General features: G+C 54.4%; 16 protein-coding genes across 16 annotated transcripts; all 16 read right to left on the minus strand.

Moving 5' to 3' along the window:
* Window positions 1-6081: 6081 nt before the first annotated feature.
* Window positions 6082-8844, minus strand: JKF63_03938 (uncharacterized protein; the record flags this gene model as incomplete). The annotated part of the gene is made up of 1 exon (XM_067899934.1): window positions 6082-8844. The coding sequence occupies one exon, from the start codon at window positions 8842-8844 to the stop codon at window positions 6082-6084; it is 2763 nt and encodes a 920-aa protein (XP_067755140.1).
* A 17943-nt stretch (window positions 8845-26787) lies between these two features.
* On the minus strand, window positions 26788-27642 carry JKF63_03939 (uncharacterized protein; the record flags this gene model as incomplete). Its single annotated transcript, XM_067899935.1, has 1 exon — window positions 26788-27642. One exon carries the CDS (start codon window positions 27640-27642, stop codon window positions 26788-26790), a length of 855 nt encoding a protein of 284 aa, XP_067755141.1.
* Window positions 27643-29733: 2091 nt separating this feature from the next.
* On the minus strand, window positions 29734-33519 carry JKF63_03940 (uncharacterized protein; the record flags this gene model as incomplete). Its single annotated transcript, XM_067899936.1, has 1 exon — window positions 29734-33519. One exon carries the CDS (start codon window positions 33517-33519, stop codon window positions 29734-29736), a length of 3786 nt encoding a protein of 1261 aa, XP_067755142.1.
* A 5422-nt stretch (window positions 33520-38941) lies between these two features.
* On the minus strand, window positions 38942-51850 carry JKF63_03941 (uncharacterized protein; the record flags this gene model as incomplete). Its single annotated transcript, XM_067899937.1, has 2 exons — window positions 38942-40056; window positions 49177-51850. The coding sequence occupies 2 exons, from the start codon at window positions 51848-51850 to the stop codon at window positions 38942-38944; spliced, it is 3789 nt and encodes a 1262-aa protein (XP_067755143.1).
* A 27572-nt stretch (window positions 51851-79422) lies between these two features.
* JKF63_03942 (uncharacterized protein) lies at window positions 79423-85272 on the minus strand (the record flags this gene model as incomplete). Its single annotated transcript, XM_067899938.1, has 1 exon — window positions 79423-85272. One exon carries the CDS (start codon window positions 85270-85272, stop codon window positions 79423-79425), a length of 5850 nt encoding a protein of 1949 aa, XP_067755144.1.
* A 2197-nt stretch (window positions 85273-87469) lies between these two features.
* Window positions 87470-88813, minus strand: JKF63_03943 (uncharacterized protein; the record flags this gene model as incomplete). Its single annotated transcript, XM_067899939.1, has 1 exon — window positions 87470-88813. The coding sequence occupies one exon, from the start codon at window positions 88811-88813 to the stop codon at window positions 87470-87472; it is 1344 nt and encodes a 447-aa protein (XP_067755145.1).
* An 8924-nt stretch (window positions 88814-97737) lies between these two features.
* JKF63_03944 (uncharacterized protein) lies at window positions 97738-98790 on the minus strand (the record flags this gene model as incomplete). The annotated part of the gene is made up of 1 exon (XM_067899940.1): window positions 97738-98790. The coding sequence occupies one exon, from the start codon at window positions 98788-98790 to the stop codon at window positions 97738-97740; it is 1053 nt and encodes a 350-aa protein (XP_067755146.1).
* A 595-nt stretch (window positions 98791-99385) lies between these two features.
* JKF63_03945 (uncharacterized protein) lies at window positions 99386-101254 on the minus strand (the record flags this gene model as incomplete). The annotated part of the gene is made up of 1 exon (XM_067899941.1): window positions 99386-101254. The coding sequence occupies one exon, from the start codon at window positions 101252-101254 to the stop codon at window positions 99386-99388; it is 1869 nt and encodes a 622-aa protein (XP_067755147.1).
* A 1540-nt stretch (window positions 101255-102794) lies between these two features.
* JKF63_03946 (uncharacterized protein) lies at window positions 102795-104195 on the minus strand (the record flags this gene model as incomplete). The annotated part of the gene is made up of 1 exon (XM_067899942.1): window positions 102795-104195. The coding sequence occupies one exon, from the start codon at window positions 104193-104195 to the stop codon at window positions 102795-102797; it is 1401 nt and encodes a 466-aa protein (XP_067755148.1).
* A 4826-nt stretch (window positions 104196-109021) lies between these two features.
* On the minus strand, window positions 109022-109702 carry JKF63_03947 (uncharacterized protein; the record flags this gene model as incomplete). Its single annotated transcript, XM_067899943.1, has 1 exon — window positions 109022-109702. The coding sequence occupies one exon, from the start codon at window positions 109700-109702 to the stop codon at window positions 109022-109024; it is 681 nt and encodes a 226-aa protein (XP_067755149.1).
* Window positions 109703-111554: 1852 nt separating this feature from the next.
* JKF63_03948 (uncharacterized protein) lies at window positions 111555-112607 on the minus strand (the record flags this gene model as incomplete). The annotated part of the gene is made up of 1 exon (XM_067899944.1): window positions 111555-112607. One exon carries the CDS (start codon window positions 112605-112607, stop codon window positions 111555-111557), a length of 1053 nt encoding a protein of 350 aa, XP_067755150.1.
* A 3579-nt stretch (window positions 112608-116186) lies between these two features.
* JKF63_03949 (uncharacterized protein) lies at window positions 116187-117302 on the minus strand (the record flags this gene model as incomplete). The annotated part of the gene is made up of 1 exon (XM_067899945.1): window positions 116187-117302. One exon carries the CDS (start codon window positions 117300-117302, stop codon window positions 116187-116189), a length of 1116 nt encoding a protein of 371 aa, XP_067755151.1.
* A 4945-nt stretch (window positions 117303-122247) lies between these two features.
* JKF63_03950 (uncharacterized protein) lies at window positions 122248-122871 on the minus strand (the record flags this gene model as incomplete). Its single annotated transcript, XM_067899946.1, has 1 exon — window positions 122248-122871. The coding sequence occupies one exon, from the start codon at window positions 122869-122871 to the stop codon at window positions 122248-122250; it is 624 nt and encodes a 207-aa protein (XP_067755152.1).
* A 2172-nt stretch (window positions 122872-125043) lies between these two features.
* On the minus strand, window positions 125044-129552 carry JKF63_03951 (uncharacterized protein; the record flags this gene model as incomplete). Its single annotated transcript, XM_067899947.1, has 1 exon — window positions 125044-129552. The coding sequence occupies one exon, from the start codon at window positions 129550-129552 to the stop codon at window positions 125044-125046; it is 4509 nt and encodes a 1502-aa protein (XP_067755153.1).
* Window positions 129553-132174: 2622 nt separating this feature from the next.
* JKF63_03952 (uncharacterized protein) lies at window positions 132175-133803 on the minus strand (the record flags this gene model as incomplete). The annotated part of the gene is made up of 1 exon (XM_067899948.1): window positions 132175-133803. One exon carries the CDS (start codon window positions 133801-133803, stop codon window positions 132175-132177), a length of 1629 nt encoding a protein of 542 aa, XP_067755154.1.
* A 955-nt stretch (window positions 133804-134758) lies between these two features.
* Window positions 134759-136141, minus strand: JKF63_03953 (uncharacterized protein; the record flags this gene model as incomplete). Its single annotated transcript, XM_067899949.1, has 1 exon — window positions 134759-136141. The coding sequence occupies one exon, from the start codon at window positions 136139-136141 to the stop codon at window positions 134759-134761; it is 1383 nt and encodes a 460-aa protein (XP_067755155.1).
* Between the last annotated feature and the right edge of the window lie 4070 nt (window positions 136142-140211).

Consider the following 140211-nt stretch of genomic DNA (forward strand, 5'->3'; position numbering starts at 1 on the left):
GCCGTGGGGCGCGAAGTGGACAATGATTCGACCTGATATGACACTGTGCAGTTAATTAGAGAGAAACAGCGTCTTCTTCGCCCCGTAGCTCCCCTTAACCCCCCACCCCTTGCAGGAGGTGAATGGTGCGTGTGTGCATGTGTGTGTGTGTGTGTGCGTGCAGAGGACGGCAGGGTGTGTGAAAAAATTTTATTTTACTCCCTGTACTCACCACCGCCATGTTCAATTCATGAGAGGGAAAGACACACACACACACACACACACACACACGTAGTATCGGCACGTTTTTCTTGTTATTCTGCAGAAGGAAAAAAACCCACAGCATCCGCATACGACTTGCACGTACGTCAGCCCACACCATCCCCCGAACTCACGAGGCTTAAAAAAAAAAAGATCTCCTCTGTGAAACAAAATAAACGGAACATACGAAATGCAGATCGCCCCCCCCCCTCCAGAAAAAAGAGAGAGAAGGAGCGCCTCGGAACGCCATCACACCAGCACAACCGTACCACTGCAGTTGTTAAGAAGGACAAAAAAAACAGAAGCTACTACACGAGGGGGCGAGCATACACGTGCCTGTGCGTAATATCAGGGAGTAGACTACTCCACACCCACCCACCACATAGGCCTCCCCCCGCCCCAATCCACAGACACACACAAAACGTTCAGTGGAGCTTTTCTTTTTTGCTTTTTATCCCCCATTGAAAAAGAATGCTGAGTTTCTTCCACACGTTTTTATCGCTGTTTATCGTACTGCACACACACACACACACATGTGCGTGTTTCGACGCCACACTCCCACCAGTCCCCGCCCGTCAGAGAGCCCCTCGTGTGGTGGTGCGGCGGCGGCGCGACACACCCGTTGCAGAAGTGCCCATCGATTTATTTCAGCAGGGCCACGGCCTCGAGCTTCGCTCATTCTTTTCGGCTCGCAGGTTGGCTCACGGCCGTCTTCACCATGCCAGTCGCGCCCTGCGGTGCATTTCTTGAAGCGTTGCTCAACCCCTCTCGCCTTCCTCCTCCTGGCAAGGAGGCGGGGAGGAGCGCCTGAGATACAAATGGCAGAAACATGTACACCGCCGTGCATCACGACGACGCAACGCCATTCAGCCACCCTGTGGCGCCGTCCGCAATGTAGGGATGAGCCGCTCTGACAGCGCTACGTTCTTAAAATAGAAAAGAGAGGGCCCACACGGGCAAACCAAATAAAAGTAAAAGGCGGCGGATAAACACACGTTACGTCATGGACAGGGAGGAGTGGGAGACCCGCCACAGGCGGTCTCCGCTGCTCTGCTCTCCGAGCTTTGTGTTTATCAAAGGTGCCGCCTTTGCTAAGAGCAGCAGAGAGGGGGAGTAGGATGAGGAGGGAAGAGGCCCAAGGACCTGAAGTGCATACGTACACACAAGAGGGTTGTGCGCGATAGGGGGGGGGGTTCCAAAGGAGGGCTACTCCCTCCTCTCCCCCTCACTCTCACCGTGATGAGCGGTGCGGGACGGTGAAATATGGAGAAGATCAAAGCAATGACAAAAAAATGGGGTACACCCAATTACAGAACGAATGATCCCGTCATCACGGAGTGGGCCTCCCTCTCTCTACACATGACTAGATGCTGAGAGAGCCTGAACGTTTTAAAGAATACAACACAAGGAGATGAGGCGGTACTACAAAAATCAAAATGTTAAACGTTATTATCGTGCGTGGAACAGAAACAACAAATAAGAAGAGTGGGGGAAGACAATGACCAGAGAGGTTAAAAAAAAATAAATAGAAATATCATCCCATCCCCCCCTCTTCTCCACAAGCACATGGAAGGGGGGGGAGTCCGGGATGAGGGGTGGGGTGTTTTGATGAGCATGAACAAAAATGCCTACACAACCTTCAACTGAATGAGCCCCCCCCCTTTGATGTGGGGGCTCGCGTGTGCAGGTGTCGCAACAGTACAGCAGGGGAGGAGGGGGGGGGGAACGGTACACTCAATATGAAGAATGAAGCCGAACGGTATGGTTGTTGGTTACACCACTATTTCCACAGGGGCGCTCAGGACAAGTGACTCACGCTGAGATCGTTTTGGTGGGCGGCGGTGGTGGCACCTATGCCATCAATGCTGAGAAGGTCTCACCCGAGAAGTTGTTCGTGACGTCACCCGGGATCATTTTTGTTTTTACCTTTTCCCTTCTTGTGTTGTAGCGGCCATTGCAGCACACTTGGAAGTCGCTGTTCTTTGGTGTTTGGCGATACCGGCAACACGGGCCGCATTAGACGCCCCCTAATCGACATCCATTCCCCTTGCTTCTCATCCTGGAGGCTCGTTGGGGATTGTGGCGGCCGGAGACTCTTCTCGGAGGTGCCGCCAACGCGTGGTGTGTCCAATGTGGCTGTCCTGACTCTTTCCCCGGACCGTCCCTCCTTGAGGTCGATCATGGTGGAACGGGGGCCTTTAGTAGAGAAGCAGGATTTGCCCTTGAGTGATGCAGTCCACGAGGGATGTCTCGTTTCCTCGGAGATCGGTGATGGAGGGGCAATGGGCATCGGACGCGGGTTGCGCACGGTGCCTAAGATCTCTGTAGACACCTCTTTCGTGATGACAGGCAGAGGATGCAGCGGTTCAGAGCAGGAGAAGTGCTGCATCAAGTGAGGCGGTGAGGGACTTCTCCACATCCCAAGTGAGTTGGAGACACTGCAGGGTGGTGCTGCGCACACGACGCTGTTGTGACCTCTGGAGTGCAAAGCGCTTGAGAGACTTTCTCTGGAGAGGGATGAGGGAGTAGCGCCCAAGTGTGGAGGGGATAATGTCGAGGACCTCACATACTTGCAATCTGCATCCGACATGTGCGTTGGCCACGGCAACACTTGCTCTGATTTTCGATCGGCCACTTCAGTGGACTGCAGCAGCCTTGGCGCTACCTTTTCCTTCATGGGCTTCAGTTGAGAGTTACAGGTGGCGCTGGGCCCCCCATCCTCCACACCTGAGTCTGCCGCCGCGCTGGATCTGGCCTGCACAAGACTGCCCAGCCGACTAGAGCCTCGCGCGTCACTTGGAGAAAACCAAGTCGACTTTTTGTACTTGAGGTAGTCGCCAATGAGAATATCCATCGCCATTGCGCTTCTGATGGGAGGATGATTTGCGTTTGTGCAGTCGTCCTTTGCTGCGTCTTCTCCCCACCCTGGTGTGACCTTGTCAGATGACCGCTCGCAGCACGTGATGAACGCACTCAGCACAAAGTTCAAAGCGGTATGGGTTGCATTGTTGTCAACCGCACAATGCTGTGTGTGTTGCGTATGTTGCGTCTGTGTGTCACCCTCGTTCTGAGTGCGGGGAAGAATTTCGAAATACTTGCAACCTTTGTGCACGCCAGAGGTTGACGCATCACCGTGGTTTAGCCTTGAAGTGGCCTTCTCCCGTAGGGTGGGGTAGCGGGAAGTCTCCTCTGGTGTGGTGCTACGGTCGTTTCTGCACAGAGCGCTGCAGCGTCTGTGAAGTGTGACGACTTTCAACGACGGGGTGTTGATCGGGAGCGATGAACCCGTCGGCAGATGCGACACCGAGCTGGTTGTCTTTGTGAGCTCCGCAGCTGGTGACCGCTGTGGGGTTGTCGGCGCTTCATTGGGCCTTGCCAGAGACGCTGCACCTAGAGTAGGCTGTATCTGGTGCACTCTCCGAGATATCGCAGTCACGTCCTCTATATGTCCATTCTTCACGAGGTGCAGGGTTGAATCGCTGTTAAAGTGCAGCGAGTGATGTGCTTGGTGCGACGAACAGGAAACATGAGGTGGCACCGGCGTTGCCGGCAGAGGGCCCGAACAACAGGCGTGAGAGCGCATCTGTTGGGTGACTTCCGCGTCTTTTCGGTCGATTTTATCGTTTGCCATTGTCGCTGGCGCGCTTCTCTCCGGTTCCTCCGGGGACTGCCGTGGGGTGTGCGGTGGCTCGTACTCAAAATCGAAGAGTGACGGCAAGGCCTGCAGAAGGCCACTGCTTTTCAGCAGAATCGACGGCTGCAGCGCTGTCGCTGTAGGCACCATCGTCGTAGTGGGCTGCCGTAGGTCGCCGTAGCTTATGTCGGTGGTCGGTGCGTCTGTAAAGCACACGGTGGGGTCGTTGCGCGACCGGCGCTTCCGATGTGGCGCAGTTCTCCTAGAGGTGCGGGGGAGAGAGCCATCTTCGGAGTCCGACGCCACTAATCGTGGGGTGCGGCTTGGTGACGACCCATCGACTGTGCCAGGGCCATACCCGCCCCTCTTGCGTCTATTTGGGTTTCTGAAGAGAGACGGCGGCCCGACCTGGATGCCGGCGGAGTTTACCGGGATCGCGTACCGTTTTTTGTTGCGGGTGACGACGACAAGAAACGCTGGTGTAGGGTCCATTGCGGTATCAACGCAAAAAAAAAAGTTGTTTGGTGTGTGTGAGCGGAGAAAGAGAAGGGTGTAAGAATTTGGAACCCCTCCCCCCCAGCGGCAGGAGGACTCCTCCCCCCAAAACGAAGAAAATAGCAGCGAGTCAACAGACAGACAGACACACACAGCTTGAATTGTGACGTATACTCTCAGAGTATACTCCCGTGTGGGTGAATGCGTGTGCTACACGTGAGTCTAGCGGGAAGGGAGGGGGCAATAAGGAATAGGGAAAAGCGCGATAGAGAAACGGTGAAAAGAGGCGGAAGAGACCAGAAGAAAAGGGAAACACACACGTGAGATATTTTATATTTAACATTTATATAAACACATGAGATATAAAGAAACGTGTGGGCCTATGCAGTCAGATGGGGGTAAGTAGCAACACTGCCGTAGCGTTGATGACACCCATAAAAGAAGTGTGAGCGTGCTTGTCCCAATACGGCAGGGTGGTGATCGGGGTCACCGCCACTGCCACCCAATAGAGGGGTGTTGGGGGGGGGGGGCTATGGGAGAGGGGTGTGTGTATGTGGGTAGAGAAAAGGGATTAAGAATTTTAGGCGGAGAGGAGATCTTTTATCGTTATTGTGAGGGATAAACCGCAGATATGCAGACAAAGAAGAGAGGGATCGAAGAAAAAAATAGAGCAATGCCGACAAAACATGATGGGAGATGGGGTAAACGGGTTGAGGGGTGGGCAGAGCATCCCTTCCAGACACATATCAGGCACCTCTCACTGCAGTGATGTGCACGTGTGGGTGTGTGTACAGAGGAGGGGAGGGGGGGGGGCGGTTGCAAGAGAAGCGCTTGGGAGAACTGCAAGACCGCGCACTGTTATTAGGCTTCATAGGCACGCCGGCAAAAGTCTACGTGCGGGGTTAGAAGGCGGTTGTGTCCCATTCGTTATTTGAACGCTACATGCTGCTAGATTATCCAGCGTGCCCTTTTTTTTGGGGGCACTATGAATCGATGCTTGGTAGCGGTGTTCTGTCACGTGAGTTGTTGTTGGGGTTTCCCATCCGAAATCGATAAAGTCAATCAGAGCACATTCGCGCTTCACAACGGACCAGTATGTGAAAAAAAAAGCAACAACAACGAAGGAGTAAGCCTCTTGCGTGGGAAGCAACCGCCTGCCCAAAGGCGAAAAGGCACACAGCCATGGAAGGGGAGGGGGAGGGAAAGTGAGGTGATGGGCATACTGGGAAGAAGAAGAAAAAAAAAAGAGCACTGAAAGCATGCGAAAAACAACGAGTAGAGGTGCGCGAGGCTCTGCGCGGCGCAGAATTACGTGCATATCGATTTTCGTCTCTGGTGTTTCAGCGATTTGGTTATATATGTGTGTGCCACAATCAATCAAGCGTGTACGGTCGGACTTCTTCTCTCCCCCCCGGCGCCCCACACACCCCACTCGCTCACACACACACGGGAGGGGGGAGTGAGGGCGAGAGCGAGAGTGTCTAGCCGGCAAAGCGAAAGAGTAAAGCCCAAAATATGAAGAGAGAAATCGTCTTGTGTTTCACGTGGAAGAAACAAAGACAGACACACACGCACACAAAGAAAAAAAAACGAGTCAGGGTACACGACAAAACATGCACTGACGTGAGAAATACCCTCCCCCTCCCCTCCCCCTCCCCCTTCCGTCCCACCGATCAAAAGTGGTCTTCACTTCTTTTCTTCCTTTTTTATTACTATCGGAACACAAAGGTGCCCGTTACAGTGCAGTTTGGTGGAAGCTGAGAAAACCTGCGCTTTGCAGGATCACCTGGGTAACATGTGGGGGAGATCAGGTCGTTGCTGTATTTGGCAGGCACTCCTTTGCGGTTGGAGATGGTGATGTGGGGTATGGGGTTAGCGCTACGGTAGTGCGCGTCGTCGCGTCGTACCGTAATTGCCACCCCGTCAGGGTCGGCAACGACACTTTCCAAGGTTAGCGTGACGGACTGGCCGAGGCGTTCGGCCACCCAGACAAACATCACGGGGTCTACTTCACCCCCAAAAAACTTTAGCGTGACGTGGAATTCTTGCTGTACAATCTGACCTGCGGTGAACTCGGGTGGCACCAGGGAAAGTAGCTTGGACACATCCTGCCGATCCTGTATGGTGAGGGCGGCATAGGTTGGAAATCTCGGTATGTCTTTCAGGAACGACTGGTATCGGTGGGCCACAGTGAGCGCCTCGCCGATGTCGCTGTCCGTGATGGGGAGAAGCGTATGGGTGCCGTTCTCCTGCAGCTTTTCCCATATCATGCGCACCATCTCCTTCAGTGGCATGGTGACATCCAGCCGCAGAATCACGTCTGGCGGATCCTTTGGCGTTTCGCAGGTTTGCACCGCTCTTCGGACGAAGCTGCGAGTCTTCTGCACCTGCGCCCGGTACGCCTCTGGGGTTAAATCTCGGTCGATGCGGATGGTCCGATGCCCAGTCCCCCGACCAAGTACACGATCAATACACACACCAAACAATGCGCTCTCTCCGTCGGGATGCGACCACGTAATTGTCAGGGTTATCGGCAGATTGTCGTAGTCGCTGTTCATTTTTGCATCCAGGTTTATCTTGTCGATTATCAGGTGCGTCACACCCGACGTTGGAAGTGTCGCCCGTTGCAAAGCGGCGAGGAATTTCTTTCGATCGCCTGACTCGTCCTGGTTCACCCAACAGGGGCGGTATTGTGCCTTCTGTAGCAGTGCGTAGAGGGCGCAGCTCAAGGTGGACTTGCCGCACCCTTGTGGCCCGACGAACTTGATCACATCCAGGTCCTGCGCATCGTTGTCAGACTGCACTGACTCAGGTTGGCTCTTGCCGTACGCATCGCACAGCTTCGGGTCCGAGTCGACACATGCCTGGAACTCCTTCTGGAGAGAGAACCACTGACTGCGCAGCTGGTGCAGCTCGCTGCGCTGTGAATGTGGTGTGAGGCGTCGGGTTGCCTGCAACCATGCGGCGAAGTGCAACAGCCATGGCATGCGGCTCATCTCCCAATCTTTGAAATAGTCTCGCAGCTCCGCTGGCTGTTGATCCAGTTTCCTCCTGATCCGCGCTTGGAGGGCGCTGCCGGTAAGCTTGCGGTTTGTGATGGCATCCCGTGCTGCACGCTCCATCTGGTACGGGTACGACTTCTCCTTCCACAATCGCACCACCTTCCCGCTTCCGTCGGCGCCGTACAGGACGCAGCCTGCCGAGTTCATGCGTCGTCTGATCGTGTCGATCAGCTGCACGTACTCGGGGGAGTTGTACACCACCGGTGCGTAGTGGTGTGTGTGGGAGCCGAGTCCGACGCTGGCGAAAAGTGCCGCAGCGTCTGCCACGGGGACACACAGGCCATCCTGCCGAGAATACTGGGGTTCATCAGCGGGAGTGTCTGGAGTATTTCTGGGGAGGCTGCCATGGCCTTCCTTGTCCGTGGAAGGGACGCTGCTGGTGCTGGTCGGCGTGGCCTCAAAAGCGCGTCTGTTGAGCGTCAGAGCATAAAAATAAAGCTCGTTGACGCCGCTGTAGTCTGTGAGATGTTCCTCGTCCGAGAAGATGGCTTGAAAGCAGCTGGTCCACATGTGTTGATGCAGGCTGTCATGAAATGCGTGCGCCTGCGCCGTCGTCAGCGTGCGCGACGCCGCGGGCCACGCAGAGGGTGTCGCAGGTGCATCCCCAGCGGTCGGTGTATCACCGACGGAGAGCATCGCTTTCCAAAGCCGCGCGATTTTGATCGCGCGCGAGTAGCGGTTACTGAGGGTTGTGTAGTAGTGCAGGCACTCTTCCGAGATGACGTAGTCGAGCACAATGTGCACGTCCTTGCACCCAATCACCCAGAAACGGCGTGAGGTGTCATCATCACCGGTAGCATCACCGGCACTGTCCAAGTAGGCTCCATCTTTGCCCCCCTCCCCCTTAGGGTGTGGAAGAACAAACGCGGAAAGATGGCCACACTCACCGCCTTCTTTCTCCATCGCTATCACGGTCTGCACAGCATCCGGGTAGCCGTAGGTGCTGTCGTCGAGGCCAAACTTGCGCAGCCCATTGACAGCCCCAACAAGGGAGTAGGAGTCTCCGCCATTTGGCGAATCGACCTTGAGATAAACACGTGCATTGCCTCTGGGGACATGCTCCCACACATCTCTGTGTTGGCTGTAGATGATGTCGTCAATACCAGTGATATTACGCTCCACAACCACGAAGTTGCGCTCAAGGGAACCCACCGGTGAAGGCAAACAAAAGAGGCGGCCCGTCTCGTGGCATCGCTCGGGGTGGGCGCAGTCGAACTGAAAGGCATTGGAGACCACGACCGATGCGGCGTCCTTCTTGAAATCCGCGTTCCGCTCCTCTTCTACTCCTCCTCTGTTCCCTCCTGATTTATATTGGGAGGCAGCCGGCGGCCGGCGGAAGAATGGGCGATCTCCGCCACGACCAGGGGCCCTCCCTCCACGGCCGCGACGGAAGTAAGTCTCCTTTTGTTGCATCTGTTCTCCTGTGTGCATGTGTGCAGATGTGTGGGTGGGTGTGGGTGTGGGTGTCGAGAGGAGCCGAGCGCAATCAGAACGGTCACGCGTAAGATGGGCGTGCTCCAGCGGTGCTGCCATGTAATCAGGCATGGGGAAATAAAGGGTCCGCGACGCCAAAGAGGGGGAGAGGGTAGGGCCGAGAAGGGAGTTTGGGGGGGTGGGGGGGATGGGGGCAGCTTGGGCAGTGTCCCACGGAAGAACGTACTTGTTGGTTTCACAGCGCATAAAAAGCGTTGTTGTCGCAGTAAACACAAGGTGAGGGCACGCGCAAGAGTGGCACTTATCCATTGATGAGAACCCTCCATTTCAAATATAGATTTTTTGTTGCAGGTGGTGGTAGGGGGTGAATGTTGTGAGCGCACGGGCGGTAAGGATGCACAACCGAGATCACTTACGAAAGAGAGGGACGCACCTACGAATGTGCTCATCTGCTGTGAGTCCATCATCGCCTGCGAGGCGTGGTCTGGAATATAAGAAAGAGAAGTTTAGAATCGCAAAATTCTTAGATCGACATTTTGTTTGGTTTTTCCTCCACTCTTATCCCTCTTTTCAACAGAGCAGGCCCGTCACCACAAAAGATAAACACGCACACACACACACATAAAATGTTATACTCTCTTCCTCCTCTTCTTCCCCTGTAGCAGGATAAACTATCGATGAGTTCAATTGTTCTCCATCCACCAGCCGGCGATCGTGTCGTAGACCCTGGGCGACTGCTGTCGTGCAGAGAGGCATTCACGCGCACAGACGACACCGACTCAATCATCTGAGCACGAGACCCACAGCGGCCATGTTGATACACTGCCTGAGACGCGAATCGCAGAAACGTGTACACACTGTCGTGAATCATCTCGATGCAACACCATCCAGGCACCTGTAACGCTGCCATGGGGTAGCGATGAACCGCTCGGACAGCGCTACGTCGGGGACACAGGACCCCGACAACTCCCAGAAGTAGGCCTGTTGACTTCTCCAGAGAGGGTGTAGGCTAGACGACGACATCCCCACTCCAGTGGCACCCCCTTTTTGTCATCAAAGACATCACGTATAATTTTTACCTGACATCATCACAGAGCGGATCAACTGTTCGAGCCACACGACCACGCGACACGGAGAGAGAGAGAGAGGGGGGGGTAATCAATAACAATAGTAATAAAAAAGGGTTGGGGGGTGTCGTTGGTATTGTCGATGCGAATAAACTATAGTTAAGGTGGAGGTGGCCTACTCGTTGAAGTCCGCTGATGGTTGGAGGAGGGAGACGACGGTGACGACGACAGCGAAAAAAAAGATGCAGAGGAGGAAAAAATGAGAAAATCAAAGAGAACCAAACAAACACACACCGAGAGACGACGCAACAAAGACAATTTGAGAAGGGGCGATTCTCCCCAAGCAAACAAGTTCGATTAGTAATGAACATGTTATATCGTATATACACACACTCACTCAGAGTAAGAGGGGGGGAGGGGGAAGGGGACTACAGGATCATTGGCCTCTGTTGCACATCGCCTAAAATCCGAACCTGCCAAGACAAAAATGTGCGCGGTCGAAACCATGAGGCGCACTATATATAGACCCCCTTTTTTTTTCTACTTTCCCTCTGTGGTCCATTTTTTTTTTTCGTGAGATGCGGGCCCCGCTATCGAAACCAAAAGCACTTAGGGAAGAGATGCACAGCGTGATTTACTTAGGCACCCTTGAGAAAAAGGGGGAGGGGAGGGGGAGGGGTGCTGTCTTCATCTCCCACTTAGATTGATGTGGGGCGCATGCAGAGAGAAGGCGATAGCGGATACAAAAAAATATGTACGCGGGGGCAGCTCATGAGTGGCCATACACACACACACAAACAAAAAAAAAAAAAACAGGAATGGGAAAGAAGCACATGCGCTGTGCGCAAGGCTATTTCTATTCGGTGTATGAGATACGGAGCGGCTTAGCTATGTACATCACCTCCGGACACGAAAGACCGCGAATCCGGAGGTTTCCAAGTTCAAAATTTGCCACCCCCCCAAAAAAAAAAGAGCGCATAAAAAAAATAAAATGTTTTTCTTTTTTTTTAATTGCGTGAATATACATCACTCCACCCAAAAAAAAAAAAATAACATAGGAGGGAAAATCTGATTCAAGCACCTCGGTAGAACCGCGGAAAAAAAAGGGGGAAGGAGGGAGGGAGGGGGAGGGTAAAAGAGGGTCATAACAGACGCACACCATAGTGGAGTTGAAAATCTTGCAGGGGGGTGGGCCTTTAAGCGGCAAGAAGTCCTCTCTCTCTTTTCTTTGATCACCGGGAATCTCACACATTACTACCACACATCGCCGCGTCGAGAAAGCGCAAGAAAATCCCCCCCCCAAAAATGGCAAAAAACACGTCAGGGACAAAAATCAATCAAAACGTACGAATCACATCTATCCAACTTGAAGAATAAAAAAATAGAATAACCAATGAATATACATTTATATATAAATAAATATATATATAAATAAATATATATATATATATATGTGTGTGTGTGTGTGCGTTGTTGGCCCTTATGATTTTCCTCCTCTTCGTTGAGGGGTGTTCACTCTTCCCGTATGAGAGGGCGAGGACAACAGCCGCCTTATAAGAAGAAAGGATCGGGAGAAGAGTCCAAAAAAACGAGAAAAAGAAAAAAAGAGAGAGAAGATGGCGTTTGACTCGAATTCACCACGCCCGCGGTTACAAGCAACAACAACAACAGCACGGCGAAAACGACCAAGTGAAAAAGAGGAGGAAGCCACAGAAATGAAGGAAACTAGGGTTATACACTCATCTTCTCATTGGCCTTGTCGAGCCGCTCTGCTTAGTATGGCCACACTAAGCGGCTTGACGTGAAAACCACGACGCTTCGCGACACTGTCAGAGCCTGACTCGTGTGGGTTGGTTTTTTTTCTTCCCGCATTGCTGAGTCGGTTGCGGACTGTGCGGCAGGATGAAGTTACGGAGCGGCGCGCACGTATTCTTCTTTCGGTAGCGCTGCCCTCAGAGGCGATGCTGCTTGAAGAGCCCTGAAAGGCCTTCCCGGGGAACACCGTTGATGTGCCGCTGCTATTCCCTAGAGGGTCATCCTCGTGGTCGCACGGTACTCCCTTTAAGGTGACACGGCTGGGCTGTGTGCGCTCGCTGCCAATGCGACCAAAAGAAAAACCACTTGTAGATACTTGCAGAGGCGACTTGTTGAGAATCTCAACTGCGTGGGGGGACCCCCGAAGGGGCGCATCGGCCTCCGCGCGGGTGAGTGATGTGGATTTGTTTCTCCTTTGGAGCCCCAACGCTGCCATCGAACGGACGGGTTCGAGCGACGATCGAGGGTGCCCACGGTCCACGGGCCGCAGCCACTCCGGCTGCTGCGAGTTCGACGCTGGTCTCTGTGCCTTCTGTACATCACGCAATGCGCGGCTTTTTGGTTCCAACCCCTCGGTCCTCGCTGTGGCTTGCATGCCGTCCCCATACGGAGAGGGGTCCGCGACTCTGAAGTCGAGGGCCTCCATGAAGGCACTGCGCATCGCTAGGCTGGTCGGTGTGGGGGGGGCTTCGCTTATCGTTGCGTCCGTGCCACTTTTCGTTCTGTCGTACGAAGAAGGCACATCGCCAGCCGCCAGAAACGTGGTCACCGGAGAGTGTTGCACCCGGCGTGGCTTATCGGAATCGCTAGCGTATCTCGTGGGGATTCTCTGTTTCGTGGATGTGGATGCGGATGCGGATGGCCGACACATTAGCCGACACATCGAATTGGAGGTTTCCAAGTCTCCATCTCCCGAAATGATGTTACTGTTCAGGGAAGAGTCGCCCATCGCAGCTGGTGGCAGTGGCTGCGCGTTCAGCATCGTGCTATCTGAAGAAGCCCAGAACGTGTGGGCGGTGTCCTTGACACCACTGTATAGGTATGCGTCGCTTGCCAGGTCCGTCGGCATCACACCAAAACCGTCGCCAGAGGGGTAGGCACCGAAGAAAGGAGGCTGCGTATAATAAATCTTGCGGCTTCCGTGTTCACCACCGGCGTGCGCCACTGATCGATCATTGGACTTACGCGGCAGCTCTAGCGTGCTGGGCGAGGCTTCACCGCCACCGGTCGTAGAGCTCCTACGATTGCCAGCACTTTGCTGATGCAGGCAGCCCATCCCTTGAGTCAAGTCCGATTGGTCGAGTCTCGCGCACGACACGGCCGGCACACCTCCTCCCTCCACCAGAGAGCTGAAACTCGATTTCCTCGAAACGTCAAGCGTTGATGAAATGGGCGATAGACTTACATCGAGCGTGCAGGCAGAGGCCATGTGGCACAACGCACTACTGTAGCGGCCCATCGGACGCTGCTGTGACAGCTGTAACTGAGGTGGGGTTTCGTGAAGAGCAATACTTAGGTAGGCTGATGAGTGCAGGGAGGACTTCATCACCACCGACTTGCCGCAGGGCAGGTGTGCTGATGTGGCGGTGCTCGAGTGCAGCCGAATCTCCGAGTTGCCTGAGGTGCTTACACACCCCAACGAGTGCGTGTTGGGTACGGAGAAGGGCGAAGACGCCGATTTCTCAGACAGGCGCCGTATTGCCGAGGATGCTGGGGCGGCGACACGCACTGGGTGGGATCGGTTGCCGAGACCTATGCCTGGCTTGATGCCGGTCGAGTACCGATGAGGGTAATCCTTGTCGTCTCTGCCGAGCTCTGAACCACCTCCAGCGTAGGAGTCGGTGCTATAATTTGTGCTTCCATCGTGACATCCAGTCTGATAGCGTGCCGAGAAAGCGCGCTGCATTATACATATATAAATGTATATATCTGTATATCTATATATACGTGTATGCGTACACATATAGTTCACTGGGGATGGGCTGAGAAGGCGACGTCCTGAATGGCGGGAGACACAACGAACAAACGCACCTCGCCTCCCCCCTCTCCCGCCCTCTCCCGACTTCAAGCCAGTCGGCTAACCGGGCCGAGCAACTGAAACAACGAAAAAAAAGAGAGACTTTAGAGTTTTGCTGCCCCGCGCTGGTTTTTTTTTCCTTTTTCCTGTAACGAATAGCGATTGATTTTTTTTTTTGGAGGCGGTAAGTCTGAGTTTACATCGAAGAAGGTGTAATAGAGGGAGAAAAAAAAAGATGAGGAGGAGTAATGGGTAGCGATGCGCTGATAGATATTGTCAGAGAGCGAACACCACCGGTCCGGGGGTGGGGGCCATGAGGGCATGCACATCAACACATTTCTTTTCCAGTCCGAGGTGGATAAATATATGCACACACACACATACACACACACGCGCGCATTTTTATTTTTTTTATTTTTTGAAACGGTATCACGAAAGACACGATTTTTGAGACTCGACGCTCATCCTTCGAGGCAGAGGCACACACAAACGGAGGAACAAGGAGAACAAGAGTGTAATCGCCATCTCTTCGAGGAAACGATGAGGGTGTGGGACAGAGAAGAAACGAGGAGCCACCGCCATATATACACACATACACACACGCACATGTGATACATTTGAGGACAGCAATGGAAAAAAAATAATGTGGTGGCGGCAGCAACACAGGAGGCGATCGCCGCATCAGAGAAAAGGTGGAGGGTGCTGTCGGAAAGATGAGCACTAGTCACATGTATGTGCATTGCTCGAGCCTCATAAGAAATGCGTGTAGCTGCTTGACTGAGGGGAGAGAGAGAGTAGGGCAGCAGTGGTGGAGGTGGAGGAGGGCTGCGCGGTGCAAACAGACGCTACAAAACCTGTTCTATACCAGCAAAGCCATACACTGAGACGGATGAAGACGAAAAAAGGGGTACGATATCACGTTAAAAAATAAGTTGAAGTAATACGTGGATCTGTAGGTGTGAACAACAGACACGCGCTCGAGAAGCATGAGGAGAAAAAAAACTGAGATGTCTTATATGCAGCGAGCACACGCACCACCCAAAAAAAAAACTATAGACTTTTCCCCTTCGAAGGGGGAAGGACAAGACCAGGGAGATGAATCACACAACGTTTAGGGAGACAAGCGTTTGATGCTCTTCAGCACATTATAAACGCGTCACAATAAGCAAAACTATGTTCACTGCAAGAGACACAGGAACCGAGTCTCTGTCAGAGAGAAAAAAAGACGAAGGGGGGGAGGCCTTCTAGATGAGAGGGGTTTGCCCTCATGTGTGTGCACTCTGCCGGGTAGTGGTGTTCGCAGGCGCACCACTCTAGCAGGTAGCTCCGATGCAGCCCCCCCCCCCCCCTCTCCCCCTCCCCTGCAACTCTGCTGATACTCCCCCCCCCCGTGCTGCGGTGACTTCTGCTGTCCCCAGGGAGGCAGATCTAAAAAAGGTGAGCTTGAACACAGGTCAGAGAAGAGGCACGAGCGTATCTGGAGGGGGGAAAAAACAAATGACAGAATAACAGAGAAGAACAGGGGAATATTACGAACAGAAAACCACTCCTCCCCCCCAAAAAAAGACATTAAATGAACAGTTGGAGCGTCAAACAACAAAAAAAAAAATGAAAAAGAGAGTTTGAAAAGGAAAAAATAATAAAAAGACACACTCAATAGAACAGTAAGCCTCCCAAAGGGGAGTAGGGGAAAGGCTGGAGAGAGAGAGAGAGACACGGGGGGGGGGGTCGACGGTGGTGAAAGGAAGACAGCCCAAGCCTGTCTTATGGGCGTATGCATACGTAAGTGATACAGGGGGGGGTGGAGGGAGGATGTAACATTGACGGTGTATGGTGCTGGTGATCATGCCAGCGGTCTCGGAGTTAGTCAAAACAAAAAAGCAAAATTTTGAGAAGGGCTGGGTATGATCGAGGGACAGAGAGACAGTCTCTCTCTCTCTCTGTGTGTGTGTGTGTGTGAATTCTTTGTCTTCTTTTTTTGTTTCGTTGGACCGTGAAGTTGAAACACAGCATGTGAGAGAGGAGTGAACATTTTTGTTGTTCGTATTGGTGTTTTTTTCGTGTGCAATCTCCCCCTGCCCCCTCCTGCCCTCCATGCGTGTGTGTGTATCCCGAGCACCCGTTTGGCTCCATGCGTAATTACTGAGGAGGGGGAGCCATAACAAAACATCAAGACGCCAACAACAAAAATAAATGAACATACAGGCGCTCACAATTCCCCACGTTAGGCTATACAAGAGCGCCAAAAAAGAGGGGGGGGGGAAGGAGGGGGAGGGGGACAGCGATAGAGAAAAAAGGGGAAGGCAATCGATGTTTTTTTTCTTCAGTTTCTTTGTTGTTATTGCAGGTTTGGTTCGCTTTGCTCCTCCCAGTCTAAAAATAAAATGATGAGATATGAATAGACAAAGAGGTGATCGCACACACACACACACACACACACACACACACACACAGAGGATGTGCACTCGAAACAGCAGGAAAAAAAACGAATAGAGCCCCCAAAACATGAAACTTCAGGGGTGTAGCCAACAGTGACAACAGTCTTACACCCACGACGACATCTCAGCCCGATTCTCTACACCTCCCACGGATAAATCATAGTAGCGAAGCGACTGGGGGGAAAAAAGAGAGAGAGAGGAGAATATGTAATCACAATAACAGCAAAAGGTGAGCGCAGTCTGACATGTGCAGACCCGATAAGGCATAGTACGAAATCTGAATCCGTATTCCCGAATAAGACTGCAGCACGTCTCTCAATGCTAACTTTATATCTGTGCTTGCAACATTTTTCTTTTCTTGACCGCCCCTCCCCTCCTCTTCACCCAACTAAAGCAGCAAAGAAGAATAGAGAGAAGTAATGTGCACATCACATAACGAATTCAGAAGTGAGCATCACCCTCCATCCCCCAAACAAAAAAAACGAAACAAAAGCCGCAGGAAAAAATGAATTCAACTCTTTGCAGAGAGACCAGCGTGTGTGTGTGTGTGTGCCAGCCAGGCGGTGCGGCTCATATTCGCGCAGAGGTCCGAGTTCGCGTTACACACCACGTAGCGACAACTATGAAAGGCAGAGAGAGAGAGAGGTGAAAAAAAAAGCAACAGCAAAGAGATGTCTGAGTTTCCATGTCGCCGCGCGTGTTCAATGACAGTGCCGATGTCGTGCTCCCTCGAATGCGGCACGCCGTGTAGGATGCGCCTTCGAGAGGGGGGTGGGGGGTCGTGTAGTGCGATTAGGACGCGTGCCGCTGGAACTGGGCGCCGCCTGCTGGCATGGAGAACCGGCGTCCGTGACCCATTGCGGGCATCCCCAACAAGCTGGACTCTCGGTGCGCCAGCGGCACCCACTGAGTGAGCGGAGGCGCAGGGATCGAAATGGGGCCGGTGGGATTGATCACATGGGTTGCTGCAGGAATCTCTGTTTGAGATAGACACATCGATACAACTGCGTCTGCGGGGTGTGAGCCCAGTCCATTCCAGCGATAGTCCAGCGGGAGATTAAACTGTGGAGACGTCCCGGTCGAAAAATCTCTGTTCGGGGCCGAAAAACCGCGTCTTTGGGGCCATGCTACTTGATTCCTAATGGCATACGTGTCCAGATCCTGTGGCGGTAGTGGCTGCTCCATAGTGAAGCTGATGCGTCTGGTGTCTTGGAAATCGGGACTCCCATGCAAAAAAAACGAAGAGGTGGCACCAAGTGTGGAGTTGCAACCCGTGTCGAGGGGGCACGGTAAGAGGTTCTCGCTACTGTTGTCAGTGTCTCCGGAGCCAGCGCTGCCGCTGTAGTCACTCTGCGCTGTGCCGCTTAGTGCGCTTGGATTCGCTGTGTTGCGGTCGATGATGTCGGCATCCTGGTCTTTTAAATCGCTTCCCTGTGGAGACATGGGGTCTTACCCGGGGCTGTATTCATACACGGCACAGGAGATCGAATAGGTGGACGGGTACCGGAGGGGAAAGGAGGACGCATTGCCGCCCTCATCGTCTACATCGTCATCACTGTTGCTGCCGAGGTTGCCACGAAAGGATGTAGTCCGCGAGATGGACCCGCGTCGCATCTTCTTTTGGCGCTGGTGCAGTACTTTGTCCAACATTTTAAGATTTTCGTCGTGGCGGTCATCTGTCTCCGGCACCTCGTCGACCCTCGTCGAGGGTTCCCTCCCTCTCCCTTGGTCTGTGCTGGTCGAGCATGGCCGGTGTCGGTCTCTGTCTTGATCACTGTAGTCACAATCGTGGTCGCGAAACGTGCTCAGGGAGGGCGCACGGGAAAAATTCTTCCAGAGAATGTTGCCTTTTTCCTCATTTGATCGATCACCCAAACTCGAAGTGCGTCTGTGCTGCTTCGCCGGACGCACAAAAAAGTTCCTTAGGCGCTGCGCCAGAGAGAGTTCTGCTTTTGCTTCTCGATTGAGCAACGGCTTCACCATCCTTGGACGCCTCGAGAACCGGCGACGCTGCGACATCGAGGGCGAGCGTGAGGACTTCACTTTTGCCCCCGCATCAGTGGGATGGCTGTTATGACCAGAGGAGTCTTGCCTCTTCTTGGTGCGCGGTGGCTGTTCTTTTTTGTGGGGGCGTGGTGTCCCCATGTGCTCTGATGTCTCTGAGAGCGGATGTGTAGAGGGGTCGAGCGCGTGCTGAGGGAGCTGGTGTTGTGGTGGTGGCTGTGCCTCGGCGGGATTCCCTGACGCCCAAACCTGCTCTCTCCATGATCCCTGTGATGCCTGGTTTCGCTGCGGCTGCTCAGCGGCCATCATCCACGGTGCCGAACTTGCAGCCGCCGTCGTTGGTGCCAGAGCTGTGTTGCCGCTTGGTTGGGGTAACCAGATCGCTCCCTGTCGCGGGGGTGTTGACACCGACCTTGGCCACATTGTGTAGACGCTGTGCCGAGCAAGCACCTGTTGTCGCGGCATCAACCCCCCAACATCTGGCTGGGACATCGGGCTTGAGCGCTGGTACATGACAGGCTTCGGGTGGGCGAGGTTCTCCGCATGGCGACCGTCTCCGAATTCTGCATCTTCGCTATTTACAGATATCAGGCGCACACCGGAGTTTTGCCGTCCAATGCGGGTCAACGATGGTCGCCTACCGCCGTTGGGGTCAAGCGGGTTATTCCTGTCGGAGTTGGAACGTGAAAGAGGCGCGGGTGGTGGTGGGTAGGGGGTCGTGTTCCCCTGCATAGTGCCCTTCATGCGGAGGTTGGGAGGAGGGGGAGGGTGGTGGTGGTGGTGGTGGGAGCGCTGTAGTTTGAGGGGGCGGAGAGGTGAGGAGTGGGGGAGGGGTGCAACAAAGACGCACCACACATACGTTATGAGCACGGTGCTGTCAGTGTAGACTTCGAGAGACAGAGAGAGTTGCAGCTATTTCGGCACGCCGTATGAGGGAAACCTGCTTGAATTCTTTCCGTGACCAGCAAGGCGAGGGAGTGCAGAGGCTGTTCAAATTTTGATGGTCAGTCTGCCAAGCGTGTGCTCTTCATAGACTGACTTGACAGGGAGATGGGAGAAGAAAGGAAGACGCACTGGTATTATTGGTTATCGATTGAGTGGCCCCCCCCCCCCATCCTTTTCCCCATTTTCTCCTCTCTTTCTTTTTTTCGCACATCAAGGGTGGGGGTGGGGGGGGGCTAGAAGAGGGAAGAGGCCGCTACCGTATACGTCACCTCACACCGGTATCGAACCAATAAAACAATAATAATCATTTCTGCATGCAAAGAGTACACACGCGCAAAGGATGGTGGAAAGAGAGGAAGGGAAGGGGGAGGAGGGAGGAGGAGGGCTTCTAGACGAGAGGGGTTTGCCCTCATGTGTGTGCACCCTGCCGGGTAGTGGTGTTAGCAGGTACACCACTCTAGCAGGTAGCTCCGATGCAGCCCCCCCACCCCCTCCCCTGCAACTCTGCTGATACCCCCCCCCCCGTGCTGCGGTGACTTCTGCTGTCCTCAGGGAGGCAGTAGTAAAGAGAGAGAGAAACTTGAAAGGACCGCCTAAAGACAAGACAGTGTGCCCCACCTGGAGATGTAGACAAAACCAAATTGGGAGGGTCATGAAATGCGTGGAGGCGAAGGAACACACATGTGTATATCCTCACCCCCAGACACACAGTCGTAACAGGGCAATGTCAATGCTGGGGAGAGGGGGGGGGGGGCGGAAGAGAGTTATCGATGCGAACCTGAAAAAGGAACACAAGAAAAATGAGGCGAGTTGGCGGAGCATCAGTCGTGTGTCTGTTGCTGGAATCGATCCTTTGAGTGGGGAAAATGCGTCCCTCCCAAATACAAAGGGAGCCAAAAAATGGAGATGTGGCGGGGCGAGAGAGAGAGAGAGAGAGAGAGGAATGCGGAGACCACTTTCTCACAGTTTTCTGCAAACTCAGCGGAGGCCTCAAAGCAGAAGAGCGATGGGCAGCTTAGCCGAGCAGTAACTTAAAACACATACACACACACACACAAATAAACAAAGAAAAAAATTGTGTGTTTTTCTGCAGCTGTAAAAAAAAAGTGTAGAGATACGGGAGGGGAGGTAGGGGGGGGGGGAAGCGGGGGCGGATAAAGATTGAACGTTCTGTTCTCCAAGAGAGATAAAGGCTGACCTTAGTGGGAGGGGGAGCCCAGGAAACGATAATCGCAACAAAACAAACAAACAAATATGCGAGAGTCCGTGTTCTTTCTTTTTCGAGAACCACAAATTATTCATGTTGTTTTTCTAGAGAGACGCATCATGGCGATCAAAGTCTACCAAGTGCAGAGACTTATAAGTACAGTGATTGGTGGTGAGAAGAGGGGAAGGAGGCGTGTGTAGGGTACGACACGAGAAAAAAATAAAAAAGTAGAATCAGCAAAAGCATACAAGACATGTGTATAATAACACACACGCACATATATCCCGAATGGTGAACCCAATTAGTGGTGTGCACACACTGTCCACAGAAAAATAGCAGGAGGAGTCCGGCATAAAAAGAACTCAGAATGACATCAATCCATTCAACCCCTTCCCCATTCATTAACATGCTGTTCTGCGATGAGTCGCTGTAATATAGATATTTCGCTCTCTCTGTGTGTGTGTGTGTGAGTGTGGACGAGCATTGTCATTAGGATGGATGGAGGCGGATCAAAGCAGCAACACCAAACAAGAACTAAGAAGACAAGAAAAAGGAGGAAGGAGAAAAAAATATAGTTTCCCCACCAGTACCCCCCCCAGAAAAAAAAAACGAAATACGTTTCTGGCGCTGCTTCTCCGTTGGTCGACCTCGGTGAGGTACTTCCTACACGAAGATTTTTATGTAGGGCGCCAAGTGGTGAGAAAAAAATATATACAAATATATATATACGAATATATTTATACAAGTATATAAGTATATACACTCCGAGGTACCGAAAAGATATCCGTGAAGCTTCTTTTTTTTTTTCGTCGAGAGAAAATTGGCTGTCGTGGTGGCCGAGCATATTTATCTCTTGTCCACAGAAATGTGCGAGGGATTGAGGCAGGCTAGTGAGAAGACCACTTCGCTGCGCAGATGGGAAACGGGCGGCAAGGCGGTACTAGAGTCTCTCACAGGCAGAATCTCGTCCCCCAGCGCCCTTGGGGGACGACAAGTGAGTGGAGACATGCCGGCAAAGCTGCCACCACCTATGCCGAGGTTGAAGTGAGTACCAGAGCTTCCGCGAGCGAGAACCGGCGATCTGTTCGACAGGAGGGGGTTCGTCACGCACGGCAGGGCCGATGTTTCACTTTTTGCCTTCGTGGGTGATGCTAAAGAAGTTTTCGAGGGGCTGTTGTTCTGCACAGATGAGGTGCTGGTCAGAGTCTTCAACAGATGCGGTGGGTCTGGCGCCGGGTTGCTGCTACCCACACGGGATACTGAGGCGGGCGAGATTTTAGCCAAAACGCCTTCTGTTTTTCGTAACGCCTTCTTCTTGAAGATTCTACTACTGATGTTGCCTTTGGTGCAACTCGCTTGCGATGTAGAGCTCTTCTCTTTCTTTGGGGGTAGACTAGCAATAAAAAATGGCGCTTGGCTGTCGATGCTGCACGGCTGCCGTTTGTTTCCCTCGAAGACGTTTCGCAGCTTTGCGACGGTACTATGTTTCTTTTCTGGTGAAAGATTAGAAAAAGAGAAGTCGTGGTCGATACCGAGAGACTGTGTCACCATCCACCTCTCCGTATTTGCTGGTGCCAGAAGCGACGCAGCAGAGGCCATCCGTGCTGAAGGGCAAGGTTGGCTGTCTGCTGGACCTGGACTGGAGGTGTCGAATACTGTCTGGTGTGGCGTCGTGTCACTCGTGGGGTCGACGGTGCCGTACCCGTTTCCCGTGCCCGTGAGGGAAAGGCGGGCGGGGCTGCAGGAGCTCATGCTTGCATCCTCCTCTCGTGCTTTCCCCTGGAGATTCGAGGTCGCATATAGGTCGTCCACCACAGCACCGCTCCCCGATTCGTCACATGTGCAGGTTGCGGTGCTGCCACCTCTCTCATCGCCCTTTGCCTCTCCAGTGTGTGGGGCTGAATTAGCGTGATGCCTGGGGGATGGCAGGGAGGACTCGTTTTCTCTGGGCGACGCTAGATGGTGTCCTCCCTCCGCTGGGGAGGGATGGTGCATGCTGTTTTCTGCCGCGCGACTGGGCCGCTCCCGGACTAGGGGCAGCTGCGAGAGCGACAGAGGTGCTACCGTGCTGGTCGATGCTGACAGACGGACCACGTCGAAGGCGTTGGTGTTGTCTTCTGGCAGGAGACCATAGCTGCTAAGGGAGACCCCGTGCAGATCCTGTGGTTTTCCATCGACCGCTTTCCCGGCGCTGTTGGGGTGGTGGTGAGACAAGCTGAGAAAAGGTGTGTTGCGTCGCTTCTGTGGCCCACTGGCTGCTAAAGAAAATGCAAGCGGCTCCGTCAACACAGAGAAATTCGACGTGGACTGGTTGTTTTTGAGTACTGCCGAGAGGCTGCTGCGACTCACGCATTCTCCTCCGGCATCTTTGTTGCTACTGGAGTCGTCGCTGCAGAGTAGGAGGAGACCCTCCAGCAGGGGAGATGCCAATGGAGAGAGCAGCACTCTATCCCCTTCGGCCTCGGCAGTATGTTGCGCCGTCCAGAACCGTGTGAAGGGTATGGAAAAGTCAGTCGACAAGGACTTATAGATCGGCTGTTGCTGCTGCTGCTGCGCCTGTGCTCGTATTGCAGACGAGAGATGAACAACACTGGCGAGGTCGATTTCGTTGAGCGAGACGGACGATATTTCATTCTTCGTGCTCCCTGAGCGGTTGGTCAAGGGGCGACCGCCTCTATGCTCTCCACTGTTGGTGGAGACGGACGGCGACAAAGGCTCACCAGCCGAGCTTGTGCATTCGACTCCCCTCATCTCCCTGTTTTTGCGAGTCTTCACCTGCTGCTCCGGAGGACGTCTCATAGTCAGACGCCTGGCACCGGCGGGGTCTGTCTGGCTCCACGCGGTCAAGCGATTAGTGGGGCCCATGTGCATAGTGCCTCGATGGTCGCCTGGATGTGAATCCGTAGCACTCGAAGACAGATGCATGTAGTTGGGTGTGAGGGAAAGCCGCCTGGCATTGATGGTCCACATGGTGCTGGGTCGGAATGGTGAAGCAGACGGGGCGTGCGGGAAAAGCAGATGGCTTGAGCTACATCGAGCACCGCTGCTCGGGGCGCCGTTTTGTAGCGTGGAGACCACGGGAGGTACCGCTGGGCGTGGATTCATGGCAGTAGTGATGCCTTTACGGTTGCTGTGTGCACTCCCCGTCATGCCAGTTGCAGCTGTGGGTGTCAGTGCGAGTCGACCGCTGGGAGAAATCGGGCGACTCTTCCCCCTATACTCCCCTTCAGAGGAAGACGCGACGAGCGTGTCGTTGACCGTGATGGCGTTAGGGTCAATAGGACGGCGGTCGTCCGTGGAATCACTGAAGAATTCACCACGGCTCCTATTAGTACCACCCGTTGCCGGGGTGTTGTTCGGCAGATGCGGATGCAAAGAGGTACGCGCTGTGATGGCCGCGTGGACGCCATGGATGTCGCCCGTTTTCTGTCCTGGCGCAGCTGTGAAGGATGAGGTGCGAGCAAAACGGTGTGTGTCTTCGGGCTGGCTCTCAAGTTCATGCCACGATGGACCGCCTGGCTGCAACGGCTGCTGTTGCTGCTGCTGAGCGGGAGTAGGAATGTTGGGCATGACTCTGGAAGCGACCCTTCCTGGAAGCGCGGGGTCCTGGGCAGCGCTTTGGGGCGCCTGATGCACCGGGATTCCACTCATCGCTCTAATGATGCTGTTGCCACGAATATAGGGTGTCATCACACCCGCGTCGGCAAACATCCCGTTTTCGCGTTCGCCGTCATGTGCCATGTCGCTGAGGTTGGGGGTGATGCAGCGCGGCTTCGCTTTGAAACTCTCAAAGGTGTCGTTATCGTTCTGATTAGAGATGTGGTCTGTGTTTTCATGCGTAGCCTTCAGTTTATCACCGGGGACGATAATCGTAATGGAAGAGCGGCGACGCTGCGCATTGGAGGCCGCGCTGGTGGCGGAAGTGTGTTCCACCATCGCGGAGCGAATGCGGGGAGAAAGAGGGGGGGGCGAAAAAAAAAAAGATCTGTCTAAGCGCTCTCTCGAGGGTAATCTCCGATAACACACAGACGTGGACTATATATATATATATGTGCGTGTGTGTGTGTACTTGTCACCGGGTGGGGGGGGGGGAGGGACGGGGCGGAGCGGGAGAAGAACAACAAAAAAAAACACACAATGACTGCTGCGCCGTCCTTCACACCCAACACGTGTGTTTCGGTGTGTGCGAGGACGGGCGTACCACCGGTGGTTCTTTCTAGGGAGAGTTGCAGTCACCGCCACGCGCACAAAAATGATTATAGAAAAGAAGTAAAAAAAGTGTCACAAAGAAAAATGGAGGTGTTCCGGCAAAATGGGGGGGGCTTGTAGAGGGAGGAGGGAACAACAGCAACGATTTGACCACAACAGAGATTCAAAGCTGGGGGGGGGGGGCGGGGATATAACAAACTGATTTTACCCCGTCACATAGATACACGTACACACACACACACACAGTGGAGGTTCCCGCCTATCGTTTGTGCCTCTCCAAAAAGAAAGGGCCACATAACATACGCAAAACCACGAAACAAGTAATAGCCGGATAAGAGATGCAACGAAGGTGTGCACGTGTATATGTGTGTGTGTATCTGTGCGCGCGTGTCTGTGTTTGTGCGGCAGCAACGAGACAACAGCCGTGGGTGTAAGGTAGGTGAATATAAATATATATATATATATATATGTATAAAATCGGCACACACTATGGGCGAAAAAAAAACAACAACGGGGAAAAGAGGGGGGGGGGCAAGTAAATAAAAAAAAAATTTCTTATTAAAATAATCACAAACAGGCAGGGGGGACAACAAAAAGAAAAGAAGCAGGATGAGAAAAGGGAGGAGGAGAATTCTCAAATACACATATATACATGCATATGTATACGTACATACATGTGTGTGTGTGTGTGCATATATTGTATATAGCAGAGAGATAAAGTGACTGAAACACCTTTGCGCACCGACACAAAACAAAAAAAATTGAAGGAGGAATGCAAGCGAAGGGGGTGGGGAGAAGCGAGGGCAGGTGCCGCAACGGAGCCGTAATGTGCTTGTCACTTTTCTTGCTCCTCGCCGGGGTAAAAAAAAATAGGCCGCAGAAACGTAATACAAAATCCAGCAGATATGCTCGCAGAGGATTGGGGAAGGACACACGTGTCTGCAACGAGGTCTGAGAGGAGATGCGGCGCTGTTGCGTACAAAGAGACTGAACAACAACAGAAGCAAGGAGATCACGTCGTGAGTGTAGCTGTGATATAGCTAGTGTGGGAGGGGTGGGGGTGAGCCCTTGTGTGTGAGTGTGTGTGGAGGGACTATAAGCGGTTCGACAAATCCTCTCAAAAAAGGGCGTGGTGATACGAATCGCACCGGCACCCGGTAGCGAGGCTGTGCGGGGAAACACACACACACACACACAGACACACACGGTCCAGAGCCTGGGTCTCTCTCTCTCTCTGTCAAGAGAGGAGGAGATGTGTGTGTGTTCCTCACTATCTTACACCAGCTGATGTAGTCGTTTGCGTAAAAAAGATCCAGGTGATATGCTCAACAAGATACACACACACGCGAAAAAAAAAAGAAGAAACAGAGAGTCGTGAAGTTTGAAAAGAAATATGTGTATCCCTTTCGAGTGACCGAGGGCACCGATCCATCATGAGAGAGAGAGAGAGAAATAAAGGCGGTCTACTGCACCCCCGTTTTTTTTTTCCTTCTCGACAGGACCCTCCAGAAGGGTTAGGGTGGTGGGGAAGGCTTACTCGCGCGTGAGTGCAAGGTGAAGAGGGAATGGTGGTGGTGAATGGGTGGGGTAAAGAGAAAGGGGAGAGAAAGTAGCAGCGACTATTCTGGGTGAATGTGCGGAGGCGATGATGATCAGATACACCGCGCGCCCGTGCCGGTGTGGTGTTATTTTCGTGTGAAATAGACGTCAGTGAAGGCGGTGATGCGATGATTAAAAAAGAGAGGTGAGAAACACAGTAGAGGTAAAACACGGGGTTGAGGGGGTGAGGCGCGAGGCGTGTTGTATGGGCGAGTTCAGAAGAGGAAAGGGGGGGGGGTTGACGGGTGTGTGTGGGATACAGAGAAAACCAACCAGTCGAACACCCAAACGTTTCGGTACGCACAAACAGAAAAACAACTCCGGCCTTGTTCTCTCTCAAGACGAGTCCACCCAACACAGGCGGGCTGAAGTGGGTTCGAGACTTCCCCCCCCCCCCAGGGGGAGGGGATGGGTGGGGTGGGGAGTGGTATGTTTGACGCAGACTTGCATATGACAATAATGCACACGTGTGTGCGTGTCTATAGTAAATAGTGAACCGTTTTTTTTTTTCGGTTTCTTTCAGGTGGAGGAGGGGGGAGGAGGAGGGGGGATGTAACGTCATTAAACCACCCTTGTCCGATGCGATAGAAGAGGTTCGTGCATACGCAATACCCCGTATCCTCAAAAGTCCGCATCGTCGGGATTAGGACCGTAACGCGAGTTCGTATTTAACGCGTCGATCTTCGCCATATCCTCAGCGCTGAGCTCAAAGTCGAAGATTTTCCTGTTTTCTTCAATACGCTCCTTGCGAACTGACTTGGGGATCGTGATGAGGTTGTGCTGTACGTCCCACCGCAGGATCACCTGCGCGGCTGTTTTCTTGTACTTTTCACCGAGCGCCACCAGGGTCGGGTGATCGAGCAGATGGCCCTGGCCGAGAGGTGACCATGCCTCCACGATGATTTGTTTGGCTTCACAAAAGTTTCGCAGCTCCACTTGGCTGTTCAGCGGGTGCAGCTCGATCTGGTTCACCATCGGTATCACAGAGCACATAGAAAAGATGTCCTCCAGGTGGTGAATGTTGAAGTTCGACACACCAATCGCTCTCACTTTCTTCTCCTCATAGAGCTTCTCGAAGGCGCGCCACGTGTCCAGATACTTTTTACCATCCTTCTCTACCATCGCTTTGCCACGCGGCCAGTGAATGAGGTAGAGATCAATGTAGTTGACACCGAGCTTCTCGCGACTTTCTTCAAAGGCTGCCAGAGTGCTTTCGTAGCCCTGCTCTGTATTCCAAAGCTTCGTCGTAAGGAAGACCTCCTCGCGCGGCACCCCGGAGGCACGAAGGCCAGCTCCGACGCTCTCTTCGTTCCTGTAGATGGCGGCTGTGTCAATGTGGCGGTAACCTGCCTGCAGTGCCCACTTGACGGCGTTCTCAGTCTCCTCGCCAGCGCGGGACTGCCACACACCGAGTCCAAGCTGCGGCATCTTCACCCCGTTGCTCAGTGTGACCAACGTCTTTCCGACACCGGCCATTTCTTGGAATGCAAACGCGTGTGTGTGGGGGGAAGGGGGAAGGGGGGGGATCTGCAAAAAGAGGACTTGAGTCAACACGTAAATCGCGTGGTTGCTTCCAGCATCTGCGTCACGAGTACAGCAGAACACGTGTATCGTATAATAGTTGATCAAGTAGAGGTGTGGGGAAGGGAAGGGGTAGAGAAATAACCAGACCAAGTGCCAAAGAAAAAAGAGGCAGGGATGCGGTAGAACAGGAGAAGTCAAGACAAACCTCAACGTGTAATGTCCCTGGTGTTGTGTTCTCCACTCTACGAGGCATACATGGCAGCAGTGGTTGAAGGTTATGAGCGTGCGCACTCCGACATGCCCTTCCATATTTCCTGGAAACATTACTTTTGAATGTCTCACTCAGCGAGGCACCACTCAAATGCGGATGTCTCGCTCTCTGTATGTGTGTGTGTGTGTGTGCCCTCGACCTATATATACGTGTATGTGCGTATGCATGGGTGGGGGGGGAGGGAAGAGAGCGCGAGGTGGGGAATGGGGGTGGTCTCTCGACCCCCCTCTTTCTATATAGAGAGCGTCGTGGCCACCGACAAGTTCTCGAACAAAAAAGACGTCAAGCCAGGTCACGGGTCACACCCACCCACCCACCTATCCACGATGCGCAGAATAAATGTTCAGCAGTCCGCAGACGACACGCACACACACAGGCACGGAATCACACATACGCAACAGAGGAAATAAAGCAAGCAGAGAAACGAGGGGGGTCTCTCTCTCTCACACACACACACACACACACACTCCCCGGAGAGGGGCAGCAGAGGCTCTCCACACCACCGGGTAAGCTCTGTCTGTCCCCTTCCTGCGGATCGAATGCCTGCGCCACACTTGCGCACAAGAGGTGCAGGGCAGCTGGGATCTCGAACTGTTGAGGCAAAGGGGAGCCTCTGTGTGGAAAAAAGAATATATATGCACGCACACCTAAAGCCCCTTTCCAGCCCGTGTGTGCGTCTGGGGAGGAGGACGAGTGGGAGAGGGGAGGGGAGGGGGGGGGAGGGGAGGGCGACGAGGTAAACCAAAGGCGCAGGGGACAAACGCACAGCATAGATGCGGAAGGGCAGTATAAAGGCGGAGAAGAAGAGAAGGGGAGGGAGGGGAAGGGGTGAGGAGAGGTGGGCTGGATGAGAGTGCGTGAAAAGCGAGTGACGTGAGGCGAGTCGGTGGGGCGTCTGCGCTCTCATTTGGCAGCGGAATCGACGCCCACTTCCCTGAGCACACCGTGGCGGATTGACTGCGCAGGTGGTGCCACGCAATGCGTGAGAGGAACAGCCACTTGGATCGTGGCAGAGGAGGCCTGGCCCTCCAGACTCGCTGGGGATTTGTGCGGTTCTGCTGAGGGGGGAGGGGGGCAAGGGGGAAGAGGGAGGTGTGTGCGTGTGCACGGGTGCGTGAATTGGTTGCTTCAGGCGTTATGTCCGCCTCCTTTTTTGATCTTCATTGAATATATTTTATTTGGTGCTGTTTCGACGCAGGGTTGCACGCAGGGGCGCGAGTCGTTGACATTTTTTCCCACATGTGCGTCCGATAAAGTATGAGGCACGTCTCCCCTCGCTCGTCTCTCTCCTGCGTGGTGTGCTGACGTGAACAAAAAGAAAAGAAGTACAAAAGGCTGCATCGCCTCCGGTGTCGTGCGCTAAATAGAAAAAAGGGAAGACAAAGAAAAAAAGAGAGAGCACAAAAGAGAAGGGGGAGGGAGAGGGAGAGGGCAGGGCGGGCGGGTGCGCCTCTGTGGGTGATGTGCCTGCATTGGCCACGATTGGTGAGCTTCTTCCACGGCTTTGGTGGCTACCAGGGGATCCCTGACCACCTTTCTAGCACACCTTCAAGATGATCAGGAGTGTTGAGGGGATGAGGCCCGCGTATAAACATGCGTCCAACGCCGAAAGACGATGTATACTCCACATGCAGGTGGTGGTGCGGGGGACATCTATGAGAAGAAGCCCATGCCAGAATATAACGCAGTGCACTCACCCACCCATGCACATGGCCAAACAGACACACGTGAAAGGAGAAGAAACGTCTCATATACAGATGTGGCTTCCCAGCTCACTCTGGTGCGACGAGTCGCGCGTCCGAGGAGACCCATAAGTCGTCATCTGCACAGTACACCGCCAGGGACGCTCGGCGCTGTTTATTCCAGCCACGGATCTGGCACTCCGAAAGCAGAATCGCCAAGCCAACGCGGCGCATGAAGGCCGATGGGTGCCTCCTTAGCATTGTCTCCTCCAAGCGCTCCACAGCATCCATGTCGCACATGAAGGCCGGGTAACCGTTCGCAGAATCGATCACGGCTTCAGCTGCCTTGTAATACAATATCCCAGCTGTTTCCATCTCCGTGAGGCGCGAGAGCCACTGAGGGAGATCGAGCTGAGAAATAAGCGATACGATTATGGCTGGCTGGCGACGGGCCGCTATGAGCAGCTTTGTCACTTCACCCACCACGGTTAATAAAGTCTTTCTTGCATGTGCCTCATTGGATCTGGCGATGCGGAGAAGTGAACTCGTCACCACCTCCATCGACACATCGGATTTGATTTGGACAATCGAGGCGGCGATAAACGAAGGGGCTTCCTCGGCGGTGCACGCCAACATGCACGTGAGCGCGGAGTCAACGAGCTCCTCTGTAGTGTCTTCCTCCAGGTACTCGGAGACCACCTTGCACAAAGCCAGGTCATCGTATGGTGGCGCGGTGGCCAGCTTGTGCAGCGTCGCGATGCGAAGACTACGCAGCGGATGACGGAGAAGTCGTCCAAGAAGTGTCCAGTACTCTTGCAGCTGCCAATCCAGTCGTAGAAGACTCCATTTCAACATCAACATCGCTTTACAGGCCGCCGAGGACGGTGTGATGGTCGTCTCGTTGCACCGATCGGAGTCGCCCGTGCTCGCATCGTCTTCTTCGTCCGCGTCACTTCCAGATGTGTCGTGATCGCTGGTAGGCGATTCTTCAGCGCCCACCAAAGTCTGCACCGCCTCGTAGTCCTGCGTTACGATGGAGGTGTAGTACCACCACACTTGCGGTCTGTCGAGAAAGTTGAAGAGGGCCTTCACCAAGGCGGCCCGCACGTCGCGGTGCATGGCAGTTTTCACTCCTCCCGTCGTTACCGGAGGCGTGCCAGGGGTCGCAGAGGGTGCACAGCTGCTCTCAGCGGGGCCACCTTCTGCTACAGGCATGGGAAGATGATGATCGGCAGCAAACTGGAGAAGGCGTGCGTAGGCCACGTCGTCGTGCTTCGCGCCGAGTAGGTGGAGCGCCTCTTTCTGCGGCGACACATTCGTACCGTTGAGCATGGGGTCGAGAAGGCGCACCGCGTCGGCAGTGGGTGCACATCGCAGTCTCTTGGCGAGGGCCCTAAACGCGTCCCTCTGCGAGTCAGCCCCATTCAGCGCGTCCAGTATAGTTTTCGTGGCTTCGGCGTCGTTGGAGAGGTGACTGAGTGCCTGGAGCGCTACACCCATCAGACATCTCCCATGCTCAGGATGCTCCTCCGTGGCGAGAGAAATCAAGCTCCGTTTCTTCCCATCCCCGTCCGTCCAACTCGTGGTGGACGACACAGAGGGGAGTCGGGCGAGCTTCTTGATTAACGCGCGGCATTCAAAAGTAGTCAAAGCGCCCGGGGTATAAAGAACCCGCAGACAAGACTGTGCGTAGCGGACCTGCTGGCTCGATGTCCACCGATATGCCGTATTCAATGGCAGCTTACACACGCGCACGAGCGGCTTTCTGTGTTCGTAAAACCGACTTTTGGGCAAGTTCTCAATGGGACCCACAAGCATGTCCAACAGCGGCCCCTGCCCTGTGTTGCACGCAAGTAGTTGCACCTCACGGGAATCGACCCAGTCTTTCTGTTCTGCGATGATGTCCGGAAGTTCCCTCACCAACTCTTGTGGGAAATTCTTGACGTACAAACCAAAGACCACCTCTGCAATTTTTCGATCTGCGGAGAGGCCAGCGGTGAGCGTGTCATGCAGGAGAGGCCAGATCGACGGCCCACCGTTGCAGGCCGGTGTGGACTCCCGCAGAAGAGTTTTGGCGACAGTCACGTTTCCGAGAAAGGACTTCAAGATTTGAAGATCCATAAATGGGTCGCGTTCCTCGAACAGCCTCTGCGCAACCGGGAGCAGTTCTGCCGCCAGAATAGGGAGGGCGCGCGGGTAAAACTCGGTCAAGTACACAAATCGGCTTTTGTGTCTACTACAGCGATCAGTCACAGTTCTCTTGGATGAAAGTGTCACGAGTTCATTGACCGCAAAGTGTGTGTGAGGACCGACAAGACGGCGACATAGGAGTTCCAACATCATAACGACTCTGTAGTGATCCCATTCACGAGCAGAGCGTGTGGCTTTGAAGAGCTGCGTGAACGAACTCTGTAACGCATCATCACTCACGTACATGGACGTGCGCCTCCAGAAGCCGTGCCGCAGCGCACCCCACGCCTCAAACATCGTCATGTGCCATCTGTCCTCCTCTTTCAGTCGATGCACGCAAAACTCGAGGGCAGCTGGCAGGTGCTCCGGGTAGTACTCCAGGGATGCCAGGCACGCTTCAATCATGCAGCAGCGGACATCGACGTCGTCACTGGCCACGTACTCCGCCCCGATCTCGACCGCCTCAGGGAAGGGGAGGTAAGAAAGATACTTGGTACGTTCCCTTGGCGAGTCTCGCACTGCAGGATGCATGTAGAGTCGGCGGGCCACGGCTGCGCGTTCCGCTGCCGATGGCATGCCGCGAATCCAAACTGCATCTACAATTCCACGGGTGTCCTCAAGCTGACTGTAGTCTTGCGCAAAGTAGGCGCGCCGCGCTTCCAGGGGCAACTTCTCTAGAGCGACGAACCGGGCCCTTATTATTTGCTTTTGGAGCATCCGAACAAGCAGGTCAGTGTGGCTCCCAAAGCGCCTCCAGGCACGGCTCGACATTGAGCACTCCAAGGGTGACGAGAGGGTCTCCATTATGTGCTGTCCATCACCCTCGAGCAAATACAGCCCGATGTCCACCGGGAAGACAGAGATGTAGTGGCGTGTCAGCACGGTCTTGAGAGTATCGTGTTCTAGAGCCAAATGATGCGCGGTGGCAGTGAAGAGGGACAGACCGTGCTTCGATGCACCGCGTGTGGCGAGAAACACAAAAGCCTTCGTTACCAGGCCCTTGAGCGACACATCTGGCGATTTCTTGTGCCGCACCTGCTCCTGCACCTTCGACGTCAAGTATTGCACCACCCACCGCGGATGATGGCGGCACAAAAGGCGAAGCCCTGCGGTGTCAAGGGTAGACTGCTCCTCCTTCGGCAGCTGCGCGAAAGCTTCAGGGCCCAGTGAGCCGAGCAGCAGCTGCGCCTTGGCTGGATCCGTCATCGTGTGGGCCTGGTAGAGCTGTTGAAGTACCTGCGTCTGCTTTGCCTGCGCAAGTCGGTGGATCAAGTGCTTGAATTCTTTGAGTCGGGCATCCTGTAAAAGCTTCCCCGTCATCGTTGACTTTTGCTGATCATCACTTGGGGAGGAGATCAGCATGGCTGCCGCCAATACCTGTGACACCTTTGGAGACGTATCCGCCAGCAGTGACGACGCCGTGTTGAGAAGCGCAACCGGCACGCTCTGTCCGACTTTTCTCGCCTCCGCCAAAACGCCGCACAGTGCGTAGGCAGCAAGAAGGCGATGATAGTGCACCTGCGAGGATGCGCCGAGCGCCGCAATCACGCTCTGGAGTGCTTGCGACTCCGACCCTGACGCAGTGATGGCGCTGCGACCAAACTCCACAAGAGTCGCACACCGGCGAATGTGGGAGAGTGGCTCCACATTCTGCAACAGTGTATCGATGGAGGCCATGTTGTGCATTGTCGGGGTCGGGAATGGGGAGGGAGGGGAGAGAGTGGGATTGGGGGAGGGGGGGGAAGAAGAGGAGAGAACCGAGATCACTGACACTGAAACAGGCGCAGATGTGAAGTTGACCGAGTCGTATGTGTGAAGGGGCCACAGCGGAGTGTGCGTGGGAGGGGGAGAGGGAGAGGGGGAGGGGGAGGGGAAGCGTAAACCACAGAACGAAAAGAGGGGTGGTGGGTAGTGAAAGCTTTCGGAATAAACAGAACAGTGGGAAGTGTGGGTAGCTAATAGGACCAAAGGTAAGGATATACATATATACATTTATATATATATATCGACGTGGGTGAACCACTTGGGCATTCGTGTACAAGCGTGTGTGTGTGTGTCAGGGGTAAGGGGGTGGATGGGGTTCAGCCGGAAAGGAAGACGTGCCCACCCACGCACAGAATCAAAGCACAGAAGAAAGGGCGGGTAGGGGGAGGCGGGGGGGGGCGAGAGGTTGGGGAGGGGAGCAGGTGGAGCAGACTTCCATAGGAGCGGATCGTTTTCTCAAGGCGGGGCAGCAATTACGCTCGTCTAGCGCAGAGCTCCACGATTTCCGGTGGCGTCACGAAATAAAAATGAATTTGCCATGCTTCGTAGCCGATTCGGTGTGATGGCTTTCCGGGTTATGTGCGCAGTGGCCCTCCTCCTCTCCACAGTGTTGCGTGGGACCGGTCCTGCTGACCCGTTGGCATCCACATCAGTGGCACAGCAGAGCCTGGGAGTCCAATAACACCTATGACGAGACCGCAGTTACCGCGCTAACGGCGGAGGGATGGGGGTGGGGCAGGAATCTGGCATCTTCATGTTCTGTGCAGCAGCAACAGCCTGTGTGTGTGTGTGGAGGGGGCGCAAAGGCGCTCGACAACCCTCTCCTCACCTCTCAGGAGGGAAGGGGGATCATCGAAAAAAAGGAGAGGATTCGCTGCACGGATCAAGAGTTACCGTGGGCATTTCCCACAGGAAAGGTGAAAGTGTACACAGCCCTGCCGTGATGAGGCACAAAGGGGGATTATGCCCGCGCACCAGGGGCAAGGGAACACAAATAGTGGCGAGATGACGGGAGGGGGGGGGGCGGCGGCAGTGGCCGGGGCCAAGACAACAACAGAAGGCAGCTCGATACTGGGGACGTCACATTACGAGCCGCAACCCCCCCTCCCCCCCCACTCCCCAATTCGCAGCGTCGCCCACGGTGCGCTTAGTGCTCCATCAAAGTGATGCCAGCGGAAAGCACGCCGTCTCACGGGCTAGCGGGGCAAGGATCCCCAGACGCGTGACGGTGCACTGCTGCTCTCGGCTTCGGTGTCGAGCCCGAGGAGTGCGTGCACCTGCAAGGCCGCCACTGTCTGTCGGAGCAGCGCTGCTGACAGTGACCAGCGCTGCAAAGTGGGAAAACTGCGCCCGCCCGGCATTCCGGTTTGACGGCGGGAATGACACGTTCAGCGGACGGCTGCCACGTCAGATTTGCGGATAACTGGACACGCGTAGACCACGCTCGATGGTCCCCCCTCCTCCCCTCTATAGCTGACCGGCGGCATCATGCCCGCTTCCCTTGATGCGTAGCGGTCAGTCACAACAGGCCTGTGGTAGTGTGCACATGTGTGGCCTGGCTGACAGCGCGCATGGCTGCTGCTGCTGCTGCCTGTTCCCCCGTCACTTCTAGACGGGGTGAGGCAACAAAGGTGGAGCACGGAGTGGGTCTTTCTTTGTCTGTTGCATCCCCCCACCTGACGACCTCGCTAAACGCCGAGAGATGCGCCATGCTACAAAGAATACGCTCCAACGCAGTTTGGCGTGCGCGCGTGTGTGTGTGTGTGTGTGTGTGTGTGCGTGTATAGGGAGGGGGCGGTGGATTGGAAGACAAGAAGGCGCTGAGTCGCCGTCGCGGTTCTGTGAGGCACCCTCGCACGAACGTCGTCCATACTCGATATGGGCATGAGGGTGGAGCACCGACGCCACTCGGCATTGTCCAAACTGTCCTCGTCCTTTCCCCGTGCTGCGTTCGTCGTGGCTGTTGCGAACATCGCGTGTTTCACCTCCTTTCTTGTTCGCAGGGCGAAGTGCCCGTGTCCCCATCATCATCATGATTTCCATCACCTCCTCCCTCCCCCTCCCCCTCCTCCGCATTGCAACTCGTGTAAAAGCTGGGATGGCTTGTAAAAACTGCATCGTCCTTCTTTTTTGATAATGACGTCATGGACATAGAGAACGCCACTAGGCTGTCCCGCATTGTTTTCAACCAAGGCAGGTGGTGGTTGTGCTCTGATCGGGTGGGGTGGTGGGGGTGGCGCGTCGTTGGGTGGTGGTCCGTGCGGATGTCTTGTCTCTTCGGTAGCTCTCCCAGTAGCCGTCACTCTCATCGCCGCCTGACGAGGTGCTCGATGCCACAGGGTACGACGCTCGTGCTGCTCCGCTGTCGTGTCAGTTTCTTATCACCGTCCGCGTGGCCGCCATTGGAGTCCGTTCCTGAGAAAGGCGCGCTTCCTGCGTCCGTCCAGAGGAAGCGCTCGTAGTAGCACCGCCTCCTGCTTTCCACGCAGCAGCAGCACCACTGGCCTTTGGTGTTCCCATCTTGGGCGATCTCTCATCGTCCTCGTCGTCTTTGCAGCCTCCATATATGGACTGCCGATCCACAGATCCTCTGTAGCGACCGCTTTTACACTGTAGTGGGTGGTGGTGCGAGAGAGCGTGTCGGTGCAGCCGAGTGAAACGTGTGCAGCCGTGACCGAGGGGCCGTCGTAACGCCAAAGGCCGACGACATTGGAATGCATAATGCATCCTCGGCTCGAGGGCTTCGTCGTGTGTGGGTGAAGCAGCGTGTCACCTGCGTGGCCGCGGTGGAGCATCGTGTTGTTGTTCAGGCGGGGTATCAAGGTGCCCTTTTGCCTGGTTGTTATGGAGAGGGGCAACACCGCAGGGTATGCCGGCCGGACTGCGCGGCAGCCGCAGAAAGCCGTCGTGCGAGTAAATCGGGCATTCGGCTGGCGCTGTGCGGTATCCACCGGTTTGTGTTGATGGGGCGGTTCCCTCTCTTGTGGCTGAAGACGAGGTACAACACTGTGCCGGCGCAGCGAAGTCTCTCTCTCCTTCACGGGGTACTGCAGAGGATCGAGGCCAGTGCTGGGAATCACAGTGCTGTTGCTCCTCCGCTTTCTTGAAGCGTGGGTGCTGATGCCAGACAGGTGCGGCCTCGCTTGTTGCGGTGAGGAGAGGGGGCTTCTCCCCACGTGCTCTTTGGGGGCGTCGTCGTCATCCTTGGGCGGTGTGGCGCTGCTGGAAGTAGCGCCTTGATTGCCGCGGAGCTCAGTGGGGAGGTGCTCCCGAGCAAAGCCTGGTGTCGATCGGTTGGCGTTGCTGCCTTGGCCTGTTCACGTTGCACCCCGGCAGCAACTATACCGCCATCCCCTGCGTCACAGCGCGGAGGGCACCTTCCGAGGAGCTCGGCGAATTTCAGCAAAGCCAGCTGGGCTGTCAGTCCTGCGGCGCTGTCAGCGTCGACAGAAGACGATTCCCGGTGTCGTGGACTTCGGGGCGCAGTCGCCACACATTCGCCTCCGAGCAGGCGCAGCGATGCTGGTGAGTCACGGCCATCATATCCACTGTGCGCAGCAGTTCCCTCAAAGATCGCTCTCTCCCCCGGGGAGCCGTTTAGTGACGGGCGCGTCAGCCATGCTCTGTTGCACAGCTTTGGTGAATCGGTTTCACAATGGCGCAAACATTCCGACACGGTGTGTGTGTGTGTGTGTGTGCCCTCGACCTATATATACGTGTATGTGCGTATGCATGGGGGGGGGGGGAGGGAAGAGAGCGCGAGGTGGGGAATGGGGGTGGTCTCTCGACCCCCCTCTTTCTATATAGAGAGCGTCGTGGCCACCGACAAGTTCTCGAACAAAAAAAACGTCAAGCCAAGTCACGAGTCACACACACCCACCCACCCATCCACGATGCGCAGAATAAATGTTCAGCAGTCCGCAGACGACACGCACACACACAGGCACGGAATCACACATACGCAAAAAAGAAAATAAAGCAAGCAGAGAAACGAGAGGGGTCTCTCTCACACACACACACACACATACATACACACTCCCCGGAGAGGGGCAGCAGAGGCTCTCCACACCACCGGGTAAGCTCTGTCTGTCCCCTTCCTGCGGATCGAATGCCTGCGCCACACTTGCGCACAAGAGGTGCAGGGCAGCTGGGATTTCGAACTGTTGAGGCAAAGGGGAGCCTCTGTGTGGAAAAAAGAATATATATGCACGGACACCTAAAGCCCCTTCCAGCCCGTGTGTGCGTCTGGGGAGGAGGACGAGTGGAAGAGGGGAGGGGAGGGGAGGGGAGGCAGGGCGACGAGGTAAACCAAAGGCGCAGGGGACAAACGCACAGCATAGATGCGGAGTGGCAGTATAAAGGGGGAGAAGCAGAGAAGGGGGGGGAGGGGAGGGGAAGGGGTGAGGAGAGGTGGGCTGGATGAGAGTGCGTGAAAAGCGAGTGACGTGAGGCGAGTCGGTGGGGCGTCTGCGCTCTCATTTGGCAGCGGAATCGACGCCCACTTTCCCGAGCACACCGTAGCGGATTGACCGCGCAGGTGGTGCCACGCAATGCGTGAGAGGAACAGCCACTTGGATCGTGGCAGAGGAGGCCTGGCCCTCCAGACTCGCTGGGGATTTGTGCGGTTCTGCTGAGGGGGGAGGGGGGCGAGGGGAAGGAGGGAGGTGTGTGCGTGTGCACGTGCGAGTGGATTAGTTGCTTCAGGCGTTATGTCCGCCTCCTTTTTTGATCTTCATCGAATATATCTTATTTGGTGCTGTTTCGACGCAGGGTTGCACGCAGGGGCGCGAGTCGTTGACATTTTTTCCCACATGTGCGTCCGATAAAGTATGAGGCACGTCTCCCCTCGCTCGTCTCTCTCCTGCGTGGTGTGCTGACGTGAACAAAAAGAAAAGAAGTACAAAAGGCTGCATCGCCTCCGGTGTCGTGCGCTAAATAGAAAAAAGGGAAGACAAAGAAAAGAAGAGAGAGCACAAAAGAGAAGGGGGAGGCAGAGGGAGAGGGCAGGGCGGGCGGGTGCGCCTCTGTGGGTGATGTGCCTGCATTGGCCACGATTGGTGAGCTTCTTCCACAGCTTTGGTGGCTACCAGGGCATCCCTGACCACCTTTCTAGCACACCTTCAAGATGATCAGGAGTGTTGAGGGGATGAGGCCCGCGTATAAACATGCGTCCAACGCCGAAAGACGATGTACACTCCACATGCAGGTGGTGGTGCGGGGGACATCTATGAGAAGAAGCCCATGCCAGAATATAACGCAGTGCACTCACCCACCCATGCGCATGGCCAAACGGACACACGTGAAAGGAGAAGAAACGTCTCATATACAGATATGGCTTCCCAGCTCACTTTGGTGCGACGAGTCGCGCGTCCGAGGAGACGCATAAGTCGTCATCTGCACAGTACACCGCCAGGGACGCTCGGCGCTGTTTATTCCAGCCACGGCTCCGGCACGTCGAAAGCAGAATCGCCAAGCCAACGCGGCGCATGAAGGCCGATGGGTGCCTCCTTAGCATTGTCTCCTCCAAGCGCTCCACAGCATCCATGTCGCACATGAAGGCCGGGTAACTCTTCACAGAATCGATCACGGCTTTAGCAGCCCCGGGATGCATCATCCCAGCTGTTTCCATCTCCGTGAGGCGCGAGAGCCACTGAGGCAGATCGAGCTGAGAAATAAGCGATACGATTATGGTTGGCTGGCGACGGTCCGCTATGAGCAGCTTTGTCACTTCACCCACCACGGTTAATAAAGTCTTTCTTGCAGGTGCCGCATTGCATCTGGCGATGCGGAAAAGTGTACTCGTCACCACCTCCATCGACACATCGGATTTGATTTGGACAATCGAGGCGGCGATAAACGAAGGGGCTTCCTCGGCGGTGCACGCCAACATGCACGTGAGCGCGGAGTCAACGAGCTCGTGTGTAGTGTCTTCCTCCAGGTACTCGGAGACCACCTTGCACAAGGCTAGGTCATCGTATGGTGGCGCGGTGGCCAGCTTGTGCAGCGTCGCGATGCGAAGACTACGCAGCGGATGACGGAAAAGTCGTCGAAGAAGTGTCCAGTACTCTTGCAGCTGCCAATCCAGTCGTAGAAGACTCCATTTCAACATCAACATCGCTTTACAGGCCGCCGAGGACGGTGTGATGGTCGTCTCGTTGCACCGATCGGAGTCGCCCGTGCTCGCATCGTCTTCCTCGTCCGCGTCACTTCCAGATGCGTCGTGATCGCTGGTAGGCGATTCTTCAGCGCCCACCAAAGTCTGCACTGCCTCGTAGTCCTGCGTTACGATGGAGGTGTAGTACCACCACACTTGCGGTCTGTCGAGAAAGTTGAAGAGGGCCTTCACCAAGGCGGCCCGCACGTCGCGGTGCATGGCAGTTTTCACTCCTCCCGTCGTTACCGGAGGCGTGCCAGGGGTCGCAGAGGGTGCACAGCTGCTCTCAGCGGGGCCACCTTCTGCTACAGGCATGGGAAGATGATGATCGGCAGCAAACTGGAGAAGGCGTGCGTAGGCCACGTCGTCGTGCTTCGCGCCGAGTAGGTGGAGCGCCTCTTTCTGCGGCGACACATTCGTACCGTTGAGCATGGGGTCGAGAAGGCGCACCGCGTCGGCAGTGGGTGCACATCGCAGTCTCTCGGCGAGGGCCCTAAGCGCGTCCCTCTGCGAGTCAGCCCCATTCAGCGCGTCCAGTATAGTTTTCGTGGCTTCGGCGTCGTTGGAGAGGTGACTGAGTGCCTGGAGCGCTACACCCATCAGACATCTCCCATGCTCAGGATGCTTCTCCGTGGCGAGAGAAATCAAGCTCCGTTTCTTCCCATCCCCGTCCGTCCAACTCGTGGTGGACGACACAGAGGGGAGTCGGGCGATCTTCTTGATTAACGCGCGGCATTCAAAAGTAGTCAAAGCGCCCGGGGTATAAAGAACCCGCAGACAAGACTGTGCGTAGCGGACCTGCTGGCTCGATGTCCACCGACATGCCGTATTCAATGGCAGCTTACACACGCGCACGAGCGGCTTTCCGTGTTGTCGTCTGTAGAACCGACTTTTGGGCAAGTTCTCAATGGGACCCACAAGCATGTCCAACAGCGGCCCCTGCACTGCGTTGCACGCAAGTAGTTGCACCTCACGGGAATCGACCCAGTCTTTTTGTTCTGCGATGATGTCCGGAAGTTCCCTCAACAACTCTTGTGGGAAATTCTTGAGGTACAAACCAAAGACCACCTCTGCAGTATGTTCATCTGCGGAGAGGCCAGCGGTGAGCGTGTCATGCAGGAGAGGCCAGATCGACGGCCCACCGTTGCAGGCCGGTGTGGACTCCCGCAGAAGAGTTTTGGCGACAGTCGCGGTTTCAAGGAGGGAATCCAATATGGGCACACCCGTCCATTCGTCATCGCTAGAGAAGAACCTCTGCGCAACCGGGAGCAGTTCTGCCGCCAGAATAGGGAGGGCGCGCGGGTAAAACTCGGTCAAGTACACAAATCGGCTTTTGTGTTCAGCTAAGCGTCGAATCACCGGTTTCTTAGATAAAAGTGTCACGAGTTCATTGACCGCAAAGTGTGTGTGAGGACCGACAAGACGGCGATATAGGAGTTCCGACATCGCAACGAGTCTGTAGTAACCCCATTCACGAGCAGAGCGTGCGGCTTTGAAAATCTCCGCGAACGAACTCTGTAACGCATCATCACTCACGTACATGGACGTGCGCCTCCAGAAGCCGTGCCGCAGCGCACCCCACGCCTCAAACATCGCCGTGCGCCATCTGTCCTCCTCTTTCAGTCGATGCACGCAAAACTCGAGGGCAGCTGGCAGGTGCTCCGGGTAGTACTCCAGGGATGCCAGGCACGCTCGAATCATGCAGCAGCGAATCTCGACGTCGTCACTGGCCACGTACTCCGCCCCGATCTTGACCGCCTCAGGGAAGGGGAGGTAAGAAAGATACTTGGTACGTTCCCTTGGTGAGTCTCGCACTGCAGGATGCATGTAGAGTCGGCGGGCCACGGCTGCGCGTTCCGCTGCCGATGGCATGCCACGAATCCAAACTGCATCTACGATTCCATGGGTGTCCTCAAGCTGACTGTAGCCTTGCGCAAAGTAGGCGCGCCGCGCTTCCAGGGGCAACTTCTCTAGAGCGACGAACCGGGCCCTTATTATTTGCTTTTGGAGCATCCGAACAAGCAGGTCAGTGTGGCTCCCAAAGCGCCTCCAGGCACGGCTCGACATTGAGCACTCCAAGGGTGACGAGAGGGTCTCCATTATGTGCTGTCCATCGCCCTCGAGCAAATACAGCCCGATGTCCACCGGGAAGACAGAGAGGTAGTGGCGTGTCAGCACGGTCTCGAGAGTATCTTCTGGAGCCAAATGATGCGCGGTGGCAGTGAAGAGGGACAGACCGTGCTTCGATGCACCGCGTGTGGCGAGAAACACAAAAGCCTTCGTTACCAGTCCCTTGAGCGACACATCTGGCGATTTCTTGTGCCGCACCTGCTCCTGCACCTTCGACGTCAAGTACTGCACCACCCACCGCGGATGATGGCGGCACAAAAGGCGAAGCCCTGCGGTGTCAAGGGTAGACTGCTCCTCCTTCGGCAGCTGCGCGAAAGCTTCAGGGCCCAGTGAGCCGAGCAGCAGCTGCACCTTGGCTGGATCCGTCATCGTGTGGGCCTGGTAGAGCTGTTGAAGTACCTGCGTCTGCTTTGCCTGCGCAAGTCGGTTGATCAAGTGCTTGAATTCTTTGAGTCGGGCATCCTGTAAAAGCTTCCCCGTCATCGTTGCCTTTTGCTGATCATCACTTGGGGAGGAGATCAGCATGGCTGTCGCCAATACCTGTGACACCTTTGGAGACGTATCCGCCAGCAGTGATGACGCCGTGTTGAGAAGCGCAACCGGCACGCTCTGTCCGACTTTTCTCGCCTCCGCCAAAACGCCGCACAGCGCGTAGGCAGCAAGAAGGCGATGATAGTGCACCTGCGAGGATGCGCCGAGCGCCACAATCACGCTCTGGAGTGCTTGCGACTCCGACCCTGACGCAGTGATGGCGCTGCGACCAAACTCCACAAGAGTCGCACACCGGCGAATGTGGGAGAGTGGCTCCACATTCTGCAACAGTGTATCGATGGAGGCCATGTTGTGCATTGTCGGGGTCGGGAATGGGGAGGGAGGGGAGAGAGTGGGATTGGGGGAGGGGGGGAAGAAGAGGAGAGAACCGAGATCACTGACACTGAAACAGGCGCAGATTTGAAGTTGACCGAGGCGTATGTGTGAAGGGGCCGCAGCGGAGTGTGTGTGGGAGGGGGAGAGGGAGAGGGGGTAGGGGGAGGGGAGGCGTAAACCACAGAACGAAAAGAGGGGTGGTGGGTAGTGAAAGCTTTCGGAATAAACAGAACAGTGGGAAGTGTGGGTAGCTAATAGGACCAAAGGTAAGGATATACATATATACATTTATATATATATATCGACGTGGGTGAACCACTTGGGCATTCGTGTACAAGCGTGTGTGTGTGTGTGTGTCAGGGGTAAGGGGGTGGATGGGGTTCAGCCTGAAAGGAAGACGTGCCCACCCACGCACAGAATCAAAGCACAGAAGAAAGGGCGGGTAGGGGGAGGCGGGGGGGGGCGAGAGGTTGGGGAGGGGAGCAGGTGGAGCAGACTTCCATAGGAGCGGATCGTTTTCTCAAGGCGGGGCAGCAATTACGCTCGTCTAGCGCAGAGCTCCACGATTTCCGGTGGCGTTACGAAATAAAAATGAATTTGCCATGCTTCGTAGCCGATTCGGGGTGATGGCTTCCCGGGTTATGTGCGCAGTGGCCCTCCTCCTCTCCACAGTGTTGCGTGGGACCGGTCCTGCTGACCCGTTGGCATCCACATCAGTGGCACAGCAGAGCCTGGGAGTCCAATAACACCTATGACGAGACCGCAGTTACCGCGCTAACGGCGGAGGGATGGGGGTGGGGCAGGAATCTGGCATCTTCATGTTCTGTGCAGCAGCAACAGCCTGTGTGTGTGTGTGTGTGTGTGTGGAGGGGGCGCAAAGGCGCTCGACAACCCTCTCCTCACCTCTCAGGAGGGAAGGGGGATCGTCGAAAAAAAAGGAGAGGATTCGCTGCACGGATCAAGAGTTACCGTGGGCATTTCCCACAGGAAAGGTGAAAGTGTACACAGCCCTGCCGTGATGAGGCACAAAGGGGGATTATGCCCGCGCACCAGGGGCAAGGGAACACACATAGTGGCGAGATGACGGGAGGGGGGGGGGGCGGCGGCAGTGGCCGGGGCCAAGACAACAACAGAAGGCGGCTCGATACTGGGGTGTCACATTACGAGCCGCAACCCCCCCCCCCCCCCACACTCCCCAATTCGCAGCGTCGCCCACGGTGCGCTTTGTGCTCCATCAAAGTGATGCCAGCGGAAAGCACGCCGTCTCACGGGCTAGCGGGGCAAGGATCCCCAGACGCGTGACGGTGCACTGCTGCTCTCGGCTTCGGTGTCGAGCCCGAGGAGTGCGTGCACCTGCAAGGCCGCCACTGTCTGTCGGAGCAGCGCTGCTGACAGTGACCAGCGCTGCAAAGTGGGAAAACTGCGCCCGCCCGGCATTCCGGTTTGACGGCGGGAATGACACGTTCAGCGGACGGCTGCCACGTCAGATTTGCGGATAACTGGACACGCGTAGACCACGCTCGATGGTCCCCCCCTCCTCCCCTCTATAGCTGACCGGCGGCATCATGCCCGCTTCCCTTGATGCGTAGCGGTCAGTCACAACAGGCCTGTGGTAGTGTGCACATGTGTGGCCTGGCTGACAGCGCGCATGGCTGCTGCTGCTGCTGCTGCTGCCTGTTCCCCCGTCACTTCTAGACGGGGTGAGGCAACAAAGGTGGAGCACGGAGTGGGTCTTTCTTTGTCTGTTGCATCCCCCCACCTGACGACCTCGCTAAACGCCGAGAGATGCGCCATGCTACAAAGAATACGCTCCAACGCAGTTTGGCGCGCGCGTGTGTGCGTGTATAGGGGAGGGGGGCGGTGGATTGGAAGAAAAGAAGGCGCTGAGTCGCCGTCGCAGTTCTGTGAGGCACCCTCGCACGAACGTCGTCCATACTCGATATGGGCATGAGGGTGGAGCACCGACGCCACTCGGCATTGTCCAAACTGTCCTCGTCCTTTCCCCGTGCTGCGTTCGTCGTGGCTGTTGCTGACATCGCGTGTTTCACCTCCTTTCTTGTTCGCAGGGCGAAGTGCCCGTGTCCCCATCATCATCATGATTTCCATCACCTCCTCCCCCCCTCCCCCCTCCTCCGCATTGCAACTCATGTAAAAGCTGGGATGGCTTGTAAAAACTGCATCGTCCTTCTTTTTTGATAATGGCGTCATGGACATAGAGAACGCCACTAGGCTGTCCCGCATTGTTTTCAACCAAGGCAGGTGGTGGTTGTGCTCTGATCGGGTGGGGTGGTGGGGGTGGCGCGTCGTTGGGTGGTGGTCCGTGCGGATGTCTTGTCTCTTCGGTAGCTCTCCCAGTAGCCGTCACTCTCATCGCCGCCTGACGAGGTGCTCGATGCCACAGGGTACGACGCTCGTGCTGCTCCGCTGTCGTGTCAGTTTCTTATCACCGTCCGCGTGGCCGCCATTGGAGTCCGTTCCTGAGAAAGGCGCGCTTCCTGCGTCCGTCCAGAGGAAGCGCTCGTAGTAACACCGCCTCCTGCTTTCCACGCAGCAGCAGCACCACTGGCCTTTGGTGTTCCCATCTTGGGCGATCTCTCATCGTCCTCGTCGTCTTTGCAGCCTCCATATATGGACTGCCGATCCACAGATCCTCTGTAACGACCGCTTTTTACACTGTAGTGGGTGGTGGTACGAGAGAGCGTGTCGGTGCAGCCGAGTGAAACGTGTGCAGCCGTGACCGAGGGGCCGTCGTAACGCCAAAGGCCGACGACATTGGAATGCATAATGCATCCTCGGCTCGAGGGCTTCGTCGTGTGTGGGTGAAGCAGCGTGTCACCTGCGTGGCCGCGGTGGAGCATCGTGTTGTTGTTCAGGCGGGGTATCAAGGTGCCCTTTTGCCTGGTTGTTATGGAGAGGGGCAACACCGCAGGGTATGCCGGCTGGACTGCGCGGCAGCCGCAGAAAGCCGTCGTGCGAGTAAATCGGGCATTCGGCTGGCGCTGTGCGGTATCCACCGGTTTGTGTTGATGGGGCGGTTCCCTCTCTTGTGGCTGAAGACGAGGTACAACACTGTGCCGGCGCAGCGAAGTCTCTCTCTCCTTCACGGGGTACTGCAGAGGATCGAGGCCAGTGCTGAGAATCACAGTGCTGTTGCTCCTCCGCTTTCTTGAAGCGTGGGTGCTGATGCCAGACAGGTGCGGCCTCGCTTGTTGCGGTGAGGAGAGGGGGCTTCTCCCCACGTGCTCTTTGGGGGCGTCGTCGTCATCCTTGGGCGGTGTGGCGTTGCTGCCTTGGCCTGTTCACGTTGCACCCCGGCAGCAACTATACCGCCATCCCCTGCGTCACAGCGCGGAGGGCACCTTCCGAGGAGCTCGGCGAATTTCAGCAAAGCCAGCTGGGCTGTCAGTCCTGCGGCGCTGTCAGCGTCGACAGAAGACGATTCCCGGTGTCGTGGACTTCGGGGCGCAGTCGCCACACATTCGCCTCCGAGCAGGCGCAGCGATGCTGGTGAGTCACGGCCATCATATCCACTGTGCGCAGCAGTTCCCTCAAAGATCGCTCTCTCCCCCGGGGAGCCGTTTAGTGACGGGCGCGTCAGCCATGCTCTGTTGCACAGCTTTGGTGAATCGGTTTCACAATGGCGCAAACATTCCGACACGGTGTGTGTGTGTGTGTGTGTGCCCTCGACCTATATATACGTGTATGTGCGTATGCATGGGGGAGGGGGGGAGGGAGGGAAGAGAGCGCGAGGTGGGGAATGGGGGTGGTCTCTCGACCCCCTTCTTTCTATATAGAGAGCGTCGTGGCCACCGACAAGTTCTCGAACAAAAAAGACGTCAAGCCAGGTCACGGGTCACACCCACCCACCCACCCATCCACGATGCGCAGAATAAATGTTCAGCAGTCCGCAGACGAGACGCATACACACAGGCACGGAATCACACATACGCAACAAAGAAAATATAGCAAGCAGAGAAACGAGGGGGGTCTCTCTCTCACACACACACACACACACACACTCCCCGGAGAGGGGCAGCAGAGGCTCTCCACACCACCGGGGAAGCTCTGTCTGTCCCCTTCCTGCGGATCGAATGCCTGCGCCACACTTGCGCACAAGAGGTGCAGGGCAGCTGGGATCTCGAACTGTTGAGGCAAAGGGGAGCCTCTGTGTGGAAAAAAGAATATATATGCACGCACACCTAAAGCCCCTTTCCAGCCCGTGTGTGCGTCTGGGGAGGAGGACGAGTGGGAGAGGGGAGGGGAGGGGAGGCAGGGCGACGAGGTAAACCAAAGGCACAGGGGACAAACGCACAGCATAGATGCGGAGTGGCAGTATAAAGGGGGAGAAGCAGAGAAGGGGAGGGGGGAGGGGAAGGGGTGAGGAGAGGTGGGCTGGATGAGAGTGCGTGAAAAGCGAGTGACGTGAGGCAAGTCTGTGGGACGTCTGCGCTCTCATTTGACAGCGGAATCGACGCCCACTTCCCTGAGCACACCGTGGCGGATTGACCGCGCAGGTGGTGCCACGCAATGCGTGAGAGGAACAGCCACTTGGATCGTGGCAGAGGAGGCCTGGCCCTCCAGACTCGCTGGGGATTTGTGCGGTTCTGCTGAGGGGGGAGGGGGGCGAGGGGAAGGAGGGAGGTGTGTGCGTGTGCACGTGCGAGTGGATTAGTTGCTTCAGGCGTTATGTCCGCCTCCTTTTTTGATCTTCATCGAATATATTTTATTTGGTGCTGTTTCGACGCAGGGTTGCACGCAGGGGCGCGAGTCGTTGACATTTTTTCCCACATGTGCGTCCGATAAAGTATGAGGCACGTCTCCCCTCGCTCGTCTCTCTCCTGCGTGGTGTGCTGACGTGAACAAAAAGAAAAGAAGTACAAAAGGCTGCATCGCCTCCGGTGTCGTGCGCTAAATAGAAAAAAGGGAAGACAAAGAAAAAAGAGAGAGCACAAAAGAGAAGGGGAGGCAGAGGAAGAGGGCAGGGCGGGCGGGTGCGCCTCTGTGGGTGATGTGCCTGCATTGGCCACGATTGGTGAGCTTCTTCCACGGCTTTGGTGGCTACCAGGGCTTCCCTGACCACCTTTCTAGCACACCTTCAAGATGATCAGGAGTGTTGAGGGGATGAGGCCCGCGTATAAACATGCGTCCAACGCCGAAAGACGATGTACACTCCACATGCAGGTGGTGGTGCGGGGGACATCTATGAGAAGAAGCCCATGCCAGAATATAACGCAGTGCACTCACCCACCCATGCACATGGCCAAACAGACACACGTGAAAGGAGAAGAAACGTCTCATGTATATATGTGGCTTCCCAGCTCACTCTGGTGCGACGAGTCGCGCGTCCGAGGAGACCCACAAGTCGTCATCTGCACAGTACACCGACAGGGACGCTCGGCGCTGTTTATTCCAGCCACGACTCCAGCACATCGCAAGCAGAAACGCCAAGCCAACGCGGCGCATGAAGGCCGATGGATGCCCCCTTAGCACTGTCTCCTCCAAGCGCTCCACAGCATCCATGTCGCACATGAAGGCCGGGTAACTCTTCACAGAATCGATCACGGCTTTAGCAGCCCCGGGATGTATCATCCCAGCTGTTTCCATCTCCGTGAGGCGCGAGAGCCACTGAGGCAGATCGAGCTGAGAAATAAGCGATACGATTATGGCTGGCTGGCGACGGGCCGCTATGAGCAGCTTTGCCACTTCACCCACCACGGTTAATAAAGTCTTTCTTGCAGGTGCCGCATTGGATCTGGCGCTGCGGAAAAGTGTACTCGTCACCACCTGCATCGACACATCGGATTTGATTTGGACAATCGAGGCGGTGATAAACGAAGGGGCTTCCTCGGCGGTGCACGCCAACATGCACGTGAGCGCGGAGTCAACGAGCTCGTCTGTAGTGTCCTCCTCCAGGTACTCGGAGACCACCTTGCACAAAGCCAGGTCATCGTATGGTGGCGCGGTGGCCAGCTTGTGCAGCGTCTCGATGCGAAGACTACGCAGCGGATGACGGAGAAGTCGCCGGAGAAGTGTCCAGTACTCTTGCAGCTGCCAATCCAGTCGTAGAAGACTCCATTTCAACTTCAACATCGCTTTACAGGCCGCCGAGGACGGTGTGATGGTCGTCTCGTTGCACCGATCGGAGTCGCCCGTGCTCGCATCGTCTTCCTCGTCCGCGTCACTTCCAGATGCGTCGTGATCGCTGGTAGGCGATTCTTCAGCGCCCACCAAAGTCTGCACTGCCTCGTAGTCCTGCGTTACGATGGAGGTGTAGTACCACCACACTTGCGGTCTGTCGAGAAAGTTGAAGAGGGCCTTCACCAAGGCGGCCCGCACGTCGCGGTGCATGGCAGTTTTCACTCCTCCCGTCGTTACCGGAGGCGTGCCAGGGGTCGCAGATGGTGCACAGCTGCTCTCAGCGGGGCCACCTTCTGCTACAGGCATGGGAAGATGATGATCGGCAGCAAACTGGAGAAGGCGTGCGTAGGCCACGTCGTCGTGCTTCGCGCCGAGTAGGTGGAGCGCCTCTTTCTGCGGCGACACATTCGTACCGTTGAGCATGGGGTCGAGAAGGCGCACCGCGTCGGCAGTGGGTGCACATCGCAGTCTCTCGGCGAGGGCCCTAAGCGCGTCCCTCTGCGAGTCAGCCCTATTCAGCGCGTCCAGTATAGTTTTCGTGGCTTCGGCGTCGTTGGAGAGGTGACTGAGTGCCTGGAGCGCTACACCCATCAGACATCTCCCATGATCAGGATGCTCCTCCGTGGCGAGAGAAATCAAGCTCCGTTTCTTCCCATCCCCGTCCGTCCAACTCGTGGTGGACGACACAGAGGGGAGTCGGGCGAGGTTCTCGATTAACGCGCGGCATTCAAAAGAAGTCAAAGCGCCCGGGGTATAAAGAACCCGCAGACAAGACTGTGCGTAGCGGACCTGCTGGCTGGATGTCCACCGACATGCCGTATTCACTGGCAGCTCACACACGCGCACGAGCGGCTTTCTGTGCTTGTAGAACCGACTTTTGGGCAAGTTCTCAATGGGACCCACAAGCATGTCCAACAGCGGCCCCTGCACTGCGTTGCACGCAAGTAGTTGCACCTCACGGGAATCGACCCAGTCTTTTTGTTCTGCGATGATGTCCGGAAGTTCCCTCACCAACTCTTGTGGGAAATTCTTGAGGTACAAACCAAAGACCACCTCTGCAGTATATTCATCTGCGGAGAGGCCAGCGGTGAGCGTGTCATGCAGGAGAGGCCAGATCGACGGCCCACCGTTGCAGGCCGGTGTGGACTCCCGCAGAAGAGTTTTGGCGACAGTCGCGGTTTCAAGGAGGGAATCCAATATGCGCACACCCGTCCATTCGTCATCGCTAGAGAAGAACCTCTGCGCAACCGGGAGCAGTTCTGCCGCCAGAATAGGGAGGGCGCGCGGGTAAAACTCCACCAAATACAGAAGGTTGTGCATGCCATGACCACCCAGAAGGAACTGTTTTTGCTTGTGGATAAGACGTGCGAGTTGATGGACCGCAAACGAGGGGTGCAGACCGAGAAGAGAGCGAGTGAGGTACTGCATTTCTTGCAGAGTTCTGTGAGACGCATCTTTGGCACTGTGTGCAGCTTCGAAAAGCTGCGCGAACGAGCTCTGTAACGCATCATCACTCACGTACATGGACGTGCGCCTCCAGAAGCCGTGCCGCAGCGCACCCCACGCCTCAAACATCGCCGTGCGCCATCTGTCCTCCTCTTTCAGTCGATGCACGCAAAACTCGAGGGCAGCTGGCAGGTGCTCCGGGTAGTACTCCAGGGATGCCAGGCACGCTCGAATCATGCAGCAGCGAATCTCGACGTCGTCACTGGCCACATACTCCGCCCCGATCTTGACCGCCTCAGGGAAGGGGAGGTAAGAAAGATACTTGGTACGTTCCATTGGCGAGTCTCGCACTGCAGGATGCATGTAGAGTCGGCGGGCCACGGCTGCGCGTTCCGCTGCCGATGGCATGCCGCGAATCCAATCTGCATCTACAATTCCGTAAGGGCTTTTCATCTGACTGTAGCCTTGCGCAAAGTAGGCGCGCCGCGTTTCCAGGGTCATGTTTTGTAAGGAAGTGGGCAGGACGACGACAATTTGCTTCTGGATCATCCGAACAAGCAGGTCAGTGTGGCTCCCAAAGCGCCTCCAGGCACGGCTCGACATTAGGCAATACAAGGGTGACGAGAGAGTCTTCATTATGTGCTGTCCATCGCCCTCGAGCAAATACAGCCCGATGTCCACCGGGAAGACAGAGAGGTAGTGGCGTGTCAGCACGGTCTTGAGAGTTTCGTGCTCTAGAGCCAAATGATGCGCGGTGTCAGTGAAGAGGGACAGACCGTGCCTCGATGCACCGCGTGTGGCGAGAAACACAAAAGCCTTCGTTACCAGGCCCTTGAGCGACACATCTGGCGATTTCTTGTGCCGCACCTGCTCCTGCACCTTCGACGTCAAGTATTGCACCACCCACCGCGGACGATAGCGGCACAAAAGGCGAAGCCCTGCGGTGTCAAGGGTAGACTGCTCCTCCTTCGGCAGCTGCGCGAAAGCTTCAGGGTCCAGTGAGCCGAGCAGCAGCTGCGCCTTGGCTGGATCCGTCATCGTGTGGGCCTGGTAGAGCTGTTGAAGTACCTGCGTCTGCTTTGCCTGCGCAAGTCGGTGGATCAAGTGCTTGAATTCTTTGAGTCGGGCATCCTGTAAAAGCTTCCCCGTCATCGTTGCCTTTTGCTGATCATCACTTAGGGAGGAGATCAGCATGGGTGCCGCCAATACCTGTGACACCTTTGGAGACGTATCCGCCAGCAGTGACGACGCCGTGTTGAGAAGCGCAACCGGCACGCTCTGTCCGACTTTTCTCGCCTCCGCCAAAACGCCGCACAGTGCGTAGGCAGCAAGAAGGCGATGATAGTGCACCTGCGAGGATGCGCCGAGCGCCGCAATCACGCTCTGGAGTGCTTGCGACTCCGCCCCTGACGCAGTGATGGCGCTGCGACCAAACTCCACAAGAGTCGCACACCGGCGAATGTGGGAGAGTGGCTCCACATTCTGCAACAGTGTATCGATGGAGGCCATGTTGTGCATTGTCGGGGTCGGGAATGGGGAGGGAGGGGGAGAGTGGGATTAGGGGAAGGGGGGGAAAAAGAGGAGAGAACCGAGATCACTGAGACTGAAACAGGCGCAGATTTGAAGTTGACCGAGGCGTATGTGTGAAGGGGCCACAGCGGAGTGTGTGTGGGAGGGGGAGAGGGAGAGGGGGAGGGGGAGGGGAAGCGTAAACCACAGAGTATAAAGAGGGGTGGTGTGCTGTACACTAGTGCGAGAGGATGTCGTCCAGGGGAGGTGTGGGTTGTGAAAGCTTTCGGAATAAACAGAACAGTGGGAAGTGTGGGTAGCTCATAGAACCAAAGGTAAGGATATATATATATATTTATATATTTATATATATATATATATCGACGTGGGTGAGCAACTTGGGCATTCGTGTACAAGCGTGTGTGTGTGTGTCAGGGGTAAGGGGGTGGATGGGGTTCAGCCGGAAAGGAAGACGTGCCCAAATTGAAGTCCGGTGTTGCCGCCATGAAGACATCGGCCAATGGGGAACATGTCGAGTATATCTGCTGTTCAACTCGGCACGGAGTATTCCCGACAAGCCTCGCAACCTGAGAAAGGAGCCTGCACACGTGTTGTTCTTCTTTTTCGGTTTTTTTTTGGGGGGGCCTTTTTTTTTTCACCTGGAGTACGTTGGCCGTCAAAATTAAACGTGTGGATAGTGGGGAGCCTTGAAGGATCGGGTATGATGCATGCCATGACGCTGCGGGAATTTGGGATTGATGACGATCGCTGGCTGTGCTCGATGAGCGGTGCCCAAAAGGCATTTCCTTTCCTTTGTTGAGGTTAAACAGGACGGCGGGCTATAAGCAGATGCGCGGACCCCAATAGACCGGGGGGGGGGCGGTCACGCAATCGCACACACACACGCGCGCGTGTGCACGAGATTATATATAAAAAGGTACGCGATAGAAACGCAAATAATCGATGAAAGGAGGAGTGCCTCACCCGATATTTATTCCGTAGACGGCAGAGAGCAGGACACGAAGCGCCTTTGAAGCAGCTAGACACTTTCGTATACCTCAAGTTGCAGGGAAAGCACACACACACCGTGGCATAAAAAGGGACGAGGAGAAAAAACAAGAAATGGCAGTACATGCAGATAAACAACAGCAGGGTTCATGACACGTATGAAGAGAGATCAACAAGGGCTGGAGGGTGCAAAAACTAAAGAAAACGTCATGAGAAAGGAGTGCACGCGAGGGGGAGGGGGCGGGAGGAGAGGGAGGAGGGGGAGGAGAGAGGAGGGAGGGAGGGGGGGGGGGAGGGACGTACACGAAGAGGGGAAAACAGAGGGACTATTGAGTGTGGTGGTGGTGGTTATGAAGTATACGTGAATGGGAAGAAAGTCAAAGTGCCGGGAGAGGAGGAAGAGAGCTCGTGGCGAAGGAACAAGCCACAATAGTCCTGAAAGGTGAGTAAGCGAACGTGGGGGTAGGCATACTCGGCGTAGAAGCGGTAGTAGCGCCTGCGGTGACAGCGACTCCTCGACTTACCCCAACCAGATTGACAAGACCTGATACAAGAGGGCGAAGGGGGGAGGGAGACAAGGGGAGGCATGAAAAGATGAGAAGACAAGTAGCCGGGAGAGATTCTCAAGCCACTCAGGCAAGCGAAACCAGGGAGCTGATACACATACTGTGAGAACAAAGACCCGAGGAACACAGGGGGATGGAGGGGGAGGGCAAAACTTTCGAGAATAAACATACTCACACACTTTAAAAAGAGAAAAGCGAGGCGCAGATAAAAAAAATTAAAGGCAGAAAGGACAGGAAAGCGACGCACCTAATCAGATAAGCGCGTGATGGAGAGAGAAAGGGGGAGGGGGGGGACAAAGGGGGCGGGGGAGTCCGGGGCAGGAGGAGCGGTGAAGGCACGCAGGGAAATGCAGAACACACACATACGCACGCACGCACAAAAGCAGACGAGGTAAAAGGAAGGAGGGGAAACAGACAGATGTACGGCAGAGATACAAAGGATATCGCGGATGTCTAGATGAATAAAAAAGGGGGAGGGGTGTAGAAGGGGAGAGAGAGAGAGAGAAAGCGGTGCTGAAATGCTTCTTCCCTAAACTGCACCCCCCCCTCCCTCCCTCCCTCCTTCCCTCCACCCTCCCAGTCCAGAAAAAAAAGGCCACACACGAATATATATTTTTTCTGCCCGTGTGTCCGCGTGCCTACGGGGGATGCACGGGGCAACGGAAAAAAAAAACGCTGGAGAATCGAAGTAAAAGAAGTTTCATTTCAAAAAAGAGAAACAAAAACAAACATGTGAGTGTGCTTGTATTTTCTCAACAATATAAACTTTATATATGTATGTACGTATACATATGCATGCATGTGTATATGTGTATATGTTGCTGATATGGTTGTTGCTTCGATGGTACTCCACTCCTCGCCGTTGTCAGACCCCGTTGAATAATTTGAACACCAAAGTAGATCGTCGTGACACACAGATGCACACATACAGAGACTCGTGGAAACAGAGGCGATGTAAAAAAAAAAAACACCGCTCCCCCCCAAAAAAAGAAGAGGATACAATATATGCGCTACCTGCTGTGAGGGGGGGGGGAGAAGGAGGGGGGGTAAGAGAGAATCAACTCGCACATAAAAAAACAGCAGCACTAGCCCTGAAAGAAAAAAAACAGAGGGAAGGGATATAAAGCGGCACAGTTCAAGGGTCGAATGAGGCGGATGGGGGTGGGGAGATGATTAACTAGAAGCATTACGATGAAGGAAAAACAAAACGTTTTACTGCGGGGCAAAAAAAAAACAAAAGAGAACACACAGACATAAAAAAGATCAGTTTGAGAATAAGCAGAGGGGGGGGTGGGTGGCTGATCAAGTGTGGTGGTGGCCAGGAGAGCCCCAGCAGACAAATATAGGGGACTACAAGTGGGGAAGCGGGTGTGTATGCATATATATATATATATATACACACATATATATATATATACATATGTGCATGTGTGTGTCACATGATGCCGCCACGTTTTTACCCAGAGCCCACTCACACATACAGTGCCACTACCGCACAAGGAAGTGCTTGATAAATACACCTTCGTAAAGACTGGGGGAGAGAGAGAGAGAGGGGGAGTGGGGGGGTCAGCAGTGAGGTCCGATGAGGAGTTCAGCTACCCTCAAGACTAATGCCTATACACATGACATGCAGTTTCAAATCATCGGGGAACCCCACAACCGCAGGTACGACAAAAACGCAAGAGGGCACAATAGTGGCGGGGCGGGCGGGGTGGGGGTGGGAGAAGAAAGACACAGAGAAGAAGACATCAAAACAAAAAAAAACTACCGCCCACCCCCAAGTGACACAACATCAAGTGCAGCGCACCCCCACTACGCATACGCCCTTGTTATTAGTTCATCCCAGTAACGAAAAATATACGGTACACACAGACACACACTCTCTCCTCCTTTCCACACAGCATGACCGCATTGACTGCGGTTTTCGGAGACCACATGAGTGAATTTAACATCCAAAAAGCTAGAAAGGAAGAGCAAAGGAACCAGTTCATAGAGGTGGACTTTAACTAGATGGGCACAATGGCTGATAACTACTCAATCAAGTGATGTTTCTCGAGTCAGTGGGAGAACAGGAGACCACCTTGATGCCAGCGAGTTACCCCCCCCTCCCCCTTTTTTTTTTTGGAGGTAGCCATTGCTGAGAATGTTTTGAATATCACATCGACGGTTAATTTTTTGTGTGTGTGCCACCTCACAATGCTGTCCAAAAGGAAACGTCATTAAACTTTTCAGAGGAACAAGTTATTCTCAGCGTGTCTACACACACAAAAAATGACGGTCAGCAGTAGAGAGAAGGGGCCACGTATTTTCGCCACACAAAATGTTTCAGCCGCGCCCCCGTAAACCGACTTGAGACAAATGACCATCTTTTTTTTTGCCATTTGTGCAGAAGGCATGGTTTGACGCCACATGTAGCCACACGGGCCTCAATTTTTCTGAGCAGTAAACCCCCTCCCCCCTCCTCGATACCCCCGTCCTGTTCTCCGCTCGTAGCAGATCGCTTCCTCCCTCCTTTAGAAAAATAAAAGAAGGGAGGAGATGAGCCACTTTTTTTTTTCCTATCAGAGCAGCTCGGCGCTGTCTCATGACCTTCAAGACTTTCTTGTGGGCCATCAGAGCTCTTCTGGATGATTCAGCTTTGAGCGCCGCGAGATGGCCTTCGCTACGCCCTGCCGGCTCACCATCGCGAGCGCCGCTTCCTCTTCGCACAACAGAAATGACACCGATCCCACCACTGGCGGAGTCTGTTCCAGCGGAGAGCCATCGTGGGAGCGGTGGCTGTTGTGCCTTTTGAGGATGGAGTCGATCCTAAGATGAGGACCAAGACCCGGGATCGAGTCGCCCAAGCTGTTGTGCTTTAGCGAGAGTGGACTGTCTACTGGGCACCTCTCTTGGCTCTCACTGGAGACGTGGGCTCCCTCTTTGGAGTGACCGATTTGCTGTTCTTCATCTTCGCCCTTCTCAGTGGAGAGGCTGGTCGACAAGAGCGACGACCAAAGCGTATCCTGGAGTGCTCTCCTCTTGCCTACATCCATGTGATGATCCTTGTTAAAGATGCTCTGCATCGTGGTGTATTCCTGGGGCGATTCAAAGAGCACATCTCTGGCGGGGGACAATACGGAGTCTCCCCCCCTCCATGTGACGGATCCATGCCTCCCCGCCGCACTGGGGAGTGATGGGAGTCGCCGCGTCTCAGTCACCATCTCAGCAGGCGAGGAGGCGGATGCGTGACTGTCACCGCTTTTCATCGCCTCTCTCCCCTCCGGCTCTTTCGCAGGCGGGGGCAAAGGTAAAGCGGCCGCTGCACACACAGCCGATTCCAGACGCGGGACATCCTCACTCGTTTTGTGCGCGGCCGCTCGCAGGGGCGCTTGGAAAGTAGGGACATGACCAGGCTCGCCATCATTGACGGGTCTCTGCGACGTGCGCCCAGTGGCATCCTTCGCCGGCTTCATCCTCGTCATCAGTGCACTAGGCCCCCTGATGGCAGGTAGTCTATGCAAACTACCATCGGCGTGCTCCTGCGTACGAAGTCTCACCCTATCGGGCAGTCTAAAAATGTCAGGTGTGCCGATCGGCGGCGACCCTGCACCACTCCTACCATACGCCGCCTGTGCTGCCAGGTCTTCCCACAAGACAGCCAGGCTTTCTACACCCTCGCCTTCGTTTTCTGTTGGTGCCGCGGTCGTATTTTTTCGATTCACCCTGCTCACCACCGTGCAGATCAGCTCCCTCGACAGCACAGGCGGCTTTTCCGCGGGCATGCTGGGGCTCGGAGAGCTGCGAGTGTCGACGCTCAGTGGCACCGCCTTCACTGTCGCTGACGCGGTCCCGGCGACTACCCCCGGTCTGGGCATCGTCGCAGAACTGTTTGTGATGTGTCCCTGCAGCAACGCCGTCCGTGGTCGACCGATGGGTTGATGAATGGAGAGACGCGATGCGATAGAGCGCTTCGGTTTCACCTCATGCACAGCGTGGTGCGACCTTACCTGTCGGGCGAGCGATCCGGGCAGCGGCACCGGTGTTGTTGGCGCATAGGTCCCAAGAGAGGGCCTCCCCAAAGCCGTGTGTGTTATGTCTCCGAGAGTTTCGCTGTTGCCATCAAAGCTGCGCCGGTCGTTCATCGGCCTCTCCATCTCCGTGACTGCATCTCGTGAGACGTGGGCGTTGGAGCTCAATGTGGCAGGAATGGGAGGTGCGACCACTAAACTCGAAGTTGTTGGCGCTGGCGTTAGGGTGAACGGTGGCAGCATGAGGGCGTTCGAATCGGGGCTTTTGACGGTGTTCGCAGCCTGCAGCAGCGGCAGCAGCGGCACGGGCGTTGGTGGATCCGACAGTGGTGCCGAGCACCCAGGGGCCCCAACGCACACAAGATGGTCGTCGAGGGAAAGGTCAGGGCTGGGATCGCGCCCGCTGTGGCTCAGGGTGAGGTAAGATGAGCGGCCACTCGACTCTGTTGATACATCTCTGTGAGGCGCCCCGAGGATTCTGTCTGACCCACTGTAACTCAGCAAAGCATCGATGTCTGCCACATGGTCCTCCAGGGGATCTGCGTCGGCGTGGCTATCCGAGCAGTGAAGGGGAGACGGCAGCCAGTCAAAGTGAGGTGTCACAGAGGCGCGGTCGAGGTCTGAATCGGAGCAGATAGACCCGGATGGGCTGCAGAAATACGAGGAGAGTGGGCCTGCAGAAGCCTTTCGGTGGTCTCGCTGGTGCCGCCGCCGCCCCTGCCGCTGCTGAGTGTGTCCTCCGCGCCTGTAGACATCCGCTGGGAATATATGCGGCCGAGACCTCGATTCGTTGCATAAATGAGGCAAAGGAGTTTTGGGGCTCTGTGGACGCTTCTCCAGGGGCGGCTGTAGACCACTTGGCAGCCGCTCATATCCATTATTCACATTCTCGTGCGACCCGCATACTAGGGCGTTGCCCATCTCTCTTTGTTTTTCTTCTCGTCCTTTTATTACACCAATGAAGTCACGTCTCCCCGCCCCCCCCCCAAAAAAAAGTGCGTCGGCGTCAGCAGGGGGTAGTCCGAGGGACGGTGTAACAGGTGAAGAAAGAGCCTCGGGAACAATTTGGGGAGTGTGTGTGTGTGTGCGTGTATCAGTGCAGTGATTGCTTTACTACACATCGTATATCTTCACCTGTTCTACCCCCTTTCCTCTCTAACCCCCCTACGGAGGGGGGGGAGATAAAAACACAAACACACACCAGTGACACCACCACTACAGTGCTCTCCCACTCCCCCCCCTTAGGCACGCACACACACAGAGATGAAAAAACACTGGAAGCAGGGAATAAACACAAAACAAAACACCGATAAGAAAGGGGGATGTGAGAGAAAAAAAAAGGGGGGGAAGAGTTGTATGACAATGACGCACAGAGGAGGCAGCAGTAGCAGCGCGAGGGGGTTGAGAGAGAGAGGAGTGGAGTAAGAACACCGCTGTCCGTCCTTCTCTCCTCAAAGAAAAACAAAAGGAAACAGAAGAACCAAGAGAAGCCCCGCTACTACTCCGTCGGATAAGTGGAAAAAAGGAAAAAAAAGATTGGGGTGAACAACGCAAAAAAGCACAGTTGTACGACCGACAGAAGACGGGAGTAATTCACGTACTCGAGAAAAAAAGAGAGAAGAATCAATCCACCACGCAAAAAATAACGATGTGTTTTTTTTTTTTTGGGGGGGGTGGTGATGGTGGAGGGATTGTGCTCAAGTCATAATGTATGAAGAATGAGGCATGAAAAACGTGTGTTTGTCTGTGTGAGAGAGAGAAAGCAGTGGGGAGGGGGGGGGGGAAGGAGGGGGAAGCAGCACAATCGAAATCAATTTGACGACAACGACAAATCAGAATACACTACGGGTGAAGAGAGAAAGTGTGGATGTGTATAAAAGTGGTTCCGGGAAACCATCAAAAGACCACTGCTTATAGCGTCGCCACTTGCCTCTCCCCCCTGACACCCCTCCCGCGCTCTCTTCTGCCACGGTCACACTCGGAGTGTTGAGAGCTATGAGGAGGTTGACGAAGGAATTAAAATGTAACCGCGCACACACACGCACACAGCTTGAAAAAAGGGAAGTGACACGGGGGTCCCCTGGTGGTGAAGACCGCGATCGATCGATGGAAAGAGAAGACGCACACACACACACACACACACACACACACACAGAGGACGAAGGGAATCGATATGCATACACGCTCGAACCCCCGGCCGAGATACAGCGCTTTCGAACGGAGAGAGCTCACCAGATATGTCGTCTCCACACAGCCACTGGCGTTTTGGGGATTTTTTTGTTCGTGCCCCACACAATGTCCTGGACAAGAAGGAAAAAAGGGGGAGGAAAGAAATGAGCTTTCCCCTGATGCGTCCCCCCCCCTGCCAGGGAGCGCCAACAATGATGATACCACGCTACTTCGATATATGTATATCTTTGTAAAGATAGAGAGGGAGATGGTGATGTATACACAGGGGGAGAGACAAGGTTGCTGCCCAACTGATGGGTAAGGCGGGGAGCGTGAAGAGGGGAATAAATCAGCGGTCTCCGGAGGCGTGATGCAGAAAAAAAAACAAAAAAGATCTGAGTATTATCTCATCCCCCCTCCCCGCCCCCCCGGTCCGGACAACAGCGAGTTCGCGGAAGGCGGGGGAGGGAGGGGGGGGGGGGTAAAAGAGGGAGAGGGGGAGAGGGAGAACAAAAAAGTGCCAGAGAAGTGCACCATACAGTTGAAGAAGTAAAAAAATCGATTCGCTACGCCCCTTTCTTCTTTACATGTATGTATACGTGTATATTCAGTAATAACTGCACCCCCCTTTTTGTTGTTGATGTGTTTCGAGCGATGTGCCGAGCAGTAGAAAGTAGTTCTTTTTTCTGTTTTCCCCCTTTTTCCTCCTCAGGCGGTCAACCCGTGCGCGCGTGTGTGAGTGTGTGTGTGGGGAGGGGAGGGGAGGGGGGTATCCACAAAGGATTCAGTTGAATAATATAAACCACGCAGAGGAGCAAACGAAAGCAGTGCGCACCCACTCATATAGGAGATGGTGATGAAGTCACGGATTGGTGGGAGACGGAGGAGGGAGGGGCGGGGAACCCAGAAATGTTGAAGTACACATAAAGGCGACAAGAGAGGGTGAACGGTTGTCATGAGGAGGAGGAAGAGGAAGGCCGTGCGGCGCGTTTGTGTTGTGCTCACAATTTTCACCGCATCTGAGCAACTCTGGAGGATCGCAAACATGCATTCGAAAACGTTGGTGTCTCTGTTGAGCTTGGCAGCGTATGCTATAAGCGCACAGGTGCACAAGAAGTTTTTGTTCTACCCCGTTTCCTCAATCAATGTCCCTGAGGAGGAACTCGTTGTTTAATTTTTTTGTTTGTGGACTTCCTTTTTTTCCCCAAGGGAGGGGGGGAAGGTAACGATAAAGCGGTCGGCATTCTAACCAAGCGATTGCCACTCCCAACTCAAGCCATACACTAGAACGCGTTCGGTAGTCTCCTCTTCCCCTCCCCGCCCCAACCACTCACCCACCCGAGTCAAGTCCAGCGCGGCCGGGCGCATTGCATCTCTCAGTTGCGTAGAGGTAAGAGAGTCCTCTTGGACACCCCCCCTCCTCGTCAGACATTCGAGTATTGCTTACCGTACGGCTAGAGCACCGCTGCCGTGCCTTCTGTCTCCAGATATGGTTTGTCTGATGAGAGAACTCTGTGAGTCGTCGTCGAATAGGCGCACTTCACTCCAGGCGAATCAAACACGCAGAGGATTCGCTTCGATAGGCTCGCTGCGGATCGAGAGGCGCAGTTCCGAGAACCTCTCTTGCACATCATCTTGGTGCTGCAGATCTCGGTGGCCATGAGATGAAGGGATACATGTCCCCACACCCTGCGGAGGCGCTCTTATTCCATTTGGCATGAACCTACCGAGAAGGTGTCTTGAAACCCCCACGCCGTGCGCCAGCAATAGGTGGACAGGCTCGTGTGAGACAGGGAGAGGGATGTGGGGGGGGGGGAGGAGGGGGGGAGCAAAAATACACACGACCAGTACAGCTGGGAAAGAAATCGAGAGGGTACACAGAGTACAATGAGCGACGGACCACTTTTTTACACTAAAGAGGAAAAACAAAAAATGATTGGTGTGTGTGTGTGTGTGTGGAACAGAGGGGAGGGAGCGTTGTGGTGCTGTTCAACTCAACAGATAGCGAGGAAGCAGTTGAAAGGGTCGTCCCTGTGTCCGCACTTGTGCAGAGTACGGATGCCCAACGTTGAGCTCAACAGAATGTTCCAAAATAAGGAGACAGTTGCAACTAGAAAACCCATAGTCGTACGGCTCCTCTAGGGACCAGAGATTCAGCAGATCACGATTCTCTGCGCTGTGTATTGAACGCAGCAGGGGAGTTCGATATAGAGAAAGGCGAGACACACACACACACACACAAGGAATCACCCGTGCAGGTGTGCGCTGGGGCCACGGCGGTGGCCTATGAGCGGGGGGAGGGGGGGACAGAGAGAGGGATGTAGTGATGGAGCAGGAAACACAGAAGTAAAACCGACAACAAAAGCAATAAGTAGTGAAATAAATAAAGAGAAGAGCGAATCGCCTCCCCCCCTTCCCCCACCCATCCATCGCCGTTACTACCATAACAGCAGAAAAAAAAGGGGGAGTCGCGCACGATGATGCACTCTTGTGGAGTTGACGGGTGGCGCGAGGGGGGGGGGGAGGGAAGGAGCGGGCCAGAGGGGAGGAGAATGACTGCCACGGAGAGGAGTCCAACACGCACAAAACACAAAAGAAAGAGGAGGATAAGAGTGGATGAGTGTAAGGAGCTGCCGCATGCAGAAGAAAAAATTGAAAAAAAAACTACCGGAGAGAGTGACAAGGTCGTAGAGGAGGGGAATAAGCGTCGGAGCCCTCGACTCGGACACACAAAAAATGAGTAAAACATTCAGACAAACAGACACATAACCACATCAAACCCACCAATGACCGATTCATCGTAGGCCTGGAACTGAAGCCTCTCAGCGAGGAGTACATTAAAAGTGATTACCGTTAAGGCAAAGGCAGAGGTACGACAGCAGATGAAGAGATCGAGACTACCGCTGGTTGCTCCCCGAGCCTCTCCCCGAGGAGAGAGAGATCAGAATTGAAAAAAAAAAGAAAACATGAGGAATGATGGAGGGTGTGACGGCAAACAAAAAAGGAAGGCACCGTCGTGGAGTGACAGATCGACCTTTTCTTATGCTGTCACCCCCCCTTTTTTTCCTTTTTGAGGGGTTCTGCCATGCCCGCACAGATCTTACAGAAATATTAAAAAAACACACATACTCATTCTCTGTCTTTCCAGTGTTCCGCTCAACTTCTGCGGAGTTTCACCATTTGCACTACGTGGAGAGGAAAGGGGTGTGACGCAGCTTCCCCCCTCTCCCCTCCCCCGGATGTCTACCCCCTACAAAAAGGAGAACAGTGTGTGTGTGTGGGGGGGGGGGGAGCGAGGAGTTCGAGAGAAAGAGAGTAGATGCGCATGATAGCTTTGCCCTCGGCATGTGTAAAGGCAGTGCAGTCCTTGGGCGCGTTTTTTTTCGCACGAGACAAACACCTACACGGTCAAGAGGGGTGGGGAAAATAAAGGGTGGGGGGAGGGGGGGAGGATACACACATATATATTATAAAAAGAGAGTGGTGTGGTCATTTGTAAAAGCAACTTTCTTTCTGTGTGCGTGCTGATCGACGTGTTTGACGTAACAGCAGAGAGGGAGCTACAAAACATGATTGCACTGATGTTGCTGATGCTCGAGCACTTGAGGGAAGACTTCAGATAATAAGCGGAAGGAAAGAGTCTCGGGAAGAGAAAAAAAAACAACTAATCCACAGAAAGACAAGAAGGAGAGGGAAAATCGCCCATAACACTGAAGCCCCCCCAAAAGGGGGGAAGGGGGGGGGGGAGCTAGCGGCGCAGGTGTAATGATTAAAAAAAGGGGCATGAGGGAGTGGGAAGGACGCAGTTGACAATCAACCACATAAACAACATGTTCGGGCGGCGAGAAGCCAAACAAAAAAGGGGGAAGGAAAAGTCAAGAGAGTTTTTTTCCCTACAGGAGCGGAAGGAGGTGTGTGTGGAGGTGTGGAGGGGGGTGGGGGGGGGGGCAGCAGTTTTAGAAACGCAAATACGGTGACGGCGGTCGGGAGAAGAGGGGAGAGGGATAGTGACGACAGGTATACATCACACCGACGGGTGATACGCACGCAAGACGCACATAGGCGTGAGAGAGGGACACTGCTGCCGTACAACGAGCATAAAAAAGAAACAAAGAAAGCAGCATCCCACAAATAAAGATCGATGGTTTCGGCAGATACCCCACGTGTGAATGTCTTTGTTTTTTTAGTTTATTTGGAGGAGGAGGAGGAGCGCAACACATAAGCAGGCGCACAGACAGTCAATGGGATATATACGCATGCATACATGTGTACGTTGCTCTTTTTTTTTTGAGGAGGGGAGAGAAGAAGTTCGCTCAACGGTGAAGACCAGAACAGAATATACCTTGCACCCCTCCCCCTCCCTCCCCTCCCCCGCTCCCCCGCACAGTTACATGGGATTACGTAACATAGAGCGGTGTTCTCCTCTCCTCATCCTTCTGTTGCCGTATCTGGACGACCCGGCGTAGCAGCGTCGCGATAGGGAGAATGAGAATGGTGGTGCGGATTACGGCTGACACACACACAGAGGGGCGGGAGGAGGAGTCGGGGACAATTAAACAAAAATCCCTACAATAAAATGAATGATAAGAAGTGGAAGAGGCGGTGGGAGTGGTAGGAGTAGCGTGTGTGTAATTGTGCGAAGGAAGAAGGAGATGAGGGGGGGGCTCAAAAAAAAACAAGAGAGGAGGAGAACTACGACTGACGGCGTACACGTCAGTGGAACTAAAAGAGGATAAACACACAAACGCACACACACACACCTCATCTGTGAAGACCTGATCTAGTCAACGTGACTACACTCCATGTGCTAGGAATGGACCGAGAAAGGCGCGAAACGAGGAGATGAGCAGGCGGGCGGAGGTGTTCATCAATGCGCGACAGCACAAGACACAGGGACGCGCCTCCGTCATGAAGTTGTGAGGCGGTTCTCTCCACGGAATACCTCACAAAAAGGCCTCCAGTTCGCCGACCAAAGAAACAACAAAAGAAGGGGTGGGAAGGGAAAGACGGAGGGGGGGGGGAACAACAAGATATATTTGCGCAGACACGGCAACACTGTCGCACTGTGCGCGAAAAAAAAAGAGAAATACACTCTCATGTACAGACAGTTGTCACCCACGCAAGGCAAATCGTGAGTGGTACGGGGCTACAATGAGGGGGACGAGAAGATGGAGTTGCTTTCTTCTCTCTCTCTCTCCAGTGGTGCCGATGATCGAGGCATACGCGCGCTGTAGCTGCCGTTCAGCGGCGGCCGGGGAAAAGAAAAAAATATATATGCAAAGGTGACATCCCGTCTTCTTCAAAGGGGGCCTGGTTTGCGCGCACGAGTGACAGGCAATGAATCACCAGTTGGTGTACGCTGGAGTTGGTGTGGCGTGGTCGGGCGGAGGCAGCTTTGCTGCTTTTCTGGGCGCACATAGATCGGTCGCTGCCCTAAAGGTTCGAGAGGCCGCTCCGTGGGCCATGCCTTCTGCAACAGAATACGGTTAGATGGAAACGTTGATGCCGGTGTAGAACACAAGGTTGGCTCAACAATGGTCACACACCGCCTCCGTTCTCTCCCTCTTGACGTGACAGCGGCCAGCAGAGACATTGCACTCCCCACTAGTACGTGGGAGTCTTCGTTTCCCTCGTGAAGGAGGCCGCCAAGGCCGCTGTCTTTCTTTCGACCAGGAGCGCTGACGCTCTCTTCTTTGTACGGTTGGCTCGCCGATTCATTGAATTCACCGCGACACCCACTATGCTGTTCGTGGAAGATCCGTGGGGTGCTGTAGAGGTGGCGGCTGTTGTTGTTCTCCTCAAGCGTCGTGCACATCGCCGTGCCATCTCGACCTCCGCGACTATGATCGATGATGTCGTTGGTCCCTGCATAAAAGCTGTACGCCGCACCTTCGTCGGAGTTGCTCGAGCACAGGAGAGTGAGACTGCCAAGATCGCTCTCAGGCGATTGCCGCGCAGGACTCTGAGGGCGGTTGCGCACGTTCAAGGCGGGGCCTCTACCCTCGCTGTCGACTAGGAAGCTCATGAATGGAGAGGGCTGCGGAAAGCTGAGTTCAATCGGTGGCGCTGCCGAGTTGAACGACGTCGGTGAGCAGGCGAGCGGTGGGCCGGTGAGACTCAGTAGGGGGGTTGAGCTGAGGGAGACTTCGGCCTTGCCAGAGTTTCTCTGCGAGACGGGCATGGCTCCATTGCCCTTCGCGGACCGCGTCGGTTGTGCGAGGTGCGGTAGCGGCGGCCTCACCGGCTCCCCTCCAAGGTCCCCTATAACACCCAGACTGCGCTCACGGCTCACGGCCATGGATGCTGTGCATTCCACACGCTGTCCTGTCCTGTCACTCCTCTGGAGTAAGCGTCTTTCCTGCACGGTCCTACACCCACACCTCCGCTCTGTCTCCATACCCCTGGGGAAGGCGCCCCCTTTCAAGAGCCCGTTCGTGGAAGGCCAGCTCAACATTTCGGACCCCGCTGGGGACTCGCCATGGCGGCTGCCACAGGAAATGCTTTGTTCATCTGGCAGATGCACCTGATGGTCCCCTTTGACCTGATTCAGCGGCGGCGCCACCGATTCCCGCACGGGCCGGCTCGGTTCCTTCACACACACAGGCAACTGTTCGTGTTTGATGGCGCCAGCCCAGGACAATATACTGTCCGCACGTGGCAGAGGGCTTGGGAGTCGATACAAGGCTGCGCTAGTAGTGGAGCAAGGCGGTCTAACCACGGTTTCTTCTGGCACCTTCGCAAGACGAGTCCCCTCCGTGTTGGTGATGTGCCCCACATCGCACCATTGAACGCCGAGGCCGGTGTCGTAGTAACCGCTCGGATCCTCTGCGTTGAACACGTGCACCATCGCCTCAATGTTATCCAGAATGTAGCGCTCGTCCATACTGCCCCCCAAATGCACAGTCCGCAGCTGTTTCGCGCCCAAAAAAAGTCGCCCCCTCCCCCGCCTCTCCCTCCCCAAGGCGTGAGGCACGGGCTTCGATGGATCCCTCGGGGGAAAACAAAACGACACTGGACACGTGAACTGTTCACTGCTGCTGCCAGGAGAGCGTCGCTTTTGGTCTCCTGTGCCCCGTAGACCGACAGCCAGACCGATATAGAGTGTCAAGTCACCGCTAGCCGTTCAATGCTGCCGCCCTGCCCGTCGATCCCGTCGAGGAAGGGGGCCCTTGGGCAGACTGTGAGGAGCCCCCCCCTCCCTCCCGTGTGTGGTGTCAGGAAGGTCCGCTGGTTTTGTGATGCCAGACTTTCGTTTTTTTGTTGGTGTTCGCTCCCCTCTTGACTCGAATGTCGATGAATAATTGGCAGGTGTAGAAGCTTGCCAGCTCCCCGCCCCTCCTTCTGGGCACTCACCGTGACAAACGAGGGGGAGAGGGAGGGAGGGAGGGAGGGTCACGAATAGAGTCCTCTCGTGCGACGAAGGCTTTGGAGTACGGTAGAGAACAGCAGCCTTTGAGCTGAGCGCAGAAAGGGGGCCACCCTCGTCACAGACACGGCGGAGGAAGAGAGATGAGGTGAGAAGACCAGCGGGTGATGGTGGTGGTGGTGGTGGGGGGTTAGGGGGTATATCAAAAGTGCAGGTATCCGCACTAATGTGGAGGGCGGTTCGTGGAAATAAGGTCACACAAAGCATATGAAGAAAAAGAGAGAGTGTGTGGTAGGACCTCCCCCTCCTCCTCCTCCCCCCCCCCCCACACACATACACGAACACACACACATGAGAAGGACGGTTTAGTCAACACAGTGCTGTTCGAATACCGCAGTCTCTTTTTTTTTTTCAGACGTCCCCAGGGGAACCTCTTCGTAGCAGAATAGAAGATGACGTTGACAGCCTAAGCTCGGCACTACTCACATGCACATCATGCAGTCTCCTTTTTTTTGTATTATCCTCGTTCTCACTTTGATTACTACGTTGACTGGATGGGCGGTGTTCCGCTCATCCAACAAGGGGGGGGGGGGGAGGGGGGGCGGCAAATCGGGGCGTACGCGAAGTGGGGATATCACATCTTCCCAGAGTAGTACACACACACACAGACAGAAAGAAGTTGGAGGATTCACCGTCATGCAATGTGGAAAACAAATAAAAGCAAAGGGGGGGGGAGGGGTGAAGGGAGGCCATGGGAATTATGCCAACGTGTGCACACGTATATGTGTGGCTGTGTGTGTGTAGGGAAGGGGGGGGTATGGGATGCGGCATAGACGTGGGGAGCATTAAAAGTGCACATCCCGAAGTCGCGCAACCGCATCCCCGCCTCCCCACTGCAGGACCCGCACGAGAGAGCGCATCGCTTCCGTGGTTAAGCGGAACCCTGGCCTGTCACCACGTGGAGCCGGGTGTCCACTCCATCAACGTCCGCGCGGCAGGTAGCGTGCCGAACGTATCCGATGACAGGCCCTTTCACGCCACAGAAAAAGAAAAGGGAGGGGTGTCTGGGTGCTGTTGTGTCTCACACGGGTGTATAGATGACCTCTGTGGATGCAAGTATGCATATATATATGTTCGTGTACATGTACGTATGCATGTCTCTAAAGACATTCTTTTTTCATTGGTAGTAGAGAGTAAGCACGGTATATCTACAGAGAGGAAGAGAGGGGGTGCGTACTTTTAGGACCATGTTGCTCCCTCATGAAATCACTGTCCACACCCGCCGTGCCCGTCGATATCATGGAGGAGCGAGAGGAAGGGAAGGGGTGAGGGACATGACTGCGTGACATGCTCGCATGCCATACTGCCGATGAAGCGTTGCCATGTGCCGTTGGTGCTGTGGGTGTTTCGCTCTCCATCCCTGCGTCTTTGAAGTGAGATTGCGGAGGGCCGCCGCCACTTTTTTTTTTTTCAGAGGGACAGAGAAGTTGCACCAACGCGTGCCTACGCACACACACACAAAAAAAAAACGCACTGCTTTTTCTGCCCGAAGGCCTAGGTAGACTTTGAGAGCTCGAAAAAGAAAAAAGAAGGACACTTGATGAGTACGCGCTCAATATACACCGAGTTTCATTAGTCGGCTGTGTTCCTACAAATATCTCTCTCCACACACTAAAAAAAAAACAGTGAGACACAGAGACATCAAACCCCTCTTTTCAATGTTTGGTTGACGTTGGCAAAAAAAAAAGACGTGGTCGCATTAGAATCGACTTTATACCAAAAAAGATGCTCATCTCACACAGTCAAACATCTGATCTGCAGCCGGCTAAGGGTGAAGGTAGTGGAGTGTCGTAGACGTAACACGAAATATGCGAGAAAAAAAATCTTTCGGTCATTGGCAAACGACACGGCGAGTGCCTGGAATCAGGTCTACAAAGAGGGTGAATGGCGGGCAAGGGAGGGAGGGGAGGGGAGGGGTTGACCTGGGAACAGCATTCCTTCTTCACCTCTCCTCCCCTCCCCTCCAAAAAAAAAGAAAACTGAAAACACAAAAATATGTACATCCATGTATATACCTATATATATATATGTGCGTGCAAATATTTAAGTAGATTGAGAAAGGAGGGGGAGTGGGGTAATGGCGAGATCAGTGAAGACGGCATTCTGTCTACTCACCCACAAAGAGAAAAAAGGAAAACAGACTCAACCTTAAGAATATGAGAGATGGCCCGGGAACGAGCACAAACCAAGACCAACAAAGTAAAGCACAGAGAGATGCAGATGACACACTCGTGTAGAATAAAGTGCAACAGAGGGTCTAACGCCAAAAAAAAACTGCGAAACAGCAAGTTTTCTACGGTGTGTTTGTGTGTGTGTGCGCCTGGTTCCACTTCCCCCCCGCACACCCCGCTTCTATGCCGTGCACGTTAGGCGTGGCACAGAAGGGTTGAGCCACCATCCTCGCGTTGATCTGCTCCGTGCATTCATTCTTGGCTAGGCACTGTACTCGCAAAAAAAAGGGGGGGCGAGAAGAGGAGAGGGGCACCCGATACACAGAAAAGAAGAAAAAGAAGTCTTTGAAGCGAAAATAAAACACAGTTCACATGAGACCGACCCAAATATTGACATGCGGGTGGGTGGAAAGGGGTGAGGTGTGGGGGGGCAGGGAGAGGGGCTGAGAGATTGCACATACAAACAGAAAAAAAAGATCAAGGAAGGAAAGAGAGAAACGAATTATATATGAATATGTATATCTGCATGTCTTGGAGGGGGGGGGGAGACGGTTCTTGTGGGTCGAGGGACCAAAAAAAAAGAAGCGGAAGAAAAAAATAGGCTATCCCCTCCCCCCCCCAAAAAAAAAAATAGATACGGAAGGAAAGAACGGATAGCGGCAGGGGTGGGACATTACCTTTCTCTCTTCGCGGAAGATCAAAGCATGTCACATGGAGGGAGATTTCAAGGCGGATGGAAGAAAAGAGCAGCAGCAGCAGCAGCAGCAAAAACAAAAAGAGAAGTCCAAACAAATTAGCTGGTGTGTGTATATGTGGATATATAAATATATATACATGTACACATAGCCATGTGTACGTGTATGTATGTGTGAATGGGCCAGTACAAAGTTGATTCAGCGCAAAAAAAAATTATTTTTTTGTTGGGGTTTATTTCTCGAAGGAAAAGACGAGAGAGGCGGGCAAGATGAGTGAGGTGAGAACCCCTCATACGCCCCTATCCTCCCATGCCACACACTCACTCTTGTTTTTTTTGTATTTTTTGTCGTGGCGCTTCATTGGATGATTGTTTGATGAACAAAACGTGATGGGGTGGTGGTCTGTATAGGTGAGCTCAGCGAGAGGCACCCACGACTTGTCCACGGTGCCGCATTCCCTTTTTTTTTGTTTTTTGTTTGCGGAAGGGGGAAGGGTGGGGAGGAGAGAAGAGGAGGTGAGCAGTCTTTTTCAAGTCTCGGGGGCTTGTGCTCGCCATGGAGAAAGCAGAGCTCGCCTCCTCCCGAGCGAGCCATGGCTGGATCCCATCTGCAGATGCCCTCCTGTACGCATACGCTGCAGACCTCAGCACGCCAATTGTGCAGTGTCCACTCTCCCCGCCTTCGCGCACGCACACGGTGCAAGGCACTGTGCATAGATGCAATTCAAGGGGGGGGGAGGGGGTGCGTCGGCTCCAGCTACTCTTTCCCCGCCGTCTCCACGCGATCCCAGTTGGGGGAGGGCACCAAACGCGCGTGTCGCATGGACCATCTCAGCATCGCCTCCACGTTCAACGGCTGGCTGCGTGTGAGATAGCTTTTGGGTCCCTCCATCCTTGGTTGTAGCCATTGCCTGCCGGTTTTCGACCGGGCGGGCAACGAGGCGCGTGGCGGCAGCGCGGCCGTCACTCTCACCTGGTGACAGCAGCCACTGAAAGGGTAATGGATGAGGTAGCCGCCGCGCTCGAGCGACACACTTCTGTTGTTCACCACCTCCACCGCCTTTTCATCTGCGGTGGCGCTCCTAGGTTTTCGCCATGGCCGGCGCTCATCAGTGTACACCCTAGGGGTAACGGGCGCTGACACCCATGGGCCGCTGTCTTCCATGCGTCCCACTGCTTGGCTGTGATCTGTCGGCAGGTGAAACCCGAACGTGTCTTGCCGCGACATCGTCGGCTGACTGAGATTCGGGGCGTAGAAGCTCTCTGTGGTTCCAGTGCCGATTACTGTTTGTGACGGCACCGATACGGCATCCCCATACCATGCAGAGTTGTAGAGGTTGTCTCGCTGTAGTGGGAGTCCGGATTCAAAAATAGATGTGAAGGTCACTTTCTCTCCTTGATGGGAGAGTCGCTCCGCCGTGCCACTCGATACGACGCCACAGGAACGCTCACTAGACAGTAGACCGAGTGAAGGCCTAAAAAAAAGGCCGGTTATCCCCGTCGAAGTTCCCGGCAATGCCTTCTGAGGGGCCGTGGCCTCTCCATTACTCTCACTGGTGCCACCATTCCGCTCGTGTGCATTCGTTACCCCGCGACGAGCGCCTTTTGCTGCGGCGTGGGTGTGCGCGACTATCGCACGAAAGTCGTCCGGCTCCAAATCCACCACCCGCCGCAAGCCGTACAACGAGTTCAACGACACCATGCTGTAGTTACTGTCGCAGTTGTCCTCGAGAATGTGGTCTTCGGGATACATCGCGATCGATGACGCCTCTCCGTCCAGCGCCGTGCCGTCGCAGCAGCCATTTGCCGGTTGGGGCAGTTTTTTCTCATCAGAAGCGGCTCCTTGAACGCGCATCGGCTCAGGAGCCGCCGGGGTCACGATGCCCACCTCAGAGACCGACTTTAAACCGTCATCGCTCCCTACACACATATTAGCACCGCGACGTGTGCCCAAGGCCTGGCGTCCAAAAAGCCGTTTTAGAGAGACGAGAGGTCGTCTAGTGTGTTTCACGGAGTGAGTCTGGTGAACGTGACCCCAATGGATCTCGTCCTCCTCCTCTGGGCGTGCGACGTCTTTCGGCCGCGTGCAAGTCACACCCATCCTGCGTACTTTTTTCTGTTTTTTTTATTTCTGGTAGGTGCACGGTCTATCAGTAGAGAGAGTGTGTGTGTGGAGTGGGGGGGGGGGGAATAATGAGTGGAAAGGCGTCAGCGACTTCACGATTGCCTTTGTTTGTGCTCCACTTGTAGTTGAGAACAACCAGATTGGGGTCGGAACACGGCAGAGAGACGCTTGCAGTGTTGTTCTACCCGAGATGAACCACACGATAATTCAAACACACACACACACAAAAAATAAAAACACAGAAGAAAAAATAAGTGTGTATATATTGATAGGTACATATATATGTATGTTGCACTATGTGGGTGACGGGGGCGAGGGAACGGAGGTAAAAAAAAAAAGAAATTCAGGAGGAGTAAAGAGCCGCCCCCTCCCTCCGAAAACAAAAAAAAATTGAATGATAGAAATCGGGGTAAGCAAGCAAAAGGAACACGACATCAACCGATTAGAACCAAAAAATAATAGTAACTAATAATGCCCCCTCCCGCAACAACAACTATCGAACAACGAAAAGAAAAGGAGGGAAGTGGGACCAAAGAGAGAGAGAGAGAGGGAGAGACCTCCTCCCCCACCCGCCCACGTGTGTGTGTGTGTGTGTGTTCTTCTTTTTTTCCTACAGTGAATATCGTATAATATAATAATAATATAATGTGTATATGTATAATGTTTCGGTTGTTGTTGTTCTGTAAGTCTATGTAATTCATCGATCTTCAAAGGAAGGGGGGGTGCGATGGGTAGACGACAACAGAAAGACCGTTATCATTCTTATTTTTTTTTACCTCGACGCGCGTGGAAGACGCACGCGCGCGTCCTCTCACTGGTCGATTTCCAGAGGATTTTTCTTCTCTGTGTCGTTTGTTGTTGCATGCGTGCGCGAGAGACGGTGGGTCGGTGAGGGATGGGAGGGGGGAGTGAGCATCAGGCCACATGAGGAGAGGCGTAGAGGGTTTCAGGGCGGTGGTTTCTTTGCCATAGAGGATGGCCCAACGTCCACCAACCGCCTGACTGGAACGTGCCATGTGTGTTTCGCAAGAGTGCAGAGATTCTGGCACGCGCAATGGCGTTTCCTGACTGAGAAGCCGAGCGCGATTTGCGCATCCAACACACAGCAAACGAGCAGTCGCTCGTAGCGCCTTTGTGGCGTCGTTGTTTGCTTGTCGGCCCGATTCGGTTACACTTTGCTTTCCTTTTGAATGAATGAGAGATAATCGTGCGAGGCGCAGGTGTTTTCGGGTGGAAGGGGGGGACTCGCTTAACGACTGGGGTGTTCTCCCTCCCTCCACTCGGTGGTAGAATGAACAAAAAAAAGAAAAAAAAAAAAAGATGCCGTGGGTGATTCACCAGCGATGCATCTGATCAAGACAATGCTCCCAAGTAGACATCGCTCGAGTACCATCCAGAGAAGTTCTCGGAAGGGATCTACATATGTACGTACACCAATATAAGTGAATATAAAATATATCCGGGAAGAACAATAGCATTATGCTTTGAAAGATCCCAGCAATGCCAGTCCCACGAAAAAAAAAAGAGAGAAGAGGGGGGAGGGGAGGGAGAGAGAGAGAGAGAGGAACGAGGGGGGGGGGCAGTCCCCGGTCTCAGTAGAAAACGGTACGCCTTCTGAAGTGGAGTTAAGTCGGCAAAGAGACACAACGAGAATAGGAACCACCCAGATAGAAAAAAAAAGGGAATGAACAACATTGAAGATCGAGACAAAACATCCAAAAAAAAAACATTCAGTGGTGAAGAGAGGGCCAAAAAAAAATGAAGAGAAGAGCCGGAAGAAAAGAGGGGAGGACGGCGACGACGACTCTGGCTGGTGCATCTGCGTATCGTGGGAGGGGGGTAACGAATAGAAAGTGGATTGGGAGGGAGGAGAGGGAATAAGAAAAAAATGGTGAAGTTCGAGGCCAAACAAAAGGCGAGATGCCGGCAACACACAAAAAAAAACGAAAAATGGACAAGAAAAAAAATACCGGAATGAAAAACAAGTCCCGAATTAAATGCCACCATGGGGTGAAGGGCGTCCGCGGACGTGAGGACTGCACCACCATGACTCGCCATCTTGTCTGTGAGCGTAGACGAGATGGTGGGGGGGGGAAGTAGGTGGGCCATTTTTTAAGGAACAAGAAGATTTATCAGGGCATAGCAATCCCGAGTTGGGGAGCGGGGATGGGGTGGGGATGGGGTGGGGAGTTATCGGTGAGGAAGATGCCCTTATTTTCAAAACTCACCCAGCGAGTGACGCAGGTGTATACATGGGCAATCATCAATGTGTGTGTTTTTTGTCCCCCCCCCTCCCCCCACCTCACCACCACCTCTCCCCTCCCCAGCCTCCTTGACGCTCCAGACAACACATCTGCACACCTTCACATCCTCAATCAAATGCCGAGGCAGAGTTTGTAGTTCAAAGTAACACCAGACGTGGTGAACGAAAACCAATGCTGAGTTGTTTATCCCAGCACCCACTGTATGAGAGATTCTCGAAATCGCGCATGTCAGCCGGTGAGGGCAGGACTCTGTATCCACAGAGATTGGCTGGGAATACGTGGGAGGTGAGCGGACTACTCGGCTTCCTCACAGAACGAGTACCGAGCCCGCGTTTTTCACCACCACCACCACCCCTCTCCCTCTCCCTCTCTGCGTCACCTGCTCGATGAAGAGACAAAGTGGCCAGCTCAAGTGCGTCTCTGTATATGTGCGCGTGTGCACCAAAAAGAAGCGACGCTCAACGAGTGTCGGGTCGACCTCTCACTAGAACTCAAGGCAATTCACGGTTAGAAAAAACTCCTGCCGGCTCCATCGACTTCAGCATATTCTGTCATGTGCGCCTAAGCGTGTCTGTACAGCCCTCTTTCGTGTGAAACAAAGCTTCCGAGTGTTTCTCCCTCCCTCCCCCTTTCAGAAGCAGGAAAGGGGAGAAAGAAAGGAAGGAGGAGGAGGGGGAGGGGCGGGCGGCGATGAATGGGCCGGAGGGAAGAGCGGAGGAGGCACAAAATCCCTGACGTGCGATCCCGAATGTGTGCGGGGTCTTCATCGTCGACACGACACTATAGTCACATGTCAGGTTTTTTTTTGCGCCCGTGATTCAAATCACGGAAACAGAGGGGAAACAAACAAACAAACATCAACATCAACATGAAATGCACCTCAACGTCGTCGACCCCTCTTTGCCTGCTCCACCCTCTCATCCTCTAGTTTTAGGCTCTGCCAATTTGGCGAGTCTACACAGCGCGCATCGCTCAGGCCTATACCAGCCATTGCGGCAAACTCTACAGTGTTCCAACTGCCCCCGTAGAGCGTACAGCCGTTGCGAATGACTGGCTGCAGTTTTGGTTTCTTGGTGTTACTAGAGGGATTTGCATTCGCATGCTCCACCTGTCCTCGTCGCTCCCAGGAACAGGGAGGCTGCAGAGGAAGCGTGTAGTTTTGATAGCCCCGGTTCGGCGAGTGGGAGTAGCGCTGATGATGGTGGTCATGAAACAGCTGCTGGCGCTGCCGCTTTATAACTTGTTGCTGATGCGTTTGTTCTTGCATTCTCAGACCCGGGTGATGTAGGTGGCCCGGATACATATGTGCGTTGCTTTTGCCGTCGATGCAGCGTCGATGTCCCCAGTCGCCCTTGGCAGGCCTGTGTGGAGGTCCCTGCTGCTTTTTTGGCGGCAAACCTCCCGCTGGGGGCACTGCTGTTGCCTGCGGTGGCGGTGCCTTCGGATTTGGAGTGGTCCCAGGGAGGTATCGGGTGTCCAGCGGAGGAGATAGCACAGGTGCCGGTGAGTGCATGTTGCCCTTGTTTTCCATATCAGCGCCGCCACCGTGCACACTACTCGTGTCTGTTTTACTAAGAAGAGAGATGTCGTCGCTGTCGTTTGGGCTGCGTAAGTCATCCCACAACTCACTCATACTCGGGATCAGCAATGCATTGCCATCGGCGTCGTCACTCTCCTCACAGTGCAGACTCTCTGCTGCAGTATCGCAGCTGACGCAGGTCATGGGTGTAGGGCCGTCGGAAGGGGCACTCTGCGGCTGACCCGGCGGCACTGCGCCGGGTTTCCTGGGATCCTGCACACTCGAGGTGCTCCGCAGCCGCACGCGCGGCGCTCTCACGCGGCGCTTTGCCTCCTCCACTTTTTTTTCTACACGAGCGACATACTTCCACAGCGACAGAGCTAGGTCATCCGCACGGCGCAGCTCTGCTGGCTTCATGGCCTGGCTGCGCACGCTGTTTTTCATGCCATCGCCCTGTTGATCGAGAGCAAAACGGACTCCATCAGCAACTTTGAACGCGCTATGCTGTGTAGATACACACACTCCTGCCTGGAGGCTTTCTGGGCCCCTCTCTTCAAGAGCCTTCGAGGTCAAACAACTCGCCTGTCGGTTTCCGCGGTCCGACTTGGAGCTGGGCAGGGAAATCAGGCTTGACTTCTTCACCACTGAATGATTCCAGGGAGTTCGGTTGCAGTAGTCCGTCAACGTCTCGTGGTAGTCGCATGCCGTGATGTCAAAAAGCGATGTGTTGTCGGTTCGGTGATAACCAACGACCTCGCTCGAGTCGCAGGTCTGTGAGGGTGACAGATCCACCGAGTCACCGGAAGCAAGAAGGGCGCGCAGCGTAGGTGGCCGCGGTTGAGCAAGAGTATTACTCTTTTCTCGCCCGCTTTTGATTTGCGTGATCACTAATGGTGGCTTCGTGGCCCCGTCATCACGGACACTGGTGGTCGGTTCTGTTGTCTCGCCCCGAGTTCGACTCTGATGATTAAAAAAAAACATTACATCATCAAAGTATCTCGCGCCCTCCCCTCGACGTGTAACGTAACCTCCGCTCACATGATCACTATCTGTGCTTTTTCTTGGCACTGTCGTAGCGCTTGGCTCACGTGCCGACTTGAGTGCGCGAAACGACAGCGGTGCCACAAGCCTCATGTGCTGCAACGGTCCGGGGTAGCAATGCGGGGAGTCTTCCCTGCCCTGTGGATTCTTTTCGAGATCAAGGGGTTTGAGCGGTGTACAGTTCGCTAGAGGAGGGGTACCACCCGCTACAATTCGATTGATCATCGTATACGCGCCCACGTCTTTTTTCTCAGTGACAGACTTTGGCGGCAACGGCGTTGTGGCTGCAGGAGGAGCAGGCGGCCTGTTGGCTTCTTTGGGCTGTGCATGCTGTTTAGCTTTACACAGCGCGGGCAGATGACGCCTTTGGGCATCCAGTGAACAGAGTGAGAGGGGCTGGCTGCGACCGCCACTCTTTGGCTGCAGTGCACCGAGAGCTTGTAGGCGCTCTAGTGGTGGGTCTGGTGAGGGGGGGTTCAGCGCTGTGCGACCGATAGACAGTAGACGTGTGCCCTGCTTTGCGTGACCCGCGACATGACCATTTATGGGTCGGCCCAGAATCGAGTAGAGGGAAATGTCACGGCTTTCTACAAGGTGCGCAACAGCGCCTTCGCTAGTGGTGGTCTGGGGTCCATCTGCCGCTACACAGAGGGGGTCGGTCGGTTCTTTCACTTGCACCACAGCGACCCGCGCGACGGAGCGGGGGATAAAACTGGAAGCGTTCAGACGTGAGTCAACACCATCATCATCGGTACGGGTCATTTGATTTGGTTTGAGCAGCCTTTCCTTCGTCTTATTCCAGGGGGCGGTCCCGTCGCCATACATTTTGGGTGTCTGCAAGAATGAGGCCTTTTATTAATATTATTATTGTTTGACTGTGTGTGTGTGCAACGCAGCGCGTCTGAGTGACTCGTTTCGAGAGAAATAAAAGAATGGTGAATTCAAAGAATGTGCAGAACACAAGGTTTTCCTCTAAACCCCTCGGCATGTATCACGGGAGGCAGAGGGGGGGGGAGGACAGGGTAAGGCACCAGTTTTGTATGAGGGTACGATACAAACGTAAAACCAAAAAAAAATGTGTCGGCTTTCATGTCCACTACAGGTGAGCCTAGTCAATGAAGCGGAGCGAACTTAAAGGTAAGGGGTGAGGGGGGTGAGGGGAAGGGGGGGCAACACGCTAGTAGGAACCCCTCGGTGTGCGTGAGAGTGAAGTGTTTGTGAGTGTTTGCCGAACCAATGTTGTGTACGCGTTGGGGGGTGGGGTGGGGGTGGGGTGCATGCACGATATACAATGCCGTCTTCTGGTTTTGGGAATTGAGCTTTGGTGTTTGTGACGACATCGAGTCGAGGCGACTTGAATGAGGGAGCCAAAAAGACAGAAGTGGGAAAGTGCAGAGAGGGTTGATGGTGACCACACGCCAGCCGAGAGATCAAAGGAATGCCCTTCCCCCTCCCCTCAAACGTGACAAGACCGTGAACCAGCGTCCAGAGTGACTATACCAAAGGCTCGGAATCTCTCTCCGTGTACTTTAAATAATATAACGGAGAAGAAGCAGAGGGACTCGGTGTGTGATGACTTTCAGGGGGGGGTGGGGTATCATCAAATCCACTCAAACAATAACGCACTTGCTTCTTTTTTATCGGTGCTAAAGGGGGGGAGGGGGGAGGGGGAGGGAGGGGAGGGGGGCGCCGTTTTCACTGTTGTCTTTTCCCCCACCCCCAACGAGAGAAAGGGTTGCGTGTGTGCACGCAAGCTTCAAAAAGCGGCATCACCACCACCATGACACAGACGGACACACCTTGAGGTATATTTTGCCTTTCTCTCTCTCTTCTCCCCTCTCCCCACGCCTTCAATGGGTGAACTCTGTGCGTGCGTGGGTGTGAAGCAATGAGGAGACGAGGAACCTCACGTGACAACACAAATAACGAGAACAGGTGTATCACCTTCCGATTCTTTAAAAATCAAAGCGAGAATAACCGAAGCGGTCTCAAGCACAAATCCAACACCCCAGCAGGGGTTCAGACGAGTTACTGTGCTGGGGTCGCTCCAGTCCACTATCGAGCCCCCCTCCCTCCGCACTCCTTCACCTCCTCCCCTTTGAGAACAAAGTGCCGAGCAAAAACTGCACAGAGCACACGGGTGCTGTCAGTTTTGAGGGGTATCCTTCCCGGCCCCTCTTTCCCTGCAGACATCACGAATACACACACATATATATATATATATATACACACACAAAGAGAGAGAGCGAGAGACGGATGACATAATAATGGGTGCTATAAGGAACGCGCATAAGAAGAACAAGAGAGTACGAACATAATCTAAACCAAACTCATCCATGTACTCGCATATTTTTTTTTGAGGGGGGAAAAAAAGGAAGGGTCCACTAATCCTCCCTCCAAACCGGTTATAAGGTGTGGTGTCGACACAGAAGAGGCCTACAGTAGACGCGGGTGCGTGGGCATGGATATCCTTGGGTGGTTCGGCTCAACAGGCTTCTCAAACGCCAAACAAAACCTGTGTGTGTGTGTGTGTGTGTGTGTGTGTCCGTGGAGCTGTAGCTGTTTTAGCGCGTCAAGGAATATTCTTTTCAGGCCCCAAAGCCGCCATGGGCTTTTTCATAGCGCTGTGCTTCGGTCTCCTGGCGCTTCCATAGTAGCCCACGCCGCGCCCAGCGCGCGAGAAACATGGCGTGCTGCTTTTCCTTTCGACGCCGTTCATTCATATCGCTGCACGTCGAAGCGTTTGGTGAATCCACGTAGGGGACCCCGGAAACGTCAAGGAGTGTGCGGTGTCGCTGGCGTTCCTCACGCTGTACCCGGGACTCGTGCTCGACGCAGAGGCGGTTCTGTCGGGACAAGGGTGGACGCTGACCAAAGCCACGCCGTGGCGCACATGCCATCAGCTCAGAACTCTTGTCAAGGGTGAAGCCCTCCACCGAATCCCTCCGCACCTTTACGTCGCTGCAATCCACCTGGGCAACTTCACTCGTGCTGTTGGTGCTGTCGATGCGTGTCTCAACAACAACAGTGGCCCCCGTCTCCGTGTTCCCACCACAATCCACTGCGACACCTCTCGAGTGATACGGCTCCGTCCACCTGGATCCACGACCGGCAGCAGAAGCGACCGGCATGGAGGGGAAGTTACTCCCAACGTGACTTACTTCCAACCGTGAGTGACCCAACAGCGTAGTGAGGTTTGCACGCTTCGCTTGCACGTCACAGCAGGGGGTCGCCTCGTGCACATTCGCGGTATCCTCTCCGTCTGCTGAGTGCTCTTGTGGTTCCTCTACGGTGGAGAATCGGGCAGGCTGTGTGGGCCCACCAAACAGCTTCATGGTCACGTTTTGAGGCGCCCGCAGCGACTCGTTCCCGAGCCCCTCGTCAGTCGTGGTTACGACAGCCGCGTCACATAGCCGCGGTGCAGGGCGGGGGGGACCGGTCACAGGGCTGCTGCCGGCCATCGCCTCACCCGAGGCGGTGAGACCGTCCAAAACACTTACCTCAGACACTGCAGCGACGATTTGTGGCCTTGTTCTATCCCCTCTAGTCGTGGTATGGTTCGTAGAGTAGTTGCCTGCTGAACGACGCAGTATAGAAGCAGGGGCCATCATCGACGAAGAGATTCGGTGCGGATCTCCGCCACCCTCAGAGCTAGACGGTGCATCTGCACATCCCTCTCTGCTATTTATGTCGCCACGTAGCGAAACATCATCTGGCAAGTTGTGTGAGGACAGATCACCACCCTCGCAAGAGACAGTGAGGGCGGTTACGCGATTCATGCACCGCTCCTTCTCCACGAGCGGCGCAGCAGGGTAGGTCGCATGGCTGCTGCTGCTGCTGCTCTTGCACTGACACGGGGGCTTGAATTCTGTTGGGGCCGCCATGACCGTATTGAGTGGCACTTTGTTACCCCCTAGTTGAGAAGGCTGCTGAGTAAATGTCTTCTCTGAGCCCCCCACCCGCGGCTGAGAAGTGATGCGGTGCAAACCCGTTCCGAGACGCACCACCGCTTCCTTGCTCCGCAAAGGTACCTCAGCGCTGGGCAAGTGGTCTTTGCATTCCTGCCCCATCGGCCGCGTGGCGATGTCGCCCATCTTCTCGAGCGGGGTTGCGGATGCAGGACACGCGATGTTTTGTGACTCGCGAACTGAAGCTTTTTGGATGGGGTTTGCTTTCAAGGTGGTCCTATCAAACCCTCTCGCACGACCCTCGGCATCGGATGGGCGAACCGGTAAGGCCCGACGGGCGCGTTGCTTCGTAACGACTTTGGGGCGCTGATGACGCATTTCCGTAGCACAGCGGCACCCCGGATCCCCAAACGTGCAGGCGATATTGTCCTTCAAGCATGATACCTGGTTGTCAGCGAGGCGTTGAAGGGCCTCCCTCAACTCATTCGGGTCCATGCAAGAGCTGGCTACTTCACCACAGGCAGACAAAAAATCCAATGTCGTCGTATCCTCAGATGTGCAGTTAGTGAGCCGAGACTCTGCTACACCTGCGTGCAATTCATGGTGGGGTCGAGGTGAACTACAGCAGCCCTCTATTATCAACGCCGACGCTTCAACAGCTCCAGGACCGCTCACGGCCATTTCGTGGAGTCTATGGGACTCTGCAAGAGATGTGCCGTCTTCCGTAGGAACGGTCTCTGGGGCACTCGACTCACATTTCTCTGCAGCACACATCTCTTCAGGGTGTGCAGACTCCCCGATAACGGGCTTGACCTCCCCGGCTGCTCCCTCTTCAGAATCTTTCGCTTGCCTTTTCCCCGTTACCACCTCCACAGAGCGCGAACACCCGAGCAGGTTACTGGGCCTCATGACGCTGCCGTACCCGCCACACGACGGTCCGCTTTCCTGTGAAGGGGACTCTACATTCTGGAAAGGATGAGAGGTGGAAGACTTCTTCGAGTGCGTACAACGGTCATCGACTCGGAGTGTGTCGGGACGGTCACTCTCAGCTGCACGTTGCCTCACCTCGGCGCCACACACACCAAGGGAAGCTCCAGGCAAGGAAGTGCAGTGATGTTGAGCGCCGCGAAGAGCACAGGCGCGGTGACGCGGGGTAGAGATTGAGCGTGTGCCGTCCTGAGACACGATGGGCTCCTCGAAACTCTTTCCAGAGGCGCTATACACTCCCCTATGATCGGGAGAGTACTGCACAGGGATTTCGAGGTTTTTGTGGAGAGAAGCAGGACCCTCGTGAACGTGGGAGATTACGTCAGGGGGTGGTGCGCCGAGTTTATCGCCGAATGGGACGCTGGGGCCAGTGAAGTGAGGAGGCTCAAAGGGCGAGGGTTGGTGACTACCGCCCCCACCGATCGTCGAGGCTTCAATGTTGGTAAGGATAAGGCTACCGGGGTTGAGTGTCTCCGTCACAGCGGATGGGGCATGCGACATCGCACGGATATCCGTGATGTGGGAACACCCGCTGGGGCTCGTGAAGCAGTCAGACGTGTTGTTCACCGGTGTAGGATGCGGAGGATTCTCCGCTGCTGGGAGAGCACCGACGCTCGTCTTCGTCCCTGCGCCCCGCGTACAGGGTGCGACGCTCCCCAGCATTCCAGGTTTGGGGGTAGACGAAGCTTGGCCTCCACGTTTGAATTTTGTCGCGCCAGTTGTCGTGGGTGAGAGTGGCTCAAATATTTTGGAGGCGTTGGACACGGGAAGGGCCCTGTCACAGCAACGCGACTTGTTTCTGCCGGTGTGGGTGGACCGCACACCACCGTCACCAGAGGACCCAACGGCGCACGCCTGTCCACGAATAGAGGCGCTGCGTTTCCCGATCGGATGTACGCTATTGCCGGTGCCATCAGTGGTGGTGGCGTCATCTGCAGTGATCAGCGCAACCGTGCCGATGCAGCTCTGCAGGGGACTGCCCGTGCTACAGAGTTTCTCTATGAGGCCCATTGAGTGAGCCGTTTGCAAGTTACTCGGTATTCTGGTGCTGCTCCCTTCACACAGATCGTAACTACGGCTCTGTTGTGAGCACGCAGGTTTTTGGGTTGCCATGGATGCATCTGGTAGCGTCGAGTAGTACTCTGCGGCTACCCTTGTATCACTCAATGAATTCTCCACCACCCTCCCGTACGAGTACGACCGCGGCTCTCGCGGGTTCTTGAGCACCTCTGTTGTTTCACGACCGCACAGGGTCGATTTTACAGCCGCGGTTTTGTCGCCCAGCGGCGCGGAGGGGGGTGCCGCGCAAGGGACGGCTGCCGTGACTCTTGCAGGCTTGTCATCGGTGCCTTGAGGCTCCCTGGGGCTCTTCAGCCCGGTGCACAAGAGAGTGGTCGGCCGTGCTTCGGATGTCTCGTCTTCACGGCAAAATACGGCCGCATCGTTACTGTGACTCACGTGGTTGATGGGTGCATCACACGAGTGTTCGTGACCGACGTAAAAGTTTCCTGTAGACTCCACCACTCTTGAGTTTACTGGAGAAGTGACTCGCTCTTCATCAAGCCTGCATGAGGGCGCACGTGCGCGGCCATCTGCTACACCGAGGATGTTGGATAGACAAGGTATGACCGCACTCGACACATCCATGAGGCCGGGGCTACGATCGACGTGTCTGTGCTCTGTGCGCTGAGCCCGAACGTTTCTTCGCCACTGCGCTTTATCCGCGGCTGATGCGTCGTTTGGGGGAGTCGTTCGCGAGGACACCGGCACAGAGGGGATGCAGTCTGGATCATCTTCTGCTGCTGCTGCTGCTGCTGCTGCTGCACCGTCTTCTCGGGGGGGTATTCTCAAGGCCTCTACGCTCCCTACAGCACCGCTCACCACGCTTAAGGAAGCCGAGCTCGGCGTCAAGTGAAACAGCTCGCAGCACTGGGATTCGTGTGCCTGGAATCCATGACGGCGGTACGCTGTTGCCTTTTCAAGAGATCCAGTGGTGTGGGCCGAGACGGGTGGCATGGGTATGCGGGTTTCCCATATCGAGTTGCCTGGATCAGCATCCCCGGCCGCGTTGTTTTGTGAGGGACCGTCAAAGACGGAGGGCTCCTCCGCTACTGAAAACGACTCGGCCTCGACTACGCAAAAAATGTTATTTGCACGAGCCTCGCGGCTTGTGGCGTCCAATACTACATCCACGACGGGCCGATCCTCTGCCCTTGCTCTCCGCCGATCGAGAATGGCGTGCTCACGGGTGTAGACATGCAACCGTCCGTATAGCAGCGGAGATGCGCTGGGCGAGAAAGAGCGTCTGCCGTGTCCTTTGTGAGACGGTGGAGAAGAGTGACGTGTTACGCTTGCCGTGGGTAGGTCGGATACGTCCAGGAGCTTATCAAAGGCTGGTGTGCGTCGCCGCCGACCCTGCCGATGGACAGGACTGCAATCTGATGCCGTCATTGCCCGTGTCGGGGACGCTGGTGGGGTGATGGTGTAGTGATGCTGTGGATTTTTGCGGTTCCTTTCCTTTGCCTCCCGCCGCACACGCCGAATTTCATTCACGCGAGGCAAGAAGGAAGGTATGGTGGACGTCGTGTTCCCTGTTTGGTCAGACCGTGGTGTGTTGGCCGCAGACCGCAGTACAGCCACGTACTTTGTCGCTGCCCTTTCACCGAACTTGTCGCGGAGAAGGTACCAGGCCAGGATAGGAAGGATACGCTTGTTGAACGGGGCCGTCGTGAGGAGCGAGCGCTTTCGGATGGCCTCCAGCTCAAGGAGCACATCCTCCTCTGAGAACACATTCTTCTCCAAGAGGTCGGCCAGCACAGACAAGTGGGTGTTCGAGCGCGCTACTGAGCTCATGTCTTTGTGGTCACCCTTGCCGAACACTTCTTCCGTGCCCTGTCTGTTCAGCTGTGTGGCACTCGATGGCTCGCTCAACACAATTCTGCACTCCTGCGGGGAGCTGCCCCGAGTTCTCAGGGAGAAGAGGTTGGGCGAAGGCTGAGCTAAATCTTTGCAAGGGGGCTTGGAGATCGGAAAGGCAGCGTACTCTGGGTCCGCCTGGGAACTGTCTCCAGGCAAGCGCGTCGTGGCTGTGTGGACTTTCTGTGAGACTGGAGAAGTAGGTGTGCACCGCCTCTCAGCAAGTGATTCTCCAGGCTTCTGGGTGTCCTCCACATCTGGCACATGATCGACTGTGTGTGCACCGTTCATGTCACACCGAGCGGTGTGGGTGAGCATCATCTCGTGGACAGATGCAGCCGCAATAGCGGCCTTGAAGTTGCATGAGGAGCTCTGCTGACGGCTTCCAGTACCGTGACTCGCTGTGTACTCCTCTGAAGATACGCGGTACACTGGAAATGGTGAGATTTGAGAGGCACACGACCGCGCGTCTGTATCCTCTGCTGAACTCACCTCCATATTTAACATTTTGCTCGGGCTGATGGTGAGGGATATCGCCTCAGGGAGGGTTTTGGGTTGCAGAGGCGGTGTCGATCCCGCCAACGTCCCAGCTGTGACTGTGCTCGCATGAGGGGTGACGGAGGACATGGTGGATCGGTGAGGTGATGATGATGATGAGAAAGGGGGGGAGGGGAGGGGGCGGGACAAGGGTAGCTGAGTAGTTAGTAAGCACGATAGGAGAAGAAAGAGAAACGAGCCTCTGCGTCGAAGAAGTGAAGCGCACTTGAAAAAGGGGGAGACCAGAAAAAGTAAAAAAAATCTTGATAAAGGCGAGGGGGGTCGTCACGTAGAAATCGTGATCTAAACCGAGACCAGGGAGTGGAGAGGGGGAGGGCACTCTGTACGGAGGAGATGGTTGTGCACAGGTGGTTGTGTGGTGGTCGGTTGGCTAGTGAATTGAATGCCCAGAACACCCCGTTGATTTTCCCTCCTACTCTTCTCCCCCCCCCAAAAAAAAAACAAGATGAGCAAAACAAAAAAGAGAAAAAGTGGAAAAGACAGGGGAGAATATGTGCACACACCGGCAACAAAAAAAAAAGAGTCGGACAGGAGGGGGGCAAAAAAAAAAAGAAATACACAAGGATAAAGTCTAAAACGGTATGTAGAACTCAAAAAAAAAAGATGTGCGCGTGAGGGTATGGGGGGTGGGGTGGGGCGGTATCTCCCGCTTGTGGTCCGTGCGGCCTTTGCGCCTTTTTGAGCGACTCCTGCAAGAAAGGGCGAGAGAGAGAGAGAGAGAGAGAGAGATCAGGAGCGTCGTACTCTTTAGTGGTGGGAAAATGTAATCGTGTCTATGGAGGAGGAGCAGTTGACTAAATATATGAGAGAAAGGAGTCCAATAATGAAGAATATAAGAATATTTATATATATAGAGAGAGGTGTGCTGTGCCCTTCTAACGAGGATGTGAGAGATGCCCTGGGTGGACACTTTTGGGATCGTGAGCTGCCCTCCTTTCGTGTTTGCTGGTCGGTAGAAACAAAAGAAAAGGGGGGAGCCAGAACAACAGAGTTGCTTCACGTGTGAAGGGAGGAGTGGAAGGAAACCCCGAGAAGGTAGATAAAGGAATCCTCGTGACATGAGACCTAGGAGGGAAAGGGGAGGGCAGGGGAGGAGGGGGGGGACCCAACGCAGGTGCACCTCTACGCCTCTCAAGGGCACCTCATGGCACGGCTTCCCTTTCCCGTTCGCGAGTGTGGTCTATGACACGCGCGCATGCACACTATATATGCCTTCCATCCAAACCCGTCATGGAATAAAAAATGGATCCACACACAGGCGAGACAGGGGGTTCCATTGCGGTGGTTTGTTCTCCCTCCCCCTTCCACTCCCCCTATTTTAGTGGACGTCAATAATTACAGGACGGAGGGTCAGGCTTATATGTTTTTCTTTGGTGGTGGTGAGTGGATGAAACCCCGCTAGACACCCAGCCCAGCACTGGCGGGTGCCGAGCAAGACGATGTTCACCTCATGAGAAGAGAGAGAGAGCGAAGGTAAGTTGCGGGGGGGGGGGGCTAAAAGTCGCAGAGCACGACGATATAAGATAAAAAAAAAAAGAGGGGCGAGTAACAGACACGGGGTTTTTCGCTCCTGTGCCTGTCCTCCCTTCCCCACCACGCCCTCACTAAAAGAACTCAAAGAAATATAGATCTGAGCCCCAGATAACACGATGACAGTCCCCGTCACGGGTCGCCAGGACACAATTCAGAACGAAGAAGGGAGGAGGGGGGTGCAGAAAGCCATCAGTTGAATGTACACATGGGCCCCTTAAAGAGAGTCGCCAGTATGCTATCTGCGCTGCCCCGCACCCCCATTGGAGAGGCAGACGGAGTGAGGGGGAGGAGAGGGGAAGAAGGCCCCCCCCCCAAAAAAAAAAAGTGTGTATTCCAGAGAGAAAGTGAAGAGAACGAAAACAAACAAACACAAATACAACAGATGAGCCGGTAACGCCGGCGACAATCAAATCGGCCCCACCCGATAGGATCCTCCCTCCTCCCTCTTTCCCCTCCCGCCCCTCTTCTCCTACTATTGCTTCATGTGTGGGTGGGTGGGTGGGTGGGTGGGGAAGGAGGGAGGAGGGAGGCACCGTGTGAGTGAAGAAAGAAGCGGGGCTCTTTCTATCTAGAAAGGCCTCCAGTAGTGGACTCTTTTCTGGACCCCCCCCTGTTGAGTTAACCATGACGATCGACAGGGCCGGGCCTATCGCCACACCCGTCAAGAGCACGTTACACGGACTCGGCTAGTTGTTCCAGCTCCTTCTCCTCCCCCTTTTCCTTCCTCGTTTGGTCAATCCTCAAAAATACTTTTGAGAACACGACCACGCGGAGGGCCGCATCGAGGATGCCTAAGATTATCGCGGGCTCTCTCTATTTCTCCGGTACTTCGAAGCGTGCCGTCCCACTGGCAGCGGAGCTGACTCACGGACGGTAGTGACATCGGTTTCGAGCTGCCGGTTCCCATCATATTGAGAAATTGTGTTGGAGGGAGAGTTCTCAGCGTTGCGGGAATGGAGTCGGGCTCCAGAGACAGTCTTTTTTTCTGCACATGAGCGCCAGCGGGCGGTGATGGCGGTACTTTTGTTTTGCAGTTGGGGCTGAGATTCACGTTGGTAGATGTAATAACTGCCGCGTTTTGCGGAGGAGGCTCTTCTATCTTCTTGACATCCGCTGCTGGTGCCGCCCGACGCGGCCGGCGGACAGAGGCCATCAACATCGATGCATCGCTGGTGCACATGGATGGGCTCGTTTTATTGGAATCAGGGAACGGTTTGACGGGTGTGGGGATCGTATGCCTCTCGATCATGTCTGGGGCCGAGTGATCATCGTCCTCGCTGTTATCGCGCATGTCGCCAGTGATATTTGTCGCTGTCAGGTCAAAGAGCCGAGCGTGTGCACCACCTCCGTCCTTGGTATCGCGCCACCGCCTAGTGCCGCCTCCTTCGTCTCGCTGATTGCCAACGTCTGTGGCAGCTCCGTCACGTGCGGCGGCGTTGCGAGCTTGGAGGCCACCCCAGACAGACTCTGCTTCCTGGTGGACTCGAGGTGTAGAGAAAACGGTGCTGGTGCCGCCGCCCTCAGATTGCACCACAGGGCCAAAGGTCCGCTGTCGTATCCACCGCGCCTTGGTCACCGAAGGACTCTCGTCCAAGTAGCTGTCTGTCCATGTGTAAGAGAGTGATGGCACCTCGGCGTTTGTGACGCGTGTGAGGGAGTCGCTGGCGCAGACACCACTCGTCAGCGATACATCTTCGCCCACCGCCAACGGTGTTTCCTGCTCCACGACTCCCTGTGGGTCACAATTCTGTTGCCCCTGCGCTGAGGGGCTGCCGGTGGTTGTGCGTACTCCGCAGTGTACCGCTGCTTTTCGGGGGCAAAAGTTACCGAACTGGAGTCCTGGCGGCAATGGCCGGTGGAGGATATGCAGAGGGGTGAACAACGGCGAGGGCTCGAGAACAAGAAGCTCTGCTTCTATGGCCGATCGACTAAAGGCACTCTGGGGAAGAAGTTGTGCGCCAGGGTAACGATCCTTCACATCTGCACGGCATGGGTGCGTCATATGCGAGCCAGAGGCGGCTGAGGACATCAGCCTATCCCCATCGTTGAGTTCGCTGCGCTCTGTATGGGAGGCCATAATCGCGCAGCGTTGCTGGGCTAGGGGGAGGGGGCGGTGATTCCAGAGCAGACAGCGAAGCTGTTTTGGGGGTAAACACCGGAGAGAGTCCCCTTTCGATGAATGGCGGGGGGGGGGGGCGGGTCAACAACAACGAGGGTATGGAGGCCTCGTATGAATGGACCGAACGAGACGGCAAACGCCCCAAATATGCACGGGTACGTACAAATCGACAGAGGCCTGGAGAGGGAAGGGGGCGCGGAGGAGGAGGAAAAAAAACAAAAGGACGGCAGGGGGAGATGCAGCAAAGAATATACAACTCCTAAAATTAATCTTTCGGGTACATAAAGTTGTGCTTCAGAGATCGACGTTTTATGCTGTAAAACCGAAGAGCCAACACGGGCGCGTGGAGAACAGAAAAAATACAAGAAACACGCAGGCGGGAACCGTCGTTCCGAGGGGAAAAAATGGGGAGTGGGGTGGGGAGGGGAGAGTGGTGGTGAAGTCGAGGGTAAGTGAAGATGTACGGAGCAACAGGAGAAGAGGACTCGCGAAGAGGTGTGTGATGCGTGAGTCCTGAGTACGGATTCCTGTCGCCTGCCTCTCTCCCCTTTTTCTCTAATATTGAAAAACAGAAAGAGAGAGTGGGCAAAACAGGAGACTTATCAAACGTGAAGAAGAACGCCTGAAAGCGGATTGAGCAGCAACGAACAACAAAAAGGAAAGGACAGAGGATAAAGGGAGAATAGGGAGAGTGGGAGGGAGGGGGTTCTGTGTATGAAGATTTTGAATGTGGGCAAAGAATCTATTGGGAACGAGATAGAATCGCAAGTTGACTGAAACATTTGCCACACCAAAGTGAGAGGAGTGTAAAATAGTGGTGACGGAGATGGGAAGGAAGGAAGGAAGGAGGGGGAGGTAAGAAAGGGGTTCCAAGAATAAAGATCTGGAATAATGTGTGTGTGTGTGAGTGTGGGGGTCTAACCTCTTCCATATAGTGAAGGGAAAACACACATGACACCGATCGCTGATTAAAAATGAGCTGTGTTACCTCAACAACCTCGCCCCATCGCCGAGCATGAGACGAGCTGCATGTGCGTGTCGATGTGGGTGTGCGGGATAGGATTCCCTACAGAGGCGCCCACGCCTGCCAACACACTCTGCGACATAGGCGAGTCGAACATTTTTTTCGCGTACCGCTTTTAATTTGTTTGCTTCTAAGTATTTGGTACCCGTTTCACCCACGTCCCATTCTCTGCCATTTATGTTTGATCGTGTAGCCTCCCAACTCGCGAAGAGCCCCACTCTCCCTCCCCCCCACTCCTATGACATCAGATATCGCGTGGAGGGAAGCGAGCGTGATGACATACACGATAGGCATATGCCGACTCGTTTTACGTCACCACGGCCTCTGCTCTCAACACCACCGATATCCGCTGACGAAGGATCCTCCGGGGCAGCGCGATGGGGAACTCTACCGCCCGCATCAGGAGTGATGTGACGCTCCCATATCGTGGTGGCTCCATCCGGTGATTAACAGACACAGTTTGGCGTTGATAAAGGAAAGAGTATGTACCTAACCCCCCCCCGCCTACCCCACCTCCCTTACCCTCCACCCCTCCTCACTCTCAGAAACGCATTCGCGCAGGATGCGCCGTATGACTTACAGTTTGGCTTCCTGAGGACACTCAATCAGAGATGTACACACACACGGTGCAGAGGCGTCGTCCAGCCCCTGCCCAGGACTACAAAGGGACATCACAGAGTCATTTGTGTTACTCCGGTGCGTGATCGAAGAGGTGCGGGGTTGGAGGGGGGCGGCGGCGGAGCCAGAAAGATCTGCTTGCTTGCACGAGTTCTCAGCACAGCAGACGCGATGCACACACACCGTCAAAAGAGAGGGGAGCTATCAAAGACGTCCACACCGGCATGGCACCCTTCAATCAGCAACAGAAAAAAAAAGTAGAGCGATTATGTTCTTCACCAGTCCAGCACGCTGCTTTCCCTATTCAAGAGTCCCACTTCCAGGTCTCTCAAATCATGACTTCGGTTCATCTCAACTGTCACCTGTGTGACAGAACGGGTGATGGGGTTTTTGAGTGCTTTGTGGACCCTCGGAAGGGAGGAGGGGGGGAGGGGGAAGGGGGGGGGGGCCAAACAAGTGCCTGGAGAGATGGGTTCTCTATGTGAGCAAAAAACAAAAAAAAACGGAAGCACCTTTCCTCCAACACAGGTAACGTGGGGGATTCTTCCCAGGGAGGCAATGGGGGAAGGGGGGGGGGAGGGGGATCTTATATACTTGAATCTGAGGGGGGAGAGTCACAGAAAAGGGGAGCGAGAGGGGGAATAAAAAAAAAAACGAGGAGACGAGACTGTCAATCCGGGGGAATGTATGGCCATGAAAGAAAGGCAGGGCAGCATCAAAAGAGCTCTTTTGAAGAATGAAGAAGAAAAAGAGGGAAGGCGGGACGAGTGAAAACTGATCCCCATCGGTTGTCGTTCGACTACGCGCACGAGCAAGCACGCATGAGGGGGTGTACTTTCCCTGTAAAATGGCTGGCTATAAAAACAGAACACTCACACTCTCCCCACGAAAAAAAAAGATATACGAAACTATGAATAACCGTCGTCCCTGAGCTCCAGAGGATGAAGGGAGTAAGAACAACAGAAAAAAACAAGAAAGAATTCGAGCCATGATTTTATCAACGAAAAATACGTATGAAAAGACTCACGGCCGCAATAGATGGCACCGCATGCGCACCACATCTAATGTGACTTGTAGTTGGACACCGCAGTGGATGAGAGGAACACCACAAAAGGGGCCACAGACAATTGAGAGAAAACAGATGGAAAGCAGCGAAGAGGTCCTCGAGGGGCGGCGACGGGGGGGGGGGAAGACAGGGAGGACCCCAAACAAAGATGAAGATCAGACCCGGCACCACAACACGGATAGACCTCAACTTGTCATACGGGGTGGGGGAGGGGGGGGGGCACAAAAAAGAAAAGAGAGAAAGTGGAGCCTCTCCACACACAGACGTACTACAAAAAAAACAGCAACAATACAAAAGCCGCATAGCCGCGTAAAGCAGCAAACAACACACACACACACACAAAGGTGAAATGGTTCAGGTCAGTTGAAGAGAAAAACGAGAAAGACAGGCTGCGTGCTGGGATGATTGGTGGGACAACAGCAGCTGCAACCTGCTGAGAATGACGATGAAGGAGGGGGGGGAAGAGGTGGCAGAGACCGAGATGGTAAACAGAAAAAAAAAGAAGAAAAGATTCACAAGGAAAACAAATAGCCGCATGAGACTTGTTAGCAAACGACGCGCAAACACACAGACACACACGTGCACACAAGGGGCGTGGTGATTCCATATGTGAACCAGAGACGTGGAGCGATAAGCCATGAGTACATAACTGGACTAGAAAGTGCAACAAGCTCAGATTAGAAAAATATATGAGATTGCAAGAGACGTGTGCATGTGGGTGTAGTGCAAGGGGGGTGGGAGGGGGAGAGAAGAGAGTAGAGGCGCTCAAGCAACAAATAATCTCGAAAAAGCAGAAAGAAAATTATAGTGATATTTTGTCTCTGATGATAAACCAGAGAAATAAATGTTTCGTAGTGCTTGAAAACGATGCCATGCAAGATAAAAACAGGAGTGAAAGTTAAAAAAAAAGAGGAGGAAGATGAGGGATAGCCTCGCTTGATAAGGGGGGGAGGGAGGGGGGGCTGTGGAAGCAGCTTCTCTGATATACAGAGGGGGGGGGAATCACCTAGATGAAAAAGTTGATGAACTGTCTGAAACGGGGTACTCCACTTTCCTTAAAAAAAATAAAGCCTTGAATTCGTCTCCTACAAAGAAAGCAGTTGTACACTGCACAATGAAAACAAGAAAGCAAGTTCACAACTGTAAAAGCCCACTACGTGGGCATACACAGACGAATACAAGGGCCTGAGCCTTCACATTTGTGGGTGAAAAAAACGGCCGGATGCAAAGCGTCGCTCTATGAGGCGTGTACACTCGTATAAAAAGAAAAACAAAGACGCGCTAAGAAGGAACGGAAGGGGGGAGGGGAGGGGAGGGGGGGGGGAGATGCGCGACTGTACAGAGAAGGACACGGCAGCTTAGAGGGTGTGGAGGGGGGAAAAATCCGGACGAAACAAAATGGGGGCTTCAGCTGTGCCCCTTCATCAAAAAAAAAATTTTCATTTTTTTTTTGATGAAGGGGTGGAACACCCTGAGCATCTGCCTCGCCACAGAAGCGAAAAGACACGCACAGATAGAAAGCCGACAAGAAATATATATATTTGACTACATGTCAGCCTTCCACCGAGAAAAATTAAAGGTATGATCCGCCATGGGCAGTACCCGCAGGGGCTTCAATGTCCGCTGCTTCACCCTCAGCCCTACCGCGCCCCTGCCATGTGCCCACATCATGTCTAGCTTCGCGGAACTGGCTCATTTTATTCTTCAGCAGGGTTAGCTGCACGTGTTTCTCCGGCACCCGATTCCAGTCGTGGCACCCCATGCGCGATAGTCTGGTGTTTATTTTCTGCTTTGGGGACATCATCAGAGTGCGCTCCCCGCGCCTGGAGATCTCGCAAACCGAATCTGTTCTCTGCCGCGGGATCATGAACAGTGGGTCTTTTTTAAAATAGAGCGTGTCACGAGAGAAGCTGACACGCCGTGCAGTTCGCGCGAGGGTGCAGCAGTGCACAGAGGCTTCCGATTCCCCCGCGGTCGCCTCACCGACGCTTTTGCTCCAGACACCCACCCCATCCGTCAACGAGACTCGAGAATCGCATCGGAGTACGTCGCCCCCGCCACCGAGATTACTGTCCTGACGGATAAGAATTGAGGAGAGGTAGGGTACGGCGTGAGCAAGCGCCACAGTATCACCGTCGCCGGTGGTGTGCGATCCAGAAAGGGCAGTGGCGCGTCCCGACCAGATCGACCCATAGCTCTTCGGTGCATGGCCAAGGGCTTCAACTTGTGGATCAGCGCCCGTGTCGCTGTCCTCAGTGAGCGTTACAGATGGCACCCCTGACCCCGCCATCAGTTGCGTTGGATCCCTGGCATACTGCAAAAGCTGGTGGCTCTTTGCTGTGGTAGGTGAACGCGCAAGTCTGCGATGGTCGACACCGGTGGACTCACTCTTCGGAGACCGCTTATCCCGCCCGTGGGGCACCACGCCCTTGACTTTTCCTAGCAACCGACGTCCTCGATCGCCGCTGTCGCTCTTGTGGACAAGGGTGATGTGCTCACCTGAGCCAGGAAGAGTGCCTTCACTTTCAAAATTACACCTTGCTGCTTCCAGAGCGTCGCTACTGCCAGAGTGCGATGTGTGGCCGCGGTGCCGTGCTGCTGTGCTGGGGCACGGGGGGCCGGCCTCCATTACCCTCCTTGGCGTTCGCAGTTGCCGCCACCCCTCGGTCCGGTAAAGGCAGCAAATCTCACCCTCGTTGTCGATGAAGAAGTGTCGGCGTTGCCGCTCTCTCGAGTGCCTGTGAAACGCGTCCACGTACGCATCCGCATCGACGGGACTCCTTCGGTCTAGTGGGCAGCGGCGACGGGATCTCGCCTCATCACTCGCTCTGGAGCTCAGCCGATTTCTACCAGAGCACGGAAGGTGAGGAGCGCTTGACGCACCCCCCATCCCTGCCTCCAGGCAAGCGCGCTCGGTGGAGTACACCTTGAGGAGATCCTCCGCCGTCACTGCCGGGTCCGGTAGCGCAGGCGTGCCGCCATCGTAGCGGCGCACAAAATCAAAGTAGAACATAACGGTGTCACTATCTGTCTCTGCCTCGAAATCGCCTCCGCTGTCTCTGGTGCCACTCGTATGCGGGGTGACCATGGCAGCGGAGCTGGATATCACAGGGCCAAACTCACGAGGGTACCACTCTTCTTCCTCTTCTTCCAAATCGGTGCGGCGATGCTGACAGGGGTTGTCGGAGGTGCCGTTGTGTGGCTGTGCTGAGGTGGAGACGAACATTTTTGCGACATGCCGCTCAGAAATGTTTCGTGTCTTTGAAGTATTGAAGACCGTCGACGTTGTCGATGCACCATCCGTGGCCACACTGGCGGACTCGGCCCTCGTCACTAACCTGGGAAATTCCACCGTTAAAGGTGCCATCCCCACGGGCGCCGCGGCATCCCCACGAATTGGCCTCAGCGGTACGCGTCGTTCAGCAAAAGGGGGTCGCTGGCCATGCGGAGAGCCAAGTACTGGCAGCAGAACCCCCTGATAACGCGATGGCACGCGCCACTGCGGGTGAGACGCTCCTCCACCCATAGGGAGGTGGAAGGGGAGGAGGGAGGAGGAAGGGAGGGAGGTGGAAGGGGGGGGGGCGACTTTTTTTTTTACGTATGTCGTTTACGACTCGTAGGAGCCGTTGCACCGATGCCCTCTCGTTGTCCTCTCGTTGTCCTTCGTTCTCCTTCTCTCGACTTTTCTCAAATCCACCTTCTCTGCTTGCCACGCTCGAGAGAGGGAGAGAGAGAGGGAGAGAATGGCTACCTCACGCAGCCGCGTCGCGTGCATGTCCTTTTTTTTTGTCCAGGCAGATGGAAAGATGTTCCCGAGAGAAAAAGTGTCAGCAGGTGAGGTAAGGGAAAGACACACACACACACACATATATATGTATATACGCAGACAGAAATGTGAGTAGAACGCTACAAAGTGAGATGGGCAGGACAAGACGAAAAGTACCCCTGCCGTGAAGAAGAAAAGCGGGTGTGGTGTATGGGTGTATGGGTGTATGGGGGGGGGGGGGGGGGGGGGCTGAGGTCAAGTGAATGGTGCGTGGGAATCAGGGAGTGGAGAAGAGAGGGAGAGGCTCTGGAAGACGGCAAGAAGGGGTAGCAGACAGCACGAGGCCCTCCTTCTCCTTGTCTTGCACATGACTCCTTTCAGTGTAGTAAAATAATCGTTACAGCAGCAGCACCGCAGCGTCACCGTGGGGCGACGAGACACCGCACACAGTATGTTCACCTCGTTTTTTTTTTGTGATTACTTTGATGCTGCTGTTTTTAACCACACAAAGAGGGCTAGAGGCGGACATCAGCCCCTTATCGATCTGCCAAAAGGGAGACGGGAGGGAAAGACAGGAGGGAGGAGTGAGTGGGTCTAGTAGAAATAAATCAGTCGATGCCACCACATACGACCGAGAGCAAAGAATATCTCTCTCTCTACATATCCACCAAGAGGTAGGGCACATCTATCCGAGACGATAAAACATGATATGTAAGCACAACAGCAAAAAGATGCACATCAAAGATGATGCGTGTGTCGCAGTCCGCCAACTAAACAAATATGTTGAGCGCCTCAGGTCCATGTCTCAGCCCCCCCCCAAACAAAAAAAAAGTTGATGGAAATAGACTCTGCTCTTGTCACCGGGATGTAAAAATGTGGATGTTTAATGCCCGCTGCAAATCTGAGTATTCGCTCTCGAGCTTGCCTCAGAAAAAGCTCACGATATTTGAAACGAGCCCCCCCCCCCTCCAAAAGGGCTGTGATTGGACTTTTGTTGCTCGGGGGAGCGATCTCAGTTGTATCGATTGGGCATCTGTGTGCTCGCTGGGGGGGGGAGGTGAAGGAAGCCAAAAAGGGGCGTGGCTCAATTTCCCGTGCGCGCGAATGCCATGTCACTCGCTTGCTCTCTCACCTCTGCTGGACACATACACACACACGCACAATAATAAATCCATCAAGCCCATCTCGCTTATCTTTGTTTCGCCTTGTGTTTACACACATCACTGCACTCCGACTGGTGCAAGTCGATGGTGCGGCGCCTCTCAAGTGCAGCGAATTCGCCTCTCGTAGACGCCAAGATTCACGGAGACATATAGAATGAGTAGTTGAAGTAACAGCGGCACCAATAAAAGGCCGCAGAGAAAAAAAAAATAGAAACCGTAGCCGGCAACAAACACCACGACTCCGAGGGTGAGGGGCCGTTTCTGTCACGAATTAGACCGGCATGTGAGCGGAATGAAAGCAAGGGTGCCTGAAAGTCGAGACTCAACACAGACGCGGTAGTGACTGGGAGCCGCTGTCGAGAAGCGGCGTGGGAGGGATAACAGCCAGACCATTATCGATTTTTCGGCGCAGAGAAATGAAAAAAGAGTGAGTGGGTGAGTGAATGAGTGAGAGAAACACAGGGGATAATATGCGCATGGTTTTTGTTCAGAGCCTGATGTAACAGGAGGCAGCACATCCTCGGGAGTACAAGAGACCTGAACAGGTAACCCCTTTTGCACCGCCTCCCCCCCCCCCCACATGAGTCATGAAGACACTGAGAACAGTGAAGACGAAAAAAAAGCAGCATAACCGTCAGGCCAAATTCAGTGTCTCTCCACCGCACCGATTCGCGGGAGCTACAAAGAAAAACGAGTGCCGAACGGTGCGCCACTACACGTGGACTGTCCTCTTGCAAAGGGCAACGGGAGTGGCATCGGGCGAAGCGCCTCGGAGGGCGGGGGGGGGGGTGTACCTCTGTTTTTACTTGGAAACAAAACATTTGCGCTGATCCTGGTTTTGGTTTTCTTGCGGAGGGTCTCTTTCAACAGTACCTCCCTACACCACCACCACAACAACACACACCCATCACGACTCCATAAACGAACCATCCGACAGGCCCTCTCGGGGGGACTTGTGGCCCCTTCACGAAATCAGGCAGCCCTGCGCCCTTTTCCTTCCTTCTCTGCGTCGCACGTGGGACGGGAAGGCGGGAGGGAAGAATGGGGGGGGGGGGTCAACTCCTTTGCGGGCGACAGGGTGCTAGCGCCCATCTTTGTTCTACTAGGGCTTCTTTGGCGCAAATAAAAACCATTAAATATTGTGTGATGTGTGTGTTGTATCTGCCTCGCATGCCACTCCTCTTCTTTACTTACAGTTGTGAGCTCCCTCTCCTTATATGCGGCACCTTCGATTCTTCATCGATGTTACTTACGGGATCGGCTCTTCAGGCGGTCCAGGTAACCGCCAAGGTTCTTCTGGACTTCTGGGCTTTGCACAAACTGTGTGAAAAACTCTGTATCATAGTTACGCTCCTCGTCGGAGGCGAGCATCTGGAGGTACTCTCTGCGCATCATGTCACGCGCCATCCAGCGGGCCTGCTGTGGGACAGAGAGAAAGCGCTCCGCTTGCTGATACGCAACCCCAATTGCCTGCTCGTCATTGGTGGCTACCTCGTCAATCAGACCCAGCTTTTGCGCTTCATCAGCCACAGGAGTTTCCCCCAGCTGCAGCATCCGCTCTGCCCTGCGTGAGCCCAAGAGATACGCGTAAGCTGGCATGGTCCACGGCGGTGCCACAAGTCCTAGCTTCGTTTCGTTGAGACCGATGCGATACAGGCGATTGCTGTTCGTGTTGTCCTTCGGTCCACGAGCCATGACGCGGTAGTCGCAGCCCATCGCGATGATGCACCCCCCCGCCGGGGAGTTGCCCGTGATGGCTGCGATAATCGGCTTCGGGAAGGAGTTGAAGATCAGCCACATCTCTTGAAAGCTCTGCCAGAAGGCACCAATACGCTCTGGTTTCGGGTTGTGCACCTCAACGAGGTCGAGTCCGGCAGAGAATACGGTCGGGATTGCAGAGGAGATGATCACGGCCTTTGTCTCCTCGTTGCTGCCAAGCCACAGCATCCACTGGTTCAACTCCTGGAAGAACTCCAGGCTCAGCGAGTTTACAGGGGCGCGGGCCATCTGCACGTTCGTGATGCCCTTCTCATTTGTGTTGATCTTCAGAAACTTGGGGACCTCCGTCGGCTTCTTTGGCGGCTCAAACTCACGCTCCGCGTCACCGCTGTGTTCGCCGTCCTCGTGCGGTGCGTTCACAGCCTGCGTGCGGCCTTGCTGCTGCGGCGCACGCATCTGCGGCGGCACGCCGGGCGGGACCTGCGACTGGAAGCGGTACTGCGGGAGCTGCTGCAGCGCCGACGCCACACCAACGGCGCCAGCGCAGCGGGTGAGAGAGTGAGAGATGACACGGCGCATGACTGCAGGAGTGGATACGACAAGAAAGAAAAAAAGGGAGGACAAACAGAGAGAGAGGGAGAGACACACACACACACAGAAGTGACTTGGCGAGCCGTTTCTTTATAGACAAAACCCCAACTCGGCAGCGCAGTGTGGACTTCCAGGAAATGAAGAGGTGCCGCAAACGGGGTTCGACGCACAAGCGGAAAGGAAGGGAGAAAGACAAAAGAGGAGGGAAGAGGGAAAGTGTGTGAGTGTGTGTGGGGGGGGGGTGACGAGCGAATGAGGCACCTGGGCCTACCTGGCAGCACAACCCGAGGCAAAGGCCGGCGGTGTCCGCGATGTTCGATCCAAAAGACCGTGCGTGGGGACGGTGGTCTGTGCAGCTGCAGCTGTCTGATGTGTGTATGGTTGTGTGCGATGATGTGGCACACACACACACACGTCTCACTGATACTTCTTTGGTTGTTTAGATGTCGGTGTCAGGTAGCGCAATGTTAAGAAAAATATTAAAAAAAAAATGTGTGTGAGTGTGTTAGTTGAAGAAGCCAACGATATTTCAAAGCGGCGCTCAAAACAACCATGAAAGAAATGCACACGATTCTTTACGGCATCACCAAGTCGCCTTCACGACGCGCAGGAATTGGTCCGTGCTGAGGTACGGTGGAGGTGGGATGTCAGCACCGATGCATCGCAGGGCCTCGATTCCACCTCCGTCTTCGACGGCGATGGCTGGAGTGATGACGTGAAGATGCAAGAGATGTCGCAGGCACAGCACAAACCTGTCGAACCCCTGATGGGCAACAAGCCGCTTGATGGCGTTGAGGGCGTCCTGGTACGATGCTCCGGTGAACTCGTGTCCCTTCTTCGAGGATTTGATGGTGCTAGTCGGCACATTAGCAGACGAGACGGGAGAGGAGGAGTTTTGAGCACTCACGCTGCCGTCGCCATCCGCTTTGTACCGCCGCATCGGTTTGCCGAGTAGTGTGTCACCAACGCACTGCTCGATGACCTGGCAAATCCCCTCCTTCACTGCGAACGGCAAACCGAGTGCGTTTCCAATCCAATGGTGGGTCAGCTCGTGCACGATAAGCTCAGTTTGTTCCACCTCCCTATTACCGTGGACACTCCCTCCTGCACCACTACCAGCGACAGAGGATCTCTTGCTCTCTTGATAGATGGTCTCGTTCAGGACGATCGAGCAGTGGTGCTCCATTCCAGAGATAAAGGGCATTGTGGGGCCAAGGAGAACGTCGAGATGCTCACACTGACGAAGCGGCAGCGGGCACTGGAACAGCTCCTGGAGCGCTCGAACCGCCTCGATGGTGATGTCCAAAACGCGCTCAAGAGTCGCCATCGCGATTCGCGCCTCTGGTCGCGCCAACACCCGGACGGGGATGGACGTACAAGACAAGGCGCCCCTGTCTTGAACGCCGCTGGACATGTCCCCGGGCATATGAGGAATGTCTGTCGTCCCCTCCACCACTTCGAGACCACCAACGGCAAAGTCGCCTGGCTTCAGCTGAGTGCTATACGGGAAGCATGCGAAAGAGAACACATACGCGGGTAGTGGGCCACATGGTGCAAAACTCATCTGTACTGCCTGTTGCGCCACCACCTCCTTGCGAGATCGCATCTCCCCGTTCGTCAGGATGGTGCAGAATACGCTGGGCAGCTGGATACTCTTGAGGTGCCATTCCAGGCGGTATTGCGGGTCGTCCGGCGACGGGAAAGCGCACCGGGCATACCGTACTTCAAAGTGTGTGAGAAGGGGTACATCCTCCGTGCCATCGCTGCCGCGGGCGGCATAAATCCCGCCATGATCGAAGGCCTGAACGGTGCCAACAAACTGAATGGTGAGTTCCACCTCACAGAACGGGGGTGCGCTGCCAGCGTCCTCGAAGATGACGAGCTTTGATCCCCAGTCCACAGTGGGCACCGAGCCGGATGAGCCGGCCGACAGCTGAGCAGTGTCGGGCATTGCGGCACCGCTTTTCTTTTTGCCACTTTTGGAGATTTTTTTGTTTCTTTCGGTACTGGCGATCGAACCGGCGCCCGGTAATGCCGTTTCCCCATCTTCCACCTCAACAGAGAGCACTTTGAGGACCCCTGTGGCTGCACCGTCGGCGGCGTAGGCACGCCTTACTTGATAGGACTGCACATCCAGCACCCCAGCGTCCTTGTAAATGCCGCCAGCTGTGGTGAGCGCGTGGAAGTGCAGGGCGTTCTTTTCTGCTATGAGGCGACGGTGCCGCGCAAACTCATCAAACTCGGTGTTGACCGGAGAGGGAGATGAGGAGGAGCTCTCCGTCTCCTCAGGGCGTTCGACTGCGTGGTGGTAGGGCTCACATCTGTAGCGAATGATTGATATGCCCTGATAGGTGGACCCAGCGACAATCGCCGTGCCATTGCTAGGGCGGGGAAAGACGAGCTGCAAGGTGCACCGTATGGGATTCCATATATGTGTGGGCCTCGTCGTCATATCTAGAGTGGAAGACAAATAGAAAGTAAACAGCAACCGAGTGTTGGCATCCACAGAATACTCTTCACTGTACCCACCGTCTCGGCAACGGAGAACGTGTAAGAGTGAAGAACACCGCACAAAGACCGGAGGTGGAGAGACACAGAAAAAAAAAACATCGCGGAAGGGAGAAGAGGGGGGGGAGAAGGATGAGGGTGGTGGGGGTCATCACAGGCATAGTCAGGTGAATCGAGTATGTTGAAGATAAAACAAACCAGACTGATTCAATCTTGTAACACAGAGAGAGATGCCCAATTGGCCTCTGTGTCTTTACCCCTCCCCACTGCGAGGAGGTGCACACTTCACATTTGTGAGGTGTCACTCCTGGCATAGGGTCTCGCTTCTCATGAGATTAATACGTGATTCGCCTGCGATGAGAGCGGCGAACAGGGGGGGGGTGAAGGGGGCATGCTTGACGTTGACATGATATATGTCACAAGAGCGCGGAGGCAGCAACAAGCATAATTGTTATCGACTTCGCCTTCCACCATTAACACGTGTATAAATACAAGGGCATCGCCATTCTCTTCAAGAGATCCGTTGCACCATGGTAAGACGGGGAGTCCACCTACAACCAATCGGGTCATGCAGCTGATGCGGGGAGGGGGATGTTTATGGGGATTGCGGTGGTGGTGATGATGCTCGAGGTCTACGCCGGTGGCAATCGGCAAGACAATTGGTCAACTTGGGATGAGAGCTCTCTCACAGCCTGCGTTCCGCCTGAAGGTGGCCCCTCACCCTCTTCCTTCACACATCCAGTCGGCTCATACCAGTGCACTCAAACAGAAAAAAAATGGTCTCAGCACACCGCACACGTGCGCGCGTGGTGAACTAGATGTTGAGGTCCTGGGGTGCCCTCGTTATGCCTCCGACATCTGTGCTTCACCAGTCCACCTGAGAGGGTAGGTAGGCGATCCCACAGACTGTAGTACCAACGTGCACTTTGAGTTGGAAAAGTTTAGGTTTGCGCGTGCCTCATTCGTCTCCAACATCTCCTCGGTGGTGATCACAATGTGTATATATGTATATATATATACATTGCTTGCACGTGAATCACAGTTTGGGCGACGTTGTATAGCGGGGGTGCGCGGGCGCCCTCGTTGGTCCTCGCGCCTCCGTGGATTCTCCCCTCCGACCGTCCCCTCAGGCCCGGAATGCCGATCTGCGGTTTCGCTGTGTTTTATGTGCACACCCACCAGTGACATCAAAAAAAAAAACGCGTGTCTGGGATAATGAGTCAGCGTGCGCTTCGACAGGTGGTCCTGATTTTTTAGGAATCTGTGACAGCATTTATGCATCCCTTGGGATTTTTTTTACCTCAATCCCGCCCGCCTTTGTGAGAAGTGGGTGTGCCGAGCGGGTGAGACACGCAGATGAGCCTCCACCCGCGGGGCAACGAACTCCTCATCTCATAACAAACCCTCCATGACGAACATGATAGAAACCTTCAGAGGATACATATATATGTATCGTCTTTTTTTTTTGCTTGCCCGTTCTTGCCTCAGCTAAACCGATCGAGTGTATCAATAAAGTGACGACGCTCATCCTCCTCGGGGTCGCCATCTTCTGTGCACTGCAGGCCCGTCCGCCACTCTTTCAGGCGGCGAGGCATATATTTGTGCACGGCGTCCTTCATCGCCTTGGGGCTCTTCGCCAGCAGTTCTGCGAGCGCGCGGGCTGCAGCCTTTTGCACCATCTCATCGCTGCTCTCTGACTCTGTGTGCAAGCACGCGATGTGAATTATGCCCTCGCTAGAGACCCCCGTAGAGGCCAGGTAGGCAACAAAGAAAAGCGCTCGTGCTGTGACTTTGCGTGCTGCAGCCAGCAGCGCCGCAGAGGAGGTGTCGTCACTCCCCTTCTCTAGTGCCTCTCTGGATGCGATTATGGTCACCGACGCAGGACCGCTTTCACTTGTTGACTCGTTGGCTACCATTGACTCAGATAGCCTTCGCGTCAGGTTCAAGGCGTCCGCCACAACGGCCAAGCCATTGCTCTGGAGAAAGACAATCGTGTTTGGCGCATAGTCGCGGCAGAGGCAACTGCACGCATGCAGGAGTGCGGCAAGAAGGCGCATCAAAAGCGTCGCTTGTTCGGTCACGCTCGCCACTTCGGCACTCTCACCGCACTGTGCAGCGAGCGCGTGATGGTCATCTCCCAAATGGAGAAGCGTTTCAATGGCTTTGATACTATCACCCAGTAATGGGAGCACGATGCTCTGCCAGTGGGCGCTCTCGTATGCCCTTTGCACGGGCTCGTTTAACTGTGCCGAGTGCGCTATCACCATCGCAAGTTGCGTGAAGATTGGCACCGCAGCGGAGGAGACACAGGCATCTGTGGTGGAGGTCGGGGGCACCTCTTTGTTTCCTGCGTCGGTACCCTCAGGGGCCCCGAGGCGCGGGTTTGCATCGCCGCCACTGGTCGGAAGCAGGGGGTGCGCGGCGCTTTCACGATGCAGCACCTGCAGAAGCCGCTGCGGGCCTTCCATTAGTGAAAACTCAGCTGCCCAGTTCACATCCTCGACCATGTCCGCGAGCTCCGCCAGCGCTTCCAGCTGATCTTCCTGTGTCAAAGACCCAGGCGTGCCATCAGCGGTTCTGTTCTCCACGTGGAACAGCAGCTGCTTGACGCGCTTTTCGGGCGCTTCAACCGATGCGAGGGCGCTGCGGAGCCACTCGTAATCGGTTGCAGGCCTCGGTGGGTTTTCGGCAGATGTGGAAGGCACGGTAGCGGAAGTGGAAGCACACGCGGCTGCGCTTGTGCTGGTTTGTCTCTCCCCTGCCTCAGGTGCTCCGCTCAGCGCGAGGCCGGAGGGACTTTGACCGTTCGTGGGTCGGTTACGACCGTCCTGCAACTGGGCGCAGAAGTTTAGCAGCGCCGTGTTGACACCGGGCGCCGAGGACATTGCTGAAAGAATGGCTGTGAAAATGGTGATGTACTTCTACGAAGTGTGAGACCCCCAATCGGAATACGGCGAGCACTAAAATTTGGGGGGGGACTCTGCTGCAGAGGTGTTCAAGAGTTTGTGACACTGTTGCGCGGTCAGATCGAGGTGAGAGTCGTTGGTGTGAGGCGAAAACTGTGTTGCGTGTTCTGCACGTTTTGCGCGCTCAAGCAAGCGTTGGAGAAGAGGGCATTGTGATGGAAAGGGAAGGATGAAAGGAGACAAGTGTTCACCAGCGGGAGGAGGAGAACGAGGAGGAGAAGGGGGGCGAAACATACGGGCGTCGACGGGGGGGGGGGGGGCTGCATTCCAGCTACAAGGTCCGAGAGCCCCAAATCGAGACGCAGGCCTCACAGGTACACGCTTGTTGTGGGACGCTATTTTGTGCTGGCCAGGTTTCTGAATCCCAAAAGAACCGCACCGATTCCACCATCGCCATCTTGCAAACGGCGCTACCCGTTCGTGGGCAATCAGTGTGTGTGTGTGAGTGTGTGTGTGTGTTGCATCCGCCGACAGACCTTTTCGACCTCTCCTTGTAATCCTTGTGTTTTCCAAGAAATGGACCATCAAACAGCGTTGGGTATGAACAAAGGAGAATCGATTAGGAGTAAGCCGAGGCGAGCGAAAAAAAAAGCACACAGAATGAAAAATCGGTGAGACACACACACACACACACACACACACACACACAGACAGACAGACGGACAGAGAAGGGGGGAGTGAAGAGAGCTGGAGGAGCAAAAAAGAAAAATTGTTTGCATCCCCGGCTCCGCATGCACACGCGTGACGCGGTGGCAGCATCCCGGAGCCAACTAAGAGACCCAGCCAGTATAACGTCTGCTGTCGTCAACCCCCCCCCCCCACCCCCCGAGGCGGATGTCCATCCGCTGTACATTTGCGCTTGCTGATGTGTTCCGGCTACGTACTCAAGCAGAGATACGTGCACCCGCATCCGATAGAGTCTGGACGCCTCCGGACGTCTCTCCAAACCCAGCCCCCTTCAGAATAAGGTTGATCACTCGGACTCACCGCAGTCGTAATGGAAGCTGTAACGGGTCCTTGGCCCCCCCCCCTTACCCCGACTCCGTTGTCCACATTTGTTCTGCCAACCAGCAACGCCGCCGTTGGTTGTGCTTACATCTAGTAAAGATACGACAAATGTTTCCAGGTTTTTTACTGGGCGCGCACTGGAGGGAATATTAGCCTTTTGGTATAGAGAAATCTGCAGGAGCAACGCCGAGGTAGTAACACTTCCTGTGTGAGTTGAGCACAAGAAACACACACACGATCTTCACACAGTATTTACGATCAGCAACACACACACAGACACACACACACACACACAGTTCACAGAACAACAAGAACGCAGCTATTAATCAGCTACACATATATGCAAAGAAGGGGGAAGGGGATCAGAAAACCTTTTTTTTCTTTGGAGGGAGTGAGGAGGGGAAACCAATCACTCCAGCGCTGGTCTGCTGCGCATCACCCAAGCCTTCACGGTTGCCCAGTACACTGACCACCGTCTGTAACCCATGCCGCACCTCTGCACTGTCCATCCAAAAGAAGCAGAGAGGCAGACGTTGGTCGACCTATCATCGCACCAGCGGCGCGGACCGACCCTACTGCATGGCGGCGGAGATGTTGTTCGACAGCCAGTCAAGACCTTCGTAGAGACCCTGCGCTGTCGTGGCGCAGCACCCCTGAATGTACCACCGTCGATTTCGAACATTGTACAGACCCAGTTTCTCTGTGATCTGCGTTGTCGTTAGCGCGTTGGGCAAATCCTGCTTGTTGGCAAAAATAAGCAACACCGCGTTTTGCAGCTCCTCCTCCGCGAGGATCTTATCGAGTTCCTCCTTGGCCAGTGACATGCGATCGGGATCATTGCTGTCTACAACGAAAATGACACCGTTGGAGCCCTGGTAGTAGTAATGCCAGAGCGACCGCAGCTTCTGCTGACCGCCTACATCCCACATAGTAAATTTCAAATTTTTATACTCGACCGTCTCAACGTTGAAGCCGATCGTCGGCGTCGTCGTCACCACCTCGCCTAGCTTCAGCTTGTAGATGATGGTGGTCTTACCAGCCGCATCCAATCCCACCATGATGATGCGGACCTCCCTCTTCCCCATAATGGATTGGAAGGCGGAGGCTAACCACTGCCCCATTGTCGCTGTTTTTGGCTGGCTTTTCGAGAGGATGCGATGCTTGATATCCCCAGAGGCGAGGAGGGGGGGATGGGGAATGAGGTGGAGAAGAGGAGAGCGAGACAAAACAGAGATGGGGAAAAGCGAGCGACGAAGGCAAACGCGGGATGTGCAAGTGTATATGTGTGCCTGCACGTGTTGTGGTCAGAACTCAGCTGAACCGGGACAAAAAGTGAGCGGAGGTAAGAAGGCGCTCGAAGCAAGAGGGAGAAAAAAGGGGAGAGAGAGGGACAAGGAGAAGGGGGAGAGAGTATTTCTCAATAACCGCTCACTGAACGTGAGAGAAGATGTCGTTGCCGTCTTTGTGGTGCACGGAGTGAAGAGTGGAGCGACACCAGTTGAAACAGTTTGTCTATCACACTGACACACACACACACACACAAGAAACAGAAGGAGGGGGGCGTGACGCTTACGACAGGGTGAGACATCGATCGAAACATCCCATCAGCCCGATATATAAATATTTATATATATATATTCAAATACAGAAAAATAGACACCAAACGGATAAGAATACGGAGCAGGAGCAAACAACAAAGACAAGCGCAGTTGTCCGCTTGTACGCATGGCAACTGGGCACTGAGATCCCCAGTGAGATATTTTTTGTACTGCGAAAGGCGCATGATCTTCGCAAGTGTGCTTGTTTTCGCGCATCTGGAAGCGTCTCCACCCTCCCAAAATCTCGCGGGGGGGGGGGGCAAAAAAAAAAAGATGCAGACAGGGCCTCCAGTAAGTGGAATGGGAGCAAACACAGCCGCCCTTTCTCCACTCTTCCTTTTTTTTCTGTGTGTGAAGTAAAAATGTAAAATGTGTTCCACTGCGGCCCGGCTGAGAGTGCGGAGTGGGATGAGCCACAACTTCATGAAAAGACTCTTTAATCGTAGTGGCCTGTCGATTAAAGTGCAGGGGCCTGCCCATCCGTAGCCGTCATGCGTCACAACACACAATGGCTGACCGAAATGCAGGTCCTTCCAGGTTGGGATTGACTCGAGCATACGCCAGGCGTAATGAAGCCACTGAAGACTCCGTTTCCTCCCCCCCCCCCTGTGCTACGTACTAACCGATTTTCAAAATCACTCAACCTCGACAGAGGTCCAAGAATGCTTCTGCAAGCGTTCAGATGCTGGAAGTGTACAAACAGCAGCCCTCGGACTGCGACTGGTCGCTGGCAGTCACCACAGAAACGAAAGGACGCACGTCACGTCGTATTGATTGATGTTGCATCGCGAAAGCCAGTGACTCCCACCAAACGAAGACTGGCGTGCCCTGCAGTCAACATCTGTCCACACGGGAGCATCGGACAATGTATTTTCAGAGATCGGAATCCTCGCCCGACAAGTGCGCTCCGAAACACCACTCGCCTTGAACAACATCTGCAGCTAGGCAGAAGCAAGAGGGAGCAGGTGTGTTAAACGGGTTTGTGGACACGGTGTCAGCAGCAGAGTCCTACACCAGAGCATCAGTTGAGAAACAGCGGTGGTGGTGAAAAAGACCGTGTACGCGGAGCGCGCGGGAAAAGGGGAAAAAACAAAGCGGATCCCAGCGGAGTTGGGGGCTGAGGCGGGGGGGAAGACGTGCTGTGCAATGAAGCCCAGGGCGGCCTCCTGCGCTAGAGAACAAAGTGAAGCAGAGAATCTCCAACAAGAAACAGGAGACACTCGGATGGTTGAAGTGTGGATCCAAATACCCGAACAGCAAATAATAATAATAAAAAAGAGGAGAGGGCGAGGTAGAGAATGAATAAACGGGGGAGGGCGTGCACATAAGAAGAGAAAACCAATAGAAAAAAAAACGTGCGTTTGTGACAGAGTTCGACGCAGGCGCGTGCTTGATGCTGATGAAGAGAACGGAGTTGTCTCCATACACTCCTCCAGAAATAAATGCGTGTATATGGAGTCCATCCCTGTTTTCATATCGCCTTCCGTCCCCCTTCCCCTCTCTCCCCCCCCCCTCCCCGAAAGATGAGGGTACGATCGTCTTTGCTGGGTGAGTCAATGTTTTGTGGAGCGCTCAACGGAAAGATGAGAGGATAAACGGAAGAAACGTACACGGACACCGCGCAAAAAAAAAAAAAGAATACAAAAAAGTCCAAAACGCGTGTAAATGCATACGCCTAGAGAAAGACAAGCCCTACTCCGCGAAACCGGCGCTGGCGATGTGGAGGTGAGGTGGGGAGACGAGGGGGGAAAGAGGCCACCGGAACATCTTTGCAATGAGCGAGATGCCCTTGAAGCCGTTCAGAGATGCTCGCCGAGCTCTTGAGGCCGTTTCTCGTGTCGTTTCACTGGAGCGTGGTCGTATTGTGGGTGGGAAAAAGGGGGGCCATCGATCTTTAAAGAATACGGCGAGGAGAAGATCGTGAATATCTGTTTTTCAGACTGTTCTGTCGGGCTTGGAATATCTGTGCGTGTATACATATCTGCGCGTGTGAATGGCGTCGAGTTCCTCCGTCGTCTAACCCAGATTCGTGTCTCTGAGAGACAGCGCCCCCCCCCCCCTCCCTCTTCAGGCCTTCCATCACCACCACCACCACCTCCAGCGATAAGCGCGCCGCCGATGCCAGTCGCTGGACTCACCTTAGTGCTTCTTTACGGCGCCAGAAGCACGAGAGGCTGCGCGGTTCTCCTCGTCACGCCTGCTGTAGATCATGGCGGTGAAGGGGTTTTCAAAGTATTTGGTGGAAATGTGATATACAAGCGCTACCCAGCCAGTGAGTACCGCCCCAACGGCGTTGTTCTGGGCAATGGAGGTGGCCAGAAAGTTTAGCGTAGCCCCGAGGTACATGGGATTCTCGAAATGGCTGAACGGGAAGGTCGTCACGCGTTCCTCCATCAGAATACCAAAGTAGTCACCAAGATACGTTCCCGTGACACCGAGACGAAGAAAAGAGGATACAACCAGCGTAGTGCCTGTCAGCATCAGTGCAGTACCGATACCGCTCATGACGGAGCGCACCACACCCACGTTGCCGGCACCGAAGGCATGGGTAGGAAGAATGGGGAGTTCGGTTCCTGGGGTGTTCGCCATCGCATTGTAAAACAGGTAGTCGCGAACCCCACTGGCAACAAAAATGGCGGCTGCTAAGAAGTACGCACCGGCTTTTTTCCCTCCCAACGTCTTCTCGATTGTGTGACGGTGATACTCGTTTCGGGCAACAATGTTCCATACCGTGGGCAACCCCGCAATGGCTACGGCAGCCATCCCGAAAGAGCGATAGTGAATGCTGGCCATACCTGGAGTGGTAAAGGAATACAGCATCGGGGTGTTGTTGTATAGCCTTTTTTTTTAAATGCTCGTGAATGAGTGAGTAAAAACGATGGACAACGATCAACAAAAAAGTGAGCAATGAAGGCGGTACAGATTTGGTCGTTTTTTTTTGTGTGTGTGTGTTTGTTTGTGTGGAGGGGTGCAGCACAGTCGTGTGGCCCAGCAGTTCATGCAAACAGTGTCGAATTATCTTCCGAGAAGAGAGAGGGCACACATTATTCCAAGAAGGGACAAACGGGAGAGTGGGTGGGGAGGGTGGGGAGTGGGAGTGTGTGTGTGTATAAGTTAAACAGAAAGAGAGAGTTGTGTGACTTGGGTGAGTAGTCATCACTGCCTACATTGCACGTCCCCCCCACTACACGATGCAGGGTCGATTCCCCTACTTTAGGGCCCCTCTTTTTTACGCATCATAGCCCACCCAAATTTTGTCGTCAGCACTTTCTCCAGTCTCCATTGTTTACACAGGATAAGGCCTCTGGCCCCACCCCCAATGTTTTTGGGGGGAGGGGAGGAGGGTGGGCTCCACAGTGAACGGGGGAAACAAAAACTCAGGCGCAAGGCTACGGACCTCGTGAGAGATCAAGGAGACCCGAGCTGGTGGCAAACGGAGAGGCGTGACCAGACACACAAACGCTTTATGAACTGAGTATGTCGTTGTTGAAGGTGGGCTGAGAGAAAGAAATTGGCAAAACAAGAGAAAAAAGCTAGAATAACAGAACGGACAGCGCAGCATTGCCGGGGTTTTCTTGGAGCTCAAGGAAGAATGAAGAGAAAGGGAATAGGGTGGAGTGTCATATCTGCGCCTACGTCAAACACACAAACACACAAGATGATGACATCAAAAAAAAAAAGGATGACGATAAGATGAACAAAGGTGAGCATCAAGACTTTGGCACCAGCAGAGATGCGGCGCCCAGAAACAAAAAAAACAGATAAAATTGTATAAAAAAAACCCCAAAGGCGCCTTTTTCGTGCCGTCGTCCTCTATTTGGATGGAGGAAAGGGGGGAAGGGGTGAAGGGGGAAAATAAAAGTGTGTGTGTGTATAACTGTATGCGTGTATACATGAAAAACAATGTGTATATAAATATATAAATATATAAATAGAAATACTGTTGGTTTTATGGTTTCAAGCGAAGTGGTCCGGAGAGGGGTCAAGAAAATGACAGAGTGCGCAACAACCCACGATACTAAGAATAAAAAAAAAAGATACAAGAAAAAAATACGTGGACACACTGTCCAACCACACCCACGCCAATACATTCAACACCGTGGTGTCCCCCCCCCCCCCCCACTACCCTCCCCAATGCTTTGATACCAGTAGGCAACAAGCGGCTCAGAGTGCACAAATCATCACATCCTCCGATACACCCGATGTTGCCCTGGTGGAGAAGAGGAAAAGGGCGACGACAGGGAGGCAAATCCCCTAAAAAAACTCACAGGACTGCAGCTACGATAGCAATGAAGAAAAGAAGGACCAGCAGTGCATAAGAGTCTACAAGCCGCAGCGGCGAGACACACACACGCACACACACGTATATATATATATACACATATATATATATATATATCCCATATCGCAGCCATGGAGAGAAGTTATGCTCCTCGCACCACCTTCCCGGGACACAGCAACAGACATATATACATATATACATATATGCTTTGCAAGTGACACAATGCCATCGCGGATTCGCGCTTGACGAGGGCCCCACGAGGCAAGGCAAGATAGAATCATCGAATATGTGTGATGTGTGTTGTATCTGCCTCGCATGCCACTCCTCTTCTTTACTTACAGTTGTGAGCTCCGTCTCCTTATATGCGGCACCTTCGATTCTTCATCGATGTTACTTACGGGATCGGCTCTTCAGGCGGTCCACGTAGCTGCCGAGCTTCCTCTGGGCAGCAGGTTCTTGCACCATCTCTAGAAAGATGCGTAAGTCACGAGCCCGCTCCTCCTCTGAATCGAGCATCTGGAGGTACTCTCTGCGGATCATGTCACGCACCGTCCATCGGGCTTTCTGTGACACAGAGAGAAAGCGCTCCGCTTGCTGATACGCAAGCTCAATTGCCTGCTCGTCGTCGGTGGCTACCTCGTCAATCAGACCCAGCTTTTGCGCTTCATCAGCCACAGGAGTTTCCCCCAGCTGCAGCATCCGCTCTGCCTGGCGAGGACCCAAGAGATACGCGTAAGCTGGTATCATCCACGGCGGTGCCACAAGTCCTAGCTTGGACTCATTGAGACCGATGCGATACAGGCGATTGCTGTTCGTGTTGTCCTTCGGTCCACGAGCCATGACGCGATAGTCGCAACCGATCGCCATCATGCACCCCCCCGCCGGGGAGTTGCCCGTGATGGCTGCGATAATCGGCTTCGGGAAGGAGTTGAAGATCAGCCACATCTCTTGAAAGCTCTGCCAGAAGGCGCCAATACGCTCTGGTTTCGGGTTGTGCACCTCAGCAAAGTCAAACCCGGCAGAGAATACAGTCGGGATTGCAGAAGAGATGATCACAGCCTTTGTCTCCTCGTTGCTGCCAAGCCACAGCATCCACTGGTTCAACTCTTGGAAGAACTCCAGGCTCAGCGAGTTCACAGGGGCGCGGGCCATCTGCACGTTCGTGATGCCCTTCTCATTTGTGTTGATCTTCAGAAACTTGGGGACCTCCGTCGGCTTCTTTGGCGGCTCAAACTCACGCTCCGCGTCACCGCTGTGTTCGCCGTCCTCGTGCGGTGCGTTCACAGCCTGCGTGCGGCCTTGCTGCTGCGGCGCACGCATCTGCGGCGGCACGCCGGGCGGTACCTGCGACTGGAAGCGGTACTGCGGGAGCTGCTGCAGCGCCGACGCCACACCAACGGCGCCAGCGCAGCGGGTGAGAGAGTGAGAGATGACACGGCGCATGACTGCGGGAGCGGATACGAGACCAAAGGAAAAAAGGGAGGACAAACAGAGAGAGGGAGAGACACACACACACAGAAGTGACTTGGCCAGCCGTTTATAGACAAAACCCCAACTCGGCAGCGCAGTGTGGACTACCAGGAAATGAAGAAGTGCCGCAAACGGAGTTCGACGCACAAGCGGAAAGGAGGAGAGAAAGACAAAAGAGGAGGGGAGAGGGAAAGTGTGTGAGTGTGAGTGTGTGGGGGGGGGGGGGGTGACGACCGAATGAGGCACCTGGGCCTACCTGGCGACACAACCCGAGGCAAAGGCCGGCGGTGTCCGCGATGTTCGATCCAAAAGACCGTGCGTGGGGACGGTGGTCTGTGCAGCTGCAGCTGTCTGATGTGTGTATGGTTGTGTGCGATGGTGCACAATCCTGCGCAACGCATACATTCACACCTTACATCTCAATATTTTGATTCTTCATCGGTTGTTGTTGTTTTTATCTACGACACAAATGTATAGTTCGAAACGTTGTGAAGTCCTGCAGAAAAAAAAACAAAAGTTCTCAGCATTTTTGCATACACACACACACACACAGTGACACACTTCTCCTCACGCATTGCGTGTGCGTGCGTGTGTATTCACACGGGGTATCGTGGCCTCTGTGGAAGGGGGAGGGGGGGGGAGGGGGAGGAAGCTCAAGGTCCGTAGAGGATTGTTCACGGCAGCGCTGGGCCTATTCACGAATATCACTTTGGCCTCGTGTTGCAAGTCCCACCCCCGCCCTCCCCCTCACTCCTCCAGTGCGCTTATCATTCAACTCGTGCTCTACTCACGGTGGATGAGGACTGATTTTTTTTCCCCTGGTCAGCAGGCGAGGACGGAGTGGGATGTGGCCAAGATCGCCCGAGTATTTTCGCAAATAAAGATATCACACTAAATTGCGAATATGTCGAAGGTGATAGAGAAGTCTCCAAAGACGTCATTCCATAGACAACCGCCCACCTCAGAGGTGACATAGACGGCAGTGTCACTTCTATTGCGGGGGGAGGGGAGGGGGGGGGCTTTGCCCATCCCTACATGTGGATACACGTACGCGTAACAATAAGAGGCGGCTTTGCCTCGCCACGAAGCGAGTACTGCACACTCGACAACACCCCTAGGTACAGGCTTTGCTGGCAGGTAAGAGGTCTAGAGACAGGAAACCATGAGAAAAAAAAAGAGTGAGCATCGCGCTAGGATACCCATGCACGCGAAGTCAGAGAAAAAAACATCAAAGGTCGCACTGTATGTATATACAGATATGTACATCTCAGCGGCAGCCTAAAAAGAAGAATAGAAAACAAAAAAATGAGCAGCACAGAGAAAAACTGGAAAGAAGAAAAAAAGGGTCGCTCTGGGTGCACACACTCAAGGCGCATGGCATCTTTCAGCGTGGGTGAGAAGCCTCCTCCCTTTCTCCCTCCCCTCCCCTCCTATACATATATAGATATATATATACATATATACATATATATATATAATTGGGTGAAAGTCTCTACAGCCCACTTCTGGATCAAGGGTGATCCGCTAATGTCCCATTTGGGGCTCGGGGGTCCTTTGCCCCGTGGATGAGGGTGGGGGTACCGTGGAAGCGGTATTTTCCTCTTCCGGCACTTCGGTGTCGCTCTGGTGCAAGTATTGTGCACGGCCGTAGAGCGCGCCAGAGCGGCGGCGGCGGAACAGGGGTCGGTACTCGTGCTCCACCTCCTTTACGTAGTCCTTCACCTCCCGCAGACGCCGCATTTCAGCATCCGTCTCGCTGGACTCCTCGGGTGACGTTCTGCGAATCTCTGGCGCACCGATGTGGAGTTCATTCGTCACGCCAGTAATGCACGACGATGGATGGGCGCTCAAGTAGCGATCCGAAAAGATAAAGTAAGCGCCTTTATTCAATATTCGACGACGATGGTGCTTCGTGTTCGCTCCCAGCACCTCAGACGACGAATCCCGGTTGGGAAAAAAAGCGAAGGTGTTGGTGCTGTGGTCTGAGCAGCCCCCGCCCGTCGTCCAATCAAGGCTACCCTGCAACGCCTTGGTTTGCTCTAGGCGGCGCTGTTCCGTCTCCCTCTCCGCTGCGGCCTGGAAGCGCTCCTTCACATGTGTCCTGCGCAGCGGTGTACTTGCCGGTGTGACCATCTCGAGGAGAGTGATCACATCGTCTAGCAGCACGGTCTCTTCATCGATCACAGCAGTACCAATGACAGGCTCGTCGTACTTTTTTTCGAAGATGGAAGGTAGAGCCTCAGGAAGCAGCTCTGGGGCTCGACCAGCGGGAGGTGCTTCACTGATTAACGTATTTGGCCTCTCTTGGGCTTCATCGCCAGACGATCTGCCGTGGCGGCGCCGGCTGGAGCGATGTTCGTGGCGATTACGATCGGTCTCCGTCGATCGTGCGCCGGACAGGGTGTGTAAAAAGAAGCCACGCAAAGCAGAGTTCATTTTCACTCATGCTTCAGTGATGAGGGGCGTTGGTAGAGGGACTCCCTCCGGGTCGAGGAGGGGGGGGAGGGGGGGGAGGAGCGGGGGAGGGGGGCGGGGTGAAGAATCTAGTGAGGTCCAGCTTCTGCGTGGCTGCTAAGACGGTTCCAACGATTGAAAGAACTGAGATACCAAAGTGCAGGTACTGTTGACGAAGGCGCCGTGTGTGTGTGTGTGTATGTGTGTGTGGATGCGGCACCAAGAGGTTTACCTCCAGCAAAACTAGTTGAGGCGCGGCACCTAGGGAGAAAAAAAAGGAGGAAGAAACGGAAGAGTTCGAGCCACAAGCGGGGCAAATGCGCGTGTTCTAGTTCACGTTACAGCACAATCCCGTGCAAGAAGCCTCGAAAACCTAGATTGGGGTGAAGCTTGACTCGTGCCCACACGTCCGATAGGGACAGTCGTGTGGTGAATGCCAAAACAGCCACCACGAGCTTGGACATGGAATGGGCGACGAATCCTGTGGGGGACCGCGCAACAGAGAGCACAACGCTGTTGCGCATTCATCCTTCGGTGGTTTGAGAGGAGGAGAGGGATGGGGAGAATTCGTAGGGGGTGTGAGCAACGAGAAAGTAAACCATCGGGAGGATGTGCAGAGGGCACATACGGTGGCCGTGGTATCAAACGCGGACTTGGACAGCGGTGGAGAACGTCCGTTGGCGATCGTGTTGCAGCGCCCATCAAAACAACAACACAAAGCTCACGGTGTTTTGCTCAGGGTGCAGACCGACAGCGGAGGACGCCAATGTTGAACCCTCTCCATAAAACCCAGGCGGATATTCGGGCATCTCACACTCACGGAGACACATACACACACACACGCATATGAAACACAAGAGTCGACGATCTACACATTGAGAAAAAGAAATCAGGATTACTGAAGAGGACTCCCCCCGTTTTGTATCACCTCCGCCCCCCCCCCCACGTCTTTTGCTGACCCCTTTTTTTTTCCTGGACGAAGTGGGGTGACAGCGGCCGTGGCGAGGCTGCAACTCCATATAGAAAGGGATATCATTACAGACAGCCTCACATCTTTGCACTCAGCGGATGAAAACCAGAATGAACCACAGCAACCACTCATGTCGGCAAGAAGCAGGCAAGGGACTCCGCAATGTAATTCGGTAACAGCTCCGTCTTGCCTTGCCTCTCCGCCTCCTCCACCTCTGCGACTCCTTCGACACCGCTTAGGACGAGCATGCTTTGGCACCCGGCTGCATTGCCAAAGGCGACATCGGTAGTCAAACGATCGCCGATCATGATGCACTCACCTTTCGGACGCTTGATACCTTCGGCCTCGAAGAGGAGATTTGCCATGTCTATATTAGGCTTCCCACACACCGCATCCGGCCGTTTGCCGACAGCAGTGCACAACGCGCTCACCATAGACCCCGCGCCTGGGATCATGGCGCCATCGCGGCCAAGTGGAATTTGTGGGTCCTCGTTCGTCGCGACGAACAGCGGTGGCGCGTATGTGCTGTCTCGAAAAGCCGCCGGTGGTCCCTGCAGAATAAGTGAGCCGTACGCCAATTTGAGGACGTTGAAGTGCTTGTCTAATCCAATAACCACGGCAACGGCCTTCAGATCGGATAGCGAGATGTTTTCTGCATTACCGGTGCCGGCTTGCACCATTCGGCAGGTGTTTCCATCACAGAGCACAAGGCGCTGTTGCGGCGGTGGCAGGCACGGCACGCGCCACGGGTCACTGAGCGCCTCCACGTTATAGCCTCCGGCGCGTTCCGCATCATGTAGCTCCACACCGTATGTGATAAATCCTGGAGCCAGCACCTGCTGGAGCTCGTCGTGCAGTCCCTGTTCGCCAATAACAAACACGTTACCGTGCACCAACGGTTCCTCGCCAGGTACCTCTGCTTTTCCAAGAAGTTGTTGCAAGCGCAGCGCTGCCGCGAAAGCGCTATTGTAGCACTCCTTTGCTGTCACACCATCGATCCCTTTCTTTTTGAAGCTCTGGAGAAGCTCCTCGCGTGACAGCGATGCATTGTTGCTGAGAAAACGGATCTTCTTCCCTTGATCGCGCAGGTACTGGAGCGTCTCTGGCACACGGCTGATCACGTGCCCGCCGCACCAGATCACACCGTCTATATCGAGCAGCACGTACTTCAGGGGTGAGGCCACCAGTTGCGCAGCCAGGGTCGGTGTTATCCGTTGTGGCATCGGTTTAGAACAACTATACATACGTATATACTTTCACGGGCGCTCGCTGCTTCTTTTTTTCCCTCGGCATGTGGAGTAGCAGAAACATCGTAGGAAGCGGGGACACGGGAAGAAGTATTCGCAAAAAAATTTTTAAAAATGCAGCCCAATTCTTTCACGGCGACGCGGGACTTGCTTGTGGGGTCACACCACAGCAACCACAGCGAGAGAGTCACCGCTGTGTCATACCACGTGCATCACCGCAGAACCAGGGAGAATGTCTTCCGTACGATTGAACACGCAGAAGACAATCGTGTGTCCACAAAAAAAAAGGAGAGCCCACGAGAGATGGACGAATGAATGTTTGACTGGATCTTCACCAGGAGTTTTTTTGTGTGTGTGTGTATCCACTACCTTCATCGCCTCTGTTTTTTTTTTATTTGATTTCAGCAGAAATATAGTTTTGGAGATTCAAACATGTCAATGACGAGGCCATTCGGGAAATCCTCAGGAAGTGGGCAGGATGGGGGTAGAAGGGAGGGGGGAGGGGGAAGAAGACTTGAAGAGCGAAGGTTCGCTGCTTAGTGAGACCTTTTCTCCTCAACCACTCACCGGATAATGGACATAGTTGCATCCAGAGTTCGGTAGGCAATCCGGCATCCGGGTTTCTACTTCGATCACGGTGCGCATGCTCCCCCGCCCCGCCCCACAGCGGCCATCTAACTCTCACCGCGATGTAATCTCCGACGCTCTTGCTAAACTCGAGGAACCACACCAAGCAGTCTACCCACAACCCGCACCCCATGCGGCATCACAACGTTGCCGCCCCCTTCGTCTCCCGTTTTGGGGAGGGACCGGTGGCGAATAGTGGACCTAGGATTCCTGTAGAGCACAGGTGACTAGAGAGCCAACGCCGTCACTACACCCGCATGAACATCACAGTGGGAAAGGATGTGCGAGTCTCCGATGGTTCAGTGGGGCGGTCTGGGCTGGGACTCAATGAGCGTCATACTGGCAACCCACAGCAAGTCTCACTCCACTTGACAGCTCCCCCGTCTTCATGAGATACTCCACATGGAGAACGAGAGAACGAGGATTCGGGACTGTCAAGCATCTTTTTTCCCCTCCTCTACAGCGTTCCGTGACGAATAGGTTCATCCGTGCCACCGCCCACCCACCCACCCACCTTCAGCACGATATGTAGTGAGAGTAAGGGGAGTCCACAGAAGCTGTGTGTGTGTGCCATAGAATGGGCGTCATCACAGGTCCACTATTTTGATGTTTGACCATGAGGCTCGAAAAAGCCGCTGCACCAAGGCATCAACGTTCGTGTGCGTGTTTTTTTTAGAGTGCGAAGCTTTAGCTTCGACAACAAACAACCACTGCAAGAGGGGAGAATGGGTGGATGTAATGCAGCCGGTCTTCGTGGGTACCGAGAAATGTCCGCGTGGTAGAAGCAGCTGGTCTTTGCTCCAGCAGCGTTTTTTTGTGATTTGAAAACAAACAGAAAAAGATGAAATCTCTTTGTAATACTGCTCACGTACGGGGTGAAGAGCCCCCGAAGCGCCGGTGAGATGATAGACGAGTTGGACCCTCTATACATGAAAAATACGGATTTGGGGGGGGGAGGGGGGTGATGAGCTTCAAAAATCTCCCCGATGAAGCGAACACTGCGATAAAAAAAAAAAGAAACGACGTCGTTAGAGAGAGTGCAACACTACATATATTAAGCGGTGGGATTGAGATCGGAACACGGTACTTGCATCACCCTTGTGGAAGCGGCATGCTCACATGTGAGGATCACGACGCTTATGCAAGCAATCCACCGCACAGGGCTATGCGATGCACGAGGTGAACAAAGTGTGAATGACATTCGTTCAGATCACACGCAGTCCTAGGTGACTGTTGGTGTAGAGGCTGGGCCACACCGACCGATGCTCCGCATGACACCCGCGTCTTAGTGGGAGTCCAGATTCGAAGCTCGCCTCTCAAGAAGTGGGTGCAGCTCCAAGCAGAGTCGCCACACGGAGGTTTACTTTGGCATTCATACAACGCTCTACCACGGCTGTTTCACACGACCCGATAGATTTTGTCACAGGTGGTTTGGCAGAGTAGAGTAACACCTGGCCCAATTACTGCTTTTCTTTTTCTTTTTTTTTTGGCATCGGAGGAAACAAAAAAAAAGTCTCGAAACGCAAGAAAAAATATATTAGCGGTGGACAGAAGAAAGTAAACAGCCGTGTTGGACTCAGTGCCGGTGCGTCTTGATTTCAAAACGGCGGTACACGCGTGGACACCAGAGACCCCCCTATCCCGCCCTCTCTCGCTCCACTGCCGTGTGGTTATCTAATTCCCTTGCAGAGTACGAGCAAATATCCCCACGCGCGCATTACTCACAACTACATGAGATGGGACGACAGAAAAAAAAAAGAAAAAAAAAGTGTGTGTGTGTGGGGGAGGGGGGGGTCGAATCACCGCATATACATACTACTACTCCTGTGGAGGCGTTGATATCCCCGCAGACTGAGTCATCCTCACCTTGACTGAGTCGCACACATGGATCACCATCACACGACACACCATGCCAAGCAGACAGGAGACACTCTAATCAATCTGTTGATGATGTTTTTTTCCTTTCGTTTTTTCGAATATAGGGTCAAACTAATGGATAAAAAACACATCACGAGAGGCACTGTTAAATATTTTCGCATGTAATCGCGGCGGTGAGGCGTGGCGCCACAAAAATCACAGATTCACATTCCACAGTCGAACGGTGGGTCTCACATTAGATTGGGAAGGGGGGGCGGAGGAGGAGAAAGAATGGGTGGGTTGGGGGGGGGGGTAAAAGAGGTGGAAGAAAAAATCCCCTTTGGGTACTTCGTTCCGCTTTGAATTTGGGCATCCATCTTCACGGAATGCCCTTCTATCGGAGAGGATCGGGGTAACTCTTCGAATTCTGCGCTTCTCCTTCTTCCCCACTCTTCTGGTAGGAGAGAGAGAGAGACGTGCAGACCACCTCCGGGGAACGGAGGTGGCAACAACCCTCATGATTCACACAACATATATTTGCCATCCATAATGAATGTGGTTGGAGAAAAGTTGAGAGACAAAACCGGCCTGTTGCGGATTGAAGCCACTTTGGAAAAAACAAATCACACATATATATGAATATAAATAAATATATATAAATAGATATATTTATAAGCGTACACAGACCCCTACATGAGAGCACAAAGCGTAGACTGTTGGGGGAGGAGGGGAGGGGTGGTAACGGAAAGGGAGACAAGCATATAAACCCACGACAAGTAGTGATCGCCACATAATGAAAGCTGTGCAAAGCCCATTGGCCACTTCATCTCTGTAGGCAGAAAAAAAAAGCATTCGGAGGAGAAGTTGGGCAGGGGGTAACCGAGTCCAGGACCCAAACAGCGGTGGATTCCCTCCTTCCCTCCCCCTCTCCCAATCAAAAGAGACACAGACTGGGGGAGATCTCTACGAAATAGGCAGCTGGAGCGGGAGAGGGGGAGACGAGAAAAAGAAATAAATTCGATCCGCACCGTCAGAAGAATCAAAAACAACTACATCACGATTCCCGCCTCGAATACGTACGCACATAGGCAGAGGGAGGAGGAGGAGGAGGAGGGCATAACTGTAGCACGCTCTGGCTCAAAGGCGACGAGAGAGAGAGACACGCGCGCGGGGTGAATCCGCAACTAAAAAAAAACAGAAAACAGGGAATCCTCGGGCCTAGGCAGGTGTGACCCCCCTCTCCTTCTTCAGAGGACATGCCATACCCCTGTGTTCTCCTTTCCGCAAGAAAAATAGCCGCTGTCTTCGGTGTTGGAGGTACGCTAAGGTGTTTACTCACCCCTTTCTCTCTCCCCCACCGATTTTTCCTCGAAGGATTGGTCGTCCAAGTCAGAACGGCCCTCCTCCGCGCCGGCATCGACTTGTGAGGCTCTCAAAAGGGGGCGAAAACGCGAGGAAAAAACGCGATACAATAAAGAGAGCGGTTTTAAACACAGATGATAGAGGGCCAACAACGGGTCACTTTTGCTATGTGGAAGAGGAGAGGGGGAAAGAAGTAAAAATAGATTTGAAAACGTGTGTACGTTGCGGACTGCCGGCTAAGTGGGACTACACCTCAACGCAGCTCTTCTGGTAGAGGTTCCGGTTTCCTCTGGGGTGGCACCACCGTGCAGCGCGGGAAGGCCCCCGCCTCCCTCTCTCCAAGGGAACACACACAGACACACAACTCAGACAATATAAAGCAACGATGTAAGATACGCAGACGCATTTGCAACGCAATCGACGACTGTCAAGCCCACTCGTCCAGGAGGGGTGTGGTAGGGAAAGACGGGCGAAGAATGCAGATGCTGCAAAGCAAATGAAAAAAAACAAATTTGGGATGATAAGAGCAAAAAACTCATATAACAGGCGGACACCGGTCCAATGCCACAGACACAGAGTAGAACGCGCCGCCGCCCCCCTCCTCCCCGATTGGGGAAAGAGAAAAAAGAGAACAGAAGTACAAAAACAAAATGATAAAGGACAAGCTCATGTTTCTCTGTGAGGGAAACGAAACAAAAAAAGGGAACGTGAAGAATCAAGGGCAAACATCGAATTGGCCTCCCAGTGTCGTCCCGCCCTGTCCCGGGCTCACCCCTCATATAAACACGCACCTGCAGAAACCGTGCTTTCAATGGGGTGGGGGCGGAGAGAGAAAGAGCGGAGACTTGACCAGACATCACCACATGTATTCAGAGGTCAACAAAGCACGAGCCTCGTAAATTTTTCCCCCTTTCAGAAAGAACAGAGCTTGTGACGCACACAGCAGCAACACCATCAAGAGCACCGCACGCCGCGCTCCGCTCCCTATGATCCTCACTCCCTTCAGGAGGACCCTGGCGCACCCGTAGACACACACACACACACACACACACACACACACACTCATTGGTAGTGTAGCTGAAAACCAGGTGGTACATTAAGTTACGTGCTCACGAATGTACTGCGACTCGCCATAGGGGGCTGGGCTTGGCGTGTAGATGTATACACACGTATCGGGAGACTTGAGGTGATTGGGAGCGACAATCCTACATGCCGACTCACGTTCTTCCACTGCATGGGGGGAGGTCGAGCAGCCGCATGAGCCATCGCTTTGGAGCCCTGCCCCCTCCATCTGGCAGCAGTCCACAATCACGAATCCACCCTGATTGAGGGCTTTCTTCACCACGTCATTCGGAAGCCCTGAATAACTTGGCGGTACGGCGCTATCTGGCTCCAGGGCTGCGTGGCCTGGTCCTTCGCGTGGGGTAGTCGTAGGCTCACTGCACACAGGTATACAGATTCTGGAGACATCGACGGCAACGAGGTACTTTTGCAGCCGGTGCCACAGTGACTCATCACGGATCAACGCGTTCCCCAAAGCGGGGCACCGACTCCGCGACGAGGAAGGTGCCGGTAGTGCCTCTGGGAGGCGTTCGATATAGCGCTGCAGCTCCTCTTGTGCGGCGGTGCGCCAGTGTGTTGCTTGGCTTTCGAATGCGGAAGCCGCGCTCGCGGCTGAGCGGTAGGCGCGGAGGACGATAGCCGCAAACCCCACAACCATGCCTGAAAAGAAAACCAGCACCACCACAACGCCAGCATTGCTGCTCTGTGTGCTGGGAGGCGGCATTTGGGATCCCTCCATTCTTTCCCTCTCCACACCTCTCCCCAAATACCAAAAAAAAAGAGACTAAACGTACAGGTTGAACCTCTCTGACTTCTACACGCACAAACTCATGTACAAATACATACACATATAAATATATAAATGCACATATATATATTTACTAATACTCACCTTGGAAGCCCAACAACGCGCAAGACACGCGACAGCCGGTGTTTTAGAGGCGGTTCAGTCAATCGGATCCAACAAATGAATCCTTCAATCGTGTATGGTGGGGGCAAAAAAAGGGGGCGGTTGGTGTTGCCTGGGGCGCCAGAGATAACAGGAGGAGAAAGAACAAGTAGGAATGTTGAGACACCGCCCCCGCCACAGGGGGGGGGGAGCAACATACGTAAGTGGGGTACCGGCAGGCGAAGTAAAAATGATGTGCCTCCATGCAAATCATGGGAAAGATGCACTACTGCACCGTGTTGGTAAGCTCAGCGCCCTACCCCAAACCCATGGTGCACTGCAGGGCGAGGCGGCCGAAGACTTCTCCGCTTCAACCCCGCTGTTTAGTTTTGTTGAATTCGATGTATTGGAGGCAGTGCAAATAGTGTCCCTACACCTCCTCGTTTAAGCATAGGCTCTGCTGGGGGGGGGGGGGGGGGGGGGGGGAAGGAGGAGAAAGGAGGAGCAAGGGCGGTTAGCTGTGGCCCCTCTCTGCGCGTATATATATTATATAAATAATATATATACCGGTCGTGTATATTCTTGATGTGCTCCTAGTAGAACGAGCTCTTCTCATGAACTCCGAAATTGAATGACGGCAGAGCAGCCAGAGGATTCCTGTACTCGAGGCAGGGTGCAGGGAAGGGGGGTACTTTCATTGCAGGATATAGGGTACCACGCATCTGTGTAGGAGAGTCACGTCCAGTAGTCTACCTGCGCGTGCCTCTTCATTCACAGATTCTCAGACACAATCGCTGTGCCTTCCCCCCCCACCCCCCCCCCCTCCAGTGTACTCTATACCCTTTGAATCGCCCCTCCCACTACTTTCCTCTCGTCATTGCCGTTGGATCGCTCATCCGACACTGCACCTTCCTGGAGATGCTTCAGTTTCGGGTCAATGTGGTTGACCTTTGCCCAGTAAAAGCCGAATGCCATCACGACAAATAAAAGCGCCCAGCTGTTGAGAAATGGCAGAAATTCGTGATCGGACTTCATGACTGGTGGGGTGGGGGGTGGGAGGGGGGTGAAGGTGAGGGCATGGGAGGTGGAGATGTTTGTGCAACGTAGACAAGAAATTGTGGCGGTCGAATTGAGGAGTTCGGGTGGTGTTTTTCTTTCTTTTTCCTCGAAAATGTCCACGTAAATGTACCGCTGAGGGAAACGGTGGGTGTTGCAAAGATATGTTTAGAGTGCGAAGTGGGCCATGTCGATATACGTATAAGGAGGTGTCCAGGGGGTGAAGAATACAAAACTTGGTGCAACTGTACGGCGATGAGCCCCTCCCCCCCCACCCCACAGTCCACTCCAGGTCCTCACTCAAGTTCGGCAATCTCAAGAAGAGGAGAATTCGTTTTTGTTTTTTCCCCATCCCGCCGCATGCATCGCGCACCGATTTCTGTTGCATGCAAGCAGAGCTACCCGTAGGCAGCGAGGAACAACGGTGGTTGCATAGGCCACGAGTGGCTTTTGGTTGTTCTTCTTTGACGAATCGAATATCCAACCCGCCCGCGTGTCATCGTCTTTCGGGTGAGAGAGTGGGGAGGGGAGGGGGGGGGGCGACTTTTCTATCAAAATATAATAAAAACAAAATGCATGACACACTCTCGAATGGCACAACGGCGCCACACATGCACAACAAACGAGCACACCAGGCATCATTACGTTAATAACATCCCTCCCTCCCCCCCCCTCCATCATCATCGATTATGCACGCGTTTTTTTTCTACGTTAATTCGTCATGCGTGCCGCTCACCAGCCTGTCGACACGACCACCAACGCCAGAAGGAGGAGAAAAGAAGGAGTGGGAGGGAAGAAGAGAGAGGGGAGGGTGACAGGGGCACCGACAGACTTTACCTTACCCAGGACTTCCCCCTTCCTCCTCTTGGACAATTCCATACACACTCACAGGCTTCCGAGGATGTGCATGAAGGCGGCGTTGTTGCCATGCTCTTCCTTGAAGTACTCGCACAGCTGCGGGTGCTCTCGCAGCGCCTGTGTCAAGACCTGATCTGGCAAGTTCACAAAGAAGTTACTGCACTCTCGATAATAGCGTTCTGTGAAGAGGATAACCCCTTTCCACAGCTGCGGGTCCGTGTCCCAGACGGAGGCCCGCTCGAGAGGCGTCAAAATGGTCTGAACGACAAAAGTGATGAATTCTACATAGCGGCTCCGCAGAAACAGCGTGGCTGCCTGCAGCACAGTAGCCATGAGCTGCGAGGGGACAGGCGGTGGGTGCACGAGCTCCAGTAACGCCTTCTGCACCTCGGGTGGACCGTACAGCTTCTCCACGGTCTTGTTGTCAAAACTGCGCGTCAGCTCGAAGCAGAGGTTCACCACCTCCTTCGTGGTGCCCACACTGATCGGTGGCAACGCGTCGGCTTTTTTCTTCTCATTTTCCGCACCCGCAGACGGCTCCATGTCACTGTACGCACCGTCAAGAACACCGCCAGTCGTGCTGCCCAGTGCGTCGCCGTGCAACGGGTTGGGGAGAGTCGAGGAGGCGAGCCGCGACTGGCTTTCCTGCGGGGCCCGATGCAGGTACACGAAGAAGTCAACACGTGTCAGGCCACGCGGCACACCGTCTTGGAAGGAGACTGGGCACTTGACAAACACTTCACGCAGCACCTGGACCTCAAAAGCGTGCAGCTCCGTCGCATCTAGCACATACGTCCGTTCCTTCGCGGAGAGCCGGTGGAACGCAGTATGGTAGTGGCGCTGGAACTGCAGCTGTACCTGAACAAACAGCAGAAAAGAATTGAGGTAGGTCTGCTTCAGCTCTGCTGCAGACAGAAAGCTGAGAAATGGTGCAACGTATCGAATATCAAGCAGCGAGACGGATTCGGCGGAGGTGCCCAGTGGAATACCGCTGAGCTCGTACATTGCCTTTGCGTGGCCCACAATAGCGTTGCTGATGTTGCGCAGCGCCTCCAGAGTGGCGATCGAAGATGCCGGTTTCGCAGCATCCGTTCGGTCAGCGGATGGCGCCGTGCCGTTGGCCGCCGAGGTAAGTTCCTGCGCCATGACACCGATCTGCTCCCGCACCGCCCACAACATCGACTGGACAAGAGATCGCGCCTCGCGGCAACGTTTGCGCAGCAGCGGCATCACATCGGTTACAAAGCTGAAGGTGTCTGTCTTGAGAAGATGCTGCATCATGCGACGCAAGTCGGCATTCTCTGGCAGGAGCTGCATCATGAGGATGTTGTCACGCTCGACACACTGCTGGAAAACTTCGAGTAAGGCAGGGAACAGCTCGCGAGGCTGGCGAGCGCAGAGCATCAAAAAGAGGCCGAGGCGCCGGTTCAGTACAGCAGACATGCGCACACGGTCTTTTGCTGTGGCTTCGTCTGTATCGCCTGCGAGTGCCGCCGCCTCGTCCGTGTTCCCAGCGTCCCCACCGTCATGGGTGCGCTTCAGCTTCGAGGATGAAGAGCGGTGATAGGCTGGAATGGCAAAGATCTGCTTCTTCGCATACCGGAGAAGATGTCCCTCTGCCGTTTGGTCTAGGACCGGTGTCCCTTGAGGAGTGGTGGTTGAGAGTAGTTGGTCGATCTCTTTGATGGCGAAGCGGCGCGCGTAGTCGTGCGTGCTGAGACACAGTTGCAGCAAAATGTTCACGGCACAGGTGCGATATACGGGTCGCCGCACCGCCAGGTTCCGCAAGAGCCACATTCCAATCACGCAACTCGCTTTGTCAGCCGAGAGACAGAAATTCTTGTAGAGGTGATGCCACACATACCGAGTGAGCACTGGCGCCTGTAGCAGGACATCGAGCAGAACTAGGTTCAGCCTTGCGGTCCGGATCAGCTCCAGAACGCGACACAGCATATGACTGTAGGTCGACGGGGCGGTGATGGTGTCGTTCAAGAAGCCGAACTCTTGCCTTTCGGTGCTCAGACGAGCAGGAGCCGCAGCATCCTCGTCCCCGGCGCCCCCTCCCGCCTCCGGATCGTCCCGAGACCGTTTCCGACCAATGTACTGGCTGGCACGGTAAACATCGTCATCGTACAGGAAGGCGATGGGGCTGTCAACCTCAATCGAGAAGCCAGCTTCGGAGTGCATAATTTCACTGCCAGCGCCCGCGCCGACGTCGTCCAAGCCTGCGACATCGTCCTCCCCGTGCACTGCTGACGCGCCTCCACCGATGAGAAGAGCACTATTCCAGGTGGCGCTCCGCTCGTGCATTGGGGCCTGCGTGGCGAAGTACATGAACAGAACCTGTAGTGTAAGCTGGTAGTAAGAGCTCGCGAGAAATAGAGGGGCCAGGTCGGCGTTCAGGTTTGCAGTGGTCGTGACCCCTGTGCCGTTCGCTGCGGTTTCTCGCTGCGCCTGGGCTCGCGTCAGTTCCCTCCGAAGATGAAGGAGAAGCTCATCCATGGCGCTGTCAGCCAGTGACAAAGGCATCTGCACGAGGCAACGCGAGATGAGGGCCTGCGTGAGTCGGACACGCGCCTCGGCCTCGCCGCGCACGTGCTGATACGCGCCCAGCACGGAGGTGAAGGCGGCCCGCTCTAGTCGCGAGCGGGCGGAGACCTTGCGGAGGATCTGCATGCCGCGTGTGTGCAAGGCCGCGCTATCTTTTACGTGCTCAATCAGCTTCCCAGCCGGAATGGCTTCCACACCCTGGCGCTCCATCTGGCGCAGCTTCTCCACCTCTTCTTTTTGAGCCTGGTAGGCGGCGGCGAGCTGCATCTGCTCCAGACCTCGACGATGCAAGTCCTGGATAGCGTCCTCGCTGAGGAAGTCCATGTGTGAGACGGTCAGCATGACCATGTCCACCAATGCAGATGCCGTCACAGGCCCAAGAGAAGTTTTCAGATACGCTTCGCGCCGACCGAGCAGCGCCCCGCTGTCTTCCTCGTTAAAAAAGTCGTAGTCGCCGTCCCCGCCGCCACCGGCCATCACTCCACTCGTGGTGAGGTGATGCGGCGGTGCGAGAACACGACGACACTCGCGAAGGCGGCCTGCATCACCGCTCTCGGCGCCCCACGCGGACAGAGGAGTCCTATCCTCACCATCGACTGTTGGCGTCCCGTGGTGATCGCTGTCCTCCTCCATCGTGGCTTGGCTTACGGGATCGACGACAAAGACAGCACCGCCAAAGGCAGAGAGAGCCGCCTGCAGAGCACTGAACGCCGCGTCGCTCACAAGGCATACCTCTGTCCCCCCGCCTCCCCTGCCCGTCACGGGTGTCACGTGACGAAGGCGCAATCCCACGCTCAACACCCGCTGCACGCTGCGCTGGACGTGGTACACACGGAAGACGTCTTTTTTGGCACCCCTCGAGGTGCCACGAACGTCGTCGTCACAACCGGCGCCCTCCCTCTCCATCGACTCCATTTGATGGTGCTGTTGGAGAGCGATGTACTGCTGCGCAAACTTGAGCAGCAGTTCCACAACGAAAGCGGCAGCCCGTGAGCAAAGCAGCTCATGCGAGTTGGAGGCCTGCAGCGCCGTGGCGGACGAAGAAGAAACGGCAATATGTGAAATCGCCCACAGGACATCTTCGACCTCCTGCAGAAGAGCCGTGAGTAGGATCGGTGAGGCTTTTTTGCCAGACCGAGAACCGCCACCACCACTCATCACGACACCAACGGCATCTGCCGTTCTGCCGTGCGACCCCGGTATGGGCTCCTGGAGTGCGGCGAACAAAGGCTGCACCATGCCTTCGACCGCGGCCTCCAACTCCTGCACAACGCGCTCCCCTGCCGGTGAGGAGCCGTGACCAGCCAAGGAACCCAGAAGAGCCCAGACGCTGCTCTGCAGGCTTCTCCGCGCGTACTCGTATGATGTGACCCGTCGAAGACTATCCACAGATGTCGTGAACCGCTTCGCCACAATCTCGCGCAAGGAGTGCAGCTCTGACTCCAGGGAAGCCCGCGTCGTCTCTGCCTCATCATCCCCATCAACACAAGCCTTCTCAGCCAAGACGCGGTTGGTGTCAAGAGAGGGAAACACAATCTCTGTCGCCGGCGGGAACACCACAACGGTGGCCCGACTCCAGAATGCAAAGGTGGTGGCATCAGTCGTTGTCGCCGTCTCGTTCAGAAACATGGACAATAGTAGGTAGTCATCGGGGGTGAAGGCCCATTGACTGTCGATGGCGGAGGCCGGGACCGCTTTCTCGCGGGTTTGGTTGCGCCAGAACATACTAGTTGCAGGAGTTACAGACGCATCGGTCGAGCGTGTGTAACGAGTGTGCACGTACTCGAGGACCTCTGCCAGGCTGCGCATTACACATTGCTTCTGAAGCACTTCTCGGCTCGTGCCGCTGTGATTGTTGTACGCATCCAGTAGCACCTCAGCAGTGTGCCGCACCTCATCCAAGTTCTTTAGCCCATGTACAAGCGCTGTAACATCAAGTGCGTCCACCGAGTCCACTGACTCCACAAGAGACACGAGTGTATCCATCTCTTCGTATGCGAGTATTCTGAAACCCTCAACGCGTTTTTATGGACCAAACAAGAGAGGGGAAGGAAGCAGAAGGGTGAGTCGAAGAAATAAAGAAGAGGGGCAGATGATGAGGATGATGATGAGGGAGGGAGGGAGGAGGGGAGATGAAGGGTGAGTCGATTCCCACTGCCGTCGCGCCAGGCGGCTTGTTGATCAAGAACACCACAGGACCAAAAGAGGCGACCAACAAGAGGATACGCCACGCCGTGAAGGAGTAACGCCGCCGCCGCGGACAGACACACACAGACGACTGAGGCCAACTGTACAGAAAAAAAGTGGCACCGCCGGCAAGTACACTTTGCCCGTGGCCCTAGCCGATATTCGGCTCCTCAGGTGTTTGCAATACACCCCTTCCAAGAGAGCGGTTTTGCGACACCCGGACAGTGTGGGGTGTCACACATAAGACTTGATGAGCGTCACGTCTTGATCATCCGATAGCAAAGGAGACACACACATACGCAAAGCAAAGCAAAGCAAAATAGAGAAAAAAAAAGAGAGAGAGAGGAGGAGGAGGAGGAGGAGGGGAGGGCGAGACGGAGCCGTAGTGTCACACCGCAGGACCCCTTCGGAAAGGGGAAAAGAGAGGAGGAGTGGGAAAAAAAAAACGCAACATGTTGAGGCAAAGTCACAACAACAACAACAACAAAAACACAGACATGAGGTGTAAAAAAAATTCTGAATTAGGAAAGAAGTGGAGGGGAGAAGGAGAGAGAGAGAAGTCCCCCCGCCCCCTCGTCCACCTGGGGCACCTCTTTTTTCTCTCACTCGGACTTTTTCTCTATCCCCACCGCTGACCAGGATACGTAAAGGACGAGAAGGGGAGAAACAACAATAAGACGCAAACCAACAACAAAAATACTTTTCTGTTTTGTTCACGATCTTTAAAAAAAAAAAAAACTCGCGCACCAAAACACTTTGACACTGCAGCCCCTACAATAGTACCATGACGGCACTCTCCCTCACCCCCTCTCTCCCAACGAACCCCTACACAGCCTCTTCGCTTCACGTTGAAAAGCCACGTACATGCGCTTAGAGGTATGGCAACAGAGCTAATTTACTAACAAAAAAGTCTTCCCTAAAGCCTTCTACCGAATTTTCGGAGGCCACCACTCACAGCCCAACCCCACAAGTACTGTCACCACGCGGTGCATGTCTCGAATTGCCTCAGGCCCCCCATCCCTTCCCATTCCCTTCCCCTATGCCCCCCTCGGCAGGCAGACAGTCAGTAACAGGCGTGATGCGTTCAAGTCACCTTGAAAACTCGGAGATCGTGTGAATGACGCGCACATCCTCACTGTCGCGGGGATACCCCGACGCACCAATGCCCTGCACACCATTACTGGCATCCATTGCAGAGCATCGCTACGGCACAGATAATCTTTTGCGTCTTTAGAGCATCATATGTGCGGCAAGAGGAGCGGCTCGGCGTTAGCAAATGCGTGTGTGTGTGTGTGTGTGTGTGCACGGTGTGGGGGGAGGGGAGGGGGAGGGGGTTGACCGCTTTGCGTCCCCAGATAGTGAGTGGTGTATTTACTGATACGGGACGCTAGGATGTTCCTTGTGATCAGAAGGGGGGCATGTGGAGACAAAAAAAAAGAGAGGGAAAGATCGAAACGATGATCAAAAAAAAAAAACACAACTCAGCACAACAACGGAGTTAATTTATCAGCAAAACACTCAGGGATTTTCATTCGTCTCTCCCTCCTCCCCCCCCCCTCTCCCTTTTGGCAAATAAAATAAGCGGCAATACGAAGGAAAAAAGCAAAAAAAAAATAATGAAGCAAAGGAATTACAAATATATAAATACAAAATGAAAACCGCCACAGGGCTGGTGTCGCTGGTCAAGGGCGTGTGTGAGGAGAGGGAGTGGGGGGAGTGGGGGGGGGGGGGGGGGGACAGCACCACCACCACCACCAGGTATCGAGGGCTTCTTTAAAAGATATATATATATATATATCCCGAGACTGCCGTTGCTTCACATTCCTTCTCGGACGAGGGGAGAGAGAGGGGGGGGGAAGAGAATTACACACAGCGTCTTCAGAGCAAGACGACACAGTCTGCACTCGGTGATAACATGAAGCCTTTTGCCAGAGAGGAGTTTTCAATGTTATCAATTGTTTACGAGCTCTAAAAGTTAGAGAAAATCAAATCCAACTCTGCGTGCCACGAAGCGCAAATCGGCACAGAGTCATGGAGCCACACACACACATGCACACACACACCGCCGAGCGTCACTCCCACCCATCAGACATCCGTCCATTATATGAGGGGTACAGAGGGGTATCGGCAGAATAGGCAACAACAAAAAAAGCCTAACGAGCATTCAAGGCGTGTGACGGTAGTCGAGCATCAACAACAAAAAGAGAAACGCAAAAAGAGAAGGAAAAAACACCAGCATTCAGTGTGCACGTGTCCCGCTCAGGTTTACCTCGACGTATATCGAGATGTCGTCCCTTCGAAAAAAAAAAAAGTCAAAGTCCAAGACGAGCAAACAGCCGACTCAATGAAACTCAGACGTACGCATTGAGCACCAGCGGACGGCGTGTACCGTATTGCCCCTGACGATGACTCATTCCCCCATTAGCTCAGCACAGCATGCCGGAGAATGATGCTGAGGTCTACCTCGATGCCCATGTTTTCATCGGGAAAGTCGAAAAGCTGCTGTGTGATGTCGAACCAGCGTTCGCTCATATGCAACCAGCCGTCCCCGTGATACGGCACCCGGGTCATCTGCGGCAGGCGCATGCGGTACTCGAGCTCCATCTCTGGCAGTGGGGTGCGCGGTGGCGGTGGGAGGCGGTGTGTGATGTCCCACTTGCTTGCGTAGTGATACCACAACTCTGCTCGGCTGCGCCGTTCCTCCTTGGGAACCCGCGGTGGTGGTGGTGGGGGGAAAAAGTTGGCATGGAAGTGCAACAAGTCGCTCAGGTATTTACTCTCGCTCTTGTGGCTCCCGACAACACCGTTGCCGTGCCCGCCGCAATTGTGGTGCGCCGACGCCTTCGATGGATCCAAAGGTCCGTCGTGTGCAGACACAGTGAAGCCACCACCGTAGTTGGACGAGGGCGCCAGCGCCTGGCCTTGGCGATAACCGCCAAAGGAATCGTGACCACGCACAGAAAACTCATTGCCTTGTACCGATGAAGAGGTGGTCACTGACCAGGGGGTCGGTGAGGTGTTCCCGTAGGCACCACGCTGTGCGTGACCACCGCGGTGACCAACGGCACCACCGCGACCGTTAAACGGTTCCTCCTCGGCAGGCGACTCACTCAAGTTTGGGTAGTTGCGCAGTGCATTCTGAGTTGTGCCCAGTTCAGTGGCGTGCGCCTGCACTGGTGGCTGACCATTGTGGATGTACTCGACAAGCGAGTGCATCGACAAGGGCAACCCAGCGGAAGCGATAATGCTGTGCGCGACCGCTTCATCCTCAAAACGCGGCATATGCGACATCCCGCCTGAGCTGTGGAGCGGCGCGTGATTGCCAGGGCTACTTGTGGGCTTGCCACCTCGAGAGACTGGAGCGAGAGCCCCAGGCGCTACCATTGATGCAACCGAGCCTTCCTGCACGGTGAAGTAGTGGCGCTGCTGAGACATCTGCGGTTGTGATCGGTGCTGTTGCTGTCGTTGCTGTTGCTGTTTCTGTTGCTCGACAAGTGGGAAGAACTGGGCGGGCTCTGTTTTAGGCGGCACTTGGTGGACTGTGCCGAAGCGGCTTTCGTAGCGATAGTTCACACCGGCGGAGTAACGTGGCTGCATCAGCTGTCGCTGCGGCAGAGGGACAGAGGCTCCATGCGGGTTCGCGTTCAGGAGTCCATCGGGAGCGAGCGCCTGGAGAGTGGCGGCGGCTAACTCGGCAGTTTCTGGGATAGCGGTCTCACACTCTGCCTCGGGATGTGTGAAGTTCTCCTGGTGGCCAAGAGTCCCCCCCAGTAGCGGGGACCCAGTCGCGGAGGCCCACACATCACTGTGGCCGTAGTCTCTGAGAGGAGTCTGTGCCGAGTGCCGACTTGGCGCATCCTCCTCCCAGACAGAGCTGCTGCCTGGAGCTGCCCAATCCGCGCTACTCTCACCCCAGGCTTCAGAGAGCGTCACTATCATGGTGGGTGTCCGCACTTCACCTGGCAGGAGGCTGCTCTCCCGCTTCAGGTCAAAGCCGTCACCATGGTCTGCTGCCGCCGTGTTGGACTGTAAATCTCCACCCCTTTTCATTGATCGCGCCGGTATCCGATTTCTGTCAGTGATGGTGTGTGTGTGTGTGTACACGAAGCAATCCTTTTGCGGCTGTGGTGGGGCAAGGGGGAAGAAGAAAGGCGGGGGGAAAGAGGTGGGCAAGGGGGGAAACGTTCGTCAAAATCAAAACAGAGGGAAGAACAAGAGGAAGAAAACAGCAAAAGGCGTTAACTACCGAAACAAAAGTGTGCGTGTGTGTGTGTCTCCGTGAGTGAGATAAAAACTGGAAATATGTTTGATCGCTGCGAAGAGGGAGGAGAACACACAACACGGCTTGGCGACATAGAAATATATATATATATGTATATATATATTTCGGCTGTTCTCGAAGACCGTCAGGTCAACAGGAAAAGCGGAGGGAGGAAGAAGAGGAGGAGAGGGGGGAGGGAAGAAGTGAAGCACCAAAAAATGCACATTATCAAAGCAGAATCAAAGTGAAGGTTTTAGCACAGCCCCTCCCTCCAAACAAAAAAAAAGTGGAGAGAGTCTCTGAGGAGCGCCATACTTCGATCGAGGGCGAAGGCATCATGAAGTATGTTCAGAGATTCAAGCGCTACCGCGGGTAGCCTACTGGAGGGGGGGGGGAGAGGGAGAGGGAATCGAGTTGAGCCGGCTCACATGGCGACTCTATCAGTTTTGATATGTCTAGTTCTTCAGCTCATGAGCGCGCTCTTGTGCCTCTCTCCTTCACGTGCACCTAAGCCGGGAGGAGGGGGGGAGAGGGGGAGACGTACAAGGGAATCCGGTTTTATATCAATACTCAATGAACTTTGCAAAGAGCAAGGAACTACGAGAGACACACAAATATTTTTTAAAAATATAATTGCATGAACACATATATCCACACGCAACTCAGTTGTTTCTTTGTCAATTAGCGCTCCGTTAGTGTCAACTCAAGCAGCGAAAGTCCTTCACTCAATGAGTTGCATCGTAGTTACACACCAAGGGGATAGAGCTTCATATCCCTTACACGGCCTTGACAGTTGGCGCTCACAACAAATTGCAGACTCAGTGGGTCCGTTGCTTTGGTTGTCGCGTGCCACGCAATCACAATACCGTTGGCATCGATGGAAAAGACAGTGCTCCCCTGAACCTGTAGTGCTTTGACGCGGTTGACATGCCGCAGGGGGTTCTTCTGACGTGTCTCCACCTCTACCCGCACAGGCGCCGCCAGCAGCTCCTCCGCTTCGGTGTGCAGACTTCTTGGATACGTTACAGGGACAGGGGACAGGGGCGCCGTCAAATGTACAGGCTTATCGGGGGTCCCTTCAAGGTGGCACACGGTCAGTTTACCCGCCTCGGTGCCAATGATGAGTGCCGTCTCAGAAAAGAAGGCGCAACAGTGTATCTCATCCAATGGCTGCGGGTGGGAGTAGCGGAGGCTGCAGATTGGCTGGAGTACAGCCACCTCATATACAACGAACGAGAAGCGGCTAAAAATGATCAGCCGTGTGCCCTCTGGGGAGAAGAGTACACCAATGGGCTCCTCACGCGGTGTTGCGAAGGCAGAGGGCTTCTGGCACTCGACCCGTGCGCAGTCTTCAGATGTTGAGGATGCCTTCTCAGGAAGTGCAGGTGAGGGATTATATTTCCACTTCGTCAGCAGCTTCCCCTTGACCAGGTCCAGCACAGCAACAAAGCGATCTTCACCTATTGTCACGGCGAGGCTGCCATGGCTGCCAGGGTGGACAGCCAGCCCTACAACCGCTCTCTCATGCACCGTGAGGGTGGTGCTGACGGACCAGTCTCGACAACGGTAGATTATCAGCAGACCATCTGTGCAGCCACAAAGGAGACGTTGGGAGCCGTCCGCAAACGCGAGCGCGGTCACCTCAGCCGGGGGCGCGACGCTGCCTAAATCTGCCAGCCGCACTGCGAGAGGCTCGCCCGACTCGCGCATCCGTTTGCGTGTCGCCGCCGTCAGCCGTTCCTCGGCTTTGTTAGTAAAGAGGAACACCCGCTCGTCTACGCCGCTGCTGGCAATGTAGCGCTCCGTGACCGCAGCGCTGTTTATGCGCCCCACGTGCCGTTTCACCGAAAACTTCATATAAAATTTTTCTTTCCGGTACACGAGACCAGCCATGACCGCGTCGGAGGTACTCACAACGAGAAGGGCATCCCTGCAGCGCTCTCGATCCTTGGGCAGCGAGACAGCACCTGAAGTCGTTGCGGTCAGCTCCGACGCAGCCGTCGAGGCTCGAGGCGATCCTGGAGAGGCTAGCGCAGTCGGAGTTGTGGTGGTGCCTTTTTTTGCGGCACGATTCGAGCTCGCCTCGGGCGCAGAGTGCGAGCGCTTTCGCTTTGTGGCTGTCCGCATTACTCTGACTGTAGATCTTTTCTCAGGTGTGTGTGTGTGTGTATGTCCAGCGGCGGAGGGTGGGAGGAAAAGAGGAGATGGTGGATGTGCAGCAGAAGGCGATTGAACATGGGGAGCAGAGCTCCTAATTCAAACGGGGGATCGAATGAGGAACAACCAACGGCATCGGAGAAGGCGAGCGCATACAAACAAAAAAGCTGCAATCAGTTCGCCATCATCTCTGCCACCACCACCGCTGTACTTCCACGGGGAGGGGTGCCATGTGGCCGGCCGAGCCTTGTGGGACGTATGTCTAGGAAGACATACGCACGCACACTCACACAATGAGGGAGAAGGCGTACCGCAAAAAAAAAGGGGGAGAGGGAAGTGTCCTGGAGTGCCGTTTGTATTCTTTACGTTGCACCATGCAGCGCCTGAATGTGTGAGGATTATTCTCCTCTCAAAAAGGTTGCCCTGCCTGGTTGTGTTTTGTTTGCTTGTTTTTCGGGGAGTGGGGAAGCGCTAAAAAAAAAGAAGGAAAAAAAGACGTTCGAACGTGTACCCGAAGGCAGGGAGGGAGGGAAGGGAGAGAGAGAAAGGGGGGAACGACAAGAGATCCGATATATGGAAAAAAACACACAGTAACTATGGACCAACAATCCTCCAACACATGGACCAACTTCATCCCCAGACACACACACACACATACACATACGAACACCTGTACAGAATCTGACAAAAGAAGGCTCACCCTTCATATGTCATACCATCCTCAATGCAAGATGTCCACCACACTGCAGTGGGAACAGGAGCAGGGAAACATCCATACAATGCACCGATTAATTTTTGAGAACAAAAAAAACTACAACACCATACATATATATAAATATATGTATATATGCGTACACATTCGCATGTACGTATACATGTAAAAAAAAAACACGCGGATGTGTGTTTGTAGGACCAAGGGTCGTTGAGATTCATGCATCACACACTGAGATGGACGTCCCACTAGGGTAGAGAAGAAGCGGCAAACGCCATCAAAATCAGAAAACAACAACAACAGACACGCACTAGCACAAATATGTACTTTGAACATCTATCTATCTATATATATGTATGTATATGTATATCCTACAATCCCCCCAGTGAACAATCTGACACACGATTGTCCACCGCACTTATTCACCTCACTGAGAGGCACATGAGCGCTTCAAAAAAAAAAAAGGTGCGGAATTCATAGACGATCTTTTCGCTAAAAAAAGGGGGGCGTATCGCGTCACTGCCGTGCAGCCTTCGAGGTCGGGGGGGGAGGGGGTTCCTGACTCCCTGGCAGACGCCTGCAGCCTCGCCCTCCTCAATCCGTGGGGTGGAAAAAAAAAAAGAACGCAATTGCAGCGGCTGCTTGCATGATGCGATCAACAACTCGCCAACGCACACACATACTGACGAATAGACATGAAGGGAATCTGTGCACATTTCTTTCGGTGGTAGGAGAGCCCCTGGCAGTGGGAGAGGGAGAGGGGGGGCTTACGAAAAAGACAAGAGTAAAAAAAAAAGCGAAAAAATAGTCTCCCTATTTCACAACATTCACACTACGCGAACAGAATTGAATTCGAAGTGAAACGATGAGAAAAAATCCAACAGGCCGCCATGCCTTTTTTTTTTTGGGAGGGGGGGGGAAGCCACCACCACCCACCGAGTTCTTCCTCCCCCTTAAAAAAAAAAAGAGCACCGTAACCGCACCGCATCACCGCCACCCCCGCCAATCAAACAGACATCATCACAATGCCCAAGTGGGCACACAAGCCCGGTAACGCCACGAGCGACGCATGCGCGTATATACAAAGACCCCCGCCCCCCATTCTCCCCTCTCCTTTCTCTGCGTACCGACAACACAACAGAAAGCCTGACACAGATGCAGGGAAGTGGAATACTCACCTGTGCTCAACAACACAAACCAAAGATGGGACGAGAAGTCGCATGTGTGTTTCTGGGTGAGGGGGGAGGAGGAGGGCAGGGAGCTGGCATGGACGATCGCGGGGGTAGAGCGACTCCGCCCAGAAGTGTGAGTGAGCGCACATAAAATAAAAAAACATCCAAAACACATACCCTGACAACAACGGCGCCACACAGTGGTGCTTCAATACAGGGCGAGAGAGGGAGACGAGAGCAACGCCCGCCGAGACGAGCAGTAAGGTGGAGTGAGGGCCTCTCCCCATCTCTCAACTCAAAAGGGGGAGTCTTTCAGCCCTGTGACGATGGAGGGAGGGAGTGGAGGGGGGAAGGGAGGGGGGGATGCAAAGCACACAAGGAGGGGGACGAAAAGAGGGAGAGAGTGTGCTGACTCGAATCCTAGATGGGAGCAACAGAAAAAAAAAAGGGAAACACTCCTACAGACACATGATGACGTTCGGGCGGGCCCAAAACCAAAAAATTTCCCCCGTTTTGTCGTGACTTGAGGCACACAATGCACCTTTTTTTTCTTTGAAGAGAACAGCGATCCCGGGGGGGAGGAGAAAAGAAATATTCCTGAATGCACCACCATTCTTTGGTTTTTTTTGTCAAAAAAAAAAAGGAGAGCGCACACGTAGATCAGAGATGATGTTCGCTTGTCTATATGCTGGTAATGGTGGAGCTGGGCGCATCTCCGCTTTACAGGCAACTTCGACTTTACCCGAAGACTCACAACATGACAGACGGGGGCACACCCACATACACCACTCCAGACAACGATGTAATGGACCACGAACAGCGACAATTTGTATTCCCTCCTCTTTTTTGTTGTTGTTGTTGTTGCGGACAACACGGAATGAATGGAAAAGAGAGGAAAAACAACGAATGGGATGAGACCACCACGAAATAGTCAACATTACACACAAACGCGGGGAAGAATAAAAAAACAACAAAAAAAGAAAATGTCCATTTGCCGGTGAAATATGGGGAAAATACTTGAAAACACAACAACGAAGAAACAATCAACTGTGACGGAGCGGCACATCACCGCAGGGTTGAAGGAGCACACCCACAACCAAAATCACCAGCAACAACAACGAGGGGAAAAAAAGAAGTACACGCAAAGAAAAAAAAAGGGAAATGAACCCATACGAAACGTATGCCTTGCTCCCAAAAGGGCAGATGAGTGGTTGTGAAGCCCGCCGTTTTTCCGAGCGGTACCCACGACATTGCGTTGATCACGATGACAGCATAAGCCAATCGAGTACAGAGCGCAATGAGCCGAAAAAAAACTTATGCGATAGCGGTTTGAGAGAGAGAGAGCGCACATGCCCCGTGGAATGATGGGGGAGGAGGGGGGCGGGAAAAAAAATCAAATGATCGCTGTGACACCAAAACACCAGGTGGTGCTGTGGAGCGTTGGCAAAAAGGCCGAATACCTCGGCTGGTGTTGGACGCGTCGATGACCAGGCCTCTTTCTCTGCTCTTTCGACTTCCACATAAATTGTTGGTTGTCAAGGGGGTTCCGAGGCCCATCAAGGAGCGAAGCGTGGGTGAGCCGCCCCGGGAAAACGAAAAAAAAATTGGGGGAGGAAAGGGGCACAAGAGAAAAATCAAGACGATGAGACCTCCTTGACCGGGAGGGGGGGGGGGGGGTGGGGGGGCAGGCGTATCCTACCGGCCACCCAGACCTACATCCGTAGTGAGGCAAAAAAAAAGGGGGAGTGGGTGGGATAATTCTAAAAAAATACACATCAGAGGCTATTCTCAAGTCTGATCGGTCAGCACCACGTGATGGCCTTACCATGGAGCGAAAAGCAGGGCTGCGAGGCAAACCGTGGCTAGTCCTGTCATGAGAACAAAAAAAGGACACATCTTTGGCGCTTGAATATCATGTTGGTGACGACCTCCACTGTCTCCAGGACTGCGAGGCGTCTCTACAAGGGGGGAGGCAGTGGAAGTGTACAGGTCACCACGTTTCCCTTTCAGAAACACACATTCGCGCACACACACACACACAAAAAAAACAAGAAAACAGAAGGGGAAAAAAGGGAGGGGGGGATGAATGCTGACGTTATGATAAAGGTCAAACACTCGGTGGCTGCAGATTAAGAGCGAGAGAAGTGAGTTCGCCT

This window comes from Porcisia hertigi, chromosome 31, assembly GCF_017918235.1.
Source record: "Porcisia hertigi strain C119 chromosome 31, whole genome shotgun sequence".
Lineage (NCBI taxonomy): Eukaryota > Euglenozoa > Kinetoplastea > Trypanosomatida > Trypanosomatidae > Porcisia > Porcisia hertigi.